At 63.2% G+C, this 125394-nt stretch overlaps 17 protein-coding genes across 26 annotated transcripts in view; 11 read left to right on the forward strand and 6 right to left on the reverse strand.

Annotated features, from left to right (window-relative positions):
• Positions 1-326: 326 nt before the first annotated feature.
• PLEKHH3 (pleckstrin homology, MyTH4 and FERM domain containing H3) lies at positions 327-7678 on the reverse strand. The gene is made up of 13 exons (XM_035568506.1): positions 7532-7678; positions 4442-4497; positions 3737-3825; positions 3354-3548; positions 3091-3248; positions 2885-3008; positions 2377-2674; positions 2080-2287; positions 1751-1887; positions 1497-1617; positions 885-1334; positions 618-809; positions 327-509 (listed from the first exon to the last, which is right to left on the reverse strand). Exons 1-13 carry the CDS (start codon positions 7676-7678, stop codon positions 327-329), a joined length of 2358 nt encoding a protein of 785 aa, XP_035424399.1.
• A 2617-nt stretch (positions 7679-10295) lies between these two features.
• Positions 10296-12421, reverse strand: CCR10 (C-C motif chemokine receptor 10). Its single transcript, XM_035568470.1, has 2 exons — positions 12413-12421; positions 10296-11378 (listed from the first exon to the last, which is right to left on the reverse strand). The coding sequence occupies exons 1-2, from the start codon at positions 12419-12421 to the stop codon at positions 10296-10298; spliced, it is 1092 nt and encodes a 363-aa protein (XP_035424363.1).
• Positions 12422-14810: 2389 nt separating this feature from the next.
• CNTNAP1 (contactin associated protein 1) lies at positions 14811-23508 on the forward strand. Its single transcript, XM_035568473.1, has 24 exons — positions 14811-14889; positions 16783-16884; positions 17113-17306; positions 17405-17552; positions 17845-18048; positions 18135-18319; positions 18403-18546; positions 18972-19233; positions 19319-19468; positions 19547-19718; positions 19785-19891; positions 19997-20116; positions 20226-20429; positions 20513-20669; positions 20766-20893; positions 21199-21366; positions 21441-21659; positions 21749-21988; positions 22090-22326; positions 22404-22531; positions 22614-22707; positions 22798-23031; positions 23177-23224; positions 23318-23508. Exons 1-24 carry the CDS (start codon positions 14811-14813, stop codon positions 23506-23508), a joined length of 3915 nt encoding a protein of 1304 aa, XP_035424366.1.
• A 1194-nt stretch (positions 23509-24702) lies between these two features.
• Positions 24703-40364, reverse strand: EZH1 (enhancer of zeste 1 polycomb repressive complex 2 subunit). 2 transcript variants are annotated; one of them, XM_035568503.2, is made up of 20 exons: positions 40279-40364; positions 38820-38940; positions 38076-38204; positions 37710-37829; positions 36509-36629; positions 35700-35873; positions 34701-34803; positions 34268-34431; positions 33343-33434; positions 32587-32761; positions 31635-31831; positions 31095-31186; positions 30461-30501; positions 29850-29975; positions 28629-28807; positions 27934-28029; positions 27471-27552; positions 27241-27321; positions 26843-26927; positions 24703-26726 (listed from the first exon to the last, which is right to left on the reverse strand). In XM_035568503.2, the coding sequence occupies exons 1-20, from the start codon at positions 40326-40328 to the stop codon at positions 26666-26668; spliced, it is 2289 nt and encodes a 762-aa protein (XP_035424396.1). In that variant the 5' UTR covers positions 40329-40364; the 3' UTR covers positions 24703-26665. The 2 variants fall into 2 exon arrangements, with proteins under 2 accessions (XP_035424396.1, XP_035424397.1); XM_035568504.2 differs by lacking the exon at positions 40279-40364 and adding an exon at positions 39183-39330.
• A 3557-nt stretch (positions 40365-43921) lies between these two features.
• On the forward strand, positions 43922-46790 carry RAMP2 (receptor activity modifying protein 2). Its single transcript, XM_035568508.2, has 5 exons — positions 43922-44585; positions 44721-44871; positions 45847-45945; positions 46096-46198; positions 46307-46790. The coding sequence occupies exons 2-5, from the start codon at positions 44811-44813 to the stop codon at positions 46557-46559; spliced, it is 516 nt and encodes a 171-aa protein (XP_035424401.1). The 5' UTR covers positions 43922-44585; positions 44721-44810; the 3' UTR covers positions 46560-46790.
• A 519-nt stretch (positions 46791-47309) lies between these two features.
• Positions 47310-50461, forward strand: VPS25 (vacuolar protein sorting 25 homolog). Its single transcript, XM_035568456.2, has 6 exons — positions 47310-47431; positions 47603-47748; positions 48375-48428; positions 48783-48871; positions 49187-49262; positions 49790-50461. Exons 1-6 carry the CDS (start codon positions 47385-47387, stop codon positions 49900-49902), a joined length of 525 nt encoding a protein of 174 aa, XP_035424349.1. The 5' UTR covers positions 47310-47384; the 3' UTR covers positions 49903-50461.
• Positions 50462-53831: 3370 nt separating this feature from the next.
• On the forward strand, positions 53832-67671 carry WNK4 (WNK lysine deficient protein kinase 4). The gene is given in 25 exon segments (XM_050715436.1): positions 53832-53889; positions 55716-55792; positions 55873-55983; positions 55986-56029; positions 56074-56524; positions 60919-61091; positions 61373-61593; positions 61693-61850; positions 62300-62388; positions 62537-62756; positions 62846-63170; positions 63327-63457; positions 63546-63613; positions 63693-63834; positions 63939-64055; positions 64157-64312; positions 64595-64655; positions 64795-64947; positions 65084-65649; positions 65777-65873; positions 65989-66409; positions 66540-66742; positions 66864-66961; positions 67051-67151; positions 67302-67671. Coding segments are annotated over 25 exon segments (4611 nt in total).
• Positions 67672-67874: 203 nt separating this feature from the next.
• On the reverse strand, positions 67875-68553 carry LOC118259120 (cytochrome c oxidase assembly factor 3 homolog, mitochondrial). Its single transcript, XM_035568417.2, has 2 exons — positions 68315-68553; positions 67875-68211 (listed from the first exon to the last, which is right to left on the reverse strand). The coding sequence occupies exons 1-2, from the start codon at positions 68514-68516 to the stop codon at positions 68099-68101; spliced, it is 315 nt and encodes a 104-aa protein (XP_035424310.1). The 5' UTR covers positions 68517-68553; the 3' UTR covers positions 67875-68098.
• A 475-nt stretch (positions 68554-69028) lies between these two features.
• On the forward strand, positions 69029-72710 carry CNTD1 (cyclin N-terminal domain containing 1). Of its 2 annotated transcripts, none has more exons than XM_035568409.2 (7): positions 69029-69218; positions 69318-69393; positions 69610-69778; positions 70282-70444; positions 70700-70844; positions 71216-71333; positions 71951-72710. In XM_035568409.2, the coding sequence occupies exons 1-7, from the start codon at positions 69038-69040 to the stop codon at positions 72068-72070; spliced, it is 972 nt and encodes a 323-aa protein (XP_035424302.2). In that variant the 5' UTR covers positions 69029-69037; the 3' UTR covers positions 72071-72710. The 2 variants fall into 2 exon arrangements, with proteins under 2 accessions (XP_035424302.2, XP_035424303.1); XM_035568410.2 differs by having other exon boundaries at positions 71237-71333.
• Positions 72711-72861: 151 nt separating this feature from the next.
• Positions 72862-77639, reverse strand: BECN1 (beclin 1). 2 transcript variants are annotated; one of them, XM_035568401.2, is made up of 11 exons: positions 77396-77639; positions 77236-77303; positions 77050-77108; positions 76626-76716; positions 76235-76371; positions 75561-75755; positions 75176-75322; positions 74573-74722; positions 74429-74489; positions 73822-73964; positions 72862-73469 (listed from the first exon to the last, which is right to left on the reverse strand). In XM_035568401.2, exons 1-11 carry the CDS (start codon positions 77529-77531, stop codon positions 73301-73303), a joined length of 1356 nt encoding a protein of 451 aa, XP_035424294.1. In that variant the 5' UTR covers positions 77532-77639; the 3' UTR covers positions 72862-73300. The 2 variants fall into 2 exon arrangements, with proteins under 2 accessions (XP_035424294.1, XP_050571500.1); XM_050715543.1 differs by lacking the exons at positions 72862-73469; positions 73822-73964 and adding an exon at positions 73982-74269.
• A 227-nt stretch (positions 77640-77866) lies between these two features.
• Positions 77867-85489, forward strand: PSME3 (proteasome activator subunit 3). 2 transcript variants are annotated; one of them, XM_035568403.1, is made up of 11 exons: positions 77867-78048; positions 81292-81324; positions 81629-81691; positions 82168-82272; positions 82581-82629; positions 83270-83382; positions 83902-83970; positions 84196-84263; positions 84414-84468; positions 84720-84806; positions 85270-85489. In XM_035568403.1, exons 1-11 carry the CDS (start codon positions 78007-78009, stop codon positions 85348-85350), a joined length of 765 nt encoding a protein of 254 aa, XP_035424296.1. In that variant the 5' UTR covers positions 77867-78006; the 3' UTR covers positions 85351-85489. The 2 variants fall into 2 exon arrangements, with proteins under 2 accessions (XP_035424296.1, XP_035424295.1); XM_035568402.2 differs by having other exon boundaries at positions 77916-78048; positions 83270-83970.
• A 5644-nt stretch (positions 85490-91133) lies between these two features.
• LOC118259104 (membrane primary amine oxidase-like) lies at positions 91134-103602 on the forward strand. 2 transcript variants are annotated; one of them, XM_050715527.1, is made up of 5 exons: positions 91134-91508; positions 100188-101382; positions 101586-101871; positions 102517-102646; positions 102788-103602. In XM_050715527.1, exons 1-5 carry the CDS (start codon positions 91134-91136, stop codon positions 103085-103087), a joined length of 2286 nt encoding a protein of 761 aa, XP_050571484.1. In that variant the 3' UTR covers positions 103088-103602. The 2 variants fall into 2 exon arrangements, with proteins under 2 accessions (XP_050571484.1, XP_035424268.1); XM_035568375.2 differs by lacking the exon at positions 91134-91508 and having other exon boundaries at positions 99682-101382.
• On the forward strand, positions 95296-99293 carry LOC118259142 (membrane primary amine oxidase-like). Its single transcript, XM_035568464.1, has 4 exons — positions 95296-96865; positions 97840-98125; positions 98317-98446; positions 98680-99293. Exons 1-4 carry the CDS (start codon positions 95296-95298, stop codon positions 98962-98964), a joined length of 2271 nt encoding a protein of 756 aa, XP_035424357.1. The 3' UTR covers positions 98965-99293.
• A 3096-nt stretch (positions 103603-106698) lies between the features above and the next one.
• G6PC1 (glucose-6-phosphatase catalytic subunit 1) lies at positions 106699-109520 on the forward strand. Of its 2 annotated transcripts, none has more exons than XM_035568408.2 (5): positions 106699-106928; positions 107704-107813; positions 108368-108476; positions 108626-108741; positions 109009-109520. In XM_035568408.2, exons 1-5 carry the CDS (start codon positions 106699-106701, stop codon positions 109518-109520), a joined length of 1077 nt encoding a protein of 358 aa, XP_035424301.1. The 2 variants fall into 2 exon arrangements, with proteins under 2 accessions (XP_035424301.1, XP_035424300.1); XM_035568407.1 differs by having other exon boundaries at positions 108368-108455; positions 108608-108741.
• Positions 109521-112121: 2601 nt separating this feature from the next.
• LOC118259110 (putative protein PTGES3L) lies at positions 112122-119399 on the reverse strand. 3 transcript variants are annotated; one of them, XM_050715544.1, is made up of 17 exons: positions 119315-119399; positions 118331-118444; positions 118140-118206; positions 117733-117831; positions 117283-117372; positions 117136-117189; positions 116308-116430; positions 115805-115964; positions 115284-115341; positions 114756-114912; positions 114546-114662; positions 114225-114355; positions 113986-114052; positions 113736-113827; positions 113085-113139; positions 112504-112598; positions 112122-112343 (listed from the first exon to the last, which is right to left on the reverse strand). In XM_050715544.1, the coding sequence occupies exons 1-17, from the start codon at positions 119320-119322 to the stop codon at positions 112208-112210; spliced, it is 1623 nt and encodes a 540-aa protein (XP_050571501.1). In that variant the 5' UTR covers positions 119323-119399; the 3' UTR covers positions 112122-112207. The 3 variants fall into 3 exon arrangements, with proteins under 3 accessions (XP_050571501.1, XP_035424297.1, XP_035424309.1); XM_035568404.2 differs by lacking the exons at positions 117136-117189; positions 117283-117372; positions 117733-117831; ... (1 more) ...; positions 118331-118444; positions 119315-119399 and adding an exon at positions 116508-116634; XM_035568416.2 differs by lacking the exons at positions 112122-112343; positions 112504-112598; positions 113085-113139; ... (6 more) ...; positions 115805-115964; positions 116308-116430 and adding an exon at positions 116761-116967.
• Positions 119400-119476: 77 nt separating this feature from the next.
• On the forward strand, positions 119477-124779 carry RUNDC1 (RUN domain containing 1). Its single transcript, XM_035568377.2, has 5 exons — positions 119477-119889; positions 120938-121096; positions 121369-121567; positions 121835-121942; positions 122974-124779. Exons 1-5 carry the CDS (start codon positions 119560-119562, stop codon positions 123837-123839), a joined length of 1662 nt encoding a protein of 553 aa, XP_035424270.1. The 5' UTR covers positions 119477-119559; the 3' UTR covers positions 123840-124779.
• An 88-nt stretch (positions 124780-124867) lies between these two features.
• The window catches only part of RPL27 (ribosomal protein L27), a 2431-nt gene continuing 1904 nt past the window's right edge, over positions 124868-125394 (forward strand). Inside the window, exons 1-2 of one of the 2 annotated variants that reach the window (XM_050715548.1) lie at positions 124868-125004; positions 125105-125187. In XM_050715548.1, coding sequence (XP_050571505.1) covers positions 124902-125004; positions 125105-125187 — 186 coding nt within the window. In that variant the 5' untranslated portion in view covers positions 124868-124901. The remainder of the gene's footprint in view (positions 125005-125104; positions 125188-125394) is intronic. The other variant, XM_035568415.2, reaches the window with a different exon arrangement.

Consider the following 125394-nt stretch of genomic DNA (forward strand, 5'->3'; position numbering starts at 1 on the left):
GCCGCCAAGGGCAGCACGAGTGCTGGAGGCGAAGGCACCAGGGGGACAGGGGAAGGGGACGGGCCTGGGGGGGGGCGGCGTGGGGGGGACCAGCCGGGGGAAGCGGGAGCGCAGCCAGCACCGGGCGCCCGCAACACGGCGGTCCCGCTGCCCCCTCCAGGGAAAGTGCTGGGAGACGTGGGCGAGCGGGCGTCTCGAAATAAATTAAGGAAATCACCAGAAAGGCAACGGTGGAGCGGGGAGCGCGGGGCACCGGGGGTCGGCGTGGACCCCGCCGCTCGCCCTCCCCGCGCCGTCCATCCGGAGCGTCCTCCGTGGCCGCCGGGCTAGCTGCCGAAGGAGCCGGTGGGTGGCGGGCGCTGCCAGGGCCCGGCCACGGGGCAGAGCCCCCGGGGCAGCGCGGCGGGGTCTGGATCGAGGGGGCCAGGGGCCGGCTCCTGGGGCCGGGGCGGCCGGCGGGCAGCCGTGGAGGCGAGGTACGTGGTGAGGAGCTGGGCGATCTCGTCCACCTGCGGGGCGGAGGGGAGACGGGTGGAGGAGCCCGGAGAAGCTGCGCCCTACGGTCCCCGAGGGGGACAACGGATGGATGGAGGGACAGAGGGGCGGACGGCCCTTACCTGGGAGGTCTCAAAGAGCAGGTCCCGGTCTTCCACGGAGAGCCGGAACGTGCTGCTGTCGGAGGCCCCGAAGGAGGAGATGCGGCCGTAGCAGAAGCTGTCCAAGGGCTCGGGCTCCCCCGGCTTGTACAGCGACACAGCCTTGGCCCCGATGCCCAGCCACAGCCGCTGGGGTCCGGCTCCCACCGGGCTCTGCGGGGAGAGGGGCGTCAGGGCCACCCCCTTCCGCCCGTTCCCCGTCCCCACGCCGCCGCGCCGGGGCCTCACCGCGCGCAGGTCGACGTCGAAGAGCGTGGAGCCGAAGCCGGGCCATTCCCGCACCAGCGCCACGTAGGCGGCCATGGCTTCGGGCCGGCCCATGCCCTGCAGCAGCTTCCACTTCTCCACGATGGCAGCCATGGTGCTGGCCCCCTCCTCCCGCAGGCGGCCCCGCAGGCGCTGATCCCGCTCGGCCCGCTGCTTGGCCAGCGAGTGCCCCCAGAGCCCCCCGGCCAGCAGCCCCGCGCGCAGCCGGGCCCCGCGGCACTTGGGCGGGGGGTCGGGGCGGGGGGCCGGCAGGCGGGCGTGCAGGACGTGGGGGGGGAAGAGCTCCTCCAGGCGCGGGAAGGGGGCGTGGGTGGAGAAGTCGCTGTTGAGGCTCTGCAGGCGCAGCGCCGCCAGCGTCTGCAGCGTCTCCTCCGACGTGGGCACGTAGCCCCGCAGCACCATCTCGTGAGCCTGCGGGAGGGCAGGGTGAGACGGGGGCACGGGCACGGCACGGCACAGCCACCAGGCCATGGCACGGCCACCAGTGGCACGGGAACAGCCACTATGGCATGGCACGGCCACCCGTGGCACGGCACGGCACAGCCACCCGTGGCACCATGGCACGGCTCTCACCTGCTCAAAGAGGAGGGCAAACTCCAGGCTGTCCCGCGGGACGTTGTCCGTGTCCAGGAAGCCGTAGTGCTTGAAGCAGAGCCGGCACGGCGCGTCCTGCTCCCGCTCCTCCCCGGCCAGGCTGCGCCAAGAGAGCGGCGCCGTCAGCGCCGGGCAACGCAGGCGGGTGCAGCCCCCGCAGCATCCCCTCGTCCCCGGGGACCCGCGTGCCCCCTCCTTCTCCCTCCCCGTAGGCAGCAGAGCAGGACATTTACTTTTCAAACCTGGTGAGGACGTCGGCCAGCAGCGTGGAGCTGCCCACGGGCTGCTCCCGGAGCCGGGACTGCTCGTAGAGCGCAAAGAGGTTGGGGCTCTGGGACAGCCCCAGGCGCGACACCAGCTCCCGGGCCACCTGGGGCGAGACAAAGGCAACCAACGGTGACTGCGCGTCCCTGGCCGCGGCGCTCAGGGCTGCAAAGGGACACAGACAGGTCACGGCGGGCAAAGGCAGGCATCCCCGCGTCCCCCCCCCACTGCCTCCCCGTCCCTGTCCCCTCCGCCCGATGCTCCCCAGCCCCGCACACAGCACGGATTGGGCCCTCACCTCCTCGGCCGTGGTGTGGGAGCTGATGGCCACGCTGCAGGCGGCGGCGCCGGGGCAGTGCACGGTGCAGACCATCTCCTGCCGCCGCATCAGCACCAGGATCTCCTCCAGGGACGGCACGCACTCCCGGCCCCTCGTCTTCCCCAGCGCCTCCCGGATGAAGCAGGCGTACTTGGCCATCTCCGAGGCGGGGAAGCGGCTCTCCGTCCTGCGGGGGACACCAGGGTGGGGGGTCACGGCAGTGCCGGGGACCCCGCGCCGTCCCGGTGGGAACCCGGCGAGCTCCGCGGCACTCGCCTGTCCAGGTGGAAGCGCAGGAAGCGCAGGACAGGCGGGGAGGGCAGGAACGTGCAGCTCATGCAGGTGAGCAGCTGCCAGTAGTGCAAGTCGCCCGGCCCGCCCGGCGCCGGCGGCTCCGTGGTCTGCTTCACCAGCTGGCAGTAAATCTCGTCCACCAGCGGCGGCAGGTCCAGGCAGGTCTGCAGGATGCCCTGGATCAGCGGCACCGGGTCCCGCTGCGACTCCAGCTGCTGCAGCGAGTTGAAGAGCTTCACGGCCTCGTCGCGCAGCGTGGTGTAGCTGCGGGGACCGGGGGCTGCGGGACGGGACGGGACGGGACGGGACGGGGGGGTTAAAAGCCGCGATTTGGGCTTTCCAACCAGGCACCGTACCCACAGCGTGGTGCGGTTCACACCCAGCCCGGCTCCCGCCACTCCTGCTCAGCACCCAGCCCTCCCCGCTGCACCAGCGGCGTGGGACCGGCACCGGTTTGGCACCCCGGGGTCCCCCCCAGCCGCCCGCTCACCGCTTTGGTCCAGGCTGCCGTAGGGGAAGGGCAGCAGGGGGGCGTACAGCGGGCTGCTGGTGTAGCGCAGGATGGGGTTGCAGCGGTAGATCTGCTCCAGGACCTCGGGGCTGCCGCAGTGCTCCTGCGAGGGCGAAGCGACGGCTGCAGAGGGGCCGCCCGGCCGAGCTCCCGCGGCCGCCCCCCCCCCGGTGCCGCGGACTCACCTCGACGTCGCGCATGAGCAGCTGGGTGGGCGTCTGCACAGGCGCCTTGCTGTCGATGACCTTCTGCACGGCGCACACCCAGCGCACGGCCTCGTTGAGGTGCTCGCTGTACAGGCGGTAGCAATGCTTCCTGCCGAACACCGTCACGCTCCAGTAGCCTGCGGGGGACACACAGCTCACCCGCCGCCCCCTCCCTGGGCGCCGGAGGGTGACGCAGGGCACGAGGGTCTGCGAAGGGGCAGCCGACCCGAGGGGCACCCTACCTGTCTCCTTGTAGGTCTGCTTGTCCGGCCACAGCACGGAGCAGAGGCTGGTGAGCACGAGGGAGCCCAGGCGCTTGGCTCCCTTCTCGTTGCTGCTGTAGTAGTCCAGGGAGTCGGGCGTCAGCACGAACCAGTACTTCCGAGGCCGGATCCAGGGGGTCTTGACGCCGCCCCGCACCTCCCGCTGCAGCCAGCCTGGGAAGGAGAAGCCTCAGCCCCTGCCGCCAGCACCATCCACCCTGCTGGACGTCCGTGTCCCCTGCCCTGTGCCACCCTAGGATGGCATCCAGCCCGTCGGGGCACGATCCTGCTAACCCCAGCTGTGAATCCGGGGGGGCGGGGGTGGGGGGTGGGCAGAAAAACCCCTGTAGCGCTGCGCCTACCTTTCACGAGAGCATCGGGGTCCTCCTCCACTGGCCCCGGTCCCTTCTCCACGATGAGACTGCGCATCTCCTCCGACACGAGCAGGGACCTGGGGACGTCGTAGGGCTGAGCACGGGCGCCCGCAGGAGCCTGCCAAGCCCCCAGGAGCCGGGGCCAGCGGTGCCACAGCAGCGGGGAGCCACGTCCCCGGGGGGCACCGGACACCCCGCGACCCGGCGGTGGGAACGCGGCAGAGCCATCGGGTGCAGATGACCCTGGCTAAAAATAAGCTGTTTGCAGTCGCGGCCCTGCCAAGGAATTCGGAAAATGAACAACCAGGAAGGAATGCTGGCAGCGGTGTCGGCACTGGGAGGACGGGGAGCGAGCAGGCCCCTGTGCCCCAGCACCCCGTCTCCCTGGGCACGCAGCATGCTGGGACACTGTCCCCACGGACGGACACGGCCCCGCAGAGCCTCCCGGGGTGGGGGACCACGCACGGCCCCACCGGCTGCCACGGCCGCGCCATCCGACACGGCGAGGCCGAGGCAAAGGGATGGGGATAAGCCCGAGGGTGCAGCAGATACAGGGATGGAGCCCGGCAGTCCCAGCACCACCACTGCCGACGGCGCAGTGCCCGGCCACGCGAGCGGGGCAGGATGGGGCACAGCTCCTGCAGCACCGTGAGGGGGACGCGATGGGATGCCCGACGGCACGGGGTCACTCACCGCTCCGAGCCGCTGCTGGTGCGGGTGGGCTGGCTCAGGCTCACCTCCAGGGATGCCTGGGGAGGAAGGAGACACGTCTTAGCCCCACAGCCACCGCCTGGCGCCCCAAAACCATCTCCCCCTGATCATCGCTCGGCTCCGGACCCCGAGGGACGGGCTCGCGCCCTGGGGAGCACCTGGGGCTGCAGCTGGGGCACCCCTCGGGGGCAGCCGCCGGGCGCGCTGGCCACGTATCCTCAGCTGACCCCAGCAGGCTGAATACCGTGCAGAATTGCACAAGGTCAGTGCTGAGTAATACGCTTACGGCACAAAGTCCCATTGTAATGGGGCCGCTGACTTCCTGCCCGCGGCGGTGGGACGCTGCGCAGGGAAGTCCCTGGCCCTGCAGTGGGACGGGGGCCGGTTCCTCCTCGCGCGGCACGGCCTGATGTTGGCGGTGCCACACACGTGACGAGCCTGGCACACGTGCCGGGACATGAGGCAGAGCCCAGGCACGGGCAGGCACCGGGCAGGGCAGGGCAACGCAGCAGTGCGGGGCGATTGGATGCGGCGGCACGGGCAGGATGCGGCCCCAGGAGAGGCGCGGGCTCCCCCCCGCCAGCTGCAGCTCCACGGGGCAGCCGCAGCCAGGTCAGGGCGCTCCGCAAAATGCCGAGAAAAGGAGACGGCTGCTAAAAATAGCAGCAGGGAGAGGGGGGAGCAGGAGCCGCTCCAGGTATCGCCGCGCCGGGGCAGGAGCAGGCTCCGCTGACCCGTGGCATTAAGGGCACCTGTCACGCAACGCCGGCGCCTCGTGCACGGGGCCAGCTCCTGCCGGGGCTGTCCTACCACCGGGGCCACGGCCAGGGAGGGCTCCCCGTGCTCCTGCCCGGCTGCAAGGCACGGAGACGGTGCCCAGCTCCTCTCGGCCGTGGCCCGCAGGAGGAGACGGCGGCGGCCGGCTCCTTCTCAGGGTTATAAATAAACAGGAGAGGAGAGGAGCCGCCACGGCAGGGCCAGGGCAGCTGCTCCCACGCTCCCGGGAAGGGGCGGCTGGCGCCGCGGGTTTCCGAGGACCCCGCGGCCGTGGGGCGGGCAAAGGGCTCCCCGGGGAACCAGCGTCACAGCCGCCCACGCCAGCCTGGACCTCCGGAGCCAGCGCAGCCCGTGGGACGCGGGAAAGCCCGAAACGGCTTCTGCTGCTGGCCCATGCCCTTGGCACCGCCGCCAGCACCCGGTGGGCCCAGCTCCAGCCCCTGGCACTGCTGGGGAAGGGGATCCCAGCACAGCCAGGCCCTGCTGCAAGGGGGGAGCCCGGGGGGGGGGGGGGGGGGCCTCAGATCTGTCCCCAGCCCGGCTGCAGTGGAACCAGGCTGCAAACGGTGCTGCGGGGCAGGAGAGGGGCTGCAGCGAGCTTGGCTGTCACCAAGCCCCGCGTCCCCTAAGGGCAGGGATTCAGCCCCGTGGCTCCCCGGCCGCCCCCGCGCTATCAGCCGTCCCCAAGGCAGCCCAGCAGGAGGGAAGCGCCGGCTTCCGCCGCGCTGCTCCGCTTCCCTGAGCAGAGGAAGCAGCCGGAGCGGGGAGATCCAGGCCCTGCTCCCCGGCGCGGAGCGTGCCGGGAACGGCCCCGGCAGCGCTGGCTCGGCCGGCAGGTCTGCGCAGAGGAACCCCGAGGAACCCGTCCCGCAGGGACCCCCGAGCCAACCTGACCCTCGGCGGCGGCGGCACGGGGATGATCCCAAGCCAGGATCCGGCCCCGCTGCTCCTGCCTGAGGAGCAGGCGCGGGCAGCTCCGCTCCCCAGCCAGGCACCCAGGCTGGCAGCACCCCGGCTTTGGCTGCGCCCCGTAGCCCTGCGGGTGCCCAGGCTCCCACCGGGCTGGCAGGGCACCAGGAACGGCCCCGCCAGCAGCCCCGCGGCCGGGAGCCAGCAGCTGCCGCCACGGCCCACGCAGCACCGAGCGAGGGACCCGGGGGCACCAGCACCGCTAGGGCCGAGCGGCCAGGAACCACCGCGCCAACCCTGCTTGGGCACAGGGGCTGGAAGCACCGGGGGTACCGGGAGCCCCCAGCGCCCCCCCAATTGACCGGACACAGCCTGAGCTAACGGGAACACGGAGCCAGGCCCCTGGCTGGAAAAGCAGCCAGGCTGCCCCCTCCCGAGGAGGGCAGGCGGACCCCTGGGCCAGGGGACCCCGTCCCCTCCACCACCCTGCAGACGTAGCCCCATGGACATCAGCCAGACACCCCCGTCCCTGTGCCCTCCACCGTGCCCAAGCCCCAGGCCCTGCTCACAAGGGGGCAACACCCCCGGCCAACCCCCCACCCCCCCCCAGTGCCCCAGCTCAGCTGGGGGCAGCACACGGGGGGCTCAGGATGAGCCCAGGGGGTCCGCAGTGCCCCGGGCTGTGCCAGGATCGGCCCCAGCCCCCGGGCAGCCCCACGGCCGCACCGCGGAGCAGCGGGAGCCCGGCCCCCTGCGCACCGCAGAGCCCCCCCACCAACAGCGACCTGCGGGATACCGGGAGCCCGCACGCCCCCCGCGGCCGGGACACCCCCCTCCCGGTGCCCGGGAGCCCCGCCGAGCCCCGGTGGCTCCGGTCCCGGTGCCCGGGGAGCGGCCAGTGCGGGGACGCGCCAAGGGCACCCCTGCCCGCGGGCCCCGGCGCGCCCCGACCGCGGTAGGGACGTGCCCGGGCAAGCGGCGGCGGAGACCGGAGCCGGCCGGTCGCTACCGGGAAGGGCCGGATCCGCTCCCGGTGCCCCGACCGCCGGGCCGAGCTCCGAAGCCTCCCGGGACCGGGCAGCCCGTGCGCACCGCGGCGCCGTCTCCGCACGGCGCGCACCGGGACGGGCTCCGGGCCCCGTGCGAGCCACGCTCGGGGCCCGCAGGCAGCGGCCGTTGCACCGGGAGCGGGGCCGGTGCAGAGCAGCCAAGCACGGTACCGGACAGCCGCGGGCCGAGCCGAGCCGAGCCGAGCCGAGCCGAGCCAAACCGAGCCGTGCGCCCCGGACGGGACGGGACGGGACGGGACGAGAGGCGCACGGCGGCACCCACCGCGCCGTGCCCAGCCGCGGTCCCGGTGCCGGTCCCGGTGCCGGTAGCACCCACCTGGTCTCCCTGCGCTCGGAGCTCGAAAGACGCCTCCTCCTCGGCCTCGCCGTCCGCCTCCCGGTCCGCGTCGCCGTAGTCCCGCCGCAGCAGCGTGAAGCCCTGCCGGCAGCACAGCAGCCACCAGAGCCCGCCGGGGAACGGCATCGCCCCGCCGGGCCCGGCCCGCCGCCCGCGCTGCGCCGCGCACCGGCCTCCGCCACCGGGACCGGCCCCGCCGCCGCCGCCGCCGCCGCCGCCCCGGGCGGGCCGGCCCCGGCGCGTCACCGGCCCCCGCCAATCGCCGCGCACGGCCCGGGGCGGAGCCAGCGCGCCCGGGGCGGCGGGGCCGCCGTTTGCGTCATCCACCGGGCGGGGGCGCGCGGCCGAAAGGGGCCTGGGGGGGGGGGGTGCAGCACCGGGCACCCCCCACCCCCGGGTGCCCACCCGCCTCCAGCGGGGAGCCGGGCACGTCGGTGCTTTGGGGGGAATCCGGCTGCCCCCCGGTGCTCCCGGTGCGGGCACCGGCACCTCGGTACCGGGCGCCGGGTGCTCGGTGCTGGGTAGGTGCTGGCCGGGCTGGGAGCCGCCGTGCTGGTGGCACCCGGTGCCGTGTAGCGGGGCTGTGACCGGCGGCGGCATCGAGGTGCTGCATGGCACCGAGGGCACGCGCTGCCCCAGCCCCTCGGTGTGCCGCTGCCCCCATCCCGGTGAGGCCTGGCACCGCCGGTGTCGTGTGCCGGGGCTGGGAACGGGGCCCCGCGGGGCGCACGGTGCCGCCACCCGCAGCAGCGTGGCCTTGGCCACCCCTCGGTGCCACGGTCAGGCAGGGCGCTCCTGCCAGCCTTGGCCACCCCACCCATGGAAGGAGCCGGTGCCGGGGTCGCACCTCGGCCCCGTGACATCGCCCGGCCCCGCTCCCACGGCCCCCGAAGGGGTTAAGCCCACCAGCCCCGCTCCCCTGGAGCCGCTGGGACCGGGATGCGCAGGCAGGAGCCCAGGAGCCGCCGGCTGCCAGCTCGACGCCCACGCAGCGCCGCCAGCCCCACGGGGCCAGGCAGGGAGGGAGCTGAGCCTGCCGGGGGGCCGGGGGCCACTGGGGCCGAGCCCGCCAGCCGCAGGGGACACGGGGCCAGCGTGGGCGATGTGGCACGGCCGTGGGGCCAGCAGAGATGGGATTGGGGTAGCCCGAGGCCGACGGTTGGGTGGGGAGATGGGGAGCTGCGTTGCGGGGCCAGGTGCTCCCCATCCGGCCCCGGGTTGGCGCGGGGGGCTGGGGGGCGGCGGGGGGATGGGGGCTGTGCGGTGCTGAGTCAGCGGTAATTGCATTTCCTGCCCAGAAGTAGGCGAAGGGTCTGGGCTGGATTCTCCCAGCGCGAGCACCGGGCTAATCCCAAAGCGTGTGTGGGTGAGCGGGAAGAGGCCTCCAGCCCGCAGCACGGGGAGGCACTTCCCCGCTCTCAGAAACCCCAGAAGTGGCTGCGTGAGCTCGGCCAGAGCCAGAGGCAACCCCCCCCCCCCCGCTGCCGGCATCCCACAGCCCTGCGCTGCTCAGCACCACGGCACCGCTCAGCCTGGCCCCAGGCAGGAGGGCGAGGGCACCCCGCTTGTGCCCACCCCGGAGGCACCAACCCCGGCTCTGCCGGGATGGGGTTTGCTGGGCCAGAACTCAAGGGGAAGTGAGAGGAGACGAAAGGAGAGGAAAGCCCCTCTCGGCCCTCATGCTGGGGGGGGAGTTTCCAGCCCGACCCAGAGTAGGTTTTTCCCAGGGGATCACGCTGCTGCCGGCCCCAGGGGGATTCCCAACCCCTGCAGCCCACAGAGGGGCCGGTGGAGTGGGCTCCGCTGCCACCTCTGCTGTGCTGGTGGGGACGGGGGCCGTGATGCCCCCTGCTCGTGCCTCTTCCTAGGCCATAGCCCCCTGCCCTGCACAAAGCAGAGCCCCCTCTCCCCACTGCGGGGCTGCAGCCAGGCCCCCTCCTGGTGCTGGAACCCAGTTGGGGGGGGTCCCCATCCTGTGTCCGGGGGTCCCCATCCTGCTTCCAGGGGTCCCCATCCTGCGTCCGGGGGTCCCGGCCGGGGCAGACGCGTTCAGGCCCTGCGGTGCTGGGCAGCCGGGCGGGGACAGGCAGGGACGGGCAGGGACGGGCAGGGACAGGCAGGGCCGGGCAGGACGCGCTGGGTTCTGCTGCCGCCTGCAGGCATCCCCCGGCCAGTGCCGGGCCCCTTCCCCGCTCCCCGCCGCCTCCCCGGTCCCCTGAGCCCGCAGGGACAGGGCCGCTCTCCCAGCGGGGTTCGAGCAGGGTTTATTGCCAGGGTGGGAAGGAAAGTGGAAGCCAGCGCCCTGCCCAGCGCCCTGCTGCGTCTGGATCCGCACGCACCGCTCTGAGCTCAGGGGCATCGCACGGCCCCCTCCCAGAGCCCGCGTGGCCATTGCACCGTCCCGCCGGAGCGCACGCGGCGCGGCACGGTCCCCCTGGGGCGTGCGTGACATTGCACGGTCCCCCCCGGGTGTGCTCATCCCCCGAGCCGTGGGTGACATTGCACGGTCCTTCCAGAAGGCAGCTGGCGTTGCACGGTCCCCCCGAGCTCGGGGCATCGTCCCCGTCCCAGCGCTGGGCAGGATGCTGCGGGGCTCCTCGTCCGTCTGCCCAGGCGTGCGCTCTGTCCGTCCTGCCCCTGCCAGGCAGCTCCACGGGCACTGAGGGTGGTTCAAGCTCCCCCAAAAGCGGGGTGTTGAGCCCCAAGGGTGCCGGTACCTGCCCCGGGCACGGGCACCGCGTCCCTACGCCACGTCCTGGCAGGTGGAGAGCGACGAACGCCGGCGGGGACTGGGGCAGCCGGGGCAGCGCGGGTCGATGGGCCCCACGCAGCCGGCATCGCTGGCCAGCAGCCACAGCTCCCGGCGGAAACGCTGCCCCAGGAAGGCGTAGAGCAGGGGGTTGAGGCAGCAGCGCAGGTACGCCAGCCCGCCGGTGACCAGCAGCGCCAGGTCCTTGCGGCGGCTCTGGGCGCAGCTCACCTCCCAGCTGGCCAGCAGCTCGGCCGTATCCAGCAGCACCATCAGGCTGTGGGGCAGCTGCAGGGCCACGAAGACCAGCACGAGGGCCAGCAGCACCCGCAGCGCCCGGTGGGGCTGGGTGCCACGAGCCGCCAGCAGCGTCCGAGCCACGGCCGCATAGCAGCTCGCCATCACCAGGAAGGGCAGCGCGAAGCCCAGCACGACCTGCGCCAGGTTGGTGGCCCCCCGGGCCGCCCGCGAGACCGCTGGGGGGAAGACGACGCGGCAAATCCGGAGGTCCTGGTGCTGCTCCGCTCGGCCGTAGACGAACTGGGGCAGCGCCAGCAGGGTGGCCAGCAGCCAGGCCAGCCCCGCCGTCAGCCAGCCGTGGCGGCGAGCCCGCGGGCGCAGGCGGCAAGCGGCCGGCACCCGCACGATGGCCACGTAGCGGTCCACGCTGATGCAGGTGAGGAAGAGGAAGCCTCCGTAGAAGTTGAGGGCGTAAATGCCCTGCAGCGCCCTGCAGGCGGCCGTGCCCGGGGCCCAGCCCTGCAGCGTGACGGTGACGGCGAAGGGCAGCGTGAGGAGCAGCAGGAGGTCGGACAGGGCGAGGTGCAGGAGGCAGACGTCGGTGACGCTGTGCGCCCGGCGGTAGCGGGTGTGCGTGAGCAGCACCAGCCCGTTGCCCACCGTGCCCAGGAGCAGGAGCAGCAGGTAGACGGCCGGCTGGTAGGTGCGGGCGAAGCCCTGCACCTCCTGCTTCTCGCACAGCTCGGGCAGCATGCCGTCGTCCCAGGAGGGGTCATACTCCCAGGAGTAGAAGTCGGTGGTGGCCGCTGTCTCCATGGCGGTGGGGCTGGGGTTCGCCTGCGCAGAGGGATGAGGAGCGAGGGATGCTCTGAGCGTGCACGGCAGCCGCAGCCCCGCTGCGGTGTGCAGCCTCCACCCAGCCCCGTGGAGCGGCACGGCTCGCCGCAGGGAGCCCCGGCAGCGCCACCGCCCCGGCCCCGTGTGGGCCGCCCCGTGCACAGTGCGGTTTCTGTCTCACACCCTCTCCAAGGCAGCGGCGGCTTTTGCCTCGCTCAGTCATTGCGAGAGCAGCTGTGCCCTTCCCGCGCTCCCTGCTGCAGCACAGGGCTGGAGGGGAGACGTGAGCCCAGCCCCGGCATCCCCGGCACAGCCCCAAACCAGCCCTGACCCCACCATGGGGGAGCTGCTCCTGATGCCCCTGGGGGCTCGCACCCAGCCCATGGCCCTGGGGGGCCCCATCCAGCCAGACCCCAGGCTCCACGCTGACGGTGACGGGCGCTGTGGGTGCACAGGAACCCTCCCAAAGCACCCACGTGCTCGTGCATGGGCCTTGGGGACCCCTTTGGGGCTCAGCCCCACACTGCCTGGTCCTGATCCCAGCCAGGGATGTGCCTGGAGCATCCCCCTGCCTTGCCCAGGTTGCAGGTAGATGTGCCCGGTGCTCCCAGTGCTCCCAGGTGCTTCCAGCTCCCAGCCCTGCCACGGGGGAAAGGGGCAGCACCGCAGCCTGGCACAGCACCGCTGGGGCCCCATTGCTGGGGAGCTCAGGATCAGGCACAGCTCTGACCCAAAGCAGCCTCACAGCTGCCGACTCCCTCCAGCTCCATCAGTGAGCCTGGGAGCATGGGCTCGATCCATGCCCTGCTGCAGGGCTGAGTCCCAGCGCCGGGCAGGATCAGTCCCCAGCAGCTCCCCCAGCTCCTTCCCCGCTCTGGGCTTGGGGACGTGGAGCACCCAGCACTGCCCTGCCCTTCCCCAGGGCGCTGCCTTCCAGCCTTGCAACCCACAAGAGAACGGTTTAAAGCAAAAATAGGAGCCAGAGAGTGGTGTCCCCACCCGGTCCCCAGCGAGCCCTCACTGCAGCCCCTCACCTTCTCCATTGCACTGCAGGACCTCTCCCGTCCTCGCCCAGAGGCTGCAGAGCCACCGGTGTCTCGGAGCTCTGCAACCTGTGGTTTGAGCATGTGCTGCACCCGATACCGAGAGCTGCGCTGAGAGCACAAACCCAGCCCCAGGGGGGAAGGAGAGGCAGCCACTACCCTGCTCCGGAGCCGTGTCCCACGTCTCTAGCTTTGTGGCCAGCATCTGCCCGCCGGGTGACAGAAATAGCCGTGCTCCGCTCAGCGCTGGTGACACAAGGCTGGGGACAGCACCTGGGGGTGGGAGGAGAGTTGGGCTGCGAGCAGGGGCTGGTTGGGGACACCCGGCGCTTCCAGGAGACCCCAGCCCACCCGGGGCTGCTGTTTGCGTCTCCCACCCCATGTGAGAGTCACAGGGGGGCGATGCCAAGGGGGGGAGCGTGGGCTGCCGTGGGGTGTTGGCACGGGGCTGGGCGCAGGCAGGAGGCTGGCCTGGAGGGATGAGCGGTCCAGGCACGGCTTGTCCTGGTGGGAAACGGGGGCTCCAGGAACTGGGGGTGGCCGCTGGAGCGTGACATCCCCCCCACCCCTGGGGTCCCGCGCTCTGCTCTGTCCCCAAGCTCCCGTGCCCCCCCAGTGCTGGGGGGACGACCCGCTGGTTGTTGACAACGTTCCCACCTCCTCCTTACGGGGCAGATTAGGAGCTGCGGGGAAGGGGCCCCGCTTTCCTCTCCCCAGGGGGGAGCAAATTGATTCCAGGCTCCAGCAGGCTTTCTGCCTCTCGCAGCGGTAATCCCTCAATCCCCCTTTCTCCTGCCCTCCAGACATCTTTCCCTGGCTTATCCCGGCTCTGCGCAGGGTCCCTGGTGGCCCCAGGAGCTCCCAGTCGGAGCCCCAGGGCCGTGGAGCTGCTGGTTCCCCCTTTCCCTTGCCCGTCACAAGCTCCAGACCTTCGCTCCATGCCTGTTACAGGGGTGCCATCCTGCTGGGGGAAAGGAAAGGGGCAGGGGTCCCGGGGACAAATGTCCCAACACGGCTCAGTCAGAGCCGCCAGCACTGCGAGGGGCTGGGGGACGGCACGGGAGGGCACCTGCATCCCCAGCCCCGGGGACACGGCTCCAGCTCCCCCCGCAGCCCCCCTGCACCTGGAGCTTTCTGTTCCCTCTTTCGCCGCCTGCTCCGGCCCCAGCTCCGCTCCTGCACAGGAAGCAGCCCCGGCACCGCCGCAGGTGACAGCCGCTTCATCCTGCCCCTTGCAGCGAGGTGCCCGGCCATGCTGGGGTCCTGCCCGGCACCGGGACCCCGCTTGGACCCAGCGGCCCCCGGAGCATCCCCGTCCCTCGGGGTGAGCCTGCGGCTGCCCACCGAATTCCCCGCAGGGCACCGCAGGGGCTGGGGGGCAGGCAGCGTATGTAGGACACGCGGCTGCCACCCCCCTCTGGGGGTGTCTGGCACGTTTGGGAGCAGACACGGGCTAAATCCCAGTCTTCTGCACCACTGGGAGGACAGGCGACCCCTAAACCCGCAGGCCTTAATCTGCTGCTTGATTACAATCACCGCCACATCTGCTGCCATGGGGCTGGAGGGGGCGGCGTAAATCCCTCCCCGCCTGGGCTGCAGCTGCGGGTGCTGGGTGCCTGAAACACGTCGGGGGGGGGGGGGGGGGGGACTGCACCACCCAGCCACCCTGCAACGCTCACCCCACGCAGTGGTCACCCCGTGCCCCCGCCCATGCCCCGCGAAGGGCTGCTGGCACCCAGTGCCCCTGCAGCCCCTGGGCTTTCGGTGCTGAGGGGTCCCCGGGGCTGCTCGGTGGGATGCTCGGGGTTGTCGGGACCAGGAGTGGGGGTCCCAGAGATGCTCAGTGGGGGGACTGGAGCTGTTGAGAGTGGGACCGGGGGTCCTGGGGATTCTTGGAAGGGTGTTCGGGGCTGTTTGGGGAGGGGACCGGAGGTCTCAGAGTTGCTCGATGGGATGCCCAGCGCTGTCGGGACCGGGACAGGGGGTCCTGGGGCTGCTCGGTGGGATGCCTGGGGCTGCCAGGACCAGGACCGGGGGTCCTGGGGATATTCGGTGGGACGCCCAGGGCTGTTGGGGCCAGGACCGAGGGTCCCGGGGATGCTCGTCGGGATGCCCGGGGCTGCCAGCGCAGGGACCGGGGGTCCCGGGGTTGCTCGGTGGGACACCCGGGGCTGTCGTTGGACCGGGACCGGGGGGTCCTGGGGCTGCTCGGCGGCAGCTCGGCGGGGCCGGGGGGTTCTGCGCTTGGTTCCACCCCCGTCCCAGCATCCCGCCCGTCCCGGGGCCGCCCCGCCGCCGCCGCCCCGTGGGCGGAGCCGCCGGTCCCGCTCCGCCGTGCGGCTGCAGCACCGGGAGCGGCGGCGCCGAGGGCGCTCGGGGCGCTCCAAGCATGGGCGTTCGCCGCCTCCTCGGGCTCCTGCTCGCCGCTTGCGCCGCTTTCCTCCTCCCCGGCCCCGGTTGCCTCGCACGTAAGTGGGACCGCGGCCCCGGGAGCCGCCGCTCCGCACTGCGGGACGGAGCCCGGCATCCCCCGGGCATCCCCAGGTCCCCCTCCTCCGCCGCCCCGGTGTGTTCCCCCCCTCTCTCCAGCCCCGGTTCCCCGGTTCTCCCGAGAATCCCCCGGCGCTTTTCCCAAGGTCACCGCCGGACCGAGCGGCCGGGCGCCCCCCCGCGCCCCGCCCGGGGCTGCCCCGCCGCAGCCCCCCCCCCAGGCCCCGGCCCCTCCCGGTGTCTCCGGTGGCCCCGGGGATGCTGAGCACCGTGAGCCGCATCCCGCGTCCGTACCGGGGAAGGGGTCCCGGTTCCGGCAGCTCCCGGGTACCCCGAGGCGGGTGGGGGCAGCCCCCGGAGCCCCCGGTGCGGCTCCGCCAGGACCACGGGCAGCGCCGCCCGGCCCCGCCGCAGGGATGCTCGGGGCTGGCCCCACGGCAAGGGGGGCTGGGGGGGGGGGCAGGGGGGGCCGGGGGTAGGGGAGGGCCGGGGCCTGGTGTCTGCAGCACAACTGAGGCGGGGGACAGCGAGTGGGGGCCCGGGGGGGCGCTGGATACGGGAGAGGGAGGCAGGGGGTGATGATGGGGGCATAGGGGGATGGGGGGGAGACTTGGTGGTGGGGATTTCTTAGGGGGTGGATTTTTGGGGGGGTGGATCTATGGGGGGGGATCTATGGGGGACACATCTATGGGGGATGGATCTACGGGGGGGTAGAGCTATGGGGCGATGGATCTATGGGGGGATGGATCTATGGGGGGAGGCAGACAGGGAGAGATGGAGGCTCGGGGGGGGGCGGGGGGCAGACATCCTGGACACACCGCAGCTGCCCTTGTCCCCAGCCAGCCCCCCCCCCCAGGTGCTGCAGACCCTCCCGGAGCTCCTTCGGGACAGCTCACCGGGGGCTGCCCGACCCCCACCCTGCGAGGGGCTCGGAGCCCCCAACCCCACCGCGGTCCCCTCTGCGGATGCCACCAGGATTTGCGCCCCCCCCCCGCCCCTGCAACCCCCAATCCTTCCCCCTTGCCCCCCCTCCCAGAGCCCCCAGTGGGCTCCTGGCCCAGCAGCTGTCCCTGGGCCATGTGGGACCGGGCCGGGGGGAGCGGGGCTGGGTGGGGAGGGGGCTTCCCCGGCCGCCCACGGCAGTGCGGAGGCAGCCGGTGCGGCGCCGGGAGCCCGCAGAGGTGCGTCAGCTCCCGCTGCAGTGGGAGGGCAGAGGCAGGAGCCGAGCTGCCAGAGCAGGATCTGCCGCTCTGCCGGCCCTGCGGGCGGCTTGGGTGGGGGGCGATGAGCTGCTGGTGAGGACCCTTCCCAAAAGTGGGGACCGCGGGAGGAGCCGGCAACGGCAGCGCCGCCCCCCCCTCCCCTGGGTTCTCCGCTCTGGGCTCAGCGGGGCGTGGAGACGCAGAACCGCTGGGTCACGGTGCGGGGCGAGGGCCCTGCTGCTGCTGCTGCCACCGGTACGGGGCTCGGAGGCTGGCTGTGGGGTGGCTGCCTCCACCACCCCATGGATCTGTCAGCCCGTGGGTCCCTCACCCCATAGATCTACCACCCCACGGATCCAGCGCCCCCTGTCTCCATCACCCTGAGCCTCCATCACCCCTGCCTCAATTTCCCTCTACCTCCGTCACCCCAAAGCTCCATCACCCCCACATCCATCTCCCCCGTCTCTATCGCCCCGAGGCTCCATCACCCCCTGCCTCCATCACCCCTTCCTCCCTTACTCAATGCCGGTACCAGGGAGCTGCTCCCCGCTGCGTTTCCCCACCCTTCACCCACCTGCGTGCGATGCCCAGGCTGCTGGGGACGTGGGGTCACCGCACCCCATGTCAGACCCCCCCCCCCCCCGTGCCCAGCACCCCTTTCCCCCACAGGACCCTGTTACGATGAGCTGGTCGCGCCCCTCTACTCCTCGTCCATCGGTGCCTCCTCCAGATACAACATCTTCTACTCAGCCAGCTTCGCCCGGCTGCACAGTGAGTCCCCCCCATGCCTGCGGGGTGGGGGACAGCACATGGGGACCCCACCCCACCGTGGGGCTGCCACGGAGCTTGGGGGGCTGTGGGGAGGGGGCTCCTTGCAAGGTCTCACCCTCAGCATCCTCCAAGGGTATGGGGAGCTCCCCCAGCAGGGGTGCAGGGGCCGGGCTGAGAGCGGCTCTGTTTGGGGCTGCGGGGTCCCTCCTGAGCCCCCCCATCCCGCAGGCACCAGCGGCTGGTCCCCCGACCCCCGCGACAAGCAGCCCTGGCTCCAGATCGACCTGATGCAGAAGCACAGGATCAACGCGGTGGCCACGCAGGGGACCTTCAACACGTACGACTGGCTGACGCGCTACATCGTGCTCTACGGGGACCACCCCACCAGCTGGAAACCCTTCTTCCAGCAGGGCAGCAACTGGGTAGGAGCCGTGGGGTCCCCCTGCGGGGTCGGGGTCCCCTGGGAGCAGGGAGGTGCAGGGGGGGCTGGCCCCGCGCTGAGCTGCCCCTTCGTCCCCAGACGTTCTTCGGGAACGTGAACGAGAGCGGGGTGGTGCGGCACGACCTGCACTACCCCATCCTCGCCCGCTACATCCGCATCATCCCGGTGGCCTGGAACCCCCGGGGGAAGATCGGGCTGCGCCTGGGCCTCTACGGCTGCCCCTACCGTGAGTACCGGCCCCGGTGGTCCCCGTGCAGGGAGGGACCCGGGAGGGACCCGGCCCCACAGCTGCGAGGCACGGGGCCAGCTCCTGCACCGAGGCCAGCGCTGCAGCCCGGCTCTGGCATGCCCAGAAAACCCTTTTCCCATCAGGACCGCGTCCAAGCAATCCGCAGCCATTAGATATGCCATAAACCTGCCCCAGCTCTTAGCATGGTTGGAGAGGAGCGCTCCCCAACGCCAGCGTGCCTGCTGCTGCGGGCGGTGACGCCGCTGGGGCCGCTCTGCCTCTCCCCCAGGGTCCCACGTGCTGTACTTCGACGGGGACGACGCCATCTCCTACCGCTTCCGCGCCAAAAAGATCAGCACGATGGAAGACGACATCTCCTTCAACTTCAAGACGGTGGAGCAGGACGGCGTGCTGATGCACGGGGAGGGCTCGCAGGGCGACTACATCACGGTGGAGCTCAAGCAAGCCCAGCTCTTCCTGCACATCAACTTAGGTGAGCCGGGGCCAGGGGGGCCAACTGGGGGGGGCCAGCGGGGCTGAGGGGAAAGGGGCAGCAGGGTGACGGTGTCCCCTCCCCAGGCAGCAGCCCGGTGCACGCCACCGAGGGCCACACCACGGTGGCAGTGGGCAGCCTGCTGGATGACCAGCACTGGCACTCGCTGCACATCGAGCGCTACGGCCACCACGTCAACCTGACGCTGGACGGGGAGGTCAAACGCTTCCGCTGCCACGGCACCTTCGAGCATCTCGACCTCGAGACCGAGGTGGGTCCGGCGAGCGGGGAGCTGCCGGGCTGCCGGCCCCACGGCGTCCTCGGCCCGAGGCTGAGCCTCCCTCTGCCTCCCAGCTCTTCTTCGGAGGGGTGATCGACCAGGACAAGCAGCACCTCACCTACCGGCAAAACTTTCGGGGCTGCGTGGAGAACATCATCTTCAACGGGGTCAACATCGCCGACCTGGCCCGGCACCGGAGATCCAACATCCGCTTCGAGGTGCAGCCCCCAGCCAGGGGGCAGGGGACCAGCCCCGCCATGGGGTGCCCCCTTCCTCAGTGGTGGGGTGACCCGTTTCCAAGTGGGGGCCAGGCCCTCAGCCCCCGCTATGGGGTGACCCCTTCCCTAGGGCTGTGTACCCACCATGGGGTGACCCCTTCTCTAGGGCCATGTACCCGCTATGGGGTGACCCCTTTCCCAGGTTCAGGCTCCACTTTGGGGTGACGTGAGGCTGGAGGCTGCCGCACTCAGCCAAGCGGCCTCACATCGACCGCGCGAGGTCGTCCCCGGCCTGGGGCACCCATCCGGCATCACCAGGCAACGGGATCGAGCAGGGCAATCGGGGCCGGAGGGGGGGCCACGGGGTGGATCTCCCTGCCACGGGAGCGATCCCATCCCTCACCACCTCCCGTGGCCACCCGCAGGGCAGCGTGGGCCACTACTGCCAGGACCAGGTGAACACCCCCATCACCTTCGCCGGCATCAACAACTACGTGCAGGTGCCGGGGATCCCCCGCAGGAACCGCCTGGCCGTCAGCTTTCGTTTCCGCTCCTGGGACATGGCTGGGCTCCTGCTCTACACCAGCTTCGCCGACCGCCTGGGCTCCCTGGAGATGGTGCTGAGCCAGGGCCAGGTCAACGTCTCCATCGCCCAGCCCGGCAAGAAGAAGCTGGAGTTCGCTGCAGGTGGGCTGGGGGCTGATACATGGGGCCCGGGGGTCCCGCTGCGGTGTCGGTGCCCCCCCTGCACGCCCACCTCTCCCCCACGCAGGGCATCGCCTGAACGACGGCTTCTGGCACTCGGTGCAGCTGGTGGCACGGGAAGGCTCGGCCGTGGTGACCATCGACGATGACGACGGTGCCGAATTTCGGGTGGCGCACCCCTTCCAGCTCCGCACCGGCAGCCAGTACTTCTTCGGAGGTGGGCGCAGGGTGGGCAGGGGTGGGGGGGGGCGTGCGGTGCCCGGGTGCCGCTCACCCCTCACCCCGTGCCTTGCAGGCTGCCCCAAGCCGGCCTCGCTCACCGGCTGCCGGTCGAACCAGACGGCCTTCCACGGCTGCCTGCAGATGCTGAGCGTCGACATGCAGCCCGTGGACCTGGAGATGCTGGTGCAGCACCGGCTGGGGAAGTACGCCGACGTCTTCTTCAACGTCTGCGGCATCACGGACAGGTACCGGCTCGGGCAGAGGGCGCGGGGGCCGGTGGGGCTGGGACCGAAACCCTCTGCGCCCCCCAGGTGCACCCCCAACCTATGCGAGCACGACGGCCGCTGCGTCCAGTCCTGGGACGACTTCATGTGCATCTGCGACCTGACGGGGTACAAGGGAGAGACCTGCCACAAATGTGAGCGCAGCGGGGCGGGATACGACGGCACCCACGGGTCTCTCTGGTCCTGGGTGCCCATCTCGTGTCCGTCCCCTCCACCCCCGCCCCGTTTCCCTCTTCCAGCCCTTTACAAGGAGTCGTGCGATGCTTACCGGGTCAGCGGGAAGACCTCGGGGAACTACACCATCGACCCGGACGGCAGCGGGCCGCTCAAGCCCTTCACGGTGTACTGTGACATACGAGGTGGGTGCAGCAGGGGCAAGCACCAGGCTCTCCCCCTGCACCCAGGGCTCGGGGATGGAGCGAGCTGGGGCGTCCCGGGGGGCTTCTCCTAACACCCCCTGCCCTGCAGAGGACCGGGCATGGACCATCATCCGGCACAACCGCCACTACGCCACGCGGGTGACAGGCTCCAGCGTGGACCAGCCGTACCTGGGCGCCGTGGAGTACTGGAACGCCTCCTGGGCCGAGGTCTCGGCGCTGGCAAACGCCTCCGAGTACTGCGAGCAGCGCATCGAGCTGCACTGCTACAACTCCCGCCTGCTCAACACCCCCTGTGAGCGCTGGGAGGGGAGCGGGGCCGTGCCACGGGGCCATGCCATGTCCCTCCCATGTCCTTACCCTCCCCTGTGCCCGCAGCCGGGCTGCCCTTCAGCTTCTGGATGGGCCGAAACAACGAGCGGCACTACTACTGGGGGGGCTCGCGGCCGGGCATCCAGCGCTGCGCCTGCGGGCTGGAAAAGAACTGCGCCGACCCCCAGTACTTCTGCAACTGCGACGCTGACCACACGCTGTGGTGAGGGCTGGGGGCTGCGGGCACGGGCTGGGGGGGTCAGGGTGGTGGTGGGGAGCAGCCCCTGCGCAGCCCCTCTGACGCACGTGCCGTCTGCAGGAGGACGGACAAGGGGCTGCTGACCTTCGTGGACCACCTGCCCGTCACGCAGGTGGTGGTGGGAGACACCAACCGCTCCGGTTCTGAAGCGCAGTTCCTGCTGGGGCCCCTGCGGTGCTATGGAGACCGTGAGTGGCCGGAGCTGTGTTGGGTCCCATGCCCATGTTGGGGCCTGTGTCCACGTTGGGTCCTGTATCCACACTTGGTCTATACCTATGTTGGGTCCATGCCCACGATGGGTCCATACCCAAGTTGGATCCATGCCCGCGTTAGGTCCTGTATCCATGTTGGGTCCTGTACCCACATTGGGTCCATTCCCAAGCTGGGACCATACCCACGTTGGGTCCCATCCCCATGTTGGGTCCATCCCTGCACTGGGTCCATACCCACGTTGGGTCCATGCCCACCTCTCACCCTCTCCTGCTCCCCGCAGGCAACACCTGGAACACCGTCTCCTTCAACAGGGGTGCAGCCCTGCTCTTCCCCACCTTCCAGGCCAACCACAGCCTCGACATCTCCTTCTACTTCAAGACCACTGCCCCGTCCGGCGTCTTCCTGGAGAACCCCGGCTCCCGAAACTACATCCGCGTGGAGCTCAACAGTACGGGCACGGGTAACGGGGGCGAGGGGGGGCGGTGGGGCTGGGGTGCCCCTGCCGACACCGCGTCCCCACAGCCACCAGGGACGTGGTGTTTGCCTACGACATCGGGAACGGGCACGAGAACCTGACGGTGCGCTCGGCGGTGCCCTGGAACGACGACGAGTGGCACCAGGTGAAGGCTGAGCTCAACGTGAAGCTGGCCCGGCTGCGGGTGGACAAGCTGCCCTGGGTGGTGCGGCCGGCCCCACCGCAGAGCTTTGTGCGCCTTGAGTTCGACAGACCCCTCTACGTTGGTGAGAGCCCCCCCTGCCCCGTGCCCTATGTCCCCGCCGTCCCCGTGCCCCCGCGTGCCGCAGGGCGCTGAGTCTCGTCCCGGCTGCAGGCGCGGCGGAGCACAAGATGCGCCCGTTCCTGGGGTGCCTGCGGGCGCTGCGGATGAATGGGGTGACGCTCAACCTGGAGGGCAAGGCCAACGAGACCGAGGGCGTGCGGGTCAACTGCACTGGCCACTGCCAGGACCCGCCGGTGCCCTGCCAGAACAGCGGGCTCTGCGTCGAGCGCTACAGCCACTACAGCTGCAACTGCAGCATCTCCGCCTTCGACGGGCCCTTCTGCAACCACGGTGAGCGGCTCCGTGCTGCGGACACCGCGGGGGGACCCTCTGCGGGGCCCGGCTTGGGGAGAGGAGCCGGCGCCCCCGTCACCCCCGTGGGTCTCCCGCAGACATCGGAGGGTACTTCGAGGAGGGCACGTGGGTGCGGTACAACATCCTGCCCATGTCGCTGTACGCCGCCCGCGAGTTCGCCAGCATCGTCAGCAGCCCCTGGCAGCCCCTGCCCGGCTACAACCTCACCAGCGAGGAGGTCAGCTTCAGCTTCAGCACCACCTCGGCCCCCGCCGTGCTGCTCTACGTCAGCTCCTTCGTCAAGGACTACATGGCCGTGCTCATCAAGGACGACGGTGAGGGCGCTGGGGGGGGCTCCCCCCGTCCCCAGGCCGATGAGCAGCGCTGCAGCCGCCTTGTGCTCTGCCCGCAGGGAGCCTGCAGCTGCGCTACCAGCTGGGCACCAGCCCCTACGTCTTCGCCCTCACCACCAAGCCGGTGACAGACGGGAGACCCCACCACGTCAACATCACCCGCCTGCATCGCACGCTGTACACGCAGGTACGGGGCCAGGGCACTGATGGGGTGGCAGGGGGTGCAGGAGGCTCCGTGGGTGCTGACGCCGCGTGCTTGCCCCCCCCAGGTGGATTACCTGCCCGTCATGGAGCAGCAGTTCTCTCTGTTCGTGGACAGCAAGCTGGACTCCCCCAAGAACCTGTACCTGGGGCGCGTGATGGGTGAGCTGGGTCCTGCCCCTCGCGCCGGCGTCTTCTCGGCCCAGCTCGGTCCTTGGCGGGGGTGAGCCACCTCCTTCTGTGCCCCCGCAGAGACCGGCGTGATCGACCCCGAGATCCAGCGCTACAACACGCCCGGCTTCTCCGGCTGCCTCTCAGGGGTGAAGTTTAACAGCATCGTCCCCCTCAAAGCCATCTTCCGCCCCACCAGCGTGGTGCGGCCCTACAGCATCCGGGGGGAGCTGGTGGAGTCCAGCTGCGCCTCCATGCTGCCCCTCACCACCATCTTCATCCCCCCCGAGATGGACCCCTGGTACATGGGCACGGGTAGGTGCTGTGCGGGGAGCCTGGGGGGGTGGGAGTCCCCGAGTCCCTCTTAGGTAAGCGTCAGATGCTGCCCGGGTGATGCGGAGGCGCTGCTCCAGCGCAGAACCCCGCGGCCCCATCCCACCCACCCGCTTTGTCCCCGCAGAGTTCCCCCACGTGCACGACGACGGCTGGATCGGGATCATCATCGGGTGTAAGTGAAACGCCCGGCCGGCGTCCCCCCGCCGTGCCACGGGTTGTCCCCAGGTCCCCTCCCCAACGTCCCTCACCGTCGCCTTCCCCGCAGTCGTGACGTTCCTGCTGCTGCTGCTCGGGGGCTTGCTGGTGCTGCTCTACCTCTACTACCACCGCTACAAGGGCTCCTACCACACCAACGAGCCCAAGGCCATCCAGGACTACGGCGGCACCGTCAAACCGCTGTCGGTGCGCAAAGACCAGAACCTGCCCCAGATCCTGGAGGAGGCGAAAGGCGATTAGCGGGGCCGGGGAAGGGGTGGGACGGGCTCGCAGCCCCCCCCGCGGCCACGGCGGGGGCCGCCCGGAGACCAGGAGCGAGCGTCGCGGGACCAAAGGGCCGAGCACACCTGAACTGCCAGCACCGCCGAGCCGAAGCCGGCCCCGTAGCCGGAGCGTGGCCACCTCCAGCCCAGCCCGGCCACCGGCACCCCCAGGTCCCTCCGCCGGAGGCCACCCGCTGCCAGAGCCCCGCTCCTCGGCGGGGACGCCCCCGCGGCACCTCGCAGCCCACATGGAGGGGGGGTGGGGGGGAGCAGCACCGGGGGGGTGCCCCCCGCCCCGCTCGCGCCTCGATTACCTGCTGCTTTACTCGCTTAGCAAGAGCCACGAAGGAAACCACGCAATACCCAGCCTCGGAGCACAGCCCCGGGGCGCCCCAGCAATACCCTGCCCGTGCGTGCACCGCGCATGACGCCACCGCACTTTGCTGAGATGCTGCTTTCCGACCGTCAGGTACGGATGATCCTTTCTACCGTTTTTTTTTGTTGTTGTTGTTGTTGTTTTTGTTGCTGGATATTCTACTACACTCCGGTGGTTTTTTTTAATTCTCTCGGTTTGTATAAAAAAAAAAAAACAAAAAACAAAACAAAACAAAAAAACACAAAACGGAACTTTACGTCGGGTGTTATACGTTCAAAGTGTCGTGGTAAGTGGTCCGTAGTTCGCTACTTCTCTGCCCGGGGTGCTCGTCCTGCCGTTACCGCCAGCCCGGGGAAAGCTCCCGTTCGCGCGCTGTATCGTGGTTAAGACAATGTTACAGAAATGCATTTATCTACCCAAAGGCCTGGCTCCGCTGGGCACTTTATTTTTAAAAATATCCGTTTTGCTGGACGAGGCACGGAGAGACTCAAATAAAGGCAGAATGACGGCGTTTGATGCGCTTCCCCGGCCTTCCCTTGGGCAGCCTGGGTGCGGAGGGAGAGTGGCTCCGCTCCTCCCCAGCACCAGGGAAGGGCACTGGCAGTGCCCGGCGTGATCCCCACGGGACATCCACCAGCAGCCGGGGCCGCAGGGACCCGCGGAGCCCGGGCTGGGTCACGGCACGGGCTCAGCCCGCGGCTGCGCTCGGCTGCACGGCAGCCCCGGGGAACAGAGCGCAGCGAGGCGCAGGGGGTGTTGGCGACCACTTTATTATGACAAAGGCTACAAGCCGCGTTCTTTTTAAAGTGCATTATAATTCACCGTCAACGAACCACAGACACAAGCCTGGCATAGTGCAGATACGGCCAACGTGGCAGAGGACACCGAGAGGACAGCGGGGCCGGGGCAAGCCGGGGGACAGAGGCAGCGGGAGTGGGGCTGGGGGCGAGGGAGCGGGGCTGGGGTACAAGCGCTGCTCCAGACGGACCCAGAGCCCCGCCAGCCAGGACGGACAGCGGGCAGGACGGGAGCAGACCCAGGCCAGGAGGGGCTCAGCTCCCCGTGCAGACCCAGGGCGCTCTCTGCATTTGGGGATGCGATGGGGGCCGTGCCCTGCCCTGCGTGGGAGCCCTGCGGTTCCCAGAGGAGCAGGGCAGCGGTTCCAGCCCTGGACAAACACCGTCCCGCAGCACCGCTCCAGGCTGGCACAGGAGTCCAGCAGCTTCCTGCATCCCACGCCAGGCCAGCTGGCAGCACACGTGGCTCCTAGGGGACAGCCCCAACCTTCAGGCCCAGCTCCCTGCTCAGGGAAGGGGCTTCCATCCATCCATTCCTCCATCAATCCCTCCATCCCTCCATCCATCCACCCACCCAGGCCTGGACAAACAGCCCCACAAAGGTGCTGCTGAAGGACGGCGGCGGTCTGGGACGTCCGTGGTTCCCCCCCCAACCTGAGAGCACCCTGGGCAGCGCACGGGGCTCAGCTGCCTGGCTGGGAATGCTTAGTTTAAAGTGCTTTTTTCTTTTTCTTTTTGCATGGGGTGCTAAGGCCAAACCTCACCTTGCCAGAGAACATTTCCCCTTTACCCCCAAGGCCAAGGCCAGGACCAAAGCATCAGAAGCCTCCGGAGAGCTTTCCGGGGAGCCTTCCCCTCCATCACTGCACATAGCAGCTGCGGGTCTGCTGCGCCCTGCTCAAACCTCACCGAAGCAACATCCAAGCAATTCTGTGCAATGCAAAGGGCTCCTGAAGCGCCCGGCACGTCTCAAAGGGCCCATGCCTCTCCAAAAAGGACTGTCCTGGCAGAGGAGGGTGGGGGAACCAGCTTTGGTACTGCGTGGTCAGGAAGCACCTGCCTGGAGCACGGCCAAAGCCCCAGCTCCCAGCCTGGCTGCAGCCCCAGCCGAGCAGTGGGGGGCTCCCCCCGCAGCCCCAGAGCTGCCCCAGCCCCAGCAGACCCAGCCAGCTGCGGGCTGGGAGGGCTCCCTGCCGCTCCCCAGTGCTTTCTTTCTGTGGATTCCCCTTGTGCTTGCAGCAGCACCCCCGTAACATCGTCTCTAACCAGCTCAGTAGCTTCCCTACCCAAAGTGACTTTTTGCATAGTGCTGCTCGCCCCGTCCCAGGGGATCGGGCCACACGAGCCACGTGCTGGTGGTCTCTGTCCTCCAGCCAGCTGGGGCAGAGGGAAAAAGAGACCCAGGGACAGCAGCTGTGGGGCTCGGGGACGTGCAGGCATGTGGCCACAGCTCACCGGCTTCCGATGCTGTCGCTGTCCTAGTCAGCAGGACAAAAGAGGCAGCGAGAGGCAGCACCAGAGACCAGAGCTTGTCCCAGGGGAGCTGGCGCTGCCCCCGAGCCGTGCCCCGAGGGTCTCGGTGCAGGCAGTCCCTCACTTGCTTTCAGCAGCCAGCAGAAAATTGGAAAGAGGCTGAAAGCTGGTGACTGGAAACCGTCTGCACCACAGCTTTTCTTCAAGCCCCAGCTGCCTCGGTCCACGGGCTCCCTCCAGCCCAGGAGACAGCCAGCAGGGAAGGTGCTGGAGCCTGCCCCACGCCGGGGCTGGGCAGAGCTGATACCCGGGCAGCAGCTGCTCACACTCCTGCCCCAAGTCTCTCTCCGGGTGTCTGGGCAGCAAGTAGCACTTGTGACACACACAGCAAGGGGAACACGGGCAGCAGTCATGTCAGCGTGAAGCAAACATGGCATCGCTTACAAGGTGCAGCAGCAAGGAGTGCTGGGGACCCCCCGGCACACAGCCTAGATGATATCCGTCTCCCTCTCTATGCCAACGTACTTCAAGGCGTCTGCCTGGCTGTACCTACAAGACAGGAAAAGCCACAGCTGCTGTAACGACCTCTGAACTCCCTGCAAACGTGCGCAGAAAGCAGGGTCGAGCCCTGCCCGGGGTCCCCAGCCAGCTGCTCCCCACGTTACCGGTAATCAAAGAAGAGCTCCTCTCCCGCCTGGATGGCCCTCTTGGCAAAGATCCCTATCCGGTGGTCTCCATTCACCATCACAACTGCAACCAGAGGGACAACATCGGGGACATGCGGCTGCGGCTCAGGTCGGGTCACGGATGCTCCCCTGGGGGGCTCCAACCTGCAGCGACCCCTCTGCAAGGCCACGGCCGCAGCAGAGCTGAGCGGGGCCCCCAAGAGCAGGAACGTGATTTGCAGCAGAGCAGAAGGAGAGTTTGCCCACGCCTCTGAAGTTCTGCGGCTGCCACAGACTCCGGGTGACTTGGGACCCCGTGAACCCCCTGAATTCCCAGAGCTGAGCAGGCCCCAGAGACCCTTCCCCAGCCTTGACCTGCCCGGGTGGGGACAGCTCACCTTTGGCATAGCAGTTGGGGTTCACGGAGTGGTTGGCAAAGCGGATTTTGTTTCCTTTGCGAGTGGCGTCAACGACAAAATCTATCGAAAGGCAAAAGAAGAAAACTCTGCAGCGTCCTGTAAAGACAAGACTGCTGCTCACGGGACGGAGGGGCTCGAGACTGCCCACCCACCAGCCCCTGCCGGGAAGCCCACGTCTCTGCCACCCCTTGAAGCCCCACGCGAGTTACCGTTGTTGAGGTTGAAGAGGAAACTTGACATGTACTTGTCATAGACCTTTCCTCGCCGGTCAGCCTCATCCTGCGAAATAAGCTGGAGAAGGAGAACGCCTTGAGAGAGCCTCAGTGCCTGAGGGCACGGTAAGGATCGCTGCAAGGAACAATGCTCTTGGATCTCCTGGAGGTGCCTCCTGCCCTTCCACACCAGTGGGTGGGGGTTCGCCAGGGCTCAGGAGGAGCAGAGGAGGAGCTGGGCTCCCAGGGAGCAGCACACACACACCAGACATCCCTCCTTGGTGGAGGGCCTCGAGTTGGGTCCCAAAACGGTACGGGTTTCTAACTCTAAGCCGGGTCAGAGTGAGCCCGTGGCCGTGGCTGAGCTGGGGAAGGCCCCTGAGATAACTGCAGAGCAGCACTTCCACCACGCGCGTCCGCCCGAGCACGCGGCAGTCCCGGCGAGGGCGGCAGCACTGACCTCCCCGCAGTACTCCGAGATGAATTCGTTCTTCTGCACGGACTCCTTGATGAAAGTCCCCCAGCCAGCGACATCCGAAGGTGCCAGCAACAAGTGCTAGAGCCAAGGTGAGAAGAAAACAGCTCGGGTGGGCAGACCTACCGCCCCCAGCACCGAAGCAGCGCAGAGATCACGCCCCAGGTGTCTGTGGTGGGCTTCGGGCAGCGCCCGGGAGCAACCACGCTGTGCTGGCTGCTGCCCTCACCGTGCCAGCATCATCCGGTGTCCCCTAGCGTAAGGTGACACACACGTCCCTGCACACTTACGTGCCATAGCATCGTTAAGCTGGAGCTGCACATTACTTAACACCCAGTAATTTGCATCTTTCTCTGAATTTCTCCCTCTTTTGTACGCAGTCCCTTGTCCTGACCAACAAAATTCAAGACCTGACCTTTCTTCGGAGTCATTTTTTACACTCCCTTGTTCTCCCCGTTCCTCTTATACCCCCGTCTCCCAATTTTCACATCCATAATCCATACTCCAGAGTAAGTGCTACGGAAGCCTGGGGCAGAGCAGCTTCTGTTTGATTTTTTTCCTCACTCAGACAGCTGCGGGTGGCTCACACCCCCTCTCCCACACAGCAGAGATCTGTTTATCAACCCTACCCTGAAGCAGCCCTTTGCCAGCAGCCCAGAGCCACGCAACACAGCAAATACCTTTTTGAGACCTCGCTGGATGCTGCAGTTCTTGCAGGAGACCACCTTGCAGTCCCAGTGCTCCGAAGCCCCGCAGGTCAGGCAGAGGTCCGGGTCGCACTCCCGCACGGCCAGGTAGCACGGGCACTGCTTGGTGTTGCACTGGGTTTTGCAGCGGCAGCCTGGGAAGCGATTCTGACCTGCGGGAACACAGCGTGGGTTTTTCAAAGAGAGGGCCGTGCCGCGTGTCCCTGCCCCGCAGAAACACAGAAGCTCCTGCTGAGCCGGGTCTCACCCTGGCAGGCTGTTTGGGCTCTGCGCAGATACAGAACTAAAATTGTCTGTGACCAAGGGCCAGACTGCCTGCCCACCACCCAGCTAACACAAGGAAGGTGCCTTTGTGCTAAGAACGAGCTTTGCAGCCCCTCTCCTCTGGGCAGGAGAGACGGGAGCTCCCAGCCCGCCTTCCTGAGCCCTGAAGTCACCAGAACGGGGCTCACCGAAGGATGCAACGTGACAAAGGGACATTTTTCAGCCTGGGCACCCACGGCTGAAAGCCAGAAACCAGAGCAACAGCCTGGGGGCAAGGCAGCCTTGAGGACTGCTCATACCTCGCAGAGCACAGCTCCACGCGTGGGGTCCCTCCTGCTTCCACAGCTGGAGATGCTGATCTGCCTCTCGGGGCTAATTACGTGCAGTTTGAAATCAGCTCTGATAATATGAACAGATCAGGACGGAGAAGCTGGGAGCCTGAGCTGGCTCCCTGTCGCCCTCTAGCCCTTCCAGCCCCAGGCTGTGTCATAACCCTACACAAATTCACCCTCAGAAGCCCCAGTTACTTGGGCGAGTGCTGTTATCTCCATCCCAGAGCTGGGAACGGGAGCCCAGAGGGTTAAACGAGCGTGGCAGAGCAATGACCCAGCTCCCACCCTAACTGCTGGCCACACGTCCTCCTTCCATGGGATTGGCAGCAACACCCAGGGCTTGCTGCTCGATGCAGACATACAGACGAGCAATCTCTAATGAGAGCCTGTATCACTTGCTGCTGGGGGACACGGGGCAGCATGGGACATAGTTCCCCCTTAGATTTATCAGGCTGCTAATCAAACTGCTGCAGATGGACAGAGGAATGAAGGCAGGGATAAAACAGGCCTTCAGCAAGCCCCGGGGCTGCACCCTCCCCTTGTCTCTGTGAGAAGAGCTGGCTGCTTTCAGGTGTGGTAGCCCCAGCTTTTTCCTTACAGTCAGGGTTGCACTGGCAGAACTTCTCACAGAAGTTCTGGGTCATGATGCAAGGGCAGGAGCTGTCACAAGGATGTTCGGGGTGGTCACAGGGCTGGTAGTTGTACACCTGGGTAGGAGAGTTATCTAGAGCAAGAGGAGAGACGGCAGGGTTAGAAGCTGCGCTTCGCAGGAACGTTTGAGAGCAAGCAGCACGCCCAGGGCTCTGGAGCAGAGCACATGCACGTTCCCCATCTGCCTGCAGAGGGCAGGAAGCCCAGCAGCGCTCAGCACACAGCTGTAATTACAAACGCATGACACATGTCTACTTTACACCTCCGCAGCCCGTTTTACACGGGGACTGCACGCCAAACCTCAGCCCCCCTCCGGCTGGAGCAAGACTGCGCCTCTCCCACTGCCTGGGAGAGAGCGCTGGCACGGCAGGGATGTGGGTGGCACAGCCACAGGGGCACCAAAACCAGCCCTTCGGTGGGGAGCTGCTCCCCCTGCACCCCTACAGCTGCCGGGACAGACAGCAGGACACGGTGTCCTGTGCAAGCCAGGGCTGGAGAACTGTACCCTGGGGGAGAACGGCCACGCAAACGGCAGCCGAGCGCAGCCACGGACGTTACCTTTCTTCAGCTGGATCTTCCTGCAGTGCGCGGCCCACAGCCTGGGAGAGAAGCAGAGAAGTGTCAGAGGTGGGGGCATGAGCCTCCATCGGGAAGGGCTGGCTAAGCACCGCGCTCAGCACCGCCAGCCAGCGCAGCAGCTGGGGCCAGGCGATTCCAGCAGGGCTGCCTGGCAGCGTCATGCATTAATCACCATCAGGCGGCCGCAAAGCGCAGAAAGATGAGAACAGCACAGCTACAGGAGTTATTTAAGGCAAGTGTGAGAGCCAGAATAATGCTGGATACACTGGATCAGCACACAAGAAGTAGGTTAGGAGGCAGGGAGCTCGGGCTGAGGCTGCTCTCAGGACAGCGCCGGCCTCCTTGCAGCAGTGCGGCACAGCGCAGCCACCGCGCCGCCCCCTGCTCCGGGGCTGAGCCCGTGGGCGCAGGACCCCGCAGCTCCCCAGCCAGGAGGACAGCACCAGAGAAGGGCCAGGGGCCAGCTCCCAGCCGGCAGCACAATCAGCCCTGTGTGACAGCGAGAAGTGTGCGCAGATGGGAGCCAGATGGGGATTACCAGGAATGCTTTGGCACAAAAAGCAGTGGATCTGGTTGCGTTTTTAAGAACAAAACAAGCTTGTCCAACACTTGCCTGTGCTTCCTTTTCTTCTTCTGGGATGGATTCATTAATTCGTTTGTTGGCAGTTTTGTTATAAGCGATTCTTTAACTGCAAACTGAAAGACCTACCAAAAAAAACAGAACCAAAAAGAAGAATAAAGTTCAGTATATCCAAGTTACCTTTATCTAAAGCATAAACGGAGAGAGTGCAAGCACACACGCACAGTGGGGGTCCCAGTAAGCAGGCAGCTCTGCCCCCAGTTTCACTAAGCCACGGGTGGCCTTGCTTTTCTTGCCTGGGAAACAAAACCACCCCCTGTCCCACCAGCCTGGGATAAGGCACGCTGCAGAAACCTCACAGCACTGGACGTGTGCGGGGCTTGTTCTGTGAACAGCAGCCACACTGCAAAATAACACCACCCAACTTCCCAAAGCGTTGATGCAACACGTTCCTCGAGGCGGTTTGCAGCAGGGAAGAAAAAAGAAGAAGCAAGCAGCAGCAAAGGGCTCGCTCCTGCCCCGGGGCCAGGCGCTGCGGTGCCTGCCTGCCCAGACCAGAAGGTCAGGCCATACCTGCTTGCACGTCTTTGTCCCCAGCAGCCTGGCAATGGAGCAGAAGTTGTTGAAGTAGGTCCCGTGGAAGACACGGAAGAGCGACTCCTCAGCTCCCGTCCACTCAACCGGCTCCTGCTGCGTCTCCACCGCAAACAGCTGGGACGAGGCTGGGCTCAGCTTCTGCTTGGTGGGGGTCTGGCAGCGGGAGTTTGCCTCTGGCGAGAAAGGCAGATGTTAGGGCCAGGGATGAGCGAGAACACACCCCTGCTGTCAAAGCTTCCTCGGGCAGCGTTGCTGCAGGGGTGCCTGAGCCTGCCTGCCGCACCTCCAGGACACCGTGCCACCTCCCCCTGCCGCGGCTGTGCCCACAACGCAGCCTCCTGACCCAGGCAGCAGCACCGGGGAGGCCCGAGGATGAGGAAGGTGCTCCCTTCTCTCCCACCCAGGATGGGAAGAGCGTGCTCTTTCTGCCCTGGGAGCTCATCCTGCCCTGGGCACTGCCACTCACCCGGCGAGGCAGCAGCCTGCTGCTCCTCCAGGGGGAACGCGGCTGCAGACACGGCCCCAGCCTCAACAGCTCCCAGGTGGGTGCTCAGCACCCCCGCAGGGCCAAGCACCCAGGCTGGCACTGCCACCAGCCCGCTTTGCTGCCTGCGTTGCCCTAGTGTGCAGCCAAGCAAGGCACTCAAAGCCCAGGGCGCTGGGTAAACACCGGTCCCAGCTGAGCACTTGCCGTGCCTGACAGTGAGGATAATAATGAACCCCACCGCAGCGCAGGGCAGGACTGGGCGTCCCCTGTGTTTGCTTAAGGCCAGCTGTGGACATTTTGTCACTCCAGCTCTGAATTTCACGGCCCCAGCACAGGGACAGAGCAGCAAGACAGGGATAGAGCCCCGCGTGTGACAGTGCCCGCTCGTTATTTGTCACAGCACTAAATGGGAGAGGGTTGTCTCCAGGGATGGCGCCGTACCCGAGGAACTAGAGGCCCACTCATTGCCCGTGTCTCTGTCGCTGTCTCCCTCCCTTGTCTCAGCGAGGGCCGGGGTGTTTGAGCAGGAAGCACTGACCACATGGTGCCTCCGGCGGCGCCTGCCCGAGCACTTGGACCGCGGGTTGTGCAGCGCAGCAAACTCCTTGGCTCCTTCCTGCAAGCAGAGCAGAGCACGGAGTGGGTAGCACGCAGCCAGGACGTGCAGAAAGGCCCTGGGAGAAGCCCTCCGGCCACCACGAGAAGGCAGCAGACCTGTCACACGTAATAGGGTCACCTCCAGTAAGTGCCACGGCCCTGCCAGCTGCCTGCACTGCACCTTTCCGCTTCGCGTCCTTCAGCATCGCCGCCCGGTATGAGCAGGCTCCCTCACCCCGTTCCTCCAGCCGGCTTCCCCATCTCTTGCCCTGGCAATGACACCCTCCCGGCCTCTGTCCTACACCCTCCCGGCCTCCGTTCTGCCTCAGCCCTGCAGCTCCCCTCAGATGCCGATATCTCAGCCAGATAATCTGAACGTGACATCAACACGCTTCCAGTAAGGCTCGTATCTGGATCCGTGCTTCCCCAAATTCAGTGACGATTAGATAATCAGCTTAGATAATCAGGTGAGATTTCAGAATTAGGTAATTCTGAAAAATCGCCAAAGTTGTGAAAAAAAAGACCCACAAAGTACTGAAGAGCATGGCTGGCCAGGCCACTTCCTACTGTGGTTTCAGAAGCTGCAGCGCAGAAACGTACCAGCCAGAGGAAACAGTCTGCTCCGCAAGGGTCCGGCTCGATTTTCGTCTCTCTGTTCTTTCGTTTGTACACATTAGGAGTAGCATGAAAAGCTGAAAAAACAATAGTGAGCTTTACTGTCAGTATCCTCCAACAAGGGGCACTCACCACAAAGCAAAGGACAGGGACAGCACAAGGGGAGTGAAGGCGAGTGGGAGCCTGAGGCAGTCACCAGGAGCACAGGAGCAGATCTCCTAAGAGCAGGGCACAAGGTGGGGATGTCTCGGCCAGCCCTACTCCTAACGATGATGGGAACTGAGCATCAGAGGGGGAACGCTTGGGAAGGAGAGGCCGTAGGAAAAATGTCTGCTTTCAGACTGAAACAATAAGACCGCATGATCTTAATAATAGATCTTTAAATAAATAATTCACTGGAGAGAGTCCTGTGACTTTCCAAGGAAGCCCTCAGACCTGGGAAATAGCAGGTCCAACAGCTAACCCCTATCCAAAAGGCTTTGGCAGAACAAACCGCAGGAACATGACTAAGATGGAGCTGTAAGTTCCAGCGAGGCAGCAAAACACAGGGGCATGTCCAGACTTCGGAAGCGTGACAGTCATGCCTTTCCCTGACGAGCTTCTGCGAAGTGAGAGTGAAGCCCAGTCACAGCACTACTTCTGCAACAAGGTGCCAGGAGGCCCAGCGCAGCACAGCGAAAAATAGAGCGGGCTGCCACGCGGGTTGGTTTCCGTCCACTTGTGGGAATTGGTGGAGCTGTCCTTATAAAAGGCTTTGGGGCACCTGACAGCCTCTAAAGGCTCCGCTGCCAACGCCAGGGCGGCATCACCCTCTGACGACCGCAGCACAGACGCCACGCGAGGCACGCAGGAGCACAAAGCACTGAGGAAATGAAGAGAAAAGGGAAGCGTCCGGCGGGACCGCACTTACGGTGCAGAAAGCAGTCGTATTTGAAGCAGCGCCGGCAGAAGAGCGTGTGGAAGGAGTGCAGGGACTGCTCGCGCTGCACCGACTTCGCGCAGGGCCCGTCGATGTTGGGGGTGCACTGCGGGGGCAGCACATTTGGGTCCGACACCTCCGTGAGCTCTCGGTACCTGTTGAGCAAACAGAGACAGCCACCGACGTGCATTTTTTCCTAATTTGGGACGTTTTACGAGGCTTTGTGTGACTTAGGTCTTATGACTCTGGCTCAGATACCTTGAGGCTAAACCAAAAGTTTCTAATACTCAAAAAATGTTCTGCTCACAGTGCCTGCAGCCAAGTGAGCTCTGCTTTCTGCTCAGAGCACAGGGCTGTTGTCTAAAATACAAATCTTAACCGTCACTAACAAAGGTAATAAGCAACACACGTAGAGATCTTCTACCTCTCTTTCATGTCATCTGGAAAGCCATACTCAGGGAACATGGAAGAAATGGCAGTGAATATCATGTCGTTTGGAAACCGCTTCTTTGAACACTTCTTGTTACCTAAGGAAAAAGAAGAGAGATTCTCAGTTACGCTGGACGTGACCGTGCCTCTCCTTTTTCCAGAGAGGGCAATTCCAGGAGGTGTTCCGGACGGCAGTTTAAGAGACAGAAACGTAACCACACAGACAATTCTGTCTTGCAACTAGGCTAAATCATTTCCAGATGCATTGCACTCTGCCACCTTCCAATTAGCATAATGTGTTGACGGAAGTACTAATGATTTCGTGTGGAATATTGCTTTTCTTACCAAGACAAGGTTTACAGACAATACTTTCCTACGTCTGCAAAAAGTCCTGGTATTTGTGCTACTCGTATCGCTATAAATCAAAGGTGAAACTCCCAGTCAGCATTCCTAAGGGCATGCAGGACATGTGAAAATCCCACAAACCAGAGCTGCTTCTGCGCAGCAAAGCCCCCAGGTGGCACAGGAGAAGGAAGATGAACGCTAATATGTGGAAAACGAGGCTGGAAGGGATTTGAAAAGGTTCACCTCCCTGTCCTACAGCAGAATTACATCTCCCTACAAACTTACTGACAGATGCTTGCCAGGCCGGCACTTTGAAACCTCCAAGAGCAGAGATCTCACATCCTCCCCAGGTAATACCCCACTGCTTTGCTAATCGTACCATTACACGGTTTTCCAGATGACTCATCTGAATTCCTCCTTGCTACACTTAAAGCTGATGACTGCTTATCCTGTCCGCAGGGGACAATGAGAATAACCGACTTCCCTTCTTCTTTCATCTACCTTACCAGAACTTGCCAAGCTGGCTACTACCCCTAAGTGACACACAAATAACCAAAAGAGCAAGGGCAGGAGAGCACTGGGCAGCTCCTAAGGCAAGGTAGGATGGGAACATGACCATCGCAGCCCCAGTTTCTGCAGCCAAACCCACCTTCCACTGCAATTCGTTTCCTTTTCCGCGTGACTGGCAGCTCCTCTTTCCCATCCTCCTGCTTAACCTCAGAATCATTGTGTCCTTCCTCTTCCTCGTCCGAGTACTGATTCAGGGCATTCACGAGCTCCAGGAACACAGCGTCGCTGATGAGGACCGACCCTGAAATCATTTCTGAAACACAGTGGTGTCAGCCAGTCTGTGGGAGGGCCATCATCTTTCATGCTCCTCAGGGTGGTAAATCACAAGCCAGCCACAGGATATTATTATCAGTGAGAACCTTCCTGGCAATTTTGGAAGGATAGGTGGGATTTTAATGCTATAGAGTCGTAAGAGTGGTGTATCATTTTTGTGAATCTGAGGACAGGCCACACTAGAGAGTTTTCCACAGCCTTCTTCCCTCCAGACAGACGTTTACGATGGGCTAGGAAACTACGGAGGGAAACACACTGGCTTTTCATCTCTGAAAAGAATGATTAAAGTCTTGACTGAGGTAAAAGTGGAACGATGTTGCTGAGCTCCTCCTAACATCTAGCACATTTTTCAGCTTCCCAGAACCGCCTGTGGATGCCCATGAACAAGAGCTCTGGCTCCAGAGCATCCTGGGCCTAGAACGGAGCAGGGTATCAAAAGGCAGGACCGTGTCCTTGCAAACCAGCACCGCAGGCATATTCCTGCTTTCCTACTCTAAGAGCTCTCAGAGAAAAGCTGGTTACTGCTGCCACCTTTTGACTTCTTAACTGCCTTGATATCGAATTTGCAAGAGGACAGTGAAAGGACAGTGCTGAGCGCTCCCGCTCCCACGTTACCTTCCTCTCCATGAACTTTCCCATCGTAGTTATTAATGAGTTCTTCAATGAAGGTTTCATCCTCTTCCTTCACCTCATCTCCCATGTAAGGGATGTTGCACAGAACAGTTTCATCCTCCACCTGTAACGAGATTAGATGCGGTTCAGTAACCCAGCACCTGCTGATTCCCACCCAGGCTGTGCCTCTAGGGCTGCTCCAGTCCGTTCCACAGAGACTACACGGCGTAAAGCAAAGGTTCAGCCTCCCCAGCAGAAGTTTTGGATGTCACATCACTGACGTTTCATTGTTAGTCCATACCAGCAGCATAATCCTGATGCCAAAAAGTGCAATCTGATTTAAAAAAATAAGAGTAGCGTATCCAAGGGTTATGGAAACTCAGAAACACACACACTGCCAAGAATAATAAACAACCGAAAATGTCAGAGGGGTCACGGTGATTAAGGTGGAGTGGGACTAGTAACAGTGAAAGGCAAAATGGCAAGTCATCCCAGGAGGAATACAGCTGGAGCCGAGGAGCGTTCTCACATTAACTGCATGGAGCAAGGACATTTGGCTTTCATTGCCATGGCACCGGCGAGGGGCTCTTTTCGTGTCACATCTCCTAGTGCCACACCACTCCACCAGCCTGCTACACCTGGTCCTAGGGAGCTCCTTGCTTGTAGGAATACACCCACACCCACACTGGGCAAAGGGGCAGGCTAGCCACAGACTGCCCGTCTGTTTTGCAAATAATCTTAACTAAGCCACGACAAAACGGTATTTAAATCGTCCTCCACACCACTGTGATCCTCAATAGCATCCCTACAAGCAGATCAGCAGGGTAATCCAATCACAAAGGAAAGGACCTGCCTAAGAAATGCAAGTCTTCATTTAAAAGGGAAGTTAAAAGAGAAAAAGAAAAGCTAATAACCCTGCCCAGCCAAACAAAAGAAAGCATTTACTCCTTGAATCCTGTGAAGTACCGGTGGCCCTATCAAGGAGCCAGGTGTGGAAGAGAGACTAGCTGGGTAAGACAGCTTGGATGCGAGGCTGTTCTGTGGGGTTCAACATAACAAGCAAAAAAAACAACGCTCTCCCTCATCTCTTGAGCAGACATCGCTTGAAACAAGTTGGCTGAAGATGGTTTAATCACTTCACAACCATGTAATGGTTACGCACTAATCTCACAAAGATCCTGCTCCGCAGAGCCTTCGTACCTACCATGAAGTTCTGCTGAAGGGGGGACCAGGAGTACATGATGGGCACCAGAGCCACCGTGTTCAGTGTCCTCATGTACAGCGTCTGGCTTGGAAATCCTGGAAAAATGCTCTCAACGGTACACTGGGAGAGAAGCGAAGAGAAGGGCAGTGAGGAAACAGCCCCTGGGAGGCAGTCACAGTCACAGAAGCAAACTGCACTTCAGGACAAATACAGCAAAGTGCTGCGGTCACTCATTGTGGCTCCTTGACAGTAAAAGCTTTTTTCCCCCCATTTACCAAACTATATATAAATTATCCTCACAGTTCCCTGCAAAGCCCTGGTTCCAATTCACATTTGTTGCTGCCGTGCCTCTTTTGCTCTCCCTACCTGTTTTAGGAAAGGGTGCCCGCTGACTGGCTTCATCAACTGCACTGGTTGAACTCGAAGCTTCTTCCAGTCTTCATTCAGAATTTGAGTCTTTTCGTGAACCTTTGCAAAGTTGGCCACAAAAAGAGCCTGAAACGAGAGAAAGAAGCACTCAAAATTTAAAAATCACGTCGAGGTTTAGAACATTAAAATCCCTCCTGAGATTTTGTTTCGCATATCAAAATGTAGTCAAGGCAAAGTACTTCAGACTGATGATACTCGTTAGAAGGAATCCCAGTTAACCTCAGCATCGGTACAAAACTGTGCTGAAAATGTAGCAAGAGCCAGCAGCTTTTAATAATTCTCGATCAGATCCAACCCGTTCTAAAATCTTACCTGCCACGGAGAAAAGTAGCATTAGAAGTCATCCGAGACCCACAGAGCCTTAGCACCGAGGGGGTTAAAGCAAGGAGACACTTCACAGAGTGCATGGAAATGAGTCCTCTCCCTGCACTTTACGCAAGCACCCAGCCAGGGAACTTCTCTGCCTACACAGCAGAGCTGACTACCCTGCTCTGCTCCAACCACGGAGCACGGAGGGAGGTAAAAATCTCTTCAGGCTTACCACGGCTACAACTGAAATACAATTTTGCAGTTCTCATTGTGAAGCGCTCAGCTGAAAACTGCTCAAATACCACAAACTAGAGCGAAGGCTGGAGCAGAAATCCTTCCAGCTAGACCTGGCATCTCTCGTTACGGCTTTACCTTGGCTCCCATGTTCGCCTGAAACCTCTTGAGCTGCCGAAGACGCATGTATTCAGATTTGACTTTTCTTTTCCAGTATATAATACACTTTGACGTCGGAGGAGTGGCGATTTCCATTTTTCTATAAAAATGCAGGAAGAATAAATATCAAATAATGGAGAGCTTAGCGTTATAAACAAGTGGTATTAGGAAAAAAAAAACAAACCAACGTGGATTTTAAATGCATCACAGACTTTAACTAGGAAAAAATAATCACATAAATCTGCACTAGTCCTTTTTACGGAACAATTAGAGCACAAATTGCACTGAAAAGCTCGGAGAGCTTTTGGACGTAAGAAGCAGCAGAGAACTGCGTGTGCTTACAGGGATTCAGCTGCTTCTGCCCAGCGTGAACCCCTGTGAATCCTCTACGGACAACGTGTTTGCAGCGTTCCCCTTTCTCCATTTGCTCGGGGCACCGGCAGAAAAAAACAACGACGTCAGGAGCCTCCTTACATCCAGCTATCGCCTTTCTGGCCTTGCCAGGAGGCCGGGGAGGATTTCTGTTTGGTTTGCAGCCCTTCCCTTCAGAAAGGCACTGCTGTTTACCAGCAGTAACGAGCAGGTTTCGGCGGAGCAGCAGCCAAGACTGGGGACGAGGGGCAGCCTTCGAGCTGGGTGCCGGCGCTGCGGCATCGCCCCACCGCAGCCCTGCTCGCCCCCCGGGGAAGGGATGCCGCAGCTCCCCCCGAGGAAGCAGGTGCCAAACCCCGCTGCAGCCACCTCCTGCGGATGTGCTCTGCCTTCCCTGCAGCCAGAGCAGCCTCGTGCCCGGGGGTGGCGGCAGCAAACGGGCCTCTGACGGCAGGAAAACCCTACAGAAACGGGGGTTTCCCTCGGAGCCCGCAGGGTTTTGCGGGGAGCCTGGCTGGGGGAGGCTCGCCGGCAGCGGGGGCCACGGTGGGGGCACCGTGAGCCAGCGCTGGGGGGGACGGAGGGGCCAGCCCGAGCCTCCTGCCCCACACGGTCACTGCCCTACAGGGGCCTGGCCTGCCCCACAGGCCCCAACCTACCCCACAATCTCCCCAAGCTGCCCCCCAAGCCCCGATCTGCCCCATGGGGTCCCCAGTCTGCCCCACAGCCCCCCCCAAACTGCTCCCACAAGCCCCGATCTGCCCCACAGGCCCCAACCTACCCCCCCACCCCCCCCCAAACTACCCCCACCCCCCCCCAACCTGCCCCCCAGGGCCCCCAGCTGCCCCCCCAGGGCCCCCAACTGCCCCACTCCCCCCCCCAGCAGCCCCCCGGAGGCCCAGCTCCGCCCCCCCCCGGTGCCCCCAGCAGCCCCCCCCCAAGCCCCGAGCTCCCCCCGGGGGCTCCCCCGCCCCTCGCGGCCCCTCGCGGCCCCTCCCCTCCCGCCGGCCCGGGCCGCCCCCCGCCCCCCGCGGGACCCCAGGCCCCGCCCCGCCCCCGCACTCACTCCTCGGCCATCGCGCCGGGGGAGGCCGCGCTCCCCTCCGCACCGCGCATGCGCCGAGCCGGGGCCCCGCCCCCTCACCCCGAGGCCCCGCCCCTCCGCGCAGAGACCCCGCCCCTTTGCATAGGCTCCGCCCACTCGCCCCAAACCAGACGCCCCCGCTCGCAGGCTCCGCCCCTCCGCGTAGAGACCCCGCCCTCCCCCCGAGCCACGCCCCGCCGCGCAGCGACCCCGCCCACTGACCCGCAGGCCCCGCCCCCTGCACACACACGCCCGCCCCCTCGTCCTGAGACCCCGCCTTGTGCGCAGAGGCTCCGCCCGCTCACCTGCAAACCCCGCCCCCTTCGTGCAGAAGCCCCGCCCCTCCCCCGAGACCCCGCCCTCCCTGCGCGGTGGCTCCGCCCCTTAGCCTGTAGCCTCGCCACAGCACGCAGCTCTAGCCACGCCCCTCCGCTCAAGCCACGCCCCATGCGCTCAAGCCACACCCCCCTCCACTCAAGCCCTGCCTCCCAGGTTAAGCCCTGCCTCCCACTTAAGCCCCGCCTCCCATCTTAGGCTCCGCCCCTTGCCTTAAGCCCCGCCCCTCATCTGGCAGGTGCCAAGCAGCCCCCAGGGGAGTCCCGGGGGGTCCCAGGGGTCCCCCGAGGCCCCGGGGGTGCCGTGGGGCCTTGCCCCGTCTCGGCGCCGTTCCCCTCGCAGGAGGGCGACGAGAAGCGGCCACGGCTGGGCCCAGCCCCGTGTGGGGCCCGAGCAGGCCCCGGCCGGCGGCGGCGGGCACCGGGAGCGGCTGCCGGTGTCGGGACGGGGGAGGCCGGGCTGCCCCTGAGGGCACGGCCCCGGTGCGGCGGGGCCAACGCTCGGCCTTCGGGGCTCCAAGCGCTTAGAAACGGGCGCGCTGGGAGGCCACGGGACGCATCCTGCGCGCCTCGCCCCGGGGAAGGGCGGCGGCGGCGGCGCCGGGAAGGAAGCGGCTGCGTGGGGCGGGTGGTGGCGCCGTGCCGGCAGCCAGGGCTGCAGCGGGGCCTGAGCACCGGGCGGTGGGGACGGGGCTGCTCGTCCTTCCCCAGCCCCTTCCTTCCCCACTGCCCGGCCCCTGAGCGTGGCAGGAAGCGGGGTGCAGGACCCCAGAACGTCAGGGATCTGAAGGGACCTTGAGAGCTCATCCTGCTGGAGCAGGAGCTCCTGGGTCAGGTCCCACAGGCGGGTTTTGGGTGTCTCCAGAGAAGGAGACCCCACAACCCCCTGAGCAGCCTGTCCCAGGGCCCTGCCACCCTCCCCATAAAAAAGTTTCATCTCCTATTTAAGCAGAACCTCCTCTGTTCCCGCTTGCACCCACTGCCCCTTGCCCTATCGTGGGATGTCACCGCGAAGAGCCTGGCTCCGTCCTCCTGACGCTCGCCCTTTCCATATTTACCAACACCAACAAGGTCACCCCCCCGTCTCCTCTCCTCGCAGCGGGTCCCGAGGGGCAGTGGGTGCCCGCATCCTGCCCGCAGCCCCGATCCCGCCTGCCCCCCCTATATCTGATGCCTTTGGAGCGTCGCTGCTGACTCAGGCCAACGCAGGGAGCTCGCTGCCCCCCCACCCACCCAATCCTCCCACCCATTGGGACTGGGTGGAAAGGGCTGGGACGGGCCCCAGGACGGGGATATACCCCCGGCGGCAGCCCCGGCCCCGCTGCAGCCATCCCGGTGGGTAGGAGGATGCTCCTCCGGGCTCGGGCACGGCTCCTCTGCTGCCTGCTCCTTGCAGTGCTCCGGCAGGGTAAGGGGCTGCTGGGGGAGCAGGGAAGGGACTGGGGGACGGCAGGGCGGCAGGGTGGGCGCCTCCCCATGGGGAGCTTGGCCCCTTTCTGCCCCCCGTCCTGATCAGGCCGTGCTGGGTGGCATCTCCCCGGCCCCTTCCGGCATCTCCCCACGGAGGATGCTGCGGGTTTGCCACGCACAGCCCTGCCTGCCGGGGCCAGCATTTGCTCAGAAACTGCTCTGCCCCAGCAAAGCCGAGGCAGAGCCAGGAGCCCCCTGCTTGCTTGGGGTAGGAGGAGGGGGCCCCGGTGTGCCGGGACCACCCAAGGCTCCGGCTGCCCCCAGCTGTGCAGCCCTCGCACCCCGTTTCTCCTCGCTGCAGGGCGCGGGGACCCGCTGTACGGAGCCCCCGAGGATGAAGGTAAGGCTGTGACGCCATCGTCCCAGCACCGCTGTGGCCGTGGCAGAGCTGACGCAGGGGAACGGGGCCCTGGGCACGGTCCCATGGGTCCTCCCAGTGCTGAGGGCTCCGTCTGTCCTTCCAGGTGACTACCTGTATCTGGACGAGGACGGTGAGTAGAGCTGCCCCCTCGGGAGCCGTCAGCATCGCAGGGGCCTCTTGGTGCCCCGTGGGTAACCGACCCCTCTCCTCAGGACCGCTGGAGGTGCTGGGGGGGCCGGCCCGCTGCCAGGACTCCTACCAGGACTGGGTGGCCCTGTACTGCTGGGCCCCCTTCCACGCCGCCCTCATGGCCGCCCCCGAGGGCAGCCGCTGCCGCTGGGAGCAGATCGGGAGGTGGGTCCTGCTGCGGTGCCCGGGGCTCGCTCCGAGCAGCGCCCGCGTGGGGCTGCCCCCGTCTACTCGGGGTCCTGCGCCGCCTGGCTGCCCTCACCCCGTCTCTCCCCTCTCCGCAGCGCCTACAGCGAGCTCTCCGCCTGCACCGAGCTGCTGGCCCAGCTCTTTTCCTGCCCCTGGCCCAGCACCGCCCTCGATGCCTTCTTCCTGCAGGTCCATGCCGAATATTTCAGCAACTGCAGCAGGATTGAGCCCCCTGGGCCGGGGGGGCTGCCCCCCGGGCTGGCTGCTGCTGCGGCGGTGGGGCTGGGCTGCCTCGTCCCCCTTGCAGCCGCCTTCACCGTCAGCAGAGCCTGGAGGGGGGCTCGGAGCCCGGCAGGCAGCGGCACAGCCCCGAGTGTCCCAGTGGCCACGCTGGGCTGAGAGCAAGCCCTGGGAGTTCAACGGAGGGGGTGAAGAGTGAGCGGGGTGGGGGTCTGGGGGTCCTGTGCCATGGGGCGAGGCCGGCACTGGGGGTCCGACCGCCTGCCTCCCGCCCTAGGGTGGGGGAAAATGGGGAGAAGGGTCCTGGGATCGCAACCTCGCTGGGCTGAGCCCCCTCCCCACGGGCTGAGCCCCTTCCCCACAGGCCGAGCCCCCTCCCCACGGGCTGAGCCCCTTCCCCAGCACCCCAGGGTGGGTACCAGCGGTGAGCACCGCAGTGCCAGGCCGGGGGGGGGGGGGGACACGTGATGGCGGGTGCTGGCTGGCTGCCCCCATCCCGTCCCTGCCCGTCCCCTCGGGGCGCCCAGGGAGGGGCCGGGCTGAGATCACTGGGTGTCTCCCTGGCACGAGCTCCCGCCGCCGTCGGCTGGAGGCTCCAGCGGCTCCGACAACAAAGGAGCGGGAGCGGGGGCTGCGACCCCGGCAGTGCCGCAGCTTTATGGCTTCCAGATGCGGCCGCCCGCCCGCGGAAAGGCCTTCGCCGCGTCCCGGGGCCAGCGGCGGCCGCGCAGCCCTGGGCTGGTCGGGCTTGGCTGCCAGCGCATTGGCGAGGGAGGGCGCGAAGCGGGGAGATAGGATCTGCCCAAAGCAGGGAGGGTCCCCGCGAGCCGCGATGCGTTGCGTTGCTGCGATCTGCACTCCGCGGGTCCCGCGGGAGGGTTTTTAAAGGGGAAGATTTGGGTTCGAGCTCAGCCGCAGGCCAGCGGTGGAACGAGCTCGCGCGGCCTCAGCCGGGTCCTCGGGTGGGGATGTCGTGGGGCTGGGGTCTGCAGTGCTCTGCGGGGGGAAAAAACGAGCCCTGAGGGCGGGAGCTTGCCCCAGCAGCCAGGGGTTTTTGGCAGAGCCCAGCCAGCAGCAGGGCTGGGGCCGAGGGCCGCCATCGCCAGCCAAGTTTCTCTGCCCTTTCCCCACCTCCCTGCCCGCTCGGGCCTCGTGCACGTCGTGGCACCGCCGCCGCCCCTTCGGCTCCCACCCGGGGCCTGTCCCGGCGTGGGGCAGGTGCCCCACCGGGGGGCTGCAAGCACGGTGTCGGGGCCACAAACCCCCCCTCCCTGCCCCCCAGAAGCCGAGCCGCAGCGCCCGTCCGGGGACGACGAGGACATTTCTCTTCCCCGGTCCACTCCCCCCGCTTTCGGGCTGCCTGCCCTCCACGCAGGAGACGAGGGATTTCACAACCCAGCCCAGACAGGATTAAAGAGAAATACACAAGTAAACAAAATAGCGGCCTCGTAAAACTGGACGGGCTGCGCGGGGAGCAGAGCCTCTCCTCCGCCGGGCCGCCCGGGGTGAGCGCGGGGCTGGCGGGCGTGGGGCGATGCCCGCGGGGGGCTGGCGGTGGCGGCCGAGGGGGGGGGGGTCCCGCCGGGAGAGCTGCTTTAAAGCAGCGCTGAGCAATCTCATTTTTCACACGTCTCCTGTAGTCAAACTGCCCCTGTCAGAGGAAAGGAGTTGCTTCCTGTTATTTCCATTGAAATACTTGTCCCGGTCGGTAGCCCGCAGGCTTTCGCAGGATGGCACCGTGCGCGCGGACGGGCTCCGGCCGCCTCTCCCGAGGGCTCCTCCTGCTCTGGGGTAAGTGCACGGCAGGGTGGCCGTGGCCGGGGGGGGGACTCCGTGCCTCGTGCCAGCCCCACGCGTGGCCGCCGTCCCGGTGTGTGGGGCCGCGTCCTGGGACACTTCAGCCCCACAACCCCGTGGCGAGCAGGACGCGGTGCTGGGGTGGCCGCCTCCTGCCTTGCAATGGGGTGGTGGCTTTGGGTGCTGGGGGGTGGCCCCTTCGGGGGCACAGCCCCCCGTGGGGGGAGGCTGGCGGGGTCCCGGCCGTGACAGAAAGTGGGAGAGCGGCGTGAAGGGGCCCTCGTGTGCGCGCCTCCTTCGTGGGGTGCTCCCGTGTGCACCGTGGGGGTTGTCGCAACGCCCTGCCACGCTCACCCCCGTGGTTTCGTGAGGGAGCCGGGAGAGCGGCTGGGGGGGTCCCCCAGCAAGGAGGGACAGCGGGACGGGGACAGGGTGGGCTACCCTTGCCGTAGACACCGTGCCAGCCCCGGAGCTCCCTTCCAGCCAGCCCCCAGCCCCAACAAAGAAGCCACGGTGACGATTCGCCACGAAACGCGGCCTCGCTGCCCAGGGGACAAGATGGAGGGCGGCGATTTCCTGAGGGCTCCATCGGGCCGGGCGGGCGGCCAGGGGGACGCGCCCCACGCCGGTGGCAGGCCCTGCAGGGCAAGACGGAGCATGGAGGGGGGTTCTGCTGCCCGGCCGCGCCATGCTGCGGTCAGCGCTTCCTCTTCCTTCCTGCCGCAGCCCTGCCTGGGCTGCCGGGCTCCCTGCGATGGGACACGGCTCAGCCCCTCTGGGGCCACCGCACGCCACGGGCTGGTAGCCCCCGTCCCCTCCACCGTCACCCGCAGCCAGGCCGGTGGCATCCTCCCCTCACATCCTCGCTCCCCAGTACCAGCTCCAGCCGCCCCATGGGACCCGCGGCTCCTGTCCCTTCCCGTCCCCTCCTGTCCCCCGCTGACCACGTCCCCTCCATCCCCTGTGCAGCGCTGCTGGGGCGCGGGCTGTGCCACACGGACGTCAAGGCAGAGGGCTTCGGCCAGGAGGCGAGGACGAGCCCCCCGACGGCCATGTACAACTCCACAGGTGGGTGAGCGCCGGTGGCACCCCAGGGGGACCGTCCCCTTCCCCTCCGCCCGTCCCCAAATCGACCGCAGGTGATAGACACGGTGCCCGGTGCCGTCCCGGGCACGGTCCCCGGTGCGGTGCTGGTGCTCAGCGCCTCTCCCCGCGCAGAGGAGACGTACAGCACCATGGCGGAGAAGTGCTGGGAGCTCTTCGTTGACCTGATGAGGAACGTGACGGCGCCGCAGCTGTGCGAGTGGAAGGTCATCAGCAGGTACGGACGGGGCCGAAACGTGGGCGGGGGGACCCCGAGCCCCCCACCGCGTGTCCCCGTCCCCCCATGCTCTACCAGCCCCCCCCCCCCCCCGGCTCTCTCCCGCAGGCCCTACAGCTTGCTGCAGGCGTGCCTGGAGGGCTGGGCCGACCACCTCAAGTACGGCTACCCCAACGCGCTGGCCGAGCAGTTCATCTTCCAGAGCCACTACCGCTACTTCCAGAACTGCTCGGCGGGCAACCAGGTCTTCGACCCCCCCGAGGACGTGCTGCTGGCCATGATCATCGCCCCCATCTGCCTCATCCCCTTCCTCGTCACCGTCGTCATCTGGCGCAGCAAGGACGGCAAGGCGCAGCCCTAGGCGCCGCCGCCACCGCCGAAAACCGGCCGGGGGGACCGGCAGCGCCCCCGCCGCCATGCTCGGTGCCCGGTGCCGGGCTCCCGGTTGCTCGCGTACCGGGGAGCGGGTGCGGGTGGGTGCTGCCCCGAGGGGTCCGGCCCTCTGCTGGGGTGCAGCGGCTTCACCCACCCTCCCGGTGCCGCCCTGACCGCCCGCCGGCTCGCGGCGGGCTAGTAAAGGCTGCTTGCCCCGAGCCCCGGGATGCTTCTTCCGCGCCTGTCCCGCCACCGGGTCACGGCCACGGCCCCGCTCCGGGCTCCACCGCACCGGGGGGGGCCCCCGGGGAAGGGCTTGGCACAGGGCTGAGCACGAGGCTGAGCACGGAGCCCCCCCCCCCCCCGGGCAGCGCCATGCCCCGGGCAGCGCTCCCACAACCACCGGGCACTGGCAGGGCACAGCTCGGTGCCGAGGGGGCGGGGCTTAACGGGAGCGGGCGGGGCTAAGGGCGGGGTTTATGTGGATGGGTGGTCGGGGCGGGGCTTCGCTGAGGAGGGGCGTGTCCTCGCTGGGTGGGGCGGGGCTTTTTTCGCCTGGTAGGGTGAAAGGGGCGGGGCTTCACGGGGTGGGCGGGGCTTCGCGATGAGGGCGGTGCTAAGAGGGATGGGCGGGGCTTCGAGGGGTGGGCGGGGCTAGGAGGGGCGGGGTCTGGGGAAGCGGAGAGCGGCGGGGGCGGGTCCCGGAGGGGCGGGGCTTCCCGGGGCGGGGCGGGGCTTCCCGGGGCGGGGCGGGGCGGGCCGGAAGCCGGCGGCGGCGGCGGCGGCGGCGGCGGTTCCGGTGGCGGCGGCGATGAGCTTCGCGTGGCCGTGGCAGTACAGCTTCCCGCCCTTCTTCACGTGAGCGTCGCGACCGGCACCGGCACCGGGACCGGGACAGGGACCGAGGGCGGGGGGGAGGGACCGGGACCCTCGGGGCCGGGCGGGGGGGGGGGGGGGGGGATCGGGACCGGAACCGGGTGCGGGGGGAGAGCCGCGGCCCGGTGCCGGTGTCTGAGCGGAGCCCCGCAGGCTGCAGCCCAACGGCGAGACGCGGCAGAAGCAGCTGGCGGCCTGGTGCGCGCTGGCGCTCGCCTACAGCCGGCGGCACCGGCTGCCCGCCATGACGGTGCGGGAGGCCCAGGACAGCCCGCTGTTCGCCAACCGCCGCCTGCAGCGTATCCTTGGGCACGGCCCCCGTTACCCCCGGCCCCCCCTTACCGACCCCCCCCGGCCCCGCTTACCCCCACCCCTTCCCCGTACCGGTTACCCGCTGTCCTCCCCCCCCCCCTCTCCCCACTGACCACCTTGTACCGGTTACCCCCTGTCCCCTCCCGCCCCGGTTGCCTCTACCCCAACCCCCCCCAGTTACCCTCTATGCCATCATGTCTCAGTTACCCCACCCCCCCATCCCAGTTGCCAACCCCCCCCCCATCCCGGTTACCATCCATCCTGTCCTGTCCCAGTTACACCCCCACATCCCAGTTACCCTCCATCCTGTCCTCCTCCATCCCATCCTGTCCCGTTTACACCCTCCATCCCAGTTACCCCCCCCCCATCCCGGTTACCTTCCATCCCATCCTGTCCTAGTTACCCCCCCCCCCATCCCAGGTACCCTCCATCCCATCCCATCCCAGTTACACCCCCCCATCCCAGTTACCCCCCCCCCATCCCGGTTACCTTCCATCCCATCCTGTCCCAGTTACCCCAACCCACCTCCCCCCCCATCCCAGTTACCCTCACCCCCAAATCCCACCCGTCTCCCCCCCGAGCTCGGTCAGCGCCTCCTTAACCCCCCTCCCAGGGAAGCTGCCGCTGGAGTCCATCCAGGTGGTGCTGGAGGAGCTCCGCAAAAACGGTGGGTGTCCGTCCGTCTTGTCTGTCTGTCCGTCGGGGTGGGGTCTCCCCGTACCGTGAGGGCTCTGCCCCACCGGGCAGGCACCGTCCCGCTGCAGGAGCAGCCCCGGGGCTCTCCCCGTGCCAGCCCCCCGGGCCAGCTCACCCCTTCTGCAGCTCCTCGGGTCCCCAGCTGCACGAGGAGGGGTCTCGGGGGAAATCCGAGCTCTGTATTCCCGGAGGCCCCTTGGGGGAGTGGGTCGGAGCTGGAGCACGGAGGCGGGTGGCAGCGCCTCCAGCCACCTGTAGGGGTGATGCCGTGGTTGCTGTCCCAGCCCCGTGCTCTGCCTCGACGCCTTTCTCCTGTTGATTCCAGGGAACCTGGAGTGGTTGGACAAGAACAAAACCAGCTTCCTCATCATGTGGAGGAGACCTGAGGAGTGGGGAAAGCTCATCTACCAGTGGGTGAGGAGGTGGAGGCTGCCCCAGCGCGCAGAGCGGGCCTTCCCTGTCCGGACGGCCTTGTGTAAAAGACTGCTGTGACTTCTTCCTCGTGCTTTCCCACTGCTTTTACTTCCATTTTGCTTTGTTGCATTGAGCTGTGTTAGCACCCTCGGGTGTCATTTCTTGCCTTTCCGATGCCCCAGCGCGTTCTGAGGGTGGTTTTGCTCGTTGGGTGCTGCCCATGTTACATTTCGTTTGCGCTGGGGTGTGCGAGGGATCGTGCTGAGGGCGTTAAATCGTGCAGGCGAGATCTGCCGACTGCTTTTATGTTTCCAGGTGTCAAAGAACGGCTTGACCAACTCCGTATTCACGCTGTATGAGCTGGTCAGCGGAGATGATACTGCAGATGAAGGTAATGCCACGTCCTGTAGCAGCTTTTCAGGGCACGCTTCATTTGAATACACAAACAGATGATTGCCAGATCATAGATGGAGTATTTTAAAGTTCCCTATGCAAGCTCACGCTGATCACCACTGGGAAAAGAGCTCTGAAGGCTTTTTAACACGTTGCGTTAACACCTGCCTGTTCTCACCGTCTGGGATTCATGCTGCCCAGCCTTCCCAGCGCCCAGCTCTTTGCCTGGTGTGAGGTGCAGGCCATTTAATTTTCACGCCTAGCTTCTTCGCTGCCTTAGAGACGGCTCTTGCTCACTGCCTCCTGTCTGCTGACCTTCAGGCTTTGTGGCTGATGCAGCAGCGCGGTGATGACTCGATCAGCGGGGCCTTGTGGGTTCGCTGTAGTGGTGCGGTGCTGGAGTCTGAGAGGTGCCCTGCAGGCACCTGTCTTTGCTGTCACCGCCCCATAGATGTCCTGAGCCTCTTTGTTTCCTGGTGTGTTTCTCCTTCTTCTTGCTGACGGGGCTGGCTGTCCTTCCCCTAGAGTTCCACGGCCTGGATGAGGCCATGCTGCTTCGTGCCCTGCAAGCCCTGCAGCAAGAGCACAAGGCTGAAATCATCACGCTGGACGATGGCCGAGGCGTCAAGTTCTTCTGATGGGAGCCCTCTCCCTGCCGCTCCTCTCCGGCTGCTGAAGTATTTCTACTGCGAAGGTTTCATCTCCTGGCCTGGTTTCAAGCCGTGTCTGCAAGCAGCTGCATACTCGGGATTTCTTGGGGCGAGGAGAATCTGTGAAGCCTTCCAAAGACATGACTTTTTTTAGAAATATTCGGAGATCCTCCGTCTTTCTTTCCTCCCTGTTGTGTTTGAGAGGCTAAAGCTGCTCTCAGCGGTTCCGAGAGGGACCACCCAGAAGTGAAACAAGGGAACTGCTCCCGTGGCTGCTCCCTGCTCCTGGGAGAGCAGGGGATGGGCTCTTCCGTGGCTGGTCAGCCCTGGCCTCTGAGGGCAGCTCCTCTCCCACCTTCCAGCCACGTGCCTGGGCTCGGCAGTCCCCGCTGCTCGGGCTGAAGGCAGGCAGACGGGACGCGCTGCTGCTGCGGTGTAAAAGACCTCGCTGGAAGAAGCACGTGCTCGCTGCAAAGCAGGCTGCGTGGTGGGGCGGGTGCCAAGGAGCTAATCTGAAGTAATTAAAATGACATGTATTTATAGAGCCGCCTGGCTGTTTTGGTCTATCTTTATTTTTCCATCCGAAACAAAACACAAGGGGCCACCGAATCCCTGCCCTTCAGCTGCATCTCCTTGCTGTGCTGTACAAACAGAGCGTAACAGAGCGTGCTGGGCGGGGGGGCCTGCAAAGCCGCCCCACCTGCCGTGGAAGCAGGCAGTGCCGGGTCTTTTCCACGTGCTATGGGCCGCGGGGGCTCCTTCTGCCTGTCCTCGGGGCCACGCTTGCCTTCGTTTCCACATGCGATCCGCCGAAAATCTAATGGGTTTGTTGCAGAGGTGGCGGGGTAAGCTCTACAAGAGAGGCTGGTGGAGGTTGTAATGGAGTTCTAGATTCTCGGTGTTGATAATGAAGTGCACAGCTCGTTGGAAGCTGACCCAGGTACAGTCTTTGACCCGGTAAATCCTTAATCACTGACCAGGGAGCTCCGCTGGGGAAGGATCGAGCTCCGCTTGCTCGGTCTTTGCCTCGGCGCTCACCGCAGGCGGATGCGGGGCGCTGTAGTGACCTTTAATCCAACCCCCTGAGGTCGTTTTTAGGATCTCGCAGAGCCCCTCCGGCACGCTCCAGCTGGCGCTGAGCAGCTCGTCCTTCCCTCCCTGCCCCTCGCAGGGCTCCTCGGCTCCGGTCCAGCTGCGGTGCTGTTGGCACCCGTTGTTGGCGGTGGTAATTGGCATTGCAGATGAGATGCCAGAGCCCAGGCTGGGTTTGTGGGACTGGGGGAATTTTAAAACCTCTTTTTTTTTGTAGTGAGAACCCATTGCCATTCATTCTGTGTTGGTCTGTACCCGTCTGCTTGCAGACACGTCACTCCTGGAGCTGCGCTGGGAGGCTGGTGGCAAAAGTTCCTCCATGTCCTGTCCCTCTGTGCTACAGAGCGTAGTAAACCAGCGCTCGCTGGTTGCACCGGGGCCCTCCCCGCGTGTTTGCAGCTCAGAATGCACCCAGGAAAGTCTCTGCACGGGGGCTGTGCGCTGCCAGCATCTCCCTGGGGCTTGGTTCAGTGCCTGGGGTCTGCCTTTTTGCTTTTCACACCACCCCCGCTGACCTTCCCCCTCCCGGTGCTGTTCCCTTCCCTGCTGTTGTGCCCCTGCAGGATTTGTCCCCCCGCAGGATGTTTCTGTGCTGGCCGTTCTGTGCGTTTAATTGCATCCGCGTTTGACCCGGGATAATGAGTCTGCAGCAGACAAGCCCGGGCTGTTTGTATTTCTCCCTCTGCCCGTACGTGGTGCTGACCTCTCGCATTGTGTTCCGAGCTGCCTGTGCTGGACATAACCTCGCCGTCCTTGAGCCGGTCTGCGTTCTTAATTAAATTTGCTCCCTTCTTAGGAAATGGCTGATGTGACATTAGATAAGCTTAAAACTAAGCCTTTTGCTTTCCAAGGCCCTCCTGGCAGAGATCCGCGCCTCGTTTTCAGCTTCCTCCTCGCTCACTCAGTGAGGTGAGGAGGAAGAGTGCGCTTCCCCTCAGCCCGCCCTCCGGGGACGGGCTGCTGCTGGTTTTCCGTGTGGGTTTTCTGGCTGCAAATCTCACTCCAGGGGCGAGCTGGAGCTCGTGGTGATGTAAGCACCTGCTCGCAGGTAAAAACAAAGCCTTTTATTGTCCTCCCAAACCGGCCTCCTTATCTTTACGGCGTGGAGTGCCGTAATCAGGGAATTGGGACATCAGAGCCCGTCTGCTTCACACTGCCCGGGGATGCTCGAAACCCCTGGTTTGGGAGCCCCGGGGTGCTGGCTAGATGGGAAGGAGGTTAATTAACCTGCAAGGAGGCAGGGAGCGGGGTAGCCTCCAACCACGACTTCCCCGTACCTAAAGCAGCTCCTCCCCATGCTCCCCGTGCGTGGCGCTGCGGCCCTGCGCGCTCCCGGAACGAGGCAAAGGGCAGGGGAGGTCTGTGTTCATTTCCCTGCGGGGCTGAATCGGCTCGGGCAGCTTCCCCTCGGCCTCTCCTGTCGTAGCTGCGAGCTGCCTGGGCAGGGCGTCGGGGTCCGCACTGGCGCAGAGGGACCTGAGCCCTTCTCACGGGGCTTTGGCATCGGTGGTTTGCAAATAAAACAAAACCTACCCACACTCCTGGGGGCACCATCCCGGGGTTAGTTCTGCTCTGATCAATGTAGGGCTGCAGTTAGGGAAGCTGGTTCGGAGAGGGAGCGGGCACGAGGCAGAGGCCTGCTCCCTCCGTGCTTTTTGGCAGAAAGAAATCAAACAATTCCACGCAACCAAGAATAAAACGACTTGAAAGCGTGCGATCCACCAGGGCAGAGGGAGCTGAAGCGGGGGGCGCAGCCCTGGGACGAGGCATGGGGGCTGCGTGCCAAGAGGGGAGCAGCCGAGCGCCCTCAGCTTGGCCACCAACGCTGCCAAAAGCCTCGTGGGGCAGATTTGGCATCCTGGGGCTGGGACGAGGCTGGGACCCCGCTGGATGGTGCTGGGTCGTGGGATGCGGCGGTTCCCCAGCTCCGGCTCTGAGGTCACCGCCGCCGCCTGGCCGTGCCGATTAGGGCTCATGGGCCGGGGCGAGGTGGAGCGCGGGGGGCTGGGGCCAAGATAAGGCGCTATCGGGCCCTGCACACTCGGCTTCTGCTGGTCATGGGAAGGGAGAGAGCTCGGAGGGGTTTTTCTTGAGCTGGTTGAGGATCAAGAGTTGCTTCGGTCTGATAAATTTATGAGTTGGGATCATTTGTCTGCGGGTTGCTTCTGTCGTTCTGGGCTAAGGAAATCCTCAGCAGAGTTATCTGCCGGGGCTAAGGTCACGGCTGAGGTTGGAGTGATACCTCCTCCTCCCGAAATTTCCAGGCTTTAGGGTATGGGGACACACTGGAAGGGGAGGCTGAGGCTCCCGGCAGATGTGGGGTGCTGAAGCCAAGCAGGACAAGTCCCCTTTGTCACCGGGGAGCCTTCCTCCTCCTCCCCAGCCCTCCCGTGCTGGGGATGCTCAGCTCCCACGCAGCCCCCCCTGGGCAGAGGAGCTCTGTGGATACGCCAGCTCCGCTGTGCTTGGGCCTATTCCAGCTGATGATCTCTGGCAGGGCTCACTGGAGTCGGTCTTTGATTAGCGACCTAATCCCGAGGAGGGCGATCGCAGTCTCCTGCTCTCTTCCCGGCAGCCAAAAAAATAGGGAAAGCTGCCTGGCTCTGGCGGTTCCTCAAAGCGAAGGGCTGGCACCGGGAGCCCCGGAGGAATGTCACCCTGATAACGTGCTGGGGAGCTCTGTGTGTTTTCCGAGCAATGGCAACGGGTGGCTCGTTGCAGGCTGGAGCTTTCTGATTTCAGCCCAAGCCTGGCTCCAGCTTGGTGACTTGGGGGTGGGTCGGGAGGGGACCTGCGTCCCTCCGCTGGGTCACCTTGCTCCTGTCATGTCTGCGGCGCTCCTGGGCTGGGGAGAGGAGACTCCTCCAGCTGCTCACCGTGGAGGTGTGGGAGGACGGTGAGCAGGGCGAGCTTCGTGCCCAATTTCCACCCAGCTGCAGGGGCCTCACTGGGGCCGCCCGTTCTCTGCTCCTCCGGGACCTTCCGAGGCATCTCCTTCCACGGTGAAAACGTTCGGTGACGGGACACGAGCCTGCTAGGAATGAACCGGGGAGCCCAGCCTGGCTCCTCGTGTCTGAGCCCTCGCCGAAGAGCACGGGCTCCTCGCCAGCCCCGGACGTGTCCCAGCGGCTTGGCGGGGAGCGGGGCTGGAGGTGCCTGCAGGGCTACGCCCCTCGCTGCCGACGGAGCCGGGGCCGAGCAGGCGCATCTTCGCCCTGATCCTGGGCAGGGTGCAGCTGAGCGCAGCGCATTGTTTGGCACCGCTGAGTCAGTCCCTGCCAGGGTTTACAAGGCAGAAGCCTCCCACACCAGGGACAGCGCAGCACCGCACCTAGCAGCAGCCCATCGCTCCTGGCTTTGGGCTCTGGCAGACGTCGCTGCCTGCTGCTGCGGGCCAGGAGGCTGCAGCCACTGCTGCCTCTGCCTCTGCTGCTGCTTCTGCTGCTGCTGCTGCCTCTGCCGCTGCCTCTGCCTCTGCTGCAGGCACCAGGCAGACCCCAGACTGTGCACCCCGAGCAGCCTCCGGTGTCTTTTCCCCCAGGAACATGCCCTGAGCACGCTGTTGGGAGTGCAGGGTAGGTCAGGACGCAGTCCCTGCTCTCAGCTCGCCAGCCCGTGCTGCACAAGAGCAGTTTGCAGCAAATCGAGACACCTGGCCCGGTTCCCTTCCCGGGGAAACTTTCCCCAGCCCCCTTTTTGGGAGAACGGGGGGGCTGAACGAGCAGGGTCATGTGGAGGTAGCAGAGGTCTGCCTGCGCGCAGGAGATTAGCCGCTGGACGCTCGGCCTGCCCAGGGCTTCACGGAAACAACATTTCATTAAATGCAGCTCCCTCCTCCCGCCCGGACGGGGGGGATTTGTGGGGCTGCAGCCGTGCCGCAGGTTGGCATTGTAAATCTGCGCAGAGGACACGGCCGTGCTAACGCTTCAATCCTCCCCTTAATGTTTCCTGTATCGTCAAGCAGAAACAATCCGACCTTAGGGAAAAGAAATTAACGCCAGCCTCGATCGCGTTGTGTTTTGTGTAAACAGCTTCACCGGGCAGAACAACCTCATCGCTTAAGCTGTAGAGACAACAAGCTCTTGTCCGGGCTCCCCGGCTAGCGCGTGGCTGAAAGACACGTTCCTATCTCGGTATTTGCATGACCCTAATTTCAGGATTTCACCCAGCAGTAAACCCCGGGAGGAGCGGGGCAGGAGCTGATAGCGGGGGCCCGTGCCCGGCGCTGCCGGGGGGCGCAGCCCAGCCCTGGCGTGGGGCAGGGAGAGGTGGGCACCGACCCCAGGGAGCTCCTGGGGCTGGCTGCTGGTGCCCGGTGCCTGTCCCGGGGCTCAGCCTGGTGCTGGTGCCTGTGCCCGGTGCCTGTCCTGGTGCATGTCCCATGCCTATCCTGGTGCCAGTGCCCATAGTGGTGCTTGACCCAGTGCCTTTCCTGGTTCTGGTGCCTGTCCCGGTGCTCTCTCCAGTGCCTTTCCCGATACCAGTGCCCATCCTGGTGCTTTCCCCAGTGCCCATCCCAGTGTCATGCCCATCCCAGTGCTTGCTCCGGTGCTCGCCCCAGTGCCTTTCCTAGCAGCGGTGTCCATCCTGGTGCTTGCCTTGGTGCCTTTCCTGGTACCGGTGCCCATCCCAGTGCTCTCCCCAGCGCCTTTCCTGGTACTGGTGCCCATCCCGGTGCCGTCCCCGTCCCGGTGCCGTCCCCGTCCCAGTGCTCTCCCCCGTGCTCTCCCCAGTGCCCATCCCGGTGCCAGTGCCCACCCCGGTGCCCATCCCGGCGCTCTCCCCCGTGCTCTCCCCGGTGCCGGTGCCCATCCCGGTGCTTGTCCGGGTGCCCGGTGCCGGTGCCACCGGCGCAGCGCACACGAGGGGGGCGGTGGCCGCGCGGAGGCGGGGCCGGGCCGGGGCGGGGCCGGTGCCACCGGGCGGGGCCGCTCCGGGGCCGGGGCCGGTGCCGGGGCCCGGGCCGGGGCTCGGGGACCGCTCCTGGCTGCGGGGCGGCGGCACCGGGCGCGGAGCTGCGGGAGCGGCCGGGCCGAACCGAACCGAACCGAGCCGAGCCGGGCCGATGCCGGCGGCCGAGCCGGAGCCCTCCGCCACCGGAGCCATGTCCCAGCCCGAGGCGGAGCGGGCGGGCGGCGGCGGCGGCGGCTCCGGGACGGAACCGGGGCCCCCCGGGCGGGCTCCGCACCGGAACCGCGGCCGGCGGCCGTCGGGGCGCGACCCCCGCCGCGCCTCGTCCCGCTTCAACCGGCGGAGCTCGGTGGAGCTGGAGCTGCTGGGCTACCCCGCACCCGCCGGGGGGTCGCCGCCGCCGCCGCCGCCGCCGCCCCCGGGAGCCGCCGGGCACCGGGAACCGGAGGAGACGGAGAGCGAGGAGGTGGAGACGCGCGCCGTGGCCACGTCCCCCGACGGCCGGTTCCTCAAGTTCGACATCGAGATCGGCCGGGGCTCCTTCAAAACCGTCTACAAGGGGCTGGACACCGAGACCACCGTGGAGGTGGCGTGGTGCGAGCTGCAGGTACGGGGAGGGGGCTGCGCACCTGTGGCACAGCACGGCACGGCATGACACGGCATGACATGGCACGGCATGGCATAACATGGCATGGCATGGCATGGCTCAGCACGGCACGGCACGGCGCAGACCTGGGTAGGGGGCTCAGCCAGGAGCTGCTCAGCCAGGACCTCCCGTGCCCCCCCCAGCCCACCCCAGCACCCATCGCCCGCCGGGCTGCAGCAGCAGGGCTGGGTGCTGGCCTCCCCCAGTGCCCACCTCGGTGCTGTGCAGGGCTCAGGCTCCGTGCTTACCGGCCCTCCTGCTGCTTGCACGCTGTTTTCCCTTCACCTTGTCCCTCCCCATGCTACAAAGCACTTGTGGGGTGTCAGCACCCCCGCTGCCAGCTCCTGCTCCGGGGGATGACGCACGGATCCGGACTGTGCTGCAGGGACTGAGCACCCCGCTGTGATTTGGGTGCCTGCTTGCTCGCAGCTCGCCCTTTGGAAGGGCAGACGGGGCAGGGGAGCCCTCTCCCGCGCTGCCCTCTGCGCACGTGCCCGTGCTGGAGCTGGCCCAGAGGCTCGCTGCGATAGCCCTCGGCGTGCTTAGGGACACGTGCTGCGGTGAGGCTCAGGGTACGGCGCGTCCTTGCTGCGCGCCGGCCGCTTGCCCTTGGCTGAAGCGGTGCCCGCGGGCACCTGCAGTGGTTCCTGCGGCGCTGCCGGGGGCCCTCTGTTAGCAGCACCTGGACCCGTGGCTGTCCCATAGCGGTTTCCTCACCTCCTCTCCCTCTGCTCCCTTCGCCCTCCCGCTCCCCTGCAGCGGGATGCGGACGCTGGGAAGACGAGGGCAGGGCTCCCGCATCACCTTCTCCCCTCCTCGCTTTCGAAGGGCGAGATCCTGGCCACCAAGGGGAGGCTGCAGGGGGAGAGCCCGGCTGTGGGGCTCCTGCTCCCTCCTTGGTGCCCCTGGGGATCGGCTTTGGCGAAGTCCAAAGTCTCCGACAGACTCCCAGCCACCCTGGGGTGCCCGCTGCAGCTGGAAGGTCCAAGTCCTTGTTTGCACAGAAAAACATGTCCTGCGAGTTTGTTGTCTTGCTCCTAAAGCCTCGGTGCCACCTCATGGGCTGCGCCTCTCGGGTAGCTGCGGCCCAGTAACGCGGGAAGAGATCCTCAGATAACGGTGAATGAGTTTTGGAGGGCCTCAAACCATGGCCTGTTGGTGAGGAAGGTGAGGTCTTGGGCTCCAGCCGGGCTTTGCGGGGTTGCACAACCGCTTCAGCTGAGAGCACGCCGCGGTCCCACCCTCGCTTCGCCCAATTCTCCCTCCGAATGCCCCTGAGCTCCCCTGCGTGCCTCCCGTCCCTCCGTGCGGCGCTGGGAGCACCAGCTGGCTCGGAGCTTTCTCTGGGTGATTCAGCCGAGCCCGGCGCATCCCGCCCGGCTGCCTCTGTGTCCCCCGTGTGCCCCGACCCCGCTGTGCTCGCAGCCATCCTGCCGGAGCTGATGGCGCAGCTTGGCTCCCATGTGCCCGTTTGGTCCCGTGCTGGGCTGCGTTGCCTTGCACGTCCCGTGTCCCTACTCTGCGGTGTCCACAGGGGCCAGATCGTGGTCCCCAGCACCCACCCGGGGGCCGGATCGTGGTCCCCAGCACCCATCCTGCAGCTGGGACGGGTGCTGCTGGGGCTGCAGCAGAAGCTCTGCTTGGCACCGTGTGCCAGCTGATGGGCGCCCCGTGCAGGTGTCCGTGCCAGGGGGGCTCCTGGGGATGACCCAGGTGGAGCAAAGGCAGCCTAGAAGCAGCCTTCCCCCTCCCCCAGCCTGTTCTTTATCCAGTGTCTCTTGTCCCCAGATCCATGTCCCGTGAGGGGCTGGGAGCGCATAAGCAGACTTTTCAAAGTTTTTTTTTTTTTCAGTGCAAAGAATCAGACACTGTGACACGAATGCAGGATTTGGAACCGCAAATAAAAATGGTTGTGGTTCTGCCCTTTTAAAAATAGCTTTGTCCCATGTCTTTCACAGTTCTCCTTTTATTGCCTTTAAAATATAAATGAATACCTAACCTCAACCCTGACCTGCAGTTCCGGTCCCGAGAGCCTTGTCCGGCTGTCGTGATGCCTCCCAACCCCAAATCCCCCCCTCTCGGTGCCTTCCTGGCCCTGCCACGGTGCCAGGTGATCCGGGGGCACTCCTTTTGCCTGTCCCCTGCCTTCCTGTGGGACCCCCCCTGGGGACCTCCCCGTCCCCGCTGAGCCCCGGCCCTGAACGGAGCCGTCTGTGTCTGCCTCCCGCGGGCGTCCCGCAGCCCCGCCGTGACCTGTTTGTGTTTTCCAGCTTTAGGTTTGGGGCTATTTCTGTTGATAGGTGCTGAGGGTTGGGGGGAAGGAGGGAGCAGGGAGGAAACCAGAGGCCCGGGGTGGGATCGAGCCGTAAATACGCTGCCCGCCAGTGGTTTTCCTGGGGGGACCCCTCGCTGTGTTCCCCCCCCCCAGCCCCATGGAGCAGGGTGAGCGCAACCCGAAGGGGCAGGTTCGACCCCCAAAGCTCTGCTCTGGCTCCTGCGCTGATGGTGGGCAGGGAAAGGAGAGCGGGGCCTGCTTGGAGAGGGAACCCGAGGGTTTGAGAACGGAGCGGCGGCGTGCTCATGTGTGGCCAAGGAGAGGGGGGGGAGGCCCTTGGGGCCCCCTCACAGCCGGGGGTGCCGGGGCCGTGTCCGGAGGGGAGGCCTCTGGGTGCTGTCCCAGCGCCAGCTTCTCTGGAAACGTCCCCTCGGTGCCTGGGCGCCCCCTTTCTGGGTGCGAATCGCGGCTTTGCACCACGGGGCCTGTCCCCGACTGCTGCTGCCGGGACCCAAGAGGGGGACGCTCTGGGGACCCCGTGCCTGGGCAGCGTGGGGCGGGGGCGTTGGGGCCGCAGGCTTTGCTCCAGTGCCGGCGTTTCCTCGCGCTCGGCAAGCCTCCTGCTCCATCCCTCCCCTCCGGCGCTGGCCCCAGCTCCTGCACTTGGCCCTGCCGGGCTCCCCGGCAGCCAGCTCCTGGCTCAGCGGGATGGGGCTGGAGCAATTCCGCCCCCCCGGCACCCTCCTCTTCTTCCGCGGAAGGTGGCTGGCAGGAAAGGACGCCGCGTCCCGGGCACGGTGGCTCTGCTGGCAGCCCTGGCCGTGCGTCGTGTGCCGCCCCGTGGTGGGGCAGAGCCCTCGGGATGCTCGGCTCCCGCTTTGGGTTTGCAGCAGGAGCAGTGCCGGGGCCGAACCCAGCAGCTCCGAGGGCTTGGGGAAGGAGCTTGGCTCCCCTCAGCCTCGCTCCAGGCCCCCCGGGGGCCATATTCTGTGCCACCCATCGCTGAGGCTGGGAGAGATGCTGTGGCTGCCCTCCAGCCCCATCAGTACCCTGAGCCCATCGCCCCATGGCCTGGCCCCGAGCCCCCGAGCTCCTCACAGCTCCCGGGGGACAGCCGAGGGCCGGAGGGGGCCCGGGCGTGCGGCTGGGCGCCGCGGGGGCTTTGGGCCCTGTTTTCCTCCCTGGCTATGAAAGCTCCCATTCATCCACTGCAGCAGGGCTCAAATTCTCCTCCGGGCTGAGCCGGGTCTCTAAGCGTGCGTAAAAGAAGAGAGGGGATTACGGAGCGGCTCCAGCCCGGCCGCGGGGCCGGTTGTGATGCAACGAAAATATTACGAAAGCTGCCGGGGCTGAGGGACGGCGGCCGCCAGCCAAGGAGCCGCGCACGGGGCTGCAGCGTCCCGGTGCTGTTGGGGGGTCCCCGGGCTCTGCTCCCGGGCTCTGCACCCACCCGGCCCCTTTGGGATCCGGGCTGATTTGGGGTCGTGGCAATGGGGTGCAGCTCTGCCCCTTCCCCTGGGGGTACCGCTGGGTGCCTGGGCTCGGGGCAGGGTCCTGCTCCTCCTGCGCCCCCCTTCCTGGGGTTTTGGGGTCTGCGCCCTCCCCGCTGCCTGCAGCCTTGGCCCTGCTCGGTGCCTGTGTCAGCGCTCAGCTTCGGTTTCCACTTTAATTAACTGGAGCAGGAGGAACATGGAAAAACCTGGGCTGGAGCCTCCCACGCCTGCCTTCCCCAACAAAGGCCTCATTGAGGCCGGCCCGGCTCCCTGCCACCGAGGTGCTCGGTGCCTCGGCTGGGGGCAGGAGCCATCCGTGGGGGGGGGGAACGGAGGGTGCTGAGGGCATCGGGGCTGCCTGGGGCACGTCGGTGGCCGCAGGCTGGGGCTGGCGGTGCTCGTTTTGGTGGTGGGATTTCAGCCATCCCTGCCCAAAACCATGTACGGGAGGGTGGCTCCATCCCGAGCGGCTCCGTGGAGGAGCCACGAGCGTGGCTGGGATGTGGGGATCGGGGTGAGCTGAGCCCGGGGCTGGCCCCAAACCCCGTGTCCCCCCCCGCCCCTCACTCCGCCCTGGCTCCCGGCAGACGCGCAAGCTGTCGAAGACGGAGCGGCAGCGGTTCAGCGAGGAGGTGGAGATGCTGAAGGGGCTGCAGCACCCCAACATCGTTCGCTTCTACGACTCCTGGAAGTCGTCCGTCAAGGGCCAGATCTGCATCGTGCTGGTCACGGAGCTCATGACGTCCGGCACCCTCAAGACGTGAGCGGGGGGGGCGCCGGGGAGGGGAAGGGGAGGCGAGGGGACGGTCCTCACCCACCGCCCGGGCTCTCGGCGTGGGGACAGGGTGGTATGGGGGTGGGTGGGAGTCCGGGGGGGGTCACAGGACAGCGTCGGCCACTCACCCCACCTGGCTCCCCGCATCTAAGGTGCCCTTTGAAGCCTGGTGTTGGGCACGGGGCGGTGTCGGGGTGAGGAAGGGCCCGGGGCTGGGCTTGGTGCCTTCGGGGTGCTCCGCCGCCAGCCCCCGCGTCCCCTCGCAGCTACCTGAAGCGGTTCAAGGAGATGAAGCTGAAAGTGCTGCAGCGCTGGAGCCGGCAGATCCTCAAGGGGCTGCATTTCCTGCACACCCGCTCGCCCCCCATCATCCACCGCGACCTCAAGTGCGACAACATCTTCATCACCGGCCCCACGGGCTCCGTCAAGATCGGGGACCTGGGGCTGGCCACGCTGAAGCGAGCCTCCTTCGCCAAGAGCGTGATAGGTGGGGGGCACGGGGAGCACCCCCGCGGGGGGCTGCGGGGGCACGCGGGTGGCACCGGGCGCCCCCCGAGGCGATGCTGAGCCCCGCGGTGCGCCCCAGGCACCCCCGAATTCATGGCCCCGGAGATGTACGAGGAGAAGTACGACGAGGCGGTGGACGTGTACGCCTTCGGGATGTGCATGCTGGAGATGGCCACCTCGGAGTACCCCTACTCGGAGTGCCAGAACGCCGCCCAGATCTACCGCAAGGTCACCTCGGTGAGCGCGGGGGGTGCCCGGGGTGTGTGTGTCGGGGGGAGACGGCGATGGGATGGGAGCAGTCGGACCTCGCCGCTCCCCGCGACGCGCGGCTTGGCAGGTTGTGCAAGAAGCTAAAATCAGGCGGGGAGGTGAGCGGGTGCACGGCCCCGTGAGCCGCACAGGGCAGGGACACCCGCGTGCCTCACCCCGTGCCGCCGGCGCATTAATGGGGTGGAACGGGAGCCGCTCGGCCGCTCCGTGCCCCGGGCGCTGTGGCTGCCCTTGGCTGGACTCAGCCGGCTCCTGTCTGCCGGGGTGGGAGCCCAAAGTCCCCGGGGGCCCGGATCCAGCTGCCGAACGGCGTCTGGCCCCGCAGGGCCGTGTCCTGTCTGTTGGGGCCCCTGGAAACCTGCAGGCGGCAGCTCGAGCCCGGGAGGAGGCTGACGGGTGCTGCCTGCCTCCCCCAGGGGCTGAAGCCCAGCAGCTTCTACAAGGTGAAGGTGCCTGAGCTGAAGGAGATCATCGAGGGCTGCATCCGCATGGACAAGGACGAGAGGTGGGAGAGGACCCGGTGCCGCAGAGCCCTGCCTTGGGTGCCTGCACCCGCAGGTGCCCCCGTGCACAGCCCCTCTTGCCCTGCCCCTCGCTGCCACCGGGAGCAAGCGGCTGCCCCGCGTCCCCGCGCTGAGCACCCTTTCCCCCAGGTACACCATCCAGGACCTGCTGGAGCACTCCTTCTTCCAGGAGGACACGGGCGTGCACGTGGAGCTGGCCGAGGAGGACGACGGCGTCAAGTCCGGCCTCAAGCTCTGGCTGCGCATGGACGACACCAAGAAGCTGCACGGCAAGTACAAGGACAACAACGCCATCGAGTTCCTCTTCGAGCTCTACAAGGACGTGGCCGAGGAGGTGGCCCAGGAGATGGTGGGTGCTGCGGGGCACGGGGTGGGGGGGGGGGGAACGGGGTGCCGTGGGGCTCCCCGAGGAGCGCTACGAGCTCTGCGCCCGCGCAGGTGATTTTGGGCTTCGTCTGCGAGGCCGACTACAAGCTGGTGGCCAAGGCCGTGCGGGACCGCGTGGTCGCCATCAAGCGCAAGCGGGAGAAGCTGAAGCGCGCGCGGGACGCGGTGCCGCCGGCTGAGCTGGGCCAGGCGCCCGGCGTCCTGCAGCTGCTGGAGGATTTCAAGTCCCCGCTGCCGCCGGGTGTCCCCACGCCTGCCCCGGCCACTCCCGGCTCCGGGGACTCCGTTTTCGGCAGCGCCTTCCCACCGGAGCCCGAGGAGCCCGAGGCCGACCAGCACTTCGTGTACCGGCACACCAGCTACTCCTCGGCCACCTGTATGTAGGCACGGGGAGGCGAGCGGGGGTGCCCCCTCCACCCACGCTTGTGCATCCCACCCCAAATATATTTCCCGCGGGGGGAGGGGGGGGGGGGAGCGCGGATTAAGAGCCAAAGGGGCTCCGAAGGGTGCTCGCTCACGTGCTTGCCCCCAGCCGACTGCGAAACGGACGGCTACCTGAGCTCCTCCGGCTTCCTCGACTCCCCGGACCTGTCCCATCGCAGCGCCTCGGCGGGGACCCCCACCAGCCCGCCGCCCGCCCGCCCCGTGCGCTGCTTCCCCACGGTGAGCTCCCCCCCCCCCCCAAGGGGGGATCTGGGGGATCGCGGCGGCGGCGGCGGCAGCCCTGGCTCACGGCCTCTTGTCCCCGCAGAGCATCGCGGTGCAGCTGCCCACCGAGCGCCTGCCGCCCGCCAGCGGCTTCTCGTCCCCCGTGGACAGGTGAGCCCCGAGCTCCGGGGCTGGGGAGAGGGGGCTGCCCACGGGAACGGTCGCGGTGATGCCTCGGGGCTTCCCGCAGCTACGCCTCGGACGTGGCTTCGGGCATGAGCGACGGCTACGAGGGGCTGTCGGCTGGCGAGCGGAGCAGCAAGCTGCCGGCCAAGCGGGCAGCGGGGAAGCTGCTGCGGCGCCGAGCCCGGTCCAGGCTGCGCATCACCAACGTGAGTGCCTGGGGCGGGGGGGGGGGGGGGGTGCGGTTGGGGGTGCCGGGGTGGATGCGTCCCCGCCGCCGCCGGCGGTGCTGAGCTCGCCCTGCCGCCCGCAGATCTCCGACAAGAACGACCGGGTGGTGGAGTGCCAGCTGCAGACCTACAACAACAAGATGGTGACGTTCAAGTTCGACCTGGACGGGGACAACCCCGAGGAAATCGCCGCCGTCATGGTGAGGATGGGGCTGGGGAGAGGTGTGTGTGGGGGGGGGGGGGCGGGACGGGACGGCGGCTGCGGTGGGCGCTGAGCACCCCCCCTCGCTGCCCCTTCCAGGTCCACAACGAGTTCATCCTCAAGTCGGAGCAGGACGGCTTCATCCACCGCATCCGGGACATCATCCACCGCGTGGAGACCCTGCTGCGCAAGGACGGGCGCGGCGCCGCCGAGCTGCCCCAAAGCCCCGAGGCAGAGGGTGGCAGCAGCCGGCCCGTGAGTACCCAGCCCCGGGACCCCCTGCTGGGCACCCTGGAGACACCGAGCACAGCTCGGGGGGGGGGCTGCCCAGCGCTGGTGACGCCCGCTGTGGGCACTGAACCCCTCCAGCTCTAGGCAGGATGCGCCCCGGTGCCCGCACCCCGGGGTTGTGGGGGGCCACCGTGCCCGGCAGAGCCTCCGGTCGCTGCCCCCTGCTCGCGGTGGGGACAGGACGGGGACCAGCCGGGGTCTGGCTCAGCCCGTCCCGTCCCGGGGGCTCAGCCTCTCCTTCCTCAGCAGGCAGAGCTGCAGCTGCAGGAGCTCTCGCGCTCCATCTCCTCCTCCTCCTCGCTCAGCGGTACGTCCCCTGCCCGCGGCGCGCCCGTCCCGCACCCCCGGCTGAGCCGAGAGAGGGTCCCGGGGGGGGGTGGGGGGGGGTGGGGAACGCATCCTGCCGGGGCTGAGCCCCACGGGTGTCTCTCCCTCTCGTTCCGCAGACCTGGGCTGCACCAGCCCCAGCCTCTCGCTGCAGTCCCCCGTGCTGCCGGCGCTGAGCAGCTCCCTGTCGGAGAACGACCTCTCCAGCCCCGCGGAGCCGCCGGCAGCCCAGGCCCGCGGGCAGCAGCCGGTGCTGCCGGGCTCCCCTGCAGGTACTCGCAGGGGTCCGTCCGTCCGTCCGTCCGTCCGTCCGTCCCGGCCGTATCCTGCCCAGCCTCTCACCTCGGGGCCGGGGCTGCTCCCTCCCCCTGACGCCCCTCTCTCTCTCTCTCTCTCTCCCCCCCGCAGGCTCGGTGCAGACCTGGCCGCTGGTCTCCACGGCTCCATCCTGGCTGACGGCAGCGCCGCTCTTCCCCCAAACCCCCCCGAGCACCCCCGGGGCTCCCCCCGTCCCCCCTGCCCTCCCTCCGGCCCTCCCGTCCCCGCCGTCCGTCCCCTCGTCCCCCGTCCCCAGCAGCCCCGCGAGCCCCGCCGTGACCAGCGGGCCCTGGTCCCCGACCCCCCCGCTCCTGTCCCTGGCCAACGCCTTCTCCCTGGCGGTGATGAGCGTGGCCCACACGCTGCTGCCCGCCGTCTCCTCCATCGCCACCTCGGGGGGCCACCTCTACCCCCCGCTGCTGCCTCGGCCGCAGAACCTCGTCCTGGGGCCCCCGCGCTTCGTCTACCCCGACCCCGCCACCATGGCCAAGCCCCCCCCGGCTCGCAGCGGGGCGCCGGAGGGGCTGGGGGCTGCTGGCCCCGCTGCGGGGGGTGCTGTGCCCTTCTCTCCTCCAGCACCCGTGGGTGGCGAGGCCGTGGGGAGCCCCCTGGCGCCGCCGAGCGCGTCCACGCCGGGGAGCCTGGAGGGCGGCGCGGTGAGTGCGGGGCTCCGGGGGCGCTTTTAGGGTTGGGACGCGGAGCCCTCCCGCCCCAGGGGGTCCCAGGGGTGGGAGCGGCAGCAGGGCGGAGGAAGGGGCCGTGATGGTGTCGGGGTGTCCGCAGGTGCCGCTCGGCTCCCCCAAGCCCAGCCACCCGCTCATCGTCTCCGAGTCGCTGCCGCCCGGCGTGCCCAAGGCGCGGCTGTCACCCATCAACGAAGGTGAGGCGGGGAAGGGGCCGTGCCCGCACGGAGAGGGGGGGGGGAGGCACCGCGCCGTCCCTGCCGTCCCGCTCACCCCCAGTCCTGCTGCTTCCCTCCCCCCCCCCGCTGGCAGAAGCCAAGCCCCAGATCCTGGGCCGCTTCCAGGTGACACCGTCCAAAGAGCCAGCGGCCACCGCCTCGCCGGCACCGGGCAGCAGCGAGGGCGAGCAGCACGGCAGCGAGCAGGCGGCGAGCGGCTCCCCCCTGCCCGCCGCCCCCGGCACGGGGAGCAGCACCAGCAGCTCCTCGGAGCCGGAGCCGGCGGTGCAGGACCCCGAGGCCGAGGAGACGCTGCCCGGGGAGGGCACGGCGGCGGCGGCGGCGGCTGAGAGCGACCGGGAGGGCCCCGGGGAGGAGGGCGCCGAGGGTGCTCCGCAGGCGGTGCTGAGCCAGGTGTGGCTGAGCTACTCCCGCAGCCTGTCCTACGTGAGCAGCGACGACACCGAGAGCGAGGACGAGGAGATCTGGGAGGAGCTGCAGAGCCTGCGCCAGAAGTGAGCAGCCCGGCGGCGAGGGCTTTGCGCCCACCGGGGCGCTGCGCCCCGGGAGGTTCCCCCGTCCCGGGGGGGTGGGGTGGGGGGCTGGGTTTTCCAGGCTCGGCTCCCTCCCTCTCTCTCCCCCAAGGCACCTGGCTGAAGTGCAGCTGCTGCAGAGCACCCAGAAGAAGGAGATCGAGGAGCTGTACCTCCGGATGGGGAAGCAGCCCCCGCTGGGCATCGTCTCCCCCGCCGCCATGCTCTCCAGCCGCCAGCGCCGCCTCTCCAAGGGCAGCTTCAACCCGTCCCGCCGCAACAGCCTGCAGCGCCTCGAGCTGGCGCAGCCCCCAGGTACGGCCCCCGGCTCCGTGCAGGATGCGGCCCCCGGGGTTCTGAGCCCCTCTTCCCCCCCCTTTCCCCCCCCGCGGGGCGCAGCTCGCTGCCCCAGCTCAGGGCCCGTCCGTCCCCGCAGGAATCATGCGCCGCAACTCGCTGAGCGGCAGCAGCACTGGCTCCCAGGAGCAGCGCGTGAGCAAGGGGGTGACCTTTGCGGATGATTTCGGCCGCATGGTAAGGGGCAGGGGCCTGATCCTGCTGCCCGTACCCTCCCCCCCCCGCGATGCTCCCCCCAGCTCACCGGCACCTCTCCCCTGCAGTAGCCAGCCGGCCGGGAGTGACTTCGTGAACTACCTCAACCAAGTGCCTGCTGCCCCGCAGGGGGTGGAAGCCCCCCCACGCCTCCTGGGGAGCAGCCAGCGGGGTGCCTGCCTTGGGGAACGGGGGACGGGGACGGGGGGGGCAGCCCCAAGCCTTCTGCGCCCTGCCAGGGCCGGGCTGGCGGCGCTCCGCTCGTCCCCACACGTCCCCGTCCGCTCCCGTCCCAGCCCTGTCCCTTCCCCGCTGCCCCCAGCTGTGGGAGGGAGCAGGGCGCTGCCACCCCTCGCAGCCCTGCGCCCCGCCGCGCTTCGTCCCGGCTCCCCGAGCAGAACCGAGCCTCCTCCGTGCCCCTGTTACACCGCGTCCTCTGCCCAACTCCACCGTGCCGTCCTCCGGCCTCGTCCCGGGGTCAGAAGCCCCACGGCTTCGCCTCCCGCCGTCCCGCTCGCTGCCGCCGCGGCTCAAAGCGTCGCCGTCCCTTCCTCGGCTGCTCCGAGCCCAGAGCCGGCCGCAGCGCGGGGCCGTGCCTCCTCCAGCCCGAAACACGACGGAGCCGGGGGCTGCGGGGGGAGGGCGGCGGGCGCACTTTGTTACCCACCGACGTCCGGGAAGCGTTTTCGTAAATACGGATTGAACACGAGGCGGGTCCGGCTGCGTCTGTGGAGGAGTCGGCTGCTGAGCAGAGCGCAAACCGAGTCGGGCAGTTAAAAATAAAGAGGAAAAGGAGCAGATTTTCAGCTTTTTCAGAAAATCACCTCAGCGGCTGGCCGGGGGCGGGCCCCCGAGCTGGATCCCGGCTGATTTAACGGCAGGCACCGAGGCGGGCTCCAGTCACGAGGCGTTTATTGCGTTAAGGGCCGGCCGGCACAGCCCCCGCCCGGCCCGGAGCGCGCCCCCAGCCCGGTCCCGGTCCCGGTGGGGGCAGCGCCCTGCCCGCAGGGGAAGCCCCGGGGCCCCCGCAGGCCGAGGTGGGCCCACCCGTGTGCTCCGTGCCCGGCCCGGGGCCGCTCCCCCCGCCGCCTCACGCCCTGCTCCGGGCCCGGGCCGCCCTCAGGTGGCCGCGCTCCGTTCCCGCTCCACGGCCCGGGCCCGCGCCGCCTCCGCCTCCAGCTCCAGCTCGTCCAGGAAGCGCTCCTGCGACACCGAGTAGAAGGTGTAGCCGTCTGCGGGGGGGGGGGGCGTTAAGGAGCACACCGGGAGCGCACCGGGAGCCCCCCCCCGGTCTCCCCCAGGCCCCCCCCGCTCCCCTCCCGGCCCGCAGGATACAGATCCCCGCCGTCACGGCGCCGATGCCCAGCGCCAGCAGCACGTTGCGGCCTCGGAGCCGCCTCTGCAGGGCTCGCTGGCGCTGGGCGAGCTCCACCTGCGCCATGAAGCGGCGCTGCTCCGGGCTCAGCCCCGGCTCCCGCGCCGGGTCGATGCGCTGCGCCACCGCCGCCTCCCCGCCCGCCTCCCTGGGCGCCGCCATCTTGCCCCGCCGCCGCTTCCGCCACAGCCACCGCCTCCGCCGCGGGGGGGGGGGAGGGAGCCAATCGGAAGGGAGGGGAGGGACCAGGCCGGCGGCTCTCTGAGAGGAGGCGTCGAGTGATTGGCTGCGGCGCGGCACGCGGCTGGGTGAGGGTGGGAGAGGCGCGAGGTGATTGGTGGGGGCGGCGGTGATTGGCAGGGGCTGGGCTCGGCGGGCGCTGAGGTGGGGTCCTGAGGGCCTCGGAGGCGTCGCCGCCGACCCCGGGAGCCCCGGGCCTGGCCCCGCGGCTTCCCCCGGTCTCCCGCCCCCGCCGCCCCTCGGAGGCTGTGGGTGAAGCCTCCCTACCCCCAGGCGGACCCTTGTGGCCGGTGGCCTCGCCACCCCCCCTCGGGTGTCCGCCGCTGTCCATAATGAAGGGAATTTTCCACATAATTACTGCCCGGAGTGACCGAAGTAATTAACGCTGGGAATTACCCAATTCATTAGTTCTCGGAATTCCCAAAGGAAGGTTTCGGGGGTGAATGGCCAGGATGGGGGGCCGGGCGCAGGCGGTGCCCAGGTTTTACAGCTCGGAGCCCCTCTTCGGCGGGGTGGCCCCCGAAGTGATGGAGGCAGCGCTGATCCGCTTGGCCACGGAAAATGAGCGGTACCTCAGCGAGCTGCCCGGCCAGGCCGGCTGCTGCAAGGAGAGCCGGACCGTGGGTGAGGCCCCTCCCGGCTGAAGCAGCTGCCTGCTGCCCGATGAGCTGCTCCTGGCTGAATCCAGTGACACTCGTTCATTGCGTTTTGTTTTTTCTTCAGAATTTGTATTCCTTTTGGCTGAGAAATGGCACTTGGACCATTCAGCAAGGTATCAAGCAGTAGAGTTACTTGAAAGGTAATAAACACCTCGATAATGAAGCACGCTTCTCATCTCCAATGTGGCTATACCAGCCCTGCTCTTTGTCAGTCATTCAAACAATGTAGAATAATTTTCTTATGTGTCTAGAGCTTCGTCTTTTTACTTCACTCGAGTCAATAGCTATAGTTATTTCCTGTGTACCTGCAGAATTGCTTTCCTTCTTTTTTCTTAGCAAAAAAGTGTTTTTCATAGGTTTATGATCAAGCAAGTAGAGCAAATCTGCAAGTCCCCCAGTGAGAACATGGAAAGTACCAAAGAAGGCAGCAGTCGGAGCTCTCTGAAAGAACAGATGTATGCCACGTTTGTCCTGCGACTGGTGTCGTGCATTCAGCTTGCAAGCAAACTTTCCTTGCACTATAACGTAAGCTGTCTAAACTTTTGCCAGTAGCATTTTCAGTACTGTAATAAATTATCTAACCTCTGTAAAGAATAGATTTTCTTCCTGAAAATCAGTAGTGATAATGAAATGCAAAGGATAGCAAAATGAGGCCCTAAATTACTGGCATTTAGGGCAGGTTAATTGTCCTTCCTCATGTAAAAGTTTGTCGGGAAATGTTCCCAGTACAGATCGCTAAAAATCCCAGCCTGTGGGTGTTGGAAAGCGTACAGCTGCAAAGGGCTCACCCCTGGCTGGGGAAGGTTTGCGGGGTTACAAGGAGCCTAAGGGAAAGAAGTTCTCAGCTGGATTTCTCATGCCAGCTTAAAAGGCATGGGAGACAGCTGGGTTAACGTGCAGTCTTACGACTGCAGTGGGTCACGCTTAAATTTAACGGGAGGAGTAAAGCAAGAAGAAAATATTTTAACAGGTGTCCTCTTGCCTTTCTTGAAATAGAAAATAACTTGTGTTTTTTTTTTCCTCTTCAGATAGTTAACAGCGACACAGCTTTAAAATTCCTGCAATCCTTAAAATACTCGTACACTAAACAGGAGCTGCTCGAGTCGGAGCTTGCTGTTTTAGAAACTCTGCAGTTCCAGATCAATGTGTCAACTCCTCTGGCTTACATCGAATTGCTTCTAGAGGTTTTAGGTAAGAGTATTATTACGAGAGAATGGTAAAGATTTTATTAAGAGTGATAGAGACTTAACCGTTTTTTTTTTGGCCAGCTCTGACAACCTGAATCTCAGAATGAGTGAAATTAGGCTGAGATTGAGAAGGCGTTCAGAAACAAAGGGCAGTTCTCACCACAAATCTTCATCCCTTGCTTAGAGTAACTAGTGCCTCTTCCCCATTCAGCTTAATGACCCCAAATGTATGGCTAATTACGTGTGATCTCTACGCCAGGACATAACGGCTGCTTACTTCCTGCAAAACCATTGCATCAGATGTGTGTGCAACTACTAGACTTCTTGTATCTTAAAAGAGAGGCCATCTACGACACGTTACTGAAGACCGCCATCGAAAATTCGACACCAAGTGAACTGCAGATGTAAGTGGCTTGCGTTTAAAATAAGTATTTGAAATTGAAACCTGAGAAAAAGGCTAAGAAATAGTACCCTGGTTCTCGTTATTCCACTTTTGGGGCACCTGCTTTTAAATTTTGTAATGTGTTGGGCTGTCAGCATTGTTGATGGATCTTTGTGTACCAGTGCAGAGCAGCGTGCTTCACGTTTGCTTGAGGGGCAAGCCAGGAAAGTGTTTAACTTCAACTGAAAAATCCAGCTTTAGGGCTGTTGGTGAACGCTAATAGTATCGGTTTGATTTGGGCCGGAAGACTATGAGCTAACACGGCCGGAGGCTGTGCAGCGGTGACAGAAGTGGGTGGTTTGGAGCTACAGACCTAGCATCGTTTTATACCAGGAGACGCTTTTACTTGCGCAGAGCCAAGTTTTCGGCAGTAAAGGAAGATTTCATGCTCTTGGCAGTTGGAATCATCAGCACAAGCGTTTTCGTACTAAACCCCGAGCGCTGGAAGCAGGTACAGTCGTTTCTAAACAAAGTAGCTCTACCTGGAATTAAAAAAAACCAACAAAAAGGAAGCTTGTTTGTGTGTTTTAGCACAGCCAGGAGACCGGCAGGCTACTGGGAGTGACCCGGAGGAGGTGACCCCTTTCAGTTTATTGGCTGGAAGTGTGCACGCCTTTGTGAAAGGCTTATGGCATGGCAGTTAGCAGAGAGGCGTGCGCTCGCACTGCCGCCGGCTTGTCCTGGTCGTGTTTTAGCTTCTTCACAGCTAGAACAAGCCCAGAGAGACAGAGCTTCATTGACAAGGGGAGGAGCGATCCCACAAGACAGCTTTCTCCCCAAGCTGCTACTGAATACTGTAACAAGCAGCCTATCAAACACAGCAAGCTACCTACAGCAGCTTTTTTTTTTTTCGGTTTACTTCTTTGGTAGAAGCAATTCATTAAAAAAAAAAAATAAACCCTCTCCTTCTGGCTTACCGAGAGGTTTCAGCTTTTGGCAAAGACACTAGTCTTGGGCTTTGTGGGGCCCTGCTATTCTTGTTAGATTTGGGGGGTGTTAAGAGGTAGCTCTGTAAACTAACCTCCCTTAAGCACTGTAAATAAGTATCTTTCTTTTTTTTTTTTTAAGGTTGTGGAGCATTTGAACTGCGTCACGGGCATTACTTCACAAAGCATCTCAGAATTTTCACACGCGGTGCTGAAGCACGTCGTTGGCAGTAGCGCTCCAAAGCAGCAGCGGAGGAAGTAAAGCTCCAGCAAACGGAATCCTGCCTCTTGAACGCAGCTCTCACCTGGATCCGCCGGTCAGTGCAGCAGGCTGTCACGCCGCTGCTAACAGCCCATCGTCCGCGACACTGCGCAGGGCGCCCCACACAGTAGGGTTGGTTCTTCTGATCCTGAGCACGGCGTGTTCTGTGACTTGCCGGGGGCCGTTTTAATTAGAGCAGCTCGTTATTTTCGGCTCTGCTCCAGCGCCGTGAAGGTAGCGGGAACAAAGCAGCGCTTACGTTTTCCAACGCCAAAAGCTTTATGGGAAGGGCTACAGCGTTTCAGTTGTGAGCATGTTTTCCTTGAAGAAACAGAAAACGTATTGTGAGAGCGTTGTTCTGAGAAGGCGTCAACGCGAGCGTTATTCTGCTGGGAAGCCCCAGCCCGGCCCTTACAAACAGGGCTGTCATTTGCGTTTGCTGCTGTTTTAAAACCTAATTATTTCTGCCCGCCTGCTGCAGCCAGGCTGCTTCTTAATGGTCCTCTTTGCCAGTGCTCCGAAGCCTGGTTGCTCTTACCTCAGTCGAGCCAGCTAGTGTCGTGGCAAGAACAAAATCCCCCCCCCTCCTCGTTTTGTCCTGGCAGCAGGGGCTGCCTCAGCACCGAGGGGTGCTCAGGTTCCAGCTGAAAGCGCTCTGGGTAGAATCGTGGTTTATTGTGGCGTTACTCAGTGCGCCCCCGTGCAGGAACAGGCTCCAGGAAGCCTTACAAACAGCTGGTAGCGACCGCTGTCAGACCCTCGTAAAGGCCACTGGCAAAAAGACGGGCTGATACGACTTAAAAAATACTTTATTTCAAGCTGCAGTGACCGAACAGACCTTCGGAGTTTTTCCACGTTATTCCCCGTGTTAGAAACTTCCCTTTTCTAACCCCCACGTTCCGTTACGCTGTAACAGAGCCCCACCGACGGCGCTGGCAGTTGGAACTGACGAGAACTTTTATACATCTCTGTAACCCCCAGACTCCACTCTAGCATCTATTTAACAGCTGATTATTCTTTCTTTTTTTTTTTTTCAGTTCAGCTCAGCGACAGAACTTTACGTATTGCTTTTCTATACACTACTCGTCATAACGGTGTCTTAAATAAAGTGTCTTGTGGATTTTTGGTTTTGTAAACGTTTCGTACGGGTCAACGTTACGAGACGTCTTGATTTGAGCTTCCCCAACAAAACGCAGACGCCACAGCTGCCAGGACAACTTCTCGCCGTGGTTACTTGTTGTAGAATTGGGACGAGACCCAGGCAAGGCCCCACTTCAGGTTAGTTAACATGAACTTGAGTGCTTTTGTCCATTGCTCCTCAGAGTTAAACTGCGTTTTAATAGAGTAGGAGCCGCCACTGCCGCCTGTATCTTCAATCTTGCCTTTCTCCACGTCCATCCTGCGTCACACACAACGTTTATTAGTCTAGCAAGCGTTTAATTTCATTTAATTTCACTTAATTTCATTTAATTTCAAGGGGATGTTAAGCGCCAAACTCTAAATCTGATACTCGGAAACCTCTACGTAAGAATGCTTTGTTTTTAAAAGAAATTTAGCAAGCCTCAGACTCTCGCCCGAGGAACTAGCTTTAAATCCCGGTTAAATACGAGCAAGCGCGGTAATCCTGCGCGCTGCAGAGCACCCGCTGATCCCCGAGAGCCAGGACGGAAACAGCAAGCAGGGCTGCGGAGCAGGCCCGGGCAGGACAGCGGGCAAAGCGTTACCTGGACGCGGAACAGAGCAGCACTCACCTGTAAGGCAAACAAAACCGAGTTTCGCCCTTTTCCACTTCCTCCTTAAACTGCTGCACGCAGTCCAAGAAAGCCACCATCGCGTGATCGAATTTATTGTCCCAGAAGAACCTCAGGCCTCCAGAACAGTACAAGGGGAGCTCCTGGAAAAGAGATTAGCTTCAGGCACCCTAAGCGTTCCCCTCCGGATGCTGTCGTTGCAGATCTTTATTAGCCTGTACGAGACTTCGGTTTGTCACGGGACGCTTAAAACGCTTTGTGGCGTGTGACAGGCGCTGCTTGCTTTGTGCCAAGTGCCTGCCGCGGGAGTGCTGGTGGTTAGCAGGAGAAAACCGGGCTTCCTGATCACCAACGGTCTTCCCAAATCGCGCTTAATTCCCTCTGGCCAGTTGCTCTGTGTAATTTGAGAGCTCCTGGCTGGCAGTGTGAGTGGACGTGGAGGGAGATCCTGCGGGAGAAAGCAGGGCAGCTAGCTCCCCTGCACGTAAACGCACCGAGGTGCGCTCTCGGGAGCGGGGTCTCGGCCTTCTGCGCCTTTCAGCGGGGATCTGAGGTGCGCAAGGTCATGTTTTTTTTTCTTTTTTCTCCAGCTCGTGCGGGATCTTACCTTCGATTTGTCCGTGAGGGACTCCAAGTAGGAGTGGTTGCCGTACGGTACCAGACGGTATCTGAAAGGAGACGGGGCAGGGGCAGGTGAGCCTACGCTCCTCTGTCCAGGCCGGAGGGGAAACGCAGGTTTTATCGCGCGTACCTTTGAAACTTCAGCCCCATTTTGTTAGCGAGGGCGTGCAGCAAGAGCACGGTCTGCCCCCAGGCCGCGTTGATCTCGTTCCATTCTACGGGAACGCTGGGGAGGCGGCCAAGCCTGAAGTTATTTATGGTGCCAAACTGCCCGCTGTGCCTGCGATAAGAGGAATTACAAATAAGCGCCAGGGCGGGGGCGGCCGGCAGCACGCCAACCACAGGGGGGCCCGCCTGGGAACGCGCCCTGCTGACCGCGCGCGACGGGGGGGCGGGGAGCCCTGCCTGGAAAGCGCGGAGAAACGCCAAATTGTTGCGCTTTTCGTGAAGGAGGGCGTTCGGGGAAAAGAGAAAAAGCCGGCCGAGCTGCGCGCTCTGGGAAGGCCGACGGAGAGCCGCTGGCGCGAGGCGCCGACTAGCCGCCGTCTCACGGCGCGCTCCCCGTTAATCTGCGCGGCGCCGCGCCTCCCGGCTGCCGCCAGCGCCGGGACGCGACCCCTTCGTGCGTCGTGGGGCACCTGCAGGCTCCTCCCCTACCCGAAGCAGCGGTATTTGAGCGGCCCCTACGCCGCCGATCCGTAGCGAGCCGCAGCACCGCTCCCGCCCGCCCTACCAGATGTGGAAGGTCGCGTTGAAGACGTTGGTTTTCTTCAGCTTGTCCAGCTGCATCTGGGCGTACCGCATCTGGTTGTCCACGCTTTTCAGCTCGTCGTCCAGCTCCAGCTGCTGCCTCTTGAACTCGCAGTATTCCTTCTGATACCTTCGAAGAAAACCAAGAGCCGCTGGGCGCGAGGCTCTTACAGGAAAAGAAACGGCTGCTGCACGAGGGTTGTTTTTGCGGTTTTTTGGGGTTTTGTTTTGTTTTTTTTTTTTCCCGACCAGGCTTCAGTTTGGCGAAGCATAAGCCGCTCGGGTTGGGGGCGTTAATTCCAGCTCCCTCCCCTTTCTAATCTCGCCCCTCTGCTACCCGACCCCCCCCCGCCGCGTAGTTCACTCACTGAGCTTCCTCCCGCTCCAGCCGCTCCGCCTCCGCCCTGACCCGCTCAAAGTCCTCGGCCACGATCTTGCGGTTCTTCTCCACGTCCTCCAGCTCCTGAATCAGCTGCTCCTCCTCCAGCGCGAGCTCCTTCAGCTCCGTTTGCAGCTTCTCCTTGTCGTCCTCGTTCATTTGTTCCAGGATCTCCAGGCACCTCCTGGAGGGCAGTCGCAGCATCGCTGCAACGCCCCCGTCCCCGCGCACCCGGGTACAGAAAACCGCCCCGCCCCTACCGAGGGTTAACCCTCGTTAAACTCTTAGCTTGGCACCTCGTTACGTTTTCAATTTGCGAGCCAGGAGCGCAGAGGTAACAGCAGAGGGGAGCACGACGGTGACCAACGACCTCTTACCGCCCGCCAGCAGCTCTGCGGAGCGCTCGGACCACGCAGCGCCGCCAAACCACCCCCTCGGGCAGGCGGCGGCCGTCACCGAGGGGCTGCGGACCCCCCCCCCCCTCCCCCCCGAGGTGACCGTTCCTCCTCGCTCAGAAACAAAACCAAGCCCCGAAGCCCGGAGCTCCCGTTTCCGGCCGCGGAACCGAAACCCGCGCCTGCCTTCGCGCCCTCGCTCTCCAACGGGACCGGCTCGGCGCCCGCCCGCGGTCCCCGGGCGCGAACCCACGGGCAGCGGGCTCACTTGTAGTTCTGGCACTCGTTCTCGGTGATGTTGAGCTGCGTGTCCAGCTGGTCCAGCAGCGTGTCCGTGCACTCCTCGCACAGGGGGTGATCCACGTCCGTCTGCCCCGACATGATGTCGAAGAGGTCGCCGGTGACCTGCGGAGAAATCCCCACCCCCCCCCCCCCCGCGAGCTCCAGGCGGCTGCCGGCTGCCCCCCGCCTCTTCCCTTGGCGGAAGCGTTTCTGCAAGCCAAAGCTTGATTTAAAACTAGGGTTTTTTTTTATTTTTTTTTAAACTATCCACCCAGAAAAACATCTCAAAGGCCGCCGGGCGAGGAATTTCACCTCGCGGAGCGCGGAGGAAAGGCGACGTGCACGAGGACCCGAGCTCGCCCCCTCGGCCGACTTGCCTTCAGCCTCCTGCTGAGGTTTTCCATCGTGCCCCCGTCCGACGCCTCTCCGATGAGGGTGAAGCTGTTGGCGCTCTCCGTCGACATCATTCTGGGGAAGAATTTCCCCGGGAAGCGAGCGCGGGGAGGACTTGGGGGGGGGGGGGGGGGGGAGAGGGGGGGCTTGGGGGGAGCCGGGCGCGACGGGGACGCGGGAGTCGGTCAAGACTCGGGGGGGGGAGAACGCCCCCAGTTTGTTTCGGGGAAGGGGGGGCAGCGTTTTGGTGCTCAGCCAAAGCGCGCGACCGATAAACGGTGCTCTAAATACAACGGGGGGGGGGCAAAACCGGGGGAAACGGGGGCAGCCCCGGGGGCTCCCCGTGAGGGGCGGTGCCCGCCGCTCTCCCCCCCCCCCGCAGCTCCCTACCGGCAACCCCGGCCGTACCTGGCAGGCGGGATGAACCTCCGGGACACGCCGTCCTGCCGGCTCTCCGCGAAGCCTTCCTGCCGGGGGGGAGTTGGGGGGGGGGGGAAAGCGCCGCCGTTACCGGGGCCCAGCGGCTGTCGTCGTCCCCCCCCGGTCCTCCCGGTCCCCCCCCCCCCCCCCCCCCCCCCCCCCCCCCCCCCGCACCTCGCTCAGGGCGCTCTCCTCCTCCTGCGCATCCCCGGGCCGGGCGGGAGCGGCGGTGAGCAGCGGGGCTGTGGGGGCCGAGGAACCGTCAGAGGCCTGGCCCCGTTCCCCTTCCCGTTCCCCCCCCCCCCCGCCGCCACCGGAGCCCCGTTCCCGGTACCGGTGAGCTCCTGGATGGTGAGGCGGTCGAGGATCTTGAAGGACGTGTCGAGCTTCAGCGGCTGGCTGCAGCGCTGGCACACGAAGCTCACCTGCGTGGTGCAGCCGCCGCCGCTGCCGGCCCGCCCGCCCTCCATGCTGCTGCCGCCGCCGCCGCCGCGCTCCCTTCACCGCCGCGCTCCCACCGCCGCCATTACTCCCGCCGCCGGAAGCGAAGCGCCCTCCACTTCCGCCCCTCTCCCCTTCCACTTCCGCCCCTCTCCCCTTCTTCCACTTCCGCCCTCAACCCGCCAGGTCCTCCCCGCCAGGTCCTGGCAGGGCTATAGTACCCCCTCCCCCCCCCCCCCACACGCACACACCTCCCACACCCCCACCCCATTTCCCTCTCTCCCTACGCGCCGCCAGGACCCTCCTCCCTGATCACGTGCGCGGCGAGCGAGCCGCCCATTGGCTGCCGCGCCGCGCCGAGCTCACTTCCGGCGGCGGCGGCGCTGTGGTAGCCGGTGGAGGCGGCGGCGGCTGCGGCGGCGGCTGCGGCGGCGGCGGCGGCGGCGGCAGAGCGCGCGCGCGCGGCCCCGCGGCGCAGCGAAACCCGGAGCAGGCCCCGCCGCCATGGCCTCGTTGCTCAAGGTGGACCCGGAGGTGAAGCTCAAGGTGCGCTCCGCCGCCAGCAACCGGCGCGAGGGCCCGCCGGGGCCTAGCCCCGAGGCCCGGGCCGGCGCGGATCGCGCCGGCCCGGGCCTCGGGGCTAGGCCCCGGCGGGCCCGAGGCCTGTGTGGATGCGCCCCTGAGGGGGGTCCCCGGTTGGGTTAAGCCGCGCCCCGGGGGTGTTTTTCCCTTCTTGGTTCCCCCCCCCCTCCGGGCCCTCGTTCTGAGCGTTGCGGAGCTCGGCCCCCGCGGGTACCGGTGGAGGGGTTGGGGTGATTTTGGCTCCCGTCTCGTCCCGCCTGGGGCTTCCGCGGTGAGGCCCTGCTTAGAAAAGGGGAGGGGAGATGCGAGGCGCAGGGGGAGGGTGGCGTGGCGGCCTCGTGAAGGCAGGGAGGGAGGCGGGGTTCGGGCTGCGGACGGGCTGCGTGCGCCTAAAAGCAAGGAGAGGCGCAGGGTTCGGGCCGAGGGTGGTCTATCAGCTCCTAAAAGCAAGGAGAAGCCCGGGAGTCAGGCTGAGGGCGGGCTGCCTGCTCGCAAAAGCAAGGAAGGATGCAAGGTGCAGGCTGAGGGAGATTTATCTGCTCCTAAAAGCAAGGAGAAGCCTGGGAGTCAGGCTGAGGGCAGGCTGCCTGCTTGGAAAAGCAAGGAAAGGTACAAGGTGCAGGCTGAGGGAGGTCTCTCTGCTCCTAAAAGCAAGGAGAAGCCCGGGAGTCAGGCTGAGGGCGGGCTGCCTGCTCGGAAAAGCAAGGAAGGATGCAAGGTGCAGGCTGAGGAAGATTTATCTGCTCCTAAAAGCAAGGAGAAGCCCAGGAGTCAGGCTGAGGGCGGGCTGCCTGCTCAGAAAAGCAAGGAAAGGTGTAAGGTGCAGGCTGAGGGAGATTTATCTGCTCCTAAAAGCAAGGAGAAGCCCGGGAGTCAGGCTGAGGGCGGGCTGCCTGCTCGGAAAAGCAAGGAAAGATGCAAGGTGCAGGCTGAGGGAGGTCTCTCTGCTCCTAAAAGCAAGGAGAAGCCCAGGAGTCAGGCTGAGGGCGGGCTGCCTGCTCAGAAAAGCAAGGAAAGGTGCAAGGTGCAGGCTGAGGGAGATTTATCTGCTCCTAAAAGCAAGGAGAAGCCCAGGAGTCAGGCTGAGGGCGGGCTGCCTGCTCAGAAAAGCAAGGAAAGGTGTAAGGTGCAGGCTGAGGGAGATTTATCTGCCCTTAAAAGCAAGGAGAAGCCCGGGAGTCAGGCTGAGGGCGGGCTGCCTGCTCGGAAAAGCAAGGAAGGATGCAAGGTGCAGGCTGAGGGAGATTTATCTGCTCCTAAAAGCAAGGAGAAGCCCAGGAGTCAGGCTGAGGGCGGGCTGCCTGCTTGGAAAAGCAAGGAAAGGTGCAAGGTGCAGGCTGAGGGAGGTCTCTCTGCTCCTAAAAGCAAGGAGAAGCCCGGGAGTCAGGCTGAGGGCGGGCTACCTGCTCGGAAAATGAAGGAAGGATGCAAGGTGCAGGCTGAGGGAGATTTATCTGCTCCTAAAAGCAAGGAGAAGCCCAGGAGTCAGGCTGAGGGCGGGCTGCCTGCTTGGAAAAGCAAGGAAAGGTGCAAGGTGCAGGCTGAGGGAGGTCTCTCTGCTCCTAAAAGCAAGGAGAAGCCCAGGAGTCAGGCTGAGGGCGGGCTGCCTGCTCGCAAAAGCAAGGAAGGATGCAAGGTGCAGGCTGAGGGAGATTTATCTGCTCTTAAAAACAAGGAGAAGCCCAGGAGTCAGGCTGAGGGCGGGCTGCCTGCTCAGAAAAGCAAGGAAAGATGCAAGGTGCAGGCTGAGGGAGGTCTCTCTGCTCCTAAAAGCAAGGAGAAGCCCGGGAGTCAGGCTGAGGGCGGGCTGCCTGCTTGGAAAAGCAAGGAAAGGTGCAAGGTGCAGGCTGAGGGAGGTCTCTCTGCTCCTAAAAGCAAGGAGAAGCCCAGGAGTCAGGCTGAGGGCGGGCTGCCTGCTCGCAAAAGCAAGGAAGGATGCAAGGTGCAGGCTGAGGGAGATTTATCTGCTCTTAAAAACAAGGAGAAGCCCAGGAGTCAGGCTGAGGGCGGGCTGCCTGCTCAGAAAAGCAAGGAAAGATGCAAGGTGCAGGCTGAGGGAGATTTATCTGCTCTTAAAAACAAGGAGAAGCCCGGGAGTCAGGCTGAGGGCGGGCTGCCTGCTCAGAAAAGCAAGGAAGGATGCAAGGTGCAGGCTGAGGGAGATTTATCTGCTCTTAAAAACAAGGAGAAGCCCAGGAGTCAGGCTGAGGGCGGGCTGCCTGCTCAGAAAAGCAAGGAAAGATGCAAGGTGCAGGCTGAGGGAGGTCTCTCTGCTCCTAAAAGCAAGGAGAAGCCCAGGAGTCAGGCTGAGGGCGGGCTGCCTGCTTGGAAAAGCAAGGAAAGGTGCAAGGTGCAGGCTGAGGGAGGTCTCTCTGCTCCTAAAAGCAAGGAGAAGCCCAGGAGTCAGGCTGAGGGCGGGCTGCCTGCTCGCAAAAGCAAGGAAGGATGCAAGGTGCAGGCTGAGGGAGATTTATCTGCTCTTAAAAACAAGGAGAAGCCCAGGAGTCAGGCTGAGGGCGGGCTGCCTGCTCAGAAAAGCAAGGAAAGATGCAAGGTGCAGGCTGAGGGAGATTTATCTGCTCTTAAAAACAAGGAGAAGCCCGGGAGTCAGGCTGAGGGCGGGCTGCCTGCTCGCAAAAGCAAGGAAAGGTGCAAGGCTTAAGTGGACTAGCTGCTCGTAAAAGCAAGGAAAAGCCCAGGGTTCAGGCTGACGGTGGACTACTTGCTCAGAAAAGCAAGGAAAGATGCAAGGTTCAGGCTGAGGGAGCTCTGTCAGCTCATAAAAACAAGGAGAAGCCCAGGATTCAGGCTGAGGGCGGTGTGCCTGCCTTGTAAAGGCAAGGAGAAATGGAAGATTCAGGCTGCGAATGGTCTGCCTGCTCCTGACAGCAAGGAGACGCGCAGGGTTCAGGCTGAGGGTGGGCTGCCTGCTCCTAAAAGCAAGGAAAAGCCCAAGCCTCGGACCGAGGGTGCTCTCTGCTGCCGCACAGAGCGGTGCTCAGCTGATTCCGAGCCGTACCTTCCTCTCATCCCGCCCAGGGGCTTCCCCGGCTCGGCCCCGCTCATAAAAGCAGGGAGAGGCGCACGGTTCGGGCCGAGGGTGATCTCCACCGCCGCGCAGAACAGCGCTCGGCTTACGTTAAGCCATCGTTTTCTTCCTTTTTCTTTTGGGAGCGATTCCTAACCGCTGCTTTGTTTCTTCTGCAGGTCGATTCCTTCAGGGAGCGGATCACGAGCGAGGTGAGTATCCCCCTGCCGCCGCCCTGGGGTGTAACAGAGGGCGGTTGGGCGCATCTTCCTGACGCGCTCTGCTGCGATTTGAGTCCCTTCTGTAAATTCAGCAGCGCTCAGGGCTGTAGTCGGTGACCGGAGCGAGGTTTTGCAGCCCCGTGGCTCTCCCGACATCTTTCCCCTTTGGCTTTGTGTGAGGCCTCGTGGCAGAACTCGTTCCCTTCTGTTTCGTGACCTGGGGCAGCCGAGTTCCCTGGCGTTCCTGATTGTTTGTGGTGTCGTTTCACCTCACCGTCTGTCCTTTCTCTCTCAGGCTGAAGATCTGGTGGCAAACTTTTTCCCAAAGAAGCTGTTGGAACTCGATGGGTTCCTCAAAGTAAGACATCCGTCGGCTTCTGCCTTGCTTTTCGTTTTCGAGCTGCCTGCTGAAAAGCCTTTCCTGTGCGTTTCCTTGGGCGTTTCGCCCCGTCACAAAGAAGTTGAGCGGCGGCTCAGCTGCTGGCATGCACTGGAGCTCTGTTAGCTCTAGAGGGGGTGCTTCCTTCTCCAGTTCTCTTTGTGCGATCAGCACGCTCGCCCTTCCTACGCATTCAGCGTCTCTGGGCTATCCTTCGTGGTGCTGCGGGGCTCCAGCGCGCGCAGACGATGGCCTTGATCCTAATCTAGAGCTGGCGCTCCGCTCTAGGCCAGAGGGAGGTCTCCCCACGGGCCCATTGTCAGATATTTTTCTCATTCGTTCTTATTTTGCGGTCGGCTCGATGAGGGAGCCGCGAGTTTTCGTTGCTTTGTTGCTCCTGGCGTGCCAGAAGCTGTTAGCTCGTCATTAAATGCCGAACCTGCGTTGTTTTCCAGGAGCCCATCCTGAACATTCATGATCTCACCCAGATCCATTCGGACATGAACCTCCCAGTGCCTGACCCGATTCTGCTCACGAACAGCCACGACGGACTGGACGGGGTAAGGTTTCTCTCTTGGCCGAGATCCCCGCTGCCGATAATTAAAACTGCACGGCCCGCTCTGCGTGGGGTTAGGATGTTCTCGTTTAACGACGGGCCGTGGCCCTCCCGAAGGCTTTTAGGAATCGGGCTCTGGAGCCTGGGAGGCCCGCTGGAGGTGAAGCCGTACTTCACGGTCCCCCGTCGTTTTTAACGGAGGGTGCTTAGAAACCAGGAGCCCAGCAGAGATGCTGACGTTTCCCTTATTTCCTTTGCGACGCTTTGGTAGCTGACGACCAGTTTGTGAGTAAAACGCTTTGTGTGTTTTAGCCAAATATGAAAAAGAGGAAGCTGGAAGAGCGCGAAGAGACCTTTCAGGGTAAGAGTCCCCAAGTCTCTCCGTTGCTCCCTGCCCCCCTGCGCCGCGCCCTAGGGCCGTGACATCCCAGGAGCCCCCGCTTCCCTGTCCTGACAGCAGCTGCTGCTCATGCAGACCTGCCCCGGCAGCTCAGGGCCTGGCCTGCGGATGTCCTGTTGCGGAGGGAGTCGGGTTCCAGCTCTTAAGAGCATCGTTTGGGTTTCTCTGATAGGCATTAAGTAGCGCTAGCTTGAGCTTGGCCTGCCGGCGGGCAGCCGGCCTCCCCGCGGCTCTGTACTAGGAGCTTTCCTCACCCGGAGGCGGACGCCGGGCTTTGGATTAAGCCGAGGCAGAAACACCTCTTACGCGCGCACCGGGAAAATCCCCCGTGCCTAGCCTCAGCAGCCCGGAGCTCTCCGGCCCTTATCTAAGCTCTGTGTTTCCTCTCTTCCTCCTCTCGTGGTAATCGCTGCCATCCCGTGCCCGATTTCCCCTTCCCCACGGGTTGACTCTAGCCTGGCTCGGGGCCTGCTGCTAGCCTGTATGGAGGCGAGAAGCTCGGGTGGGCCTCGGGGCTGATCTCCCGGCGCAGGAGGAGCTCCTCTCCCCGTGCTCCCGCGGGGGGCTGACGGGGAGGTGTTTGTCTCCTCTGCCGCCGTAGGTACCAAAGTGTTCGTGATGCCCAACGGGATGCTGAAGAGCAACCAGCAGCTGGTGGACATCATCGAGAAAGTCAAACCGGAGATCAGGCTGCTCATCGAGAAGTGTAACACGGTGGGTATGGGCGGCAGCTCTGCGTGCTGGGGCCGGAGCGCTTCTGATCCTAGCGAGGCAAAGCTTCGCGGAGCAGCAGGAGCAGAGCCCCTCTGTCTCTGTGAACGAGGAAACTCACAATTCCTCTCCCTTTCTAGAGGTGGCTGGGAGGTAGGTGTAGGGAAATGTTCTTTTTCTGAGCCCCCAGGGGGCTCCACAGCACACCTCGCGGAGGAGGAGGAGGTCTGTTTTGCCGCCTCCTTCCCCGAGGCCTTTCTTCACCCTCCTTTTGCACAGTCAGACGCCTGCTGGGGGCTGCTTTGGCACAGCCAGGAGAGCTTCTCGTGGGAAGCCGTGCTCGTGCTGGCTTGCGTGGCATCCCAGCCACGTGGGAAACAATCCGCTCAGAAGTGTCGTGAGCACAGAGGACCTGCAGGGGTTGATCACGAGCTGCGTGGCAAAGGCAGGGCCTTAGGGGGGCTTGAGAGAAGACCTGTGAAGATCCTGGCGTTGATCTGTTCTGTGATCTCTCCGCTGCAGGTCAAAATGTGGGTGCAGCTTCTCATCCCCAGGATAGAAGATGGGAACAACTTTGGTGTTTCTATTCAGGTGAGGCACCCCTGGCTGCAAGCCCTGCAGCAGCAGGGAGCCGCGCTCGGGGGACGCGGGTTTGGGGTTCCTCCGAATCGTTTGGTGGCGGCTGCAGGCACGGCGCTGGTTTAGGTTTTAAAACCCAAATCTGAGCTTGGCGTGGAACTACCAAGACAGGTTGCTTTCGGAGCCCCGAAGGCCAGCTGCAGCCTCGTGATAAGGCTTCTTTGTCCTCCCTTGCAGGAGGAAACAGTTGCTGAGCTTCGAACCGTGGAGAGTGAGGCGGCGTCCTACCTGGACCAGATTTCTAGGTACGAAAGAGTTGAGCTTTTTGGGAAGTCCTCCTGGGAAAAGTAGCCCACGTGGGGAAGACGCCCCAACTTTTCTAGGGCGGGCTGGGCCAGAAAAAAAAAACCTTGGTGCTCTTTGTCTGACTTCGAGTCTCTCCGTTTTCCTACCAGATATTATATCACAAGAGCAAAGTTGGTTTCCAAAATAGCTAAGTACCCTCACGTGGTGAGTAGACGGCGAAGCGGAGCTCTGCGCGTTACGTGCCGCTGCTTTGTGGGACTCTTTGGGCCGCTTGTCCCTGTGCTTCTTGAGATGAGGGTCCTGTGGGAACTGGGGGGGGGGCTGTACGAGGATGGAGAACGTCTGCGTTAGAGGAGAAGGGGAGGGGGTTCCTTCGTAAAAGGCAGGAGCTTGGCTTGGTGCGCAGGGGGCACGCCTGACCTCAGGCCGCTGAGCCGCGCGTCTGCTCTCTGCAGGAGGACTACCGCCGCACGGTGACGGAGATCGACGAGAAGGAGTACATTAGTCTGCGCCTGATCATTTCAGAGCTGAGGAATCAATATGTAAGTGAGAAGCCGGAGCTCCCCCTGGCTTCCCGCCTGGCAATTTAGAGAGCCCTTCTGATCCTTGTGCTGCTTTCCCCTTGCCCTGTGACTACACCCGGCCTGATTTGGCTCTGACGAGAAGAGCTCGGCATTTGCTGCCTCCCCACCACCCTGCAGAGACACGCGGGTGGTTCCAGCTGAGCGTTCGCGGGAGTCTAGCACAAAATATTCCTTCCGCTCCTGTGGGAACCTGCGATCCTAAATTCTGCAGGCAGTACAAACCACTCCTCGACTCTGTGTACGGTCTTTTTGCTGTTGGAGATGTGATTTTTGTGGCAGATGTGTGAAGCAGGGGCTGAGAGCAGTGCCAGGGTGAGCAGTGCTGCTCTTCCAGTCAGTGCTTGTTGCGAAAGCAGAATGCTAAAGGGCTCTTCCCCCCCCTTCCCCCTTCTTTTCTGAGTTGTGTTCCCCCTTTTTGCAGGTCACTTTGCATGACATGATCCTTAAAAACATTGAGAAGATCAAGAGGCCTCGGAGCAGCAACGCTGAGACCCTCTATTAAGTGTCAACGTTTGAACTTGAGAACTGTTCAGTCAACTAAAGACCGTCATTGCCTTGGTTTGTTACGTGACTATCGAGATGGGAAACTGGCTGGAAATAGTATTGCATTCTTAGTTAAAATCTAAAGAAATTCTCGCCTAGTTTTGTGATTGGTTTTATTCAGGTCTCAGGAGCTCTCCCTCCCTCTAGTAACTGGTAACGAAACGGCCGTGCTGCTTTGGGATGCCCTTGAGGCTACTGCAGAGTGAGAGCACCAGCCAGGCAGGATCATTCCTTCATGCCTTCCTTCCTACCTTAGTAGGAACTGCGGTAGAGACCAAGCCCGTGTCCCGTCCCGTCTTTGGCTGGAGGCTTCCCCGGCCTCTCTGGGAGCGGGGCAGACCAGCGCGAGCCCCAGCCCGGGTGGCGGTGCGGTGGCTGGAAGCCAGCCCTCGTCCCTGCTGGCTGCAGCTCAGCCCCTCTGCCCGTGCTCCGCCCTGACTTACAGCGACGACAGGGGACCCTGCCCCTTCTGGGCTGGTGGCCGCAGGCACGTGCCAGCACCACCGCGAGCTCTGTAATCGTTTCCTGGCGTTTTTCTGACTCGGTAGAGCCTGCCTCGGCTGCCTCTGCCTCGTCAGACCTGCTCAGGCGGGTGCAGAGCTCGAGGCGGTGCCTGTCACCGGGGCTGGTCGCTGTGCTGGCTGGTTGTGAGCTCGGGTGGCTTCTGCTGTCGGCAGCTTGCCTGGAGCCACTTCCGTGGCTAAAACCAACGTTCCTCCACGCGTGCCCTAGCGTCCCTTCAGCACCAGGTGCTTTTCACCCAGGCTGAGAGAAGGGAGGGGCCGGAGGTCTGATACCGAACCCGTGGCGGTCCCCGCGCGTGGTCAGCCTGCGACCCGCTGTCTCCTGGCAGTGCTTCCCGCGGAGCAGGCCAGCCCCGACGGCTGGTGCTTGGGGTGAGGGTGGCCGATTCCCACCCGGTACCGCTGCAAACCTTTTAGCCTTTCCCCTGCAAAAGGGCACCCGTGCGTGCCTGGCGACTCTAAAGCCACTGGAACGTTTCGTGGTCCATTACAAACCCCTCTGGAAATGACTGGTTGTGTTGCGTCAGTTTTCGCGTGTGGGCGGTGGTCCCATAACGCTGCAGGCTCCAAAATTTTCTTATTTATGGTATTTCTACTTCAGTCCCGCATTCAGGGAACCTTAAATCATTTGTTTCTGGAACCTCGCTGTTTCCCGGGTCTCGCTGTTACACCCGTATATTATTGTGCAGTAGCCTCCCTAGTTGTGTTAACTTCCTTGTAACAACAGTGACGAATGGAATGAACTTTCTCCCCTTCTTTTTTTTTCTTTTACTTCGTTTTTGTTTCCTCTGCTTCCACATCTAAGAGCCATGTTGTCTCTTGCTGGTTTCCCAGGGATTTGCCCGGCGTGTGGAGGGCCGCTGGCCCTTTCTATACTCTTCTGTTGTTGTTTGTAGTAAGTCAACTCTTAGTCTTCCCGCTAATAAATATTCAGTAACAAACCAACCGCGCTCTAGCTGCTGTCTGGGAGCAGCACTTCCCCTTGTGTTTCTTTGTATCGATTCCTTTTGATTTGTCGGGCTCTCTTTGCCAGAGGAACCTATGTAAACTTTTACCATGTCAAGAAATTAAAATGAGGTACTTTGAATTCTTTTAAGCTAGCCCCTCGTCTGTGATACCGAGCTCTTACACCCGCTGTGCCATGTCAGTGTCTGTTCTCGGCCCTGCCTCTCTCCCATCCGATCGCTCCTTCCGGGCGTTCTCATTCCTCATTTTGACTGCCGTGTGTTGCCCTGTAGGTCCTTCCTAGCCCTTTAGCGCGCCTTACCTTAGGCCCGGGGACCTGGGCTTGCTGTGATCGGTCCCGTTCTCGCCCTGCGTGTCGCACTCGGGCCGTGTCGGGTCACACGGAGATTTGCGGGACGTTGCTCGAAGAGCAGCAGCGGCGCTGCTCCCGCATCCCTGCTGCGGGTGGGGCAGGCACCCCAATGCCTCGCCTGGTACCTGCCACACTCACCTGCTGCCAAAGGAAACTCTCCTCTCCCTAATCTCCGCGGGCCAGAGCGTCCCCTGCTCTGCTCAGAGGAACGCCCTTGCTCTCGCTGCCTCGTCCCCCGGCACGTTGCACCGCGGCCTGTGCCGCGGGGATGCCCTGCAACGTTCAGCTTCGGGTCAGTCGTGTTCCCCTGGCACCCTTCTGTGACCCGGAGGCTCCGTCCCTCCCCGGCTTGGGTGCCGCTAGGTGGGGCCCGCGATCAGGCCGAGGAGCTGCGGGTGGCCCGGCGAGCCCTGGCCTGGCCACCTCGAAATCTTCCTGCTCGGAGCAGCAGCAGCCTGTGGACGGCCGCTTCCTGCCTCACGGTGCTTCCTGTGGCTGTGGGCAAATCCTGCTGCTCAGGGGAAGGGGGGGGGGGGGGAACGGGGCTGAAAACACCGGTCCCTGGGGCTGGGGAGGCTGCAGCCGGAGCTGGAGGGGCTGCTGTGGGCAGGACTCAGCGTGGCGCAGCAGCAGGGGGAACCCTGAAGGAAGGGGGCACGCAGGAGCCCCCATTCAGCGAGGGATGGAGCGCCCAGTGCCGTGCTGGGTGTCGGCAGGGAGCGTGCTGCATCCGCAGGAGCAGGGGAGGGTTTCTGCTCCGGGAGCTTCACCCCTCGCTGCGGAGGTCTCCGCTCTGCCCTCCGGGAGCGGCGGCAGCACGCTGTCAGGGCTCCGCTTCAGCTTCTGGAGACGTCGCAGCCTGTGTTTGCAGCGCAGGTTAAAGCTTTGGAAGGAGAATAAAAGCACAGCGGTGGTGTGCAGACACAAACAGTGCAGCCAGCGTGAGGAAGGGCCAAGCAATTTCCACCAGAATGCTTTACACGAGCTGACCAAACGAGATGAGAGGGGGGAGCGTGCCGGGGGCTGAGGGCTGGCTTGGCGTCAGCTTCGCGCTCACATCAGGAGAACCGGCAAAGGATTTTCTCTACTGTACTCCTTGCCCGGCTGCATGGCAGCCGCTGACTCAGAGTTTCCTTGAGCCAAAGGCTGCCTGTCTCTGCTTTTGGTTTCCGTAAATTTCGGGGACTATTTTTTGCCGCCTCCACCTTTCTGCGTGAGCGAAGCGCAGCGAGCTCGTCGCTGCCGTGGTTTGTTTGGGAGGCGCGGGCAGCTCACCAAATTGAAGCTGTGCTAATGGCAGCACCTAAATAAACAGCAAAATAAACAGCCAAAATAAACAGCAGGAGGATGGAAATGCTCCGTGTTAGGTACGGGACAGCATGACGGGGCAGTCAGACTGGTGAGCTGAGTCGAAGTATGTGCACCAGACGGGTCGTAAACAAGTTGCGCTGCTGGTGGTGAGACGTGTAATTTATAAAATTCTAGGTTTGCTGTAAGTTGCCTCGGGTTTCTTCTGGAGAAGGTGCACGAGCAGCTCCTGTGTGGCCCTTAAAGATCCCCGACGGCTTTTCATCCCTTCGTGTTGATGCAGGTTTCGTGGCTCTGCGGGCTCAGTGAACTGCTCAGCTTCCTGAGTTTGCTGCTGCGATGGATTCAGGGCTCTTGCGTTTATTCTGCAACAGAGCCTCCAGAAAGCGCAGGCTGATTCTTGTCATAGACTTTAAAAAAAGCCTTCAGCTTGAAAATAGTGTTAAATAACGTGCTATTAGACCTGAGACCCATGGCAGAGGCAGCACAGGGAGCTTCATTCGTGCCAGCTGTACCCTGCGGCCCTGGGCTGTGTGCTGCGGACTCGTTCGTCACGGGGACGTCATTGCAGGTTGGGGCTTCTGTGCCTTTGTTGCCTTCCAAATACCCGGCGTGCACAGAAATAAGCGTTCCCACACTTTATTTTCAGCCATCTGACAGGCAAGCTGCAGGGCTGAGTTGTGATTTGCGGGGCAGCGTAAGGCCTGTGGAGCTTATCCAGTTCTCTTAAACTACGGCTGTGCTGCTCGGAAAATGACAGGCTGTAATTGCAGCGTATGCCTCGACTTTTAGGGCCTTGGGATGCGAACCCAGGAGGCAAAGTCAAAAGTAAATTAGCTGTTCTTTTGTACTTCAAGGAAACGTGGACGTGGTGCGTGCAGCCTCCGGGGTTTGTGCAGCAGTCCCGGCTCGGTGGTACCCCTGAAACGGGGCACCGTGCTCTAGGCTTGCACCAGAAGGGAATTCTTCCTTTATCCCTAACTCCAAGTAACCCTCAAAGCCTTGTTGACCTCATAGGTTGGAAGACTGGCTTGGAAATCGACGCTTGTGTGTTCAGTCTGGGGCTGCTCAGGCATCTCCTGCCATCAGAGGCCGGCGGAAAGTCGGTGAGAGCAGAGTAAAGCTGGAGCCTGTCGCGTTCTGGGTAGCCGAGGCTCTTTTGTCACCTGTCCTGTCTCTTCCCATTGCTTGTGTCCGTGTTGCAGAGCGATCCCTTCTCCGGCCCCGTGAAAGGACTGCCGTGGCTCCGGGGGCTTTGCTGGTGCACCAGCAGCCGAGCAGAGGCGTAGTCGTGCTGGCGCAGAGCGGCCGTGCTTCTCCCCTGCCTGCACAGCTGCAGCTGAGGCTAAAGAAGGCTGAGAGCTGCCCATGGTGGTGAGGATAATGGAGCGCGTCCCAAAGCCACGGGGCTTTCCGCCTGCCAGCGTGGTATCTGGTAAGCGAGGCCGAGGAGATGCTGAGCCCAGGGCAAGACGCGCGGCGGAGGAAGGACGCGAGGCAGGGCTGCGGGCTGGAGGAGGGCCCGTCTCCCACCAGGAAACTCTGACAGAGGAGGAAGGGAAGGCTAGGGTGAGGCGAGGTGAGGCTGGCAGCTGGAGTGGAAACGTTGGGTCGAATCTCCAGCCTTGGTTCTCTTGGATTCGTCGTGCTTCTCGGCACCAGCTCGGGGGCAGGCGGGGATTGTGGTGCGTCTCGTCTGCCCCCAGCAGCCGCGGTCCTGCTCGGTCCTTCCCGGCCGAGGGTTTTTGGTGATGCTCTGAGAGCAGCAGCGGCTGAGGGCAGCTCTCACGACCTTTGGGAGGCTCTCCTGGAGGAACAAGTTTGGCCTTGTCCTTGAGGGAGCTTCTCTGAAGCTGCGCCTCGGTTTGTGTTCGAATTTGAGGCAGAGGCGAAAGCTGCTTGATCTCGTTTCAGTGGAATTCGGGGGGATTAATTAGTTAAGGGCTGCTCAGAGGTGCAAACTAAGGGCTAGTTGTTCGCAGCGCCTTGGGACCTGAATCTCGTCCTGAACTACATCTCTCCGTGCCTGCCAAAGTTTTCCTACTACTACACAGATGGATGTGTTCTCAGCAGAGGCTTCCACGTGGAAGATTTTAAAAAGTAAAACAAAAAGCACCTCCAGGCTTGAAATGGTGCTGCCAGGGGGAACGTTTACAAGGAAGCAGCCCGGTAAACAAGGAAATTCGGTGAGTTGCAAAGAAGTGAAATTTGCAGCGTGGCAACAATTCCCAGCCTGTGAGAGGCTCGCAGTGGTCCCAGCCACCTCGGGCTGCCTGCAGGATCCTCGCTTTTACAAGCAGCTTCAGGAAGCTGGGCTGGACTGAAAAAGTAACAGAATGATGTGAAGCTTGTCTGAGTCACTGACCCTGCATCTCCACTGGTTCTTTCAGGGCACTGCTCTTGGAGGAACTCAGGGCAGGCTGCAGCTGAGTGAGGTCTGCCCTTTCTGGTCACAACGAATTTCAGATCTCCTCCCCTCGCCTCTCCCAGCCTTTTGTGCTCTCCGTGCTAATCCATCCAGTGCAGCGTTAAACTGACAGAGGCAGCACTTAGAAACCCTGCTCGGGAAGAGCCTGAGGACCAGCAGCAGGCATGCACATGAAAACCGCGCTCATCCTCCTCGTGCTGGCTTTTGCCACGATCTTCGCCCTGGTCTGCGTGCTGCTGACCAGGGGACGGGCCCCCGACACCTGCCAGCACCAGGCGCCGGAGCCCGAGGTCCCGGAGGACGGCCGCAGCCTGGTCTTTGCCGATCTGACGCCCGAGGAGCTGGCGCAGGTGGTGCGGTACCTGCAGGGCAGCCTCGGGGTGCCGCTGGTGGACGCCTCGCGTGCCAAACCCTCCGACAACTGCATCGCCTCCGTGGACGTGCAGCTCCCTGCCAAGACGGAGGTGCTGCAATACCTGGATGGAGGGGGGGCTCGCCCGCCCCGGGAGGCGCTGGCCGTGCTGTACTTCGGGGACCAGGTGGACCCCAACGTCACCGAGTACGTGGTGGGGCCTCTGCCGGTGCCCACATATCACCGGGACGTCACGGTGCAGAAGTACGGGGGGAAGGTGCCGTACCACCGCAGACCGACGCTGGCTGTTGAGTACCAACAGATCGCAGGGTTTTTTAAGAGCTGGGTGTTCCCCGCGGCTCCGTCTTTCATGCGTCAGGTGATGGAGTACGACGGGACCAGCCTGGCAGCGGTGACTGCTGCTCCCCGTGGCTTCCAGTCTGGAGATCGGGCCACCTGGTACATCTTGTTCCAGAACGTGAGCGGGTTCTTCCTGCACCCCGTGGGGCTGGAGGTGCTGGTGGACCACGGCAGCCTGGACATCGGCCAGTGGGCGGTCAGCAGGGTCTTCTACAACGGGCAGTACTACAGGGACATGGCTCAGCTGGAGAGCGCCTACGTGCAGGGCCGCATCAGCGTGGAGAAGGTGAGGAAAGCGCCGCCGGACGGGGACTTCTCATCCATGAGACCCCGAGCGCCTTGGGCTGCGATGTTCCCCTTGCAGTACGAGCCCCAGGGTCCCCGCTACAGCCTGAGGAAGAACCACGTCGCCTTCCAGGCGTGGAGCTTTGCCTTTGGGATGAGCGTGAAGACGGGCCTGCGGCTGTTTGACATCCGATACAAGGGGGAGAGGGTTGTCTACGAGCTGAGCGTGCAGGAGGCGCTGTCGGTGTACGGCTCCAACTGCCCCGGGGGGATGTCGACGCGGTACATGGACGGGAGCTTCGGCATCGGGCGCTACAGCTCCCCGCTGGTGCGCGGGGTCGACTGCCCCTATTTAGCGAGTTACGTGGACGTGCACTATCTTGCTCATTCCCAGGACATCAGAACGATTAAAAATGCCCTCTGCGTCTTCGAGCAGAACCTGGGTTCCCCTCTGCGGCGCCACTTCTCCAACCTGCAGTCGCTCTACTACGGTGGGCTCGTCAACTCCGCGCTGGTCCTGCGGTCCATCACAACCGTGGGCAACTACGATTATGTTTGGGACTTCATCTTCTACCAGAACGGGGCCATCGAGGCCAAAGTCCAGGCCACGGGGTACACAAGCTCATCCTTTTTCCATGGGGATGGTCTGCGGTACGGCAATAGGGTCGGGGAGCACACGCTGGGTACGATTCACACCCATTCCGTCAACTATAAGGTGGACTTGGATGTGGGAGGTAGGTCTGGGTCTTCCTCTAACTCCTGCCGTTACAGTGGTAAACCCCAGAGCTTTTGGGGGGATTGCCTCCTGGTCCGTGGAGTCCCTCCTAACTGACATCTGATCTCTGCTTTTTCGCTCTCTCAACCTCTTACTTCATTGCAAAGTTATTTTTCTGTGTGTTAAATAGTCTGTCCAGGTCATGGAGTTGGAGGCAGAGGGAGTTGTCTGGGAGCTCTGTGTTCAGCTCAGGGAAAGCATGGAAAGGCAGCAGCTGCCAAATGTTTGAGTTTCCTTGAGGCCTCACGTCTGGCACGGGGTGTGTTGCCATAAGCGTGGCCAGACAGACGGGGCAGACGCGGTCCTGTCTGCAGGAGTGGAGGTGTGAGCCGCTCCTGCAACGCCTGGCACTGCTTTGGGACTTCACTTACAACTCGGAAAAGTCCCGTCCGTGCCTCCTCTGCCCGGCGTGCGGCAGGGTGGCAGCACCGCGGGGCTGACCTCTGGCAGCTCGGTCCCTGCCTCCCTTTTGAGGAAACCCTCCTCAGTTGGATCCTGAGCCTCCAGCTGCGAAGCTGTTGCAGAGAGACAGAGAAATCCCCGCTCCTCCATGCGGGCAGGGCTTTTGGCAGCAGGTCCCTGCAGGAGCAGCTCTCTGCTGCAGCCAAGGGCAAAACGGCCACGCTGGGATGCGCGGGCTGGATGCACGGGGTTTATTTCCCCTCCGGGACTGGTCCAGAGCCCGCAGCTCAGGACAGTGCAGGGGCAGCACTGGGTGCAGCAGGCACTGACTGGTGGTGTTGGGTGTCTGTCGCCGAAACCTCCTCCTGTAAAAGGTGGGGGAGAAAATCTGCAAGACCACCGGCGGGTCGGGGGCTGCATCTGTGCCCGCTGGAGAAGAAATGCGGCTCCTCTCAGCCCTGCTGGGCACGGGGTTGGTGGCCGGGAGCTGCAGGTGACACTGGGTCAGGAGTGGCACGCGTCCTCTGCATGGAACGGGGTCGTGCCCTCCCGTCCCCGGGATTTGTGTGGCCTTGAGAAATGCTGTGGCTGTCATCCGTGGCCGAAAGCAGGGCTGACACCGGTGCCCTTCCTGTAAACAAGGCTCGCAAACGTGCTAAAACAGAGTTCCTGCGTGGTGGCAAGGTCCAAAGCTGTGGCTGCTGTGTCCCTGCTTTTCCCCGCTTTGTTTACAGACCCAGAGCCCTGGCTGGAAAGCTCTGGAGAATTGTGTCAGCCCCAGCCTTGGTCCACTTGGCGAGGGAAAGGGAGAGCTTGTCCCAAGCACCGGGGTTAGAAGCAACGTGTGGTGCTCGAGAGGAGTCCTCGCAACCCCAAACCCTGTAAAGGAAAACTGGAGCGGGGCACAGCAGAGCCTCTCTAGCACAGGTTCCTCGCATTGCAGGGGAAACGGGCAAGTGTTCCCTGGCTGGAAGTGAGACAAACCAGAAGCTCCTAAATTAATGCTGTGGTGGAAAATTGGTGCGGAGCAGTAGTGGTTTCAGCCCCTGCCCTGTGCCTCCAGCTCTGTCCTTACCAGCCAGCCATGACGAGGACTGTGGTGGCCGGGTGAGCTGTCCTCGGCTGTCCCTAACGTGGGGCTGCCCTCGCAAGAGCTTTCGGCACCCCCCTGGCTGCAGAGGGTCTGGCAGAGGAGGGGCTGCCCCCGCCCCGGGTGTGCACACAGGAAGGCACAGCCTTCCTCTTCAGGCCCCTTTGTGTCCCTGCTGGCTCCTGCCCAAGGGTCCTGGTGGGGAGCGTGGGCTGGGATGGGGGGAGAGGGGCTGGAGGGGGCTGGATCAGTCCCGTGAGCCGCCCGTCCTCATGAGCCCCTCCGCCTGCAGCTGGTACTGCTTGCAGTTACTGCTGGGGTTTGGCAAACGCCGCCTGATCTCACCAGGGAGCTTCCTCCCATCTCAGCCCTTCTGCCAGCGCCAGAACTGGAGCAGCCAGGTCCCTTCCCTTAGGGCTAGGAAGGACTCAGAGGTGACAGGGAGAGGAGCTGTGGCGGTGCTGGGGAGCCGGGGGCTCTTGGGCTGTCCTGGAGCACCAGGCAGGACCAGCTCACGGGGTGCCCATGTTGCAGAAGGAGCCAACCCGGCCGAGCCAGCCCCGTGGCATCGCCGTGCACCCCATCCCATACCCACAGCCCTCGCAGCCCACCGAGCTCCTTGGTCCAGCACGGGACGAGGCAGGCAGGAGGGGTGCTGGATCTGGGCAGCTCGTGCTTCAGGCTGGGTGCTGGCCCCATTGGGCGTGTGCCGGATCCACGGAGCATCCGTGAGATGGGACAGGGCGTCCCGGGAGATGCACTGGGATGAGCAAACGCCCCGGTGCTGCCCTGCAGCAGGGAAACCGCCGGGTAACCTGGGGCAGGAGTCAGGCGCCAGCTGCCCAGCTCGGTGCGCCCGGGGTGGGGAGGGAACAGGCAGAACTGGCTGGGAGCTGGGAGCTGCGCGCAGAGTCGCCGGTGAGCTCCAGGTTTCCTCCCCACATCGGAAGCGACGCCTTCACGCCCACGGCCAGAGACTGAATTAAGAGCTTGGGCTGCAGGTGAGGGACGCAGTCTGGACGCTGCAGCCGAGCCCCGTGCGCTGTCTCGACGCTCGGAGAGATGAACCCCAGGCTCCCCTACGTCCTCCTGTTCGGGGCGGCGGTGGTCATCTTTGTTCTCTCCTGCATGCTGCTGAGCAGAGGGAGACGATCGCCCGGCTGTGAATCCCAGCCCCGCAGCGCGGAGAAGACGGGGTCCAGGAGCCAGAGCCTGGTCTTTGCCGATCTGACGCCCGAGGAGCTGGCGCAGGTGGTGCGGTACCTGCAGGGCAGCCTCGGGGTGCCGCTGGTGGACGCCTCGCGTGCCAAACCCTCCGACAACTGCATCGCCTCCGTGGACGTGCAGCTCCCTGCCAAGGCGGAGGTGCTGCAATTCCTGGATGGAGGGGGGGCTCGCCCGCCCCGGGAGGCGCTGGCTGTGCTCTATTTTGGCAACCAGGCAAACCCCAACGTCACCGAGTACGTGGTGGGGCCTCTGCCGGTGCCCACGTATCACCGGGACGTCACGGTGCAGAAGTACCGGAGGAGGGTTCTGTACCACCGCAGACCGATGCTGGGCAGTGAGTACGAGCAGGTGGGAGCCTTCCTGAAGGTGGTGGCGTTCGCTGCAGCCCCCACCTTCCTGCAAGAAGTGTTTGACTATGACGGCACCAACGTGGCGTTTCAAAGCACGGCTCCTCACGGGTTCAGGTCCGGGGACCGCAAGTCGTGGTTTGTCGTCTTCCAGAACGTGAGCGGGTTCTTCCTGCACCCCGTGGGGCTGGAGGTGCTGGTGGACCACGGCAGCCTGGACATCGGCCAGTGGGCGGTCAGCAGGGTCTTCTACAACGGGCAGTACTACAGGGACATGGCTCAGCTGGAGAGCGCCTACGTGCAGGGCCGCATCAGCGTGGAGAAGGTGAGGAAAGCGCCGCCGGACGGGGACTTCTCATCCATGAGACCCCGAGCGCCTTGGGCTGCGATGTTCCCCTTGCAGTACGAGCCCCAGGGTCCCCGCTACAGCCTGAGGAAGAACCACGTCGCCTTCCAGGCGTGGAGCTTTGCCTTTGGGATGAGCGTGAAGACGGGCCTGCGGCTGTTTGACATCCGATACAAGGGGGAGAGGGTTGTCTATGAGCTGAGCGTGCAGGAGGCGCTGTCGGTGTATGGCTCCAACTGCCCCGGGGGGATGTCGACGCGGTACATGGACGGGAGCTTCGGCATCGGGCGCTACAGCTCCCCGCTGGTGCGCGGGGTCGACTGCCCCTATTTAGCGAGTTACGTGGACGTGCACTATCTTGCTCATTCCCTGGACATCAGAACGATTAAAAATGCCCTCTGCGTCTTCGAGCAGAACCTGGGCTCCCCTCTGCGGCGCCACTTCTCCAACCTGCAGTCGCTCTACTACGGTGGGCTGGTCAACTCCGCACTAGTCCTGCGGTCCATCACGTCTCTGGGCAACCACGATTATGTTTGGGACTTTATCTTCTACCAGAACGGGGCCATCGAGGCCAAAGTCCAGGCCACGGGGTACCCGAGTTCGTCCTTTCTCCATGGGGATGGTCTGCGGTATGGCAATAGGGTCTGGGAGCACACGCTGGGGACAATACGAACCCATTCCATCAACTATAAGGTGGACTTGGATGTGGGAGGTAGGTCTGGGTCTTGTCTCTGTTTTGTGCCCTCCATGAATGCTTATCGGCTCCCCAAACTCTGTGTTTTGTGGGCCTTACATAGGTTTTTCTTTCCACGCATGGGGCAGGGCGATGTGCTCCCATAGAGCTGCGGAGGTCGGGGCCTTCCCCCCTTAGGATGAGTTTTTTCTTTTTAAACAGAAATACTCAAAAAGTGGGGTGTGGATTGCAGAACCCTAAACACAGAAAAAGGGCATGTGAATTCTCAGACTGTGGCTGCTTGTTGCTGGAAGGGGAGGCGTGGAGTTCAAAGTCTCGTTCACATCAGAAAGAGGATGAAAATGAGCACCGTGGTGGCTGTGTGTGGGTCCTCTTCAGCAGGTTCTGGCACTGACCTCGACTGCAGGTCCCAAGGCTCTGGTCCAAGTTTTTCTTGGGGGGTGGAGGCTCGGCTGGAGACCAGCAGAGGTTTGCTGCTGAGGTCTGTGCATAGGGCCCCTCTGCCAGCACCGTGCTGGCCCTCGAGCTCTCTCAGCCAGCTCTCTGCCATCCCGTCCCCGTTTATCTGCCTCTCCCATTGCTCCGAGCCCCTGGCTGACGCATCCCCTTTGTGGACAGACCAGAGCTGCTCCACTTTTGTGATGTGCAAATGCGCTCGGAGCCTGTGCTCCTCCTGGCGCGTCCTCGCAGGATGCGTGCTGATGAGCAGAAACAGCACCCGGGCCATCAGGTGCTTGGGCTAATTAGGCTGGGCTCTCACTGGGAAGCAAACTGGTTCTTCTGCCTGTGGAGGTTTCCTTCTTCTGGTCCCCAGGGACGGCACTGCATGCCACAGAGTGGTGTTGCCTGGGTTAGGCAGACATAGACGATAGGTAAAGGCACGCAGCGTGCCGCTGGGGAGCGGTGCTTGGAGCCTGGGGTGCAGGAGGAGAGGATGGGGGGAGTGGGCTCTGGCTGCAGGGAAGTTCCTCACCCACTTCTTGTCCTCTTAGGGGTGAAGAACTCCCTGGTGGCTCACGACATGGCGTTCGAGATGGCGCGGGCTCCCTGGAACCCCGAGCAGCAGATTGAGCGGCCACGGCTCACCAAGAGAGTCCTGGACACGGAGGACCAGGCGGCTTTCCGGCTCCAGTCCAAGATACCCAGATACATCTACTTCGCGGCCAACAGCAAAAACAAGTGGGGCCACCAGCGGGGTTACAGGATCCAGATCGTCAGCTTTGCAGGGGACCACGTCCCCGAAGCCAGCTCCATGGAGAGGGCCATCAGCTGGGCAAGGTCAGGATGCTGCGATGGTGGCACCAGGTTCTCCAAGATGCCTCCAGCATCTGGCTGGGAAGGCGTCACGGGGATGCTCCCCGTGGAGAGGGATGGGGCAGAGGCTCCCCAGGGCTGGGGTTAATGCAGAGGACCAGTCTGGTGCTCTGCAGGCTCTGGGGAGCCGGTCTCATCTGCATCCTTGTCCTCAGGTACAAGCTGGCCGTCACCAGGAGGAAGGAAGAGGAGCCCACCAGCACCAGCATCTACAACCAGAACGACCCCTGGACACCCACCGTCGCCTTCGCCGACTTCATCGACAACGAAACCATCACCAACGAGGTGAGCGGGGTCTGGGGCCGTGGTGCCCACCGTGGGGCTGAGCAGGAGCTGGAGATGCTGGTGCTGGCCGTGCGTTGTCCGTGCATTGCCCGTGGGCTCAGCTGGGACAGCAGCAGCTCCGGGGAGGGGGTGTGAGCGCTTGTGGGCTGTGGGTGCCCACCAAGGCTCCCTCTGTGGTCCAGGCACAGATTTCAGTCCGAAATAACCGGGGTGATGTAACTCCTCCTGCCTAGGACCTGGTGGCCTGGATAACTGCTGGCTTCCTCCACATCCCACACTCGGAGGACATTCCCAACACCGCCACGGTGGGGAACTCAGTCGGCTTTCTCCTGCGCCCCTACAACTACTACGACCTGGACCCCTCCATATACTCGCACGACGGCATCTTTTTCACCAGTGAGCAGGACTTCACAGCGTGCGAGGTCAACCCTATCGCGTGCCTGCCCAAAACAGCCTCCTGCTTGCCCAACTTCCCCCCGTTCACCTACGACGGATTCAAAAATACAAGCAGGCTTTAATGTTCCGGGAGCCACGAGGCTGACCAACCTGTTAGGGATTTTCAGGTTTTTTTGAGTGAAGTTGTTTTTTTTTTTTTTTCCAGTTTCTAGTTGTAACTTCACTTTTTATTGTTGCTTTTAATTTAGTGCTCGGCGCGAGGGGAGCATAATTGTCCTGGCGCGCTGCCAGGCGGCAGCCTGATTTATCTCCATTAATTGCTGAATCCGGGTCTGTTTTGGGGGGGGGCGGGGGAAGCGAGAAAATCCTGTTCCTCTGCTGTAGCAGTGAACCCCATGTAGTGTCTATCTCAGGTTTTAAAAACGAAATGAAAAGATGCGGTGCTATCCATCCTGCCTGTCTCGTTCTTACGGCTTTCAGCAGTGGCTGCTGGGGGGGGGGGGACGCTGGGGCTCTGTGGGGCTGGGCTCTGCAGCGTGGGAGCACTGGGCTCGGTGCAGGGCAGCAGCGGCCCCGCGGTCTCTGCTGGGGTGTGGAGGGAAGGAGGTGCTGGGAGGAGCGCTGGCTTCTCCCCAGTGTCCAGATCTGTCCTCCCCAAGGGCTGCAGCGTAGCCTGCGGGACGGGACGGGAAGGACGGGTGCAGAAGAATGAGGTTTATTTAAATTTGTGACCCGCCGGGGGAAGCAGAGCCAAGTTGCCTTTTATGGTTCCCAGCAAATCCCAGGCACATCCGAGAACATCACCCTACGCCCTCCCTGTGAGCTCATCTGGGCTGTTCCCGGAGCGGAAAAACGGGAAGAAAAAAAAAAAACAACCAACCAACCCCACAACCCCACCAGCCCCTGCTGCTGCTGCAGGTCCCGGAGAGTTTCGCGGTTGGAAAGCCCACCCTGCCCCACTGCAGCCGCCATGAACGTGAAAACGGCGCTCATCCTGCTCCTCCTGGCTCTGGCCACGATCTTCGCCCTGGTCTGCGTGCTGCTGACCAGGGGACGGGCCCCCGGCACCTGCCAGCACCAGGCGCCGGAGCCCGAGGTCCCGGAGGACGGCCGCAGCCTGGTCTTTGCCGATCTGACGCCCGAGGAGCTGGCGCAGGTGGTGCGGTACCTGCAGGGCAGCCTCGGGGTGCCGCTGGTGGACGCCTCGCGTGCCAAACCCTCCGACAACTGCATCGCCTCCGTGGACGTGCAGCTCCCTGCCAAGGCGGAGGTGCTGCAATTCCTGGATGGAGGGGGGGCTCGCCCGCCCCGGGAGGCGCTGGCCGTGCTGTACTTCGGGGACCAGGCGGACCCCAACGTCACCGAGTACGTGGTGGGGCCTCTGCCGGTGCCAACGTATCACCGGGACGTCACGGTGCAGAAGTACGGGGGGAAGGTGCCGTACCACCGCAGACCTGTTACCGGCGTGGAGTACGTGGCCATCAGCGCCCTCATCCAGCACGAGCTGAGGAAGGCACCGCGCTTCCTCGCCGTGTGCTGCGCCTCCGACGGCACCGACCTGGCCGTGCTCACCACAGCCCCCCGCGGCTTCAAGTCCGGGGACCGCTCCTCCTGGTTCGTCCTCTTCCACGCCGTGGCTGGCACCGGCTACTACGTGCTGCCGGTGGGGCTGGAGGTGCTGGTGGAGCACGGGGAGCTCGACATCTCCCTCTGGTACCTGAGCCAGGTGTTCTACAACGGGCACTACTTCTCCAGCATGGCGGAGCTGGAGGGCGCCTTCGTGGCCGGCTTGCTGGAGGTGATCCAGGTGGAGAAGCCGCAGGATGCCACGGTGATGGGCTCCATGAGACCCCGGCGCCCTCCTGGCGCCCCGGGGCCGCTGCAGTACGAGCCCCAGGGTCCCCGTTACAGCATCAGAGACAACCACGTCACCTTCCAGGGCTGGAGCATCGCCTTTGGCATGAACCCTAACACCGGCCCGCGCCTCTTCGACATCCGTTACCGCAGGGAGAGGATTATCTACGAGCTGAGCCTGCAGGAAGCCCTAGCTCTGTACGGCTCCAACTGCCCCGGAGGCATGTCCACCCGCTACCTCGACGGCAGCTTTGGCATCGGCAGGTTTGCCTACGAGCTGGTCCGGGGCGTCGACTGCCCCTACACGGCCACCTACGTGGACCGGCACTACCTGGCCGAGTCGGACGTCCCCAGGACGAACCAGAACTCGCTGTGCATCTTCGAGCACGACGCCGCCCTCCCTCTGCGGCGCCACTTCTCCGACATGCAGTCCTTGTACTACGGCGGGCTGCGCAAAAGCGTCCTGGTCATCCGCGCCGTCTCCACCCTGATCAACTACGACTACGTCTGGGACTTCATGTTCCACAGCAACGGGGCCGTGGAGGTCCGGGTCTACGCCACTGGCTACATCAGCTCCTCCTTCTTCCACGGCCGAGGCACCGACTACGGCAACAAGGTTGGGCCCCACACGCTGGGGACGATGCACCTCCACCACATCCACTACAAGGTGGACCTGGACATCGACGGTAGGGCTCGACTCGCGCGGTCAAGAGGGTTTTGCCTGTGCTTGGCATGTCTGGGGGCTCCAAAGGTTGAGTTATGGGACACGAAGTGTGTCTTTAGGGGCAAAAGTACTGCCTGTATTCCTGGGATGCAGAGCAGGGCAGCTCCCCGGCTGCATTTCCTGGTGGGGCTGGAGCTCAAAGGGATTTTCCCTTTTGCTTCGCAGGCCAGCTGAACTCACTGGAGGCCCAGGACATGGGCTACGAGAAGCTGAGGGCCCCCTGGAGCCTGCAGAACATCCTCGAGCGGCCGTTCCTCCGCCGGGACAGGCTGGAGCGGGAGAATGAGGCGGCGTTCCCCCTTGATGCCCCCCTGCCCCGTTACCTCTCCTTCACCGGCCCCAAGCCCAACCGGTGGGGACACACGCGCAGCTACCGGCTGCAGGTGGTCAGCTCCCCCGGGAAGCATCTGCCCAACAGCAGCCCCATGGAGAGGGCTGTCAGCTGGGGCAGGTAGGTGTGGGGCTGGGGCAGCAAACGGGGGCACCCAGGCTGCAAACGGCCAGGGGAGGGTGGTGCATGGGCAGCCCTTTTGTCCTGTGACAAGGGAACCCTCTGGTGCCAGCCCCTGCGGGTGCTGAGCCTCTTCCCGGTCACCGCATCCCCATCTTGGTCCCCTCCTCCCTGTGGTCTGCCGAGCGCGGCTGCAAGGAAGGGTTAAACAGCAAACTTGCCTGTTTCTTGGCTCCGAAAAAAATCCCCAGAAAAGTTGCTCAACAGCATCCATTCATAGCAGTTCCCATGCAGGAATCTGACCCCAGATGAGTTCAGTTTCCAGCGATCACACGTGTTTTCCCCTGCGGGGGCAGCGGGGCTCCCAGAGCAGTGCTGCTACCCCCAGGTCTTGACATCTCCACGTGAGGACAGGATGCTTTTTGGGAAAACGCTTCATTTAACCACAGCGTTGGCTTGCGACCGGGGTGAAATGGAAGGGGGAGGTTGTTTGAGTTACATCTGGCAGAGGCTGAAGGCGAAGCACCGAGCTGTGCCTCCCAGGGGCAGCAAAGCCCCCGAGGCGCTGGGGCTGCAGTCAGCCCCGGGTCCCATCCCTGTGTGGCGATGCCTGGGGGCATGGATGAGCCCCCCCTTCTCCCACAGGTACAAGCTGGCCGTCACCAGGAGGAAGGAAGAGGAGCCCACCAGCACCAGCGTCTACAACCAGAACGACCCCTGGACACCCACCGTCGTCTTCGCCGATTTCATCGACAACGAAACCATCACCAACGAGGTGAGGGGAGCTGGGCAGTGTGGGTGCTGCTCCTGGCCAGGCTGAGGCTTCACCTGCCTGAGGCCAAACCGGGTGGGAATGGGGCTGGGGGCCGGGCTGGGAGGGTCCCGTGCAGCCTGACGGGGTGCTCTGCGTGCCCAGGACCTGGTCGCCTGGATTTCTGTGGGGTTCCTGCACGTCCCCCACGCCGAGGACATCCCCAACACGGTGACCGTGGGGAACAGCGTCGGCTTTTTCCTGAGGCCCTACAACTACTTTGACGAGGACCCCTCGGTGGATTCGCCCGACAGCATCTACTTCAGCAGCGAGCGGGAGGCGGAGGCGTGCGGGACCAATCCCCTCGCCTGCCTGCCGGCGGCCACCTGCGCCCCACATCTGCCCCCCTTCCACTACGGGGGCTTCCTCAACATCAGCCTGCCCCCACCGCCCGGCGGGCTCTGATAGGGACGGGGACACCTGCGGGCACGGATGTCCCCCGTCCGGCCATGGGGCTGCGTCCTCGGAGGGGTTTCGGTGATGGAAGGTGCTCGGCTGGCTCACTGGGACCTGCCCTGCTCTCCTCCTCCTCAGGGACATGGGTGCGGGGCTCTGTCCCACCAAAGTAGGTGGGTGCCCCCTGGGTGATGGAGCCGCTCAGGACCAGGCTGCAGATGCCCTCTGGGTGCTGTGGTCCTCGTTCGGGCACCGCCTTGGGACAGCAGCCCCCAAGGGGCTCCGCTGCAGCTCTGGGTGATGCTGGGTGCTCAGCTGCTGCGGCGGTGCTGAGCTCTGGGGCCAGGAACTGGGGATGGGGGGGCCAGGAACTGGGGATGTGGGGGCCAGGGACTGGGGATGGGGCCAGGGACTGGGGATGGGGACGGTGCGCTGGACTGCACTGGGTGCCCGCAGGGTGAGTGCGCTGCAGGAATCGGAGACGGCTCCAATAAAGAGGCACGCGAGTGCTTTTTCTGACCCAACTCTTGCGTAGCTGCCTCAGTGCCGCTGGTGGCCGGATCCTGGACATTGCGGTGCTGAGCCACTCTGCCAGCGCCCACCAGAGAGGGCGAAGGGCCGGGGTCAGGCACGGAGCCCAGCGCCGCCGTGTGAACGTGCACCGGCCGTGCTCTTGGACCCCGTGCGCTGGCAGCAGCCTCCGCTGCAAAATATGGGACAAACAAGGGAGTTAATGTGTAACAGCTGTACCGAGGCTGATTAATCGGTCCTGGCCTTGGCTGCTGCCCCGTGCCGTGTGCTCACCCCCCCGGCACGGGGACCCTTGCTCCGGTGCCACCGGCGCGTGCACGGCGCCAGCTGCAGGACCCGGGAGCCCGTCCCCGCTGCACCGGGATGGGTTTGGTGAGGACGGTTTGGATCCAACCCCACTGCCCAGCCCCAGCACGTGGCTGCGGCTGCCAAACGCCAGCTGCTGCATCCCCAGGGGGTGCTCCGCGGGCACCTGCCCTCGCCGTGAGAGCTGCTCGAGGTTGTGCCACGATGGCCTCGAGGAGATTTGATGGCAGCGTGTGTCTGGCAGGGAGCTTGGATAGCACCGGGGCTGAGCTGCTGCGGCACAGAGAAAGGATTTGGGGTGGGAGGGGGGTGGCTCTGCATGGCCAGGTGACAGCTGGGGGCATCAGTCCTGGGGCTGCTGGAGCATTTACACTTGGGGATGTCAGTCCTGGGGGTGCAGGGACGGCTGCGGCCGTGCTCCCTGTGTCTGCAGGCGCTGCCTGGACTCTGCCCGCGTGCTGACGCAGGTGACGCCGGCCCCGCTGCCGGCGCTGCAGCGGGCTGGGAAACTTCTGGATGAAACCTTGGCACCGAGGGGCAGCCGGGTGTGATGGGGCGTGCGCTGCGCGTGCACTGCCCGTGTCCGGTGCCTTGGGAGCCGCTGGGACACCAAGTCCTGCAGCCAGCCGCTGTCACTGCAGGGCACAAAGGTCCCGGGCTGCCAGCTCATCCCCGGCTTGTTGTGGCTGCAGGGGAGCCGCTGAACCCAGTTCCCGTCCTGGCTCCTGGCCTCTCCCAGCTGCGATCCCGGTTTTGCTGTCGTGGCGCTTTCCAAGGGGGCTGGCGCATGCTTGTCCCCATCCCCCAGCACCTTTTGCCCTCGTTTTCTGTAGTGAAGCTTTTCAGGGAAAATTCATTACCGACTGTTTCAAAACATGTTGGACGCGGGAGCCAAGCTTGCTGAATTCCTTCGTGCTGGCCAAAAGCTGCTGTCGGCTGAGGACCCTGAAATGAGCTGCTGGGGAATTTGTTTTGCAGGAGTAATCCCATTTCCGTGCAAGCTTCTGCTCCGTTTGGGAAAGGGAGGCTTTGGTCTCCCCGAGGGCACCGGGAGCCTGGGCTGGGAGGATGGTGGCGAGCTGCTCCCCTCTGGTTTGGGGTTTTATTTTCGCTGGCTGTGGCTGGGAAACCCCCGCTCAGCAGGAGGGGGGTGACCCTGTGAGCATCGAGGCTCTCTGTGGCCAGCACAGGGAGGCTGCTGTGGGGCTGGACCCTGCCAGCCTGCACCAAAGTGGCCGAGCACGGGGCTGGAGCTGGTCCATGCCCTCATTCCCCTTCCCTGGGAGCACGAGGAAAGCCCCAGCTCCTTGGAGCTGAGGCAGAGCTCCTCGCAGAGCACCCACGGTGCTCCCTCACGGCTGCAGCTCTGCCGTGGCATCAGCTCAGCATCAGCATCATTCACAGCTCGGCATCTCACGGCGCATCTCTCGGCACATCTCCAAACCACTTCGCTGCCGTAAGGGGACAGATGTTTGCCAACGTTTTACCCTTCCTTGGCTTTAGCCAGCACTGTCCGGGCCGTGCTCCCAGGGAGGAGGATGTCATGTTGGTCACCATGGGGCGGGCAGGGAGGAGGAGGAGGAGGAGGATGCCCCCCAGGTGCCGCCACTCGCTGCCTGGATGTGACCTCTGCCTGCTGGGGGCCGCAGCGGGGAGCGGTTCAAGGCTCCTGACCCGAACTTTCCCGAGGAGAGAGATAAGTGGTGCGTTTTCACTGGCTGCTAATCATTAACGCCCTGTTGTCTGCTCCTGCCCCCCATGGGCACCCGCACCACACCACCGGGCCGTGTTTTTCTGTGGCAGCGGCCGGGCAGCCAGCACTGGGACATGGGGTTTGTCCCACAGGGACATGGGGTTTGTTCCCCTGGGATGCAGGGTTTGTCCCGCTGGGACATGGGGTTTCTCCTGCCAGGCTGACCCCAGTGTCCTGGGCCCCTGCAGCCAGCTCCGTGTTACTCATTCGCTGCTAACTCCCAGGGGGGACGAGGGAGGTAAAACTGCCAGCACCGTGAGCCTGGGGTGGAGAGGCCCCGGGCAGGGACCCGGCAGGACAAGTGATGTCCTCGCCTCCATGACTGTGGATGGGGTCTGGCAGGGCAGGAGGGGTTAACCCAGGGGTGTGCTGGGCAGGATTGCTCCCCGTAGCTCATTTACACAGGTCCTGAAACCCCGCAGGGCTCAGGACAGCATTGCCAGCAGCCAGGACCTCTCCAAGCTTTGCTCTCAGCCTCCAAGGAGCTCCCAAAACCGCTCAGAAAGGTTCCCAACAAGCAGAGACCTGGTTAAGTCGGCCTGGCAGATGCCGTGGCAGCAGGGTGCTTGTGCACCAGGCAGAGGTTTATGGCTCCGGGGATGGGAGCAGCATTTTTCCATCCCTTTGCGGGTGCTTGAGCCTCTGCCCTGCTAAAAGAGTAAATGCTGGGGTGCACTAGGAGAAGATCAAGTGATTTATTGGGAGCCAGGAGGAGCAGGGGGCTGCAGAATCCCACCCCGAGCAGCAGAGGCACCTGGCAGTGCAGAAGGAAGGGGTGGTGAAGGGTTAAGGCACCCGCCGGGCACGCTCCCCGCCGCCCCGCTGCCTGTTTTTACATAAGTCCTTCCAAACATGTTTGTAACAACCCCCCGGTGATGCACCTTTGGCAAAAGTGGTTTTGGGTCCAAAGATCGGCGCTGGGACAAGCGACCTGCCGGCAGCAAACACGAGCCCGCAGGATATAAAACCGCGGCGCGGCGCGGGGCAGCCCGGACCTGCCGGGAGGCAGCTGAGGAGGAGGAGGAGAAGGATGGAGGCCGGCATGAACGTCCTGCACGACGCGGGCATCCAGGCCACGCGCTGGCTGCAGGAGCACTTCCAGGGCTCCCAGGACTGGTTCCTCTTCATCTCCTTCGCCGCCGACCTCAGGAACACTTTTTTCGTCCTTTTTCCTCTCTGGTTCCATTTCTGCGAGCCGGTGGGCATCCGGCTCATCTGGGTGGCCGTGATCGGGGACTGGCTCAACCTCGTCTTCAAGTGGTGAGTAGCCCTGTGCCGCGGCTCCCCCGGGGCATGCCAGCACAGCTGGGCTCACATTAACATGGGGCAGATGCGCACCCAGCTCTGATGTGAGGTCCTGCGGCTCGGCTGCAAGCCTGGCAGTGATGGTTGGCGTTCTTCATTCCCAAGCTTTGCAGCAAAGGCTCTTCCCCCTTCCCCAAAGGCAGGCAGGAATCAGCTGGCTGCAGACAGACACAGAGACCCCCCTGCCATCAGCTAGAGCCTGGCACGGCTCGGTGTCAGCCACGGGATGTGGTGCCGGTGGCACAAGGGAACCAGCGCGGTGCCACCCCTGCTGTGCCATCCGGCGCCTGGAGTTGTGCTGGGGCTTGGGGGCTGCTGTGTCCCACGGCTGGACCCTGCAGGGTGCTCTGGAGCTGTGCTGGGTGCTCTGGCTGGGGCTTGGATGCCCCGGGATGCCCACGCTGGCTGCGTGTGATGGGGACGGGTGGCTTCCCCCTCTGCTGGCACCATGGGGTGGCTGCTCTCAGCCTGGAAAAGGCACGGGGGGGAGCAGATGTCCTCTTCTCAGCACGTTTGCCTGCTCCTGGGAAGTTCTTGCTCCAGGAATAACGGGGACAAGGCTGGGCAGTGCCTGCTGTGAACACCCAGCTGGGTGCTGTGCCCGATGGATGCCCTGGACCCCCTACGGGTCCTTTGCCCCTTTCAGCTCCCGGCCAGAGCGGGGACCAGAGCCGTGCTGCCTGTTCCAGCACCTGGGCCCACCCCAAACCCCTTTCTCCTTTCTTTTCAGGATCCTGTTTGGGGAGAGACCCTACTGGTGGGTGCACGAGACGGACTACTACAGCAACGCCTCCACCCCAGCCATCCAGCAGTTCCCACTCACCTGCGAGACCGGCCCCGGTAGGGTCCCGCACCCTAGGGGGGGAGCACGGGGACACTCTGGCCATGGGACCCAGGGGTCCTGATCACACGGGGAGGTGCTGGCACGGCTGGGACCGTTATCTCAGCCGTTATCACCGAGCTGCGGGGCCACCGCCGTGCCCTGGTGGGGCGGAGGCAGGGCAGCCCCGGAGCGGAGCGGACCTTTACCCTCGGTGTGCGCAGACGTGGCGGCTCGGCACAAATCCTGCTGGGGCCGTGCTCGGCCGTGTGCCGGCAGCAGCTCCACAGGGAAGGGGCTCACTCGGCCCCACTGCAACCCTGTCGGTATTTTTTGTCTGTGGTTGCAGCTGGCCTGGGGCTGCGAGTGGCCTTGGCACGAGCCATCGAGGGTGGTCGCTGCCCTCTGCCCTGTCCTGATTGCCGGACAGGCCATGGAGCCTGAGCTGTGCTCCTTGTGCTGCTCTGGCACCCGCCTGGGGATGGGTGCTCGGTGCCATGACCCCGCTGCGTGGGAGCCCCAGGGGAAAGCCTGCTCCCAAGAGGGTCTGACCGGGGGCTTCCTTCTCACCCAGGGAGCCCCTCTGGCCACGCCATGGGCGCAGCAGGCGTGTACTACGTGATGGTGACCGCCCTGCTCTCCATCGTGTCGGGCAAGAGGCAGTCGAAGACGCTGAAGTACTGGTAAGCTGTGCGCCCAAACTGGGGGCCGGGCTGGGGCTGCCCCAAAGATGAAAGGGAGGCAGCGGATCCCATATTGGCACGTCTCGGGGTCCCCGATGGCAGCAGGAGCCAACCCCCCGGTGCTGACGCAGCCCCTTTGCCCCTTGCAGGGTTTTGTGGATGGCGCTTTGGACGGGCTTCTGGGCGGTCCAGGTCTGCGTCTGTCTGTCCCGAGTCTTCATCGCCGCCCACTTCCCCCACCAGGTCATCGCGGGGGTCTTCTCCGGTGAGTGCGCCTGCTGGGTCCCCTTCGCCCCACAGCAGCCCCCTCCCGGCCCCCCACCGCGTGCAGCAGAAGAGCTGAGGCTCCGTGCTCGCTGCCCTCCAGAACGAGCCTTTGCCCGTGTCTGGGGGGGCTGTGGGGAGAGGCGGCCAAAGGGTGAGGGCCTGGCGACTCTCAGGGTGCAGCGGTGGCCATCGGGGTGCTCTGACCATGCAGGAGCCCCCCCAGAGGCCCCCCAGCTCTGAGCAGCGGTGCCTCCCCTCCCCGCAGGCATGGCGGTGGCCGAGACCTTCCAGCACGTCCGCTCCATCTACCACGCCAGCCTCCGCAGGTACCTGGGCGTCACCACCTTCCTCTTCAGCTTCGCCCTGGGCTTCTACCTGCTGCTGCGGGCGCTCGGCGTGGACTTGCTCTGGACCCTGGAGAAGGCGCAGAGGTGGTGCGCCCACCCCGAGTGGGTCCACATCGACACCACCCCCTTCGCCAGCCTCCTCCGCAACCTGGGCATCCTCTTCGGGCTGGGGCTGGCCCTCAACTCCCACATGTACCTGGAGAGCTGCCGGGGGAAGCAGGGCCGGCAGCTGCCCTTCCGCCTGGGCTGCGCCGCCGCCTCGCTGCTCGTCCTGCACCTCTTCGACGCCTTCAGGCCGCCCTCGCACCTGCAGCTGCTCTTCTACGTCCTCTCCTTCTGCAAGAGCGCCGCCGTGCCCCTGGCCACCGTCGGCCTCATCCCCTACTGCGTCTCCCAGCTCCTGGCCACGCAGGACAAGAAGGGCGTCTAGCGGGGGGGCTGTGGCACGGGTGTCCCCCCCAGGTAACGGCGCGGCTGCCCCGGCTCCGCAGTGTGGGCAAGGAGCGGACCGTGGGACCGTGGGGTTTGTGCTGGTTTCTCTCCCCATTACGGCTGCGACCCCGTTACGACTCCACCGCTGGTGCCGGCCGTGCCACAGGTGCTGGTGGCACGAGGGACAGGGGTGGCACCACCGGGAGCAGGGTGCTGCGCGCCCATGGGTGCTCAGGGTCTGCTGGCGAGGAGGCTCTGTCACGGGAACGGGCGGGCTGTGGGGGGGTGGGGAGCAGGATTTGGAGACAAACACGGGCTTGTGGGAGCCCGTAGGCCCGTAGCCCATCAGCCCGTGGGCCCCGGTGTTCGGTATTCGCTGCTGCATGAAGCAGCGTGGGGTTTAGGGGTGTGTGTGTGTGTGTGTGCACGTATACAGAGGGGAAACAAGGGTATTTTATTAAAGCTGGAGGTGTATTTAGCTGGTGAGTTCAGCTGTCTTGTGGGCATGGGGACGGTGACCGAGTGCCACCTGCAGGGACCGGGAGGGGGCTGGAGGGAGGACGTCCCTCCTGGGGTGCTGCTCCTGTCCCTGTGAGGCGTGGGTGGAAGCACCAGGAACGGCAGCGCCGAGCTCCCCACGTCCTCCTGCAGCCCAAAATACACCGGGTGAGGAAAGGACAGCCCGGGAGCCCCTCGGAAGAGCGCGGAGCTGTCCTGGCCCACATCCAGCGGCGACGGGGCTCTGGGCAGGGAGGCAAAGCCGTTTTCGAGATGTTTGCTCGGGGCTCCTGGGTGCGCCACGCGTGTGGCATCTCGCTGCTGCCGGCAGCCAGCACAGCCTCAGGACCGGCCGGGCTGTTTGGGGTCTGGGCTGTTTGGGGTCTGGGCTGTTTGGGGTCGAGCTGCCCCGGTGCAGCCCCGCTCGGCTCTCCTGCATCCCCGACCCCCTACCCCATTGGTATGGCTCCAGCACGCGTACCCGCAGGGCTCGTGCACATGATGGTGCAGGCTGGTGGCTCTCGGGGACACCACGGTGCACACACAGGCTGCCTGCAGCCCCCGTGTCCCCCTGCGGCTCAGCCGGTGTCCGGTGCCGCGTGGTGATGAAGCCCAAACCACAAATCATCCGAACCCCGCAATAAAACTCAGGGAATGAGGGCTGCTGCTGCTGCTTCCCCTCCTCCTGCAGCAAAGCGTCCCAGCAGGAGCTGGTGGCCTGCACAGCCCTGACCCTTGGCCTGATCCTGCCGTGCACAAACAGCTCGGGAGCTGGCAGGGGGCTCTGCTCCGTGCGGCCAGGGGAGGAGACCGCAGGTGCTGAGGCTGCTGCCATCCCCTGTGCTCGTGGCAGATAAACGGTTTTAGGACGGAGGTTTCTCGTGTTTTATTTCTCTGGTTATTATCAATGTCTGGACTAAAGCTGTAGTGCTAGATCTAGGAAGGAATTGGGGAAAAAAACCACATTTTTCCTAAAAACGTATTCCCAACTCAGGCTTTTTCAGCGTGGCTCCGCAGCGCCCCTTTTGTTTCTGCAGCTGAGATTGCGGCAGCCTCAGGAACCTCCCTGGCAGAAAAGGCAAACCGGAGAGGCAGTGGGGAGGAGTTATTAATCCAGGAGGTTTTGCATCGGTATAGCCTAGGAAACACCCGGTGTGATGGGGTTGGATGTGGTTTTCTGTCTGCCTGCAGAACAAAGCGCGAGGTGGCGGTTCCATCTGCATTTAGTTCTCGTGTAGAGCCAGCACGTATGCGTTACCATGGCTCTGCCAGGCCTCCCACAAGCAGATGAACTTCCCTTTTTTAATAACGTGCTTGGTGATAGTGCAGAAGAGCTTCAGGACTGCAGCGACGAAGCTGGTGCTACCTGAAGGCTGCTCCCAGCATGTCACAGCTGGGTCAGCAGCCGGCTGCTGTTTGGGGAAACACCGAGTCCGGAGGTCAGCAGCAGCCCGGGGCCCCAGCAGGGGCTTTGGCATGACCACCTTCAGCCCTCCAGCATCTGCAGAGACTTCTGAGTAGCCAGGTAAAAAAGCCAGTTTCTTGTTTTTAAAGAAAGGGCTCATGGAGACTTGCTCACAGGTTCAGCACTGCATCGTGTCTTCTCTGCCAGTTCTCTCTGAGCAGTACTCAGCCACAACTGGTGACCAGCTTAGTTTGGTCTTCTGAAAGGGATTCACTGATCTGAGCATCCCTCCAACTCCTGCCACATTTCTCTCCTTCTCCCTACAAAGGCTCGGCGTAAAAACTTGAATCATTTTTCTCTGTAGTTGCTTGAAAATACCATATTCAAACCCTCTGCTTCTTACCCGTATTCTGATTTTTTTTAAAAATGCATCCAGTTTATTGTGAATAAATAGGTTCACAAAGCAACTTGTACAAACTAAAAGCCATGATACACTGCAAGGCAGAGGGCCCTTCTCTTGGTTTGTAGGAAGCTCATAAAAGTAGTCATTATTAAACTCTTTAATTGCTTAAGAAGTGTACCACTTCTCTGGGGAAATTAAAGAAACCTCGCAGCATCTAGGGTCAGAGAAAAACGGTGATGGCAGTTTCCCTCCCCCATCTTCCATGAGCATCAAATCAGTTCACAAGAGACGCATTTTTTTTAAAATGTCTTTATTCTCTGAGACAGAACTTGGTGGAGATTATGCAAAGTATGGAAGACAGCCGTACTTTGAGAATTCTTTATGTTTCAGCTCTTTGGTGGCTGACGAATTCCTGGAGCAGAGCTTCCACTTCTCCTCGCCGACTCATTTTGGTCGCCTTGCCCTGAAAGCGGCCTCGCTTCCCAGCTCCTTTGCCTCCCAGCAGCTCTGCCACCCTGCAGTAACGATAGCACATGCTGAAGGCCACTCATAGAGAGGAGGGTAGCCTGCCCTAACCTGCTCCAGGCAGCAAAGAAGGGTCCATAGTCTAATTATATTGCTCAGCTGCTTAGTCAGAATTCTTACTGATTTTAAAGAAACCATAGAACATGGTACCTGGGACCTAAATTCTCAACTGCTTCAACAGGTCCAGCTAGAAGGAAGAGTCCTGCTTCTTTTTCATCTCCCACGGTCAGGAACAGCAGGGTTTCCTGTGGACAGAGAGACAGACCTTGCTCCAGAACAGCCACTGCCCTCCTTTTCCGGGAAGGGTACAGAGACACCAGCTACAGGTCCCCTTAAAGCATGTAAACAAGTCATGAGTTCATTACTGAGACCAAAACTCGATTTGAAATAAGAGGGAGAGAAGCTTTTGAATCTCTTGTACTGAATCCTATGTTGTGGGGGACAGAACAGGTACTGGGGTATCCTTAACACAGCCAAGGAAGACCTGTATGGCTTTTCAGGGACAGGCTCTTCTACAGTGCTCGGAATTTTTGCTGCTGTATTTCTTGACCGTTGGGGATCCCCCTGTGCACTGAGGCTGCTGGGGACAATAACCTCGTGCAACTTTTGGAAGGAAAGAGATCTGTAGCTTGCGACTGTGGCACAAACAGAAGCCCAGTCAGCCCCTGTCTGTGCTACAGACTTGAAGGAAAACGCCACTGGTGTCAGGTTAGGCTGCACTGACGACTCACCTCTGTCCCTATCTCATTAGCGATGATGTTCATGAACTCAGAGTCACCCTCTTTCCTGCATGGATGGGTAAAAAGCCACTTCAGAGAGAAGAAGAAAATCCACACCAGAGTCCAAAACATCAATCACAAACCAAAGGCAATGACAGTACCTAAGTTTAGCTTTTGTTAGTTTTCCATTTTGTTTAAGACTAAAATTTCCCACTGCCCTCAGAGAAGTTGAAAGAGCAGCCTACGATCATGCCTGGGGTTTTGGTCTCTTGCTGTTAGGATGGAGACTATTTTTTTCCTATATATCTAAATCCTTTTTGTGCATTTCTGTGGATATATTAAGAATTATTTAAGTGTTTAAGAAATTGAGCTCCTCAGTTTTATTTGAAAATACTGAGGGCAGAAAGAAATCAGACACAGTTATTTCTTAGCTATAAAATCAGAGGAGTTCAGTGACTGAATAACTTACACATTTCTTTCATTACACAACCTTCCAGTAGGCCCAGACAGTTTAATATTTTGTTCACCTTGTTTATATTCGTCCACGAGCAATGTTTGACTTTTAAACAATAGTCATAAGCTTGAGTAGGTGTCGGAGAGATGCAGCTATCATAAATCATATAATATCGTGGCTTCCTACCCCTTTCCCTGAATTCCCCATACCTGTGTAACACAAACAGCTGACTCTGAACAGGTTTGCTCTTGAAGTCCCGCGCTATCAAAACAGCAATGTCTCTAAGCAGGTTCAAGTTATTCTGGAAGAAAAGTGAATGGATAAGATGGATAAGCCAGAGTGAACACCAAGCCTTGTTCCCAGAGATGGAGCAGTTTTGATAAAAACGGATGCCTAAAATTCAGTAGCTTGGGCCTGCGGGGAGCAGACACAGTGTGCTTTTCTCAGCCATCCTCATACCTTCTGAAGCAGTTTCACTGAACTCTGCAACCTCTTCACGGCCTCAACGTGCTCACTGGGTCCATTTCTGAAATAAAAAGGAGAACCTTAATTGATACTTAGAAGGATGAAGATTTATTAAGGGAGCAAAAGCAGATAGCGTATCACAAAAAACACCATGCAGATGCACCCTAAGGCTTATGTTATATTTGTCAGAAGGAACAATAAAGATGAAAGAACCAAAGTGCAAAGGGTATTACTTGAGCAGTGAGGTTAGAGCCTTCTCAGTGTTGTGACTTTGTTCAATTGACTTCAGAACTCTGTTCCCTGCCAGGAAAACCAAGTTGGTTTTGTTCTTTTTCCCTTTTTCTGTGCCAAGGAGTTTAATAACCTTGAAAAGAAAAACACTCTGGTCAGAAAAGGAGAACAGTATTTTGCTCTTACCCTTACAGGTGGTCAGCCCCACCCCTTTACCACTAGGACAATTTCCAGTACACCCTGGATCTCCCGGACTTTTGTTACGCTCAGTCTGAACGTGTGGAGCAAGGCTCCTGAAGGTAACTGGGCTGCAGCCCCCCCACCTGCAAGTCGCTCAGGTTGGAGACGTGAGTCCCGCAGCACATGTTGGAGTCTACGCCTTCGATGTTTATAACTCGCACTGGCCCTGTGTGGTCATCCGGTAAGCCACGGCTTCTCACCTAGCAAAGGGGGAGAACAGCCAAGGAGGCTACACGCGTGCCACAACCGCTTTGGTCCCACGGATAGCGTCAGCTCTCTACCCCATCGCTCACTGTTTCAACTTCGGGGTCATCCGCAGCCAGCTCCCGCACTGTCACGGGCACCCTCTCCCGGATCTTCTCGTTCACGCTCCTCTCCAGGGCTTCTATTTGCTCCGCCGTCACGCAGGGGGTGTCCAGCTCGATGACACTTCGCTGACGGCCCAGCTCCCTGCACGGATGAGGAATATCAGCTGCTGTGGAGAAGAGCAGCTGGAAGATCCCCCTGCGCAGCACCAAGTGCCATCCAAGACTAGGTGCTGGGAACGTGGTGACTGAAACAAACCACACCTCCCTCCTCTCCCTGCTAGTTACAGAGCATCAGAAGCATACCATGCATTTGGAACACGACAAGACAAAGCAAATACTTTGTACAGCTCGTCTCCAGCCCAGTCAATTCTCCCAGGCCCTCTGTGGTCAAATTAAATAACCAAGAGCAAAACTGCTTTCGAATTATCAGCGTTCACCTCCTCACGGCCCAGCACAGTGGCATACACCAAACCAGATAAGACTGAGGTTAAAAGGAGCCTTTTTCCTGCTCACCATGAAGTCGTTTTGAATCCAAACATCAGGTCTGCAATGGCAGTGATGAGGTGCTGTCCTGGAAGAGATGTGCAAGCAACGGCTTTGAATTTTGGACACGGGAAAGAAAATTCTCTGCCAAAGTGTATTTTTTCTGCTGACGTTTCCATGACATTTGGGAACCATCCCAGGCACATGCCTGGAGGTGCGGGGCTGGTGCTCATGGTTGGAAACAGACGGAGGAGGCAGCTGCTGCCTCGCGGCCTGGGGGAACCCAAGGGCAATACGGCGTGCTCGGAGCACTCCCCAGCGGGTTGATAGTTTGCTTCCAGCCCCGCTCGCAGCCGGTTTACAAACCACAGAGGGCTTCCCCTCCCAGGCAGCCCTGGGGACAGCCGGTGGGCACAGCGCTGTCAGGTCAGCCTTCTCCCTCCCCAAATCAGGGGAGACGAACCGGGCACTGACCCCCACCTCGGCCCAGACCATGTGGCTCTGCCCACCACCCCTGCGGCTCGGTGCTACCGGTGGTAACGGGCACGGACCTGAGTGCTGCTGCATGTGGTCGAAGCGACGCTCCCAGTCCAGCGACAGCAGCACGGCGGCGCCCGGCTCCAGTGCCGTCTGCACGAAATGAATGGCCTCGGGGCCCCGGCGGGTGACACGCAGCACCGGCACGTCGCCGATGAGCCCGCGGTCGTCGGGCTGTAGGAAATGGGGGTCAGTGGCCAGGCCTGGGTCCCGGTCCCGGTGCAGGGTCCTGCTTCAGGGTCCTGGGTCCTGGTCCCGGGCCCTGGTTCAGGGTCTCGTTCCCAGGTCCTGGTTCAGGGTCCTGGTCCCGGGTCCCAGTCCCAGGTCCCGGTCCCGGGTCCCTGTCCCGGTCCAGGATCCCGGTTCAGGGTCCCAGGTCCCTGTCCCGGTTCAGCGTCCCAGTCCCGGATCCCAGTCCCGGTGCAGTGTCCCGATTCAGGGTCCCGGTTCAGAGTCCCGGCTCCCAGTCCCAGATCCCGGCTCCCGGTCCCAGATCCCGTCCCCAGCCCCTCCGTACCTGCCCGCCTCCCTCGGGGAAGAGGATGGTGTCCTCCAGCACCACCTGGAAGCCCCGCACCGGCTCCCCGCCGCCCTCGGGCCGCAGCTCCGCCGCCTGGCACGACACCACCCTGGTGGTGAACTGCAACATAGAGACGGCGGGGCCGTGAGGGACCGGACCAGGCCGTACCGGGCCATAACCGCCGGCCCTGCCGCTACCTGCCGGGCCCAGCTGTCCCGCTGGCACTGGAACACCATGGTGGCGGCGGCACCGAACAGGCCCGGCAGCGGGCAACGGCGAGCGGTGAGGGACACGGGGCTGCAGGGCCCCACCCCCCTCCCTGGAGGCCCCACCTCCTCCCGGTACGCCCCGCCCCCCTCTCGGTACACCCCGCCCCCTCCCGGTACACCCCGCCCCCCTCCTCCCGCTGCCCCCCGGACCTCCCCCAGACGGCGGACACGGGCGCAGGGCGGCGGCTGCTGGCGTTTATTGCCCCCGCCGGTAACCGGCGCTGGGAGACCTAGGGAGACCTAAGAAGCGGCAGCGTTCCCGGAGGAGGCTCCGTTCTCCTTCTCGAGTCCTGCCCGCGTCCCGGTTTGGCGGTGTTTGCTGTCGGTGCACCGGGAGAGCCTCGTGGTGGCGGTGGTGGCCAACGGGAGCTGGGCTTCAGAGGTCGTCCTGCGGAGAGGGACAAGGAGCGAGGTGGGATGGGGCCGGTAGCAGCCGTCCAGTGCTGCCCGGGAGCATCCCTGCAGCATGTTCCAGCCTCGGAGATGGCAACCGGGGCGAGCGGAGCACCAGAGGCTCCTGCAGCGCGTGGGGAAGGCAGCTTGGGGCTCTACTCACGTCCAGGTCATCCATGGTAGGGGCAGGGCCCTTATCCGTGACCTTCTGCAGGAGCTGGATGGGGAACAAAGGTCCGTCGTGGGAACTCTGTGTGCCCGGCTTCACCCTGCCTCCCCGAGCACCCAGCCCGCGCTTCGCCTGGCTCACCTCGGCGTACTCCTCCACCATGGCCCTCTCCACCTCCTCGTCTCCTTCCCAGTCTCGCCAGTTGTCGAAGTCGACGGAGAGCCAAGCTGGCTGTGGGCAGAGAGAGCAGACCTTGAGGAAGGGAGCAGCGCAGAGGGGACCTGGTGGCCCTGACCTCGCACAGAGCGAGTACTGGTTGCTCCCAAACAGCACGAGAGCTGGGTAGGCATGGGAGAACGTCCCTGCATCTGCAAGGACAGATCCTGACCCTGCCCACGTTGAGGGACAGGGATGCCAGAGGGCAGAGGTGGGCTGGCGGGCACCGGGAGGCATTCCTGGCTCCGGCTCTTGGGGGCTCTGTGTTGGGGTGGCCCAGGGTGTCCATCCTGGGGGCAGGTAGAACCCAGGAAGCCAGCGTACTGGAGACAGACAGCCCCCCAGGCTCTCTTTACTGCAGGATGCCATACACACCTTGATGTTCTCCTTGGTGATACGGGGCCATGCCACTTTCTCCTTCCACTTCCTTATGAAGCACGTGATGGAGCGATCAGAGCGCTTGTCTTGTGAATCCTGCCAAGAGATGGGGATGCCTCACCTCAGTGCCTGCCATACTCCTCTCTATTCCACTGCAGATACATGCTCAGCCACTCCCAGGCTGCGGGACACAGCACCATGGAGAAGGGCTGTTTGTGGCCCAGCACCGTGCTGCTAGTGACAGACCCAAGCTCAGGGCTCCCAGACTTGTGCTTGCTCCACTCAAGCTCTCAGGAAACAGGCAGGATTCAACTCAAAGCAGTGCTGCTCGTGGCATCACGGGCTGCGTTTAATTCTAAGCCTGCCACAGGCTGTCAGGGAACAGTTTGCTGGGGAGGTCTCACCTTGGAGTTCACCCTGCCGTACAGGTTGATCTCATTGTAGAACTCCACTCCATCTGCATTTTTGCAACTGCCAAAACACAAACACTTGTTTTAGGGTGGGGCTGAGGCCACGTACCACAAGCTCTTACAGGGTCCTCCCTGTCCCCCCAAACCTCCCTGATCCAGGGGCTCGTGAAGCAGCAGCAGCTCACCTGAACACCACCCGGTGATCCTCGATGACGACTTTAACGTCTCTGCTGTCCTCCACGCAGAACTCCAGGAAGACGTACCGCGGGCGGTCGTACCACAGCGTCTTTGCGTGTTGCCTGTTAAAACACAAGCGCAGCGGGCATTTCCGCGATGCCTTTGGCCTAACAGCACCGGGCCGGGACTGTGCGTGAGGCGCGGGACAGGGATTTGGGGCTGGGCCGTGTTTGTCCCAGTGAATGCCATCAGGGTCTGCGCTGCGGGGCCGGTTATCACAGATTCACAGAATCATCCAGGTTGGAGGAGACCTCCAAGATCACCCAGTCCAACCTCTGACCTAACACCACCAAGTCCTCTGCTAAACCACATCACTCAGCTCTACATCTAAACGTCTTTTAAAGACCTCCAGGGATGGTGACTCGACCACTTCCCTGGGCAGCCCATTCCAATGCCTAACAACACTTTCGGTAAAGAAGTTCTTCCTAATACCCAACCTAAACCTCCCCTGGCGCAACTTTAGCCCATTCCCCCTCGTCCTGTCACCAGGCACGTGGGAGAACAGACCAACCCCACCTCGCTGCAGCCTCCTTTAAGGTACCTGTAGAGAGCGATAAGGTCGCCCCTGAGCCTCCTCTTCCCCAGGCTGAACAAGCCCAGCTCCCTCAGCCGCCCCTTGTAAGCCTTGTTCTCCAGACCCCTCACCAGCTTCGTTGCCCTTCTCTGGACTCGCTCGATGTCCTTTTTAGTGGTGAGGGGCCCAAAATGAGCACACTCCTTATCCAGCGGCTACCCCCGCGCGCTTCCCAAACACACAGCGAGCCCCGGCAAACCACGGCTCCCCCCGGTACCGGGCCGGGACGTCCCCAGTCCCGAACCCCCCTACCCCAGCCCCCTCTCAGGGCGCTCCCCGTGCCCAGCGGGGATGTCCGCCACCCCCCCCCGCCCTCCGTGCTCTCCCCGGCTCCGTTCCGTGCCCGGGCCGCGCTCACCTCGCCATGTCCGAGCCGGGCCCCGCCCCGAGCTATTCCGGGACCCGGTGAGGCCGGGAGCGGGGTGGAGGTCGGGGGCGGGGGGGGGAGCGGCGGTCAGCTCGGTGCCCCGGGGCCCCGCCGAGCCGCGAGGGGGCGCTGTGGCGGCTCGGGGCCCGGTGGCTCCGGTGCCGCGCAGGCCCCGAGCACCGGGGGCCGCGGGCACAAAATGGCGGCGGCGGGGGCGCCGAGCAGGTAGCGCCGCTATGGAGGCGGAGGGCGGCCCGGGGGGGCCGGGGGAGCGCTGGGCGCCGGTGGGCGCCGTGACGGCGGAGGAGGAGGAGGAGGAAGAGGAGGAAGAAGAGGAAGAGGAGGCGGCGGGGTCGCCGCGGTCGGTGCCTCGGTTGCGGGCGGAACGGCGCCGGTTGCACGGGGCGCTGCTGGCGCTGGCCTCGCACTTCGCGCAGGTGCAATTCCGGCTGCGGCAGGTGGCGAGGGCCGGGCCCGGCGAGCAGCAGCGCCTGATCCGAGACCTCGAGGACTTCGCCTTCCGCGGCTGCCCCGCGCCCCTCGCCCACGGCCTCGGGGACGGCCCGGTGAGCGCGGGGCGAGGCGGGGGAGCGAGCGCCGGGAAAGGTGCCAAGGGAACCGGTCCCGGAGCGCGGTGATGGGACGGGGGGTGGTGGCTTTAACTGAAGAGAGCGGATTTGGGTTAGGTAGAAGGAAGAAATTCCGTAAATTCCTCAAAAGGGGTTATGGTTTAGTGGGTGACGTTGGTATTAGGGTGATGGTTGGACCGGATGATCTTGGAGGTCTTTTCCAACCCTAATGATTATAAAATTCTTAATTATGAGGGTGGCGGGCACTGGCGCAAGCTGTCTGGAGAAGCTTTGGGTGCCTCTTCCCAGCAGGGCTCAAGGCCAGGTTGGACGTGGCTTTAGGCAACCCGATCTAGTGGGAGGCGTCGTGCCCACGGCAGGGGGGTGGAATGAGATGAGATGAGCTTCACGATCCCTTCCAAACGATTCTGTGATTCAATGACTTGTTTAAAATCCAGTTAGCTGCAGCTGTGCACCTGCCTGCCGCTGGCTGAGGTGAGCGGCTGTCGTGGCCGCCCAGCATGGCTCTGCCCGGAGGCAGCGTGCCACTCCCAGGGTGCGGCAGGCTCCAGGTAGAGAGCGAGCAGGCAGGCGGGTCTGCGGGAAGCTCGGTCGCAGGAGCGTACAGGTTCCTCACGCACTGAAGCCAGCTTGCTGGGACAACCCTCAAAACACCCCGCTCAGTGTGTTACTGCTCAGCGCTGAGATACGGCGAAAACTCAGCTGGGTATGACACCTAGATACGGCAGCGTCTTGGAGGATCTCTGATGCCCAAACGTTATGTGGGTGCTTGGAACAGTGTGTCCTGTGTTCCAGCCCTGCATGATGGGGCTTGGCTGTGGGAGGTTTGAAGAGACTCTTCCTCTGTCAGATGAACTGATGTGACACTCTTCTTGATGTGCGCACGCACCTTTTTCTTGAAATGGCTTGTAGTGTTCAGTAGTTAATTGCATGGACTGAAGGAAATTCTTCTCATGCCATGACCCTGTTCTCTGTTGACAATGACAGTAAATGTTTAATTTTGTTTACTGGTAACTTTTTTCAGAGTGAACAGGAGAAGCAAGAGCGAATTGAGGTCCAGAAGGAAAAGCAGAGAGAGCTGATCTTGCAGCTTAAGACACAGCTGGATGACCTGGAGACGTTTGCTTACCAAGAGGGCAGCTATGACTCTCTGCCACAGTCTGTGGTTATGGAAAGACAACGGGTAAGGCTCTTGAAGTCATTCTGCATGTGCTTTTTTCGTAGGATTTGTGAGCCTCTTAAGGACTGGCCAAATCCTTTGTTCTGTATTTCTCACTGGCAGCTGTAATACAGTATTAATAGTTAGTCTGCATGCATAAATGCGATCCTGTCATCTCTTGTAATTTTCAATGTATAACGAAGGAGCCTGTTGCCAAGGTAGTGAATGGAGTATTTTGGAGCTTGTGGGCAGCTGTGTCGCATGGTGAGATCATGCTAGTGATTGGTGTTTCGTAGATGATTATAGATGAGCTGATAAAGAAGCTGGACATGGACTTGAGTGCAGACATTGCAACGCTCTCTCCAGAGGAATTGCGACAGCGTGTGGATGCTGCCATAGCACAGATTGTTAATCCAGCCAGGGTGAAGGAGCAGCTGGTGGAACAACTGAAGACGCAAATAAGGGACCTTGAAATGTTCATCAACTTCATTCAGGGTCAGTGCTCAGTTTTTAGATGAGCAGATTGTATTGTTTTGTAATTCCATGACATAGTTATGAGGAGGAAGGCCACAGATGTCAGAGGATGGATGTAGGAATGGTGCCTGGGTCATGGGGAAGTACAGATCTCTCTGAGCTGGTGGTGGGGAGAATGAGACTGACAAGGAAGGCGCAAGGAGGTCTAAGGGAATATTGACCTTAGTACTTGGGATACACAGTTTAAACTCACAACTGTAGAGTAATAGTGTGAAACTCTTCTTCTAGATGAAGTCGGAAGCTCGGGTAAGGCAGAAGATGGACACTGTGAGTGTGCAGGTAGACAAGATGGTGGTGGCTCCTGTAAACCAAATACCCGGTCTTCTGGAAACAGAGGTAGGCACTGCTTGGCTTGGAGCTTCTATTCCTGCTGTAGCTCATTTGAGGTTCATTGGGCACGAGCCAGCATCCAGTCACATTAGCCTGTGTTTTTTTTTTGTTTTTTTTTTTTTTCCTGGCTGTTGGCTTCTATTCTTTACTAATCCCACTGAGAGAAGGCCTGTGTCCAGTTTCTTTGCCCTTCTTAAGTGAAATCATGAGAGCAGTTGCAGAGCCTGAACGTATGGCAGAGAGGAGTGGGACTGGTCCTGAGCTGATCTCAGAAATAGAGGGGTTCCGATACTTAGCATGAAGTGCAGAAAGATTGAGCAGCCTTGTCTTGTACACGTGGCTGGACTGCGCTTTGAGTTCTTAGCTCTGTGAGCAGGTACCATGGGCTGGATGGATCCAGTGTTCTTTATAATTTTAGAATTGTCTACTTATATGAATTTGTTGGAGCTAGAAAAATGTACTAGAGGAAATAGAATCCCTTTACCTTTTGTAATTTTAAGTATCTGCCACTTGGAGAGATGGAATACTGATCTGGATGGGTTTTGGGCCTTACCTAGTGTGGCTACTCTTAGAAATTGAATTTAATAATGGTGCTGGGAGTAAGCATCCGTTAGGCTGCTGAGACGAGAAGCTTCATGAAAGTAGCCAGTGATCTCCTTAGCAAAGGGTCTGCTATCTTAAACTACCCGTTTGATATTATAGTGTCTACAGACTGATCACTATCTTGTCTTTGGTTGTATTGCCCACCAGAAAAAGCTGCTGTAGGATTTCTTCTCTGTGATTTAAGACAGATCTGATTGTTGAGAATGGGCCGCTGAAAAGTTTGTTTTTTCTGGTTGGGTTCAGCGCTTTGCAACTAGAAAAATTACCATCAGTCCTACTGACAACGGCTCCCAAGGAAAGTCTCTGGTGGAGGAGGAGCAGACGTGTACTCCCACTGTGTATATGACAGAGCAGAGATGTTGGTCTGCTCAGCAATGAAGGTCTCACTCCTTAATGAGAGTATTTTTTTCCTCTCTTTCCTCTAACCTGATCAGTGAACCCAGAAGATGCCAGAAAGATGCGAGAAACGGGCCTGCACCTCATGCGTCGCATGCTTGCTGTGCTGCAGATATTTGCTGTTAGTCAGTTTGGTTGTGCTGCTGGTCAGATTCCTCGTACCCTCTGGCAGAAGGACCAAGCCAACAAGGACTATTCCCCCTTAATTAAGAAACTGGAGCTGTCAGTAGACCGGGTGAGGCAGCTAGCAGTGAAACACCAGCAGGAAGACCATGTTATCAGCTCCTCCGATCTACAGGATATCCCCTTAGGAGGGAGAGATGAGCTGACTCTGGCTGTGCGGAAGGAGCTGACCATTGCTTTACGAGACCTGATGGCTCACGGGCTCTATGCCTCTTCTCAAGGGATGAGCCTGGTGTTGGCACCCATCGCGTGCTTGATTCCTGCGTTCACCTCCTCACCGCAGACAATGCATCCCTGGGAACTCTTTGTGAAGTATTACAACACTAAGAACGGACAAGCCTTTGTGGAGTCTCCAGCTCGCAAGCTCTCCCAGTCCTTTGCCTTGCCTGTGACAGGAGGAGTCGCCATCACCCCGAAACAGAGCCTGCTGACAGCGATACACACTGTCCTCACTGAGCATGACCCCTTCAAGCGCAGTGCGGACTCCGAACTGAAAGCTCTGGTGTGTATGGCGCTAAATGAGCAGCGCCTGGTCTCCTGGGTAAATCTGATCTGCAAATCCGGAGCTCTGGTACAATCTCACTACCAGCCATGGAGCTACATGGCAAACACAGGCTTTGAGAGTGCACTCAACATCCTCAGTCGCCTGAGCAACTTGAAGTTCAACCTCCCAGTTGACCTGGCTGTCCGGCAGCTGAAAAACATCAAAGATGCTTTTTGATGTATTTTTATTGTAGATCATCCACTTTCCACAAGTAGGCAGCTGCTGGGCTCCAGAAGCCTGGCTTTTTTTTTTTTTTTTTTAAAGACCAAATTTGGCTCTTTGAAATTTATATTTGCTTTTAGGGAAATCTTATGGTGTCCTGATGCTGGAGGTTGGGTGCAGTACAGCACCCCACCCTGCCCTCACGCAGTTCTGAATAGCAAAACTGGCGAGCGGATGCTACTGCACGTGCTACGCCAGATGCTGGCTGGGCGCAGTAGAAGCCTGACCACGGAGCCTGTATGTGGGACAAGTCCCTTACAGGAGACCACAGCTGAGCTCCTGTGCTGTACCTGCACAGTTATTTCTCAAAATCCGTGGTCTAAGCGGTGCCACAGTGAGCCACCTCCGCCAGGAAGAGCGGGCAGTCTGGCACCAGGACTTCAGCTGCTTATTTTGCAGCTGCTCGGTGGTGTGCGATTTGCTTTCCCCGGTGCAAATGTCCGAGAAAACAGGGGACAAATCAAAGCCTGCTGAGGCGCCGGGCCCCCGCATCTCCTGCGCTGGTGGCTCAGAAACGCAGAGCACCAGCGATGTTCGTCACGCTGCCGGGTGCGGGGCTGGCGTTCAGGCCGCTCCGTGCAGAAATCCCAAAACTCCTCTTTCGAAGCTTTTTGTGCGGAGCCCCGAGCACCAGCGGTGTGGTGCTCCCTAGCGGCTGCGTTAATCGCTTTAGCAAGCCTGCGCGTGGGGAAGATACGTTTCCAGCTACTCCGTTTTAATTCGTGTCGGTTCCTAGCCTTCGTGCCGCAAGCGCGCTAGCTCCCTCTGTGATATTTCTAATCAGAGTTTAATTTATCTGTAACTCCTGGGGGAAGGAAGACTGTGCTTGGTGTAACGGCAGCACCTCTGGGCGCGGGCTGCGACCGGTTCTGAAATGAAATCGTGAGCAAAATTGTGGCTGCCTTCTTGTCTGCCTTGCGCCGCCGGCCCCGCCGCCACCGGGGGGCACCGGGGGGAGGCCCGAGGCCTGTGGCGGGCCCGGGCCCGTTGCCTAGCAACCGCGGGGCCGCTCTGCGCATGCGCGACCCCGTGTCGGGGAGCCCTGAAACGGAAGTGACGCGAGGTGAAAGGTCGGCGGGCTTCCTTTTCCGGTGTGGGCGCCATCGCAGCGGCTGTGTCGGTGAGTGGGGGCCGGCGCCGCCATCCGCGGCCATCCGCCGCCATCGCGGGGCCGGGGGCGGCCGGGGCCCGCAGCTGAGCGCCGCGTGCTGTGTCCGCAGAGATGGGCAAGTTTATGAAGCCGGGGAAGGTGGTGCTGGTGCTCGCCGGCCGCTACTCGGGGCGCAAGGCCGTCATCGTGAAGGTGAGCGCGGGGCCGTCCTGCGGGGGTCCTGCGGGGCCGCCCCCGCTCCTGGCTCGGTCCCGGACCCCCACCCCCGGCCGGTTCTGGGCAGCGGCTGAGAGCCCCGCGGCCCTGCCGGCCGTTCCCGGTGTCGGTGCCTTTGGGGGGCTCCTTTCCCCGGTTCCCCGAGGGGGCTGGCGCTCGGCGGGGCCCATCGCGGGGCGGGCG

The sequence above is a fragment of the Cygnus atratus genome, chromosome 25 (genome assembly GCF_013377495.2).
Source record: "Cygnus atratus isolate AKBS03 ecotype Queensland, Australia chromosome 25, CAtr_DNAZoo_HiC_assembly, whole genome shotgun sequence".
In the NCBI taxonomy this organism is placed as follows: domain Eukaryota; kingdom Metazoa; phylum Chordata; class Aves; order Anseriformes; family Anatidae; genus Cygnus; species Cygnus atratus.

What these genes read in the sequence shown, in the direction of transcription:
- PLEKHH3 (XM_035568506.1), bottom strand. Translation starts at nt 7,678, where the DNA reads ATGCCGTTCCCCGGCGGGCTCTGGTGGCTGCTGTGCTGCCGGCAGGGC. An exon ending in GCAGACCTACAAGGAGACAG is followed by an intron (nt 3,249 to 3,353) that starts GTAGGGTGCCCC and finishes TGTCCCCCGCAG; the next exon opens with GCTACTGGAGCGTGACGGTG. An exon ending in CTGCGCTTCCACCTGGACAG is followed by an intron (nt 2,288 to 2,376) that starts GCGAGTGCCGCG and finishes TGTCCCCCGCAG; the next exon opens with GACGGAGAGCCGCTTCCCCG.
- CNTNAP1 (XM_035568473.1), top strand. Translation starts at nt 14,811, where the DNA reads ATGGGCGTTCGCCGCCTCCTCGGGCTCCTGCTCGCCGCTTGCGCCGCT. An exon ending in CTTCCTGCACATCAACTTAG is followed by an intron (nt 18,049 to 18,134) that starts GTGAGCCGGGGC and finishes TCCCCTCCCCAG; the next exon opens with GCAGCAGCCCGGTGCACGCC. An exon ending in GATCGGGATCATCATCGGGT is followed by an intron (nt 23,225 to 23,317) that starts GTAAGTGAAACG and finishes CCTTCCCCGCAG; the next exon opens with TCGTGACGTTCCTGCTGCTG.
- EZH1 (XM_035568503.2), bottom strand. Translation starts at nt 40,328, where the DNA reads ATGCGCGGTGCGGAGGGGAGCGCGGCCTCCCCCGGCGCGATGGCCGAG. An exon ending in ATACGACTGCTTTCTGCACC is followed by an intron (nt 33,435 to 34,267) that starts GTAAGTGCGGTC and finishes TTGTTTTTTCAG; the next exon opens with CTTTTCATGCTACTCCTAAT. An exon ending in CCCCAACTGCTATGCCAAAG is followed by an intron (nt 26,928 to 27,240) that starts GTGAGCTGTCCC and finishes CTCTGGTTGCAG; the next exon opens with TTGTGATGGTGAATGGAGAC.
- RAMP2 (XM_035568508.2), top strand. Translation starts at nt 44,811, where the DNA reads ATGGCACCGTGCGCGCGGACGGGCTCCGGCCGCCTCTCCCGAGGGCTC. An exon ending in GGCCATGTACAACTCCACAG is followed by an intron (nt 45,946 to 46,095) that starts GTGGGTGAGCGC and finishes CTCCCCGCGCAG; the next exon opens with AGGAGACGTACAGCACCATG. An exon ending in GAGTGGAAGGTCATCAGCAG is followed by an intron (nt 46,199 to 46,306) that starts GTACGGACGGGG and finishes TCTCTCCCGCAG; the next exon opens with GCCCTACAGCTTGCTGCAGG.
- VPS25 (XM_035568456.2), top strand. Translation starts at nt 47,385, where the DNA reads ATGAGCTTCGCGTGGCCGTGGCAGTACAGCTTCCCGCCCTTCTTCAC. An exon ending in CGCCAACCGCCGCCTGCAGC is followed by an intron (nt 47,749 to 48,374) that starts GTATCCTTGGGC and finishes CCCCCCTCCCAG; the next exon opens with GGAAGCTGCCGCTGGAGTCC. An exon ending in GGAGGAGCTCCGCAAAAACG is followed by an intron (nt 48,429 to 48,782) that starts GTGGGTGTCCGT and finishes TGTTGATTCCAG; the next exon opens with GGAACCTGGAGTGGTTGGAC.
- LOC118259120 (XM_035568417.2), bottom strand. Translation starts at nt 68,516, where the DNA reads ATGGCGGCGCCCAGGGAGGCGGGCGGGGAGGCGGCGGTGGCGCAGCGC. An exon ending in CGCCGTGACGGCGGGGATCT is followed by an intron (nt 68,212 to 68,314) that starts GTATCCTGCGGG and finishes CCCCCCCCGCAG; the next exon opens with ACGGCTACACCTTCTACTCG.
- CNTD1 (XM_035568409.2), top strand. Translation starts at nt 69,038, where the DNA reads ATGGCCAGGATGGGGGGCCGGGCGCAGGCGGTGCCCAGGTTTTACAGC. An exon ending in AACTTTCCTTGCACTATAAC is followed by an intron (nt 69,779 to 70,281) that starts GTAAGCTGTCTA and finishes TTTCCTCTTCAG; the next exon opens with ATAGTTAACAGCGACACAGC. An exon ending in ATTGCTTCTAGAGGTTTTAG is followed by an intron (nt 70,445 to 70,699) that starts GTAAGAGTATTA and finishes TCTCTACGCCAG; the next exon opens with GACATAACGGCTGCTTACTT.
- BECN1 (XM_035568401.2), bottom strand. Translation starts at nt 77,531, where the DNA reads ATGGAGGGCGGGCGGGCCGGCAGCGGCGGCGGCTGCACCACGCAGGTG. An exon ending in AGGTTCATCCCGCCTGCCAG is followed by an intron (nt 76,717 to 77,049) that starts GTACGGCCGGGG and finishes ATTCTTCCCCAG; the next exon opens with AATGATGTCGACGGAGAGCG. An exon ending in AACGAGTGCCAGAACTACAA is followed by an intron (nt 75,756 to 76,234) that starts GTGAGCCCGCTG and finishes ACTGCCCTCCAG; the next exon opens with GAGGTGCCTGGAGATCCTGG.
- PSME3 (XM_035568402.2), top strand. Translation starts at nt 78,007, where the DNA reads ATGGCCTCGTTGCTCAAGGTGGACCCGGAGGTGAAGCTCAAG. An exon ending in GCCACGACGGACTGGACGGG is followed by an intron (nt 82,273 to 82,580) that starts GTAAGGTTTCTC and finishes TGTGTGTTTTAG; the next exon opens with CCAAATATGAAAAAGAGGAA. An exon ending in GCGCGAAGAGACCTTTCAGG is followed by an intron (nt 82,630 to 83,269) that starts GTAAGAGTCCCC and finishes CTGCCGCCGTAG; the next exon opens with GTACCAAAGTGTTCGTGATG.
- LOC118259104 (XM_050715527.1), top strand. Translation starts at nt 91,134, where the DNA reads ATGCACATGAAAACCGCGCTCATCCTCCTCGTGCTGGCTTTTGCCACG. An exon ending in TGCTGTACTTCGGGGACCAG is followed by an intron (nt 91,509 to 100,187) that starts GTGGACCCCAAC and finishes TTCGGGGACCAG; the next exon opens with GCGGACCCCAACGTCACCGA. An exon ending in ACGAAACCATCACCAACGAG is followed by an intron (nt 102,647 to 102,787) that starts GTGAGGGGAGCT and finishes CTGCGTGCCCAG; the next exon opens with GACCTGGTCGCCTGGATTTC.
- LOC118259142 (XM_035568464.1), top strand. Translation starts at nt 95,296, where the DNA reads ATGAACCCCAGGCTCCCCTACGTCCTCCTGTTCGGGGCGGCGGTGGTC. An exon ending in AGGGCCATCAGCTGGGCAAG is followed by an intron (nt 98,126 to 98,316) that starts GTCAGGATGCTG and finishes CCTTGTCCTCAG; the next exon opens with GTACAAGCTGGCCGTCACCA. An exon ending in ACGAAACCATCACCAACGAG is followed by an intron (nt 98,447 to 98,679) that starts GTGAGCGGGGTC and finishes CCTCCTGCCTAG; the next exon opens with GACCTGGTGGCCTGGATAAC.
- G6PC1 (XM_035568408.2), top strand. Translation starts at nt 106,699, where the DNA reads ATGGAGGCCGGCATGAACGTCCTGCACGACGCGGGCATCCAGGCCACG. An exon ending in TCGAAGACGCTGAAGTACTG is followed by an intron (nt 108,477 to 108,625) that starts GTAAGCTGTGCG and finishes TGCCCCTTGCAG; the next exon opens with GGTTTTGTGGATGGCGCTTT. An exon ending in CATCGCGGGGGTCTTCTCCG is followed by an intron (nt 108,742 to 109,008) that starts GTGAGTGCGCCT and finishes CCCTCCCCGCAG; the next exon opens with GCATGGCGGTGGCCGAGACC.
- LOC118259110 (XM_050715544.1), bottom strand. An exon ending in ATGACCCCGAAGTTGAAACA is followed by an intron (nt 114,663 to 114,755) that starts GTGAGCGATGGG and finishes CCCCTTTGCTAG; the next exon opens with GTGAGAAGCCGTGGCTTACC. An exon ending in CCAACCTGAGCGACTTGCAG is followed by an intron (nt 114,356 to 114,545) that starts GTGGGGGGGCTG and finishes TTTCTTTTCAAG; the next exon opens with GTTATTAAACTCCTTGGCAC.
- RUNDC1 (XM_035568377.2), top strand. Translation starts at nt 119,560, where the DNA reads ATGGAGGCGGAGGGCGGCCCGGGGGGGCCGGGGGAGCGCTGGGCGCCG. An exon ending in TGGTTATGGAAAGACAACGG is followed by an intron (nt 121,097 to 121,368) that starts GTAAGGCTCTTG and finishes GGTGTTTCGTAG; the next exon opens with ATGATTATAGATGAGCTGAT. An exon ending in GTTCATCAACTTCATTCAGG is followed by an intron (nt 121,568 to 121,834) that starts GTCAGTGCTCAG and finishes CTCTTCTTCTAG; the next exon opens with ATGAAGTCGGAAGCTCGGGT.